The 119,965-nt window shown below is 40.6% G+C and overlaps 1 protein-coding gene across 7 annotated transcripts; it reads left to right on the top strand.

The window, feature by feature from the left end:
• The first annotated feature begins 5,041 nt into the window (after positions 1-5,041).
• On the top strand, positions 5,042-111,743 carry LOC124130222 (tyrosine-protein kinase SRK2-like). Of its 7 annotated transcripts, none has more exons than XM_048390728.1 (9): positions 5,042-5,146; positions 90,379-90,799; positions 99,890-99,993; positions 103,988-104,152; positions 104,956-105,120; positions 106,084-106,343; positions 107,498-107,663; positions 108,661-108,792; positions 110,128-111,743. In XM_048390728.1, the coding sequence occupies exons 2-9, from the start codon at positions 90,390-90,392 to the stop codon at positions 110,298-110,300; spliced, it is 1,575 nt and encodes a 524-aa protein (XP_048246685.1). In that variant the 5' UTR covers positions 5,042-5,146; positions 90,379-90,389; the 3' UTR covers positions 110,301-111,743. The 7 variants fall into 7 exon arrangements, with proteins under 7 accessions (XP_048246685.1, XP_048246684.1, XP_048246681.1 ...); XM_048390727.1 differs by lacking the exon at positions 5,042-5,146 and adding an exon at positions 19,159-19,370; XM_048390724.1 differs by lacking the exon at positions 5,042-5,146 and adding an exon at positions 41,764-42,968.
• The last annotated feature ends 8,222 nt before the right edge of the window (positions 111,744-119,965 follow it).

The following is a 119,965-nucleotide window of genomic DNA, read 5'->3' as shown; positions in this document are numbered from 1 at the left end:
TAACTACTACAGTTGTTGATGTCTCTAGTACAGTTGGTGATGTTACCACTATAGTTGTTGGTGTCACTACTACAGTTGACGATTTTACTTCTACAGTTGATGTCACTACTACAGTTGTTGATGTCACTACTACAGTTGGTGATGTTACGACTACAGTTGTTGGTGTCACTACAAAGTTGTTGGTGTCACTAATACAGTTGGTGATGTCACTACTACAGTTGGTGATGTTACTACAGCAGTTGGTAATGTTACTATTACAGTTGTTGGTGTCACTACTACAGTTGGTGATGTTACTACAGCCGTTGTTGAGGTTACTACTACAGTTGTTGGTGTCACTACTACAGTTAGCGATGTCTCTAGTACAGTTGTTGATGTCTCTAGTACAGTTGGTGATGTTACTACTACAGTTGATGATGTTACTACTGCAGTTGTTGACGTTACTACTACAGTTATTGATGTTACTACTACAGTTAGTGATGTCTCTAGTACAGTTGGTGATGTTACTACTACAGTTGTTGACGTTACTACTGCAGTTTTTGGTGTCACTACTACAGTTAGTGATGTCTCTAGTACAGTTGTTGATGTCTCTAGTACAGTTGGTGATGTTACTACTACAGTTGATGATGTTACTACTGCAGTTGTTGACGTTACTACTACAGTTGTTGATGTTACTACTACAGTTGGTGATGTCTCTAGTACAGTTGTTGATGTCTCTAGTACAGTTGTTGATGTTACTACTACAGTTGATAATGTTACTACTGCAGCTGTTGACGTTACTACTACAGTTGTTGATGTTGCTACTACAGTTGTTGATGTTACTACTACAGTTGGTGATGTCTCTAGTACAGTTGTTGATGTCTCTAGTACAGTTGGTGATGTTACTACTACAGTTGATGATGTTACTACTGCAGCTGTTGACGTTACTACTACAGTTGTTGATGTTGCTACTACAGTTGTTGATGTCACTACTACAGTTGGTGATGTTACTACAACATTTGTTGATGTCTCTAGTACAGTTGTTGATGTCTCTGGTACATTTGGTGATGTTACTACTACAGTTGATGATGTTACTACTGCAGTTGTTGACGTTACTACAACAGTTGTTGATGATACTACTACAATTGTTGATATCTCAAGTAGAGTTGGTGATGTTACTACTACAGTTGTTGATGTTACTTCTACAGTTGTTGATGTCTCAAGTACAGTTGGAGATGTTTCCACTACAATTGTTGATGTTACTACTACAGTTGGTGTCACTACTACAGTTGGTGATGTTACTACAGCAGTTGTTGATGTTACTGTTACAGTTGGTGATCTCACTACTACGGTTGGTGATGTCACTACTACAGTTGTTGATGTTACTACTACAGTTGTTGGTGTCACTACTACAATTGGTGATGGTTCCACTTCAGTTGGTGATGTCACTACTACAGTTGTTGATGTTACTACTACAGTTGTTGGTGTCACTACTACAGTTGGTGATGTTACTACTACAGTTGGTGATGTTACTTCTACAGTTGTTGATGTTACTACTACAGTTGTTGGTGTCACTACTACTGTTGGTGATGTTTCCACTTCAGTTGGTGATGTTACTACTACAGTTGTTGATGTTACCAGCCACTCTTGCGATGCTACCACTTAACCCTACTCGCGGTCACCAAATGTTACCGTTACAGGTGCCCGTTCATCATTCTTTCAGACATAGGGATACCGAGTGACTTGAGGCTCGCTGACCTGACTGCGTGTCATCACACACCGACGGCATGAATCATTCCCAACAATTTTAGTTGTTGGAGTGGTCCACTCTGGATTATGTACAGACCGCCGTCATACAGCTAGAATATTGCCGAGTGCGGCGTTACACAACATACCTGTGTTGTTACTGATGCATGTACATCACAGTCCAAGCAACCTTTCTACTTTAACTGTTTTAGGAGAAGTGTTTCTACAAAACGAGGCTTTTTCTGGCGCCCGTTATTTTCTCTCCAAATAACTCATAAATTTGAACACAAAATGTCATTTAGAAAGTGGTCAAATGTAACAAGTGTTATATTTGGGATAACACTTTCTTGGTAAAGTACAGATTTTCGTACTTTGTTAAGGTTGAGTCCCATCCTGGATTCGAACCCACACTGCCAGAGTGAGGCACCTAATCGCCAGCACACAAAGTCAGGGTTCTAAGTGGGTTCGAATCCCGGGTGGGACTCAACCAAAAAACATGTACGAGAATCTGTACTTTACCAAGAAAGCGTTATCACAAGTATAACATTTGTACTCTTAAATAGTAATTACAACACTGATTTCATATGCATAACGGGAATTTCATTGTGACGCAGTGAGGTCACGTGTTACTTCGGGTCTTTCAGTCTTTGGAGGTCCCACGATGGCTTCCTTTGCCAGCCAGTTTCAGTGCATGGAGATCATAGTGGAAATTAGGGGACGGGGGAATGACGATACAGTGAAGCATATTTCCGGAATAACGAGCCATTGTTCCGGGGAAATATCACTACATTTGTTCTCACGTAATTAAGCGTCATCAGCAGTAGTCGTCCGGAAGATTGGGTTTCCAGATTAACAGGGTCCGGAATAACGAGGTTTCACTGTATATTACTTGTTAATTGTTGTAAAGATGTTATTTATACAACATCCCATCTTCGAGAATTAATTTTAAATTCTCATTTTAAAAACACACACACAAAAAAAACGTATCCCCAACTTTCTTAATTAGCCATGATGCGACGAAGCAGCAATGATTCTAATTTCATGCCAAAGAAACAAATCAGTGTTTTTTCGGTAGGTGAGCATATCACAAAGTTTAAAACTAATACATCCAGGTGTTATTAGGCGGGTTTTTTGTTATTAAGGAAAATGCGCATGTGTTAGCCAATTAAAAAATTATCTGTTATTTTTATTGAAAACGTGTCACAAACTGATTAAATTATGTGTTTTTATAAGTCAAAATGAATAGCATGCTACAAAAAATGGTGTGTGTATGACGGTTCCCAGTTTCCACGATGCATCTTCCCCGACAGGTGCACCCAGCAACTCCACGTGCACGCTACTGCAGCCCCTACCGCCGTGACCATGCACAGGTGTTACGGAGAGTGGCTTCTAACATTACCTTGTATTGTGTGTCTATGATTAGTGTAGCTCGATATGTGCTTTCTTACAAAGCGGGTATTTAAATTCGTAAACTGAATTTCCGTGCCCGCCTGAAATATTGTGATGTCACATTATTTTCGTAATCATAACAGTCGACTGGTATTGATATTTCCCTTGAGTTCTAGTTATATTTCGTCCTTTCTTTATTGAGGGAAACAATGTATAGTAAATTAAAACTATGAAAAAATTCTATAAAATAAAATTATCTTAAAATGTCCCGTGCTCACATGCTCAGAACTAATAATTCGTCTTTCTTGGGTGTGTGTGTGTGGGTGGGGGGTGGGGGGGTTCTCGGTCGTGTAGCCTAGTGGTTAAAGCGTTCACTCGTCACGCCGAAGACCCGGGTTCGATTCGCCAAATGGGTACAATGTTTGAAGCCCATTTCTGGTGTCCCCCGCGGTGATATTGCTGTAATATTGCTAAAAGCGGCGTAAAACCATACTCACTCACTCACTTTCTAAGGGCGCAATGACATATATTCATTCATCAGCGTGCGTACGACAGGCTGCCCAAATGTCACCTGATCTGTGAATGAAGTGCCTGTGTTCCTGGTGTCCTACAAGCTGATTTATTGGGCCATATTGGTTCCCGCTGAAGTAAACATTCCTTGCCTATGAACCGGAAGCGAGAGATAATAAATTTGCTAAAATTAAATCTATCTGAAAGTTTAGTGCAAAGGGCAGTGGAGGTAACACACATTCCCTGTCCCTCGTACTGAGTCATCGTGACGACATTCTTATCACCCGTCACCCCCACCTCTCCCTTTCGACCGCGACACACTATGCCTAAAAGTGGGTACATTTTCTACAATGTTAAATCGTTTTCCCCCAAATAATTTTGTTTGATTTTTGTCGCATTCGTCAGTATTCCAGCTTTATATGATGGCGGGCTGTAGATAATCAATTCCGAACCGGACAATCTAGTGATTGATATTATGAACAACGCCTACGAGGTGAACTACGATTAAACAAATCACCAAACACGACCACCATATCTATAAGTCCGTCGCCTCCTACGACGAGTGACCCGTGAAGATTCCGGGGTAGAATAGGTCTTCAGCAACCCATGCTTGCCGTAAAAGGCGACTATATGCTTGTCGTAAAAGCCGACTAACGGGATCGGGTGGTCAGGCTCGCTGACTTGGTTGATATACATGTCATCGATCCCAATTGCGTGGATCGATGCTCATGATGTCAATCACTGGACTCGATTATTTTACAGACCGCCGTCATATAGCTGGAATGTTGCTGAGTGCGGCGTTAAACAACAAACAAACAAACAAAATCCTACGACGAGCATGTGTATGGCAGGAACTAATGGCTGGTCGGTGATGTTCGCGGATACTAGGGTGACGTCATAATGGACAGTTATGACGTCATATACAACACACACCTGTCTGAGAATGATCGTGTGTGTGTGTGTGTGTGAGAGAGAGAGAGAGAGAGAGAGAGAGAGAGAGAGAGAGAGAGAGAGCATTCATGCACTCAATGTAGCTCGTTGTTGAAAATGCTGCATTGTTCTTATATGATTAAAATGAATAATCAGGTATTAATGTAATGTCACCTCAGATTACTTGTGTTGTAAATGTCGAATACGACGCTTGACATGTAGCTATTTATAGATCAATCCTGAGACGATGACTCGATCCCTGGTGATCGGGTAATGCAAACGCTGTGACCATTCGTTTACGGGAAGTTTCGATTTGATTAATTGCTTATTACAAAACACTGAAAAATAACAGTGAATCATATAACAAACGTCTTCCGTGATAAATTCGACATTTCCACTTATCGGAATGTCAAGCGTTTTGGAGTATTTTCGCGGGAACCCCCAAAGAAAGGAAATACATGACGTCATGGGGGATACCCCACTTTTGCGACCTTGACCCGTAATTTACATCTCTCGCCTACTTACACGAGTTCATGGACTCGACTTAATGGAATCCGGGATGCTTATGACAGAACGTAATGGCGTGTATTCGGAGGTAAGAATTGACCATGTACACATCTTGTCACCTCACATTTTGCTTCAGTGCAATTCATTTCAGGACAAAATGACACATGATTTCTTTTTTTGCGCGAGAACCCAAATATGTCAAGCTCAAGATGGCGAACATGACTTCCTGTCCCACGATGGGACTTGTATTCATGTGCGAACTTAGCAGAGGTGTCCCTCACAGGAATGTCTTACATCGCTGACATATATCCAGTGCTTATCCATCATTTACCGAAATAATATGGCAGATTCATGGGTTAATAATGGCGGGAGCTATTCCTTAGAGCGTACTTCAGTCGCAAGGAAATGTGACACACTTGTCAATGTCAGGCGAAGCTTAAGATGTGACACGATACTCGTCAGTTCAGTGACAGCGATATTTACAATGTATTTTCGCGATACAAGGGTGTTTTTATGTGTTCACAAGCACTGCTACTTAGAAATATTCGCGTGTTCGATCTCTTTTCAAGATTTGAATTGAATGTCACTATCGAACGAATACACGTGGTCGAGGGATTGGAAGGTGTGGCCACTGGTCCGGTGTTGTAATATCTTGTGTACATACTCCTGAGTAGGCGGGGAGATTTGGCGGGTATATTTAACTATTAACCACATCCTACCACGTGTGGAACATGCACATTTTTGGGATTTTGAATAAATTGATATGAATAAAATATGAACGTTATCTGATGCAGATTACAAGATGACATTGGCAAATAGGGATTTCATCATTTTTGATTCACGAATCTGTTGAATAGTGGATATATAGCCTTCAGCTATTATACCAGCTGAGTAAATATTTTTTTTGTTATTGCTGGGTGTAAATTAGCCGTATTCACCCTAATAAGAGCCTAGAAAATTGACTGAGGGGGTTGCTTGTTAAAAAGTACACATGTTAAATTTGTTATCAGTGATCGTGTTGTTTCGGAAGACGGCGCTTGCTGGTAATATTTTGTTTTCATTTCCGAGAGTCTAATGGCATAACTTTGATGTATATTGACATTTTAGAATAGCTTCTGATAAATCTGATAACCAATAATTAAAAGTCATGTATAACTAGGCCAGTCATATGTATCTAAGATTGTATTAAATTATGCAGAAATAAACATGCTGAGAACAGGAAGTGCCCAGTGTACATTGTTAAATCGTAAACCATATACCGTATTCGACGTAATAAGCGCCCCGCTCTAATAAGCACCCACGGCCATATTTGCTGATATATTGGCTAGTGAACAATCCCAATTAGCACCCCTTCCGATTGATCCATGTACACAATTTAAATTTTAATTTAACAAAAATCAGATCAAATTATATTTGAAATAAAACCATGTAGCAAGCACAGGTAATTTTTTTTCAAATATTGTATTCGACGTAATAAGCACCCTGCTCTAATAAGCGCCTACGGCGATATTTCTTTATGTATTGGTTAGTGAACAATCCCAATTACCACCCCTTTCTATTGATCAACGTACACTTATTTATTCGTGTATAATACGCACTCGTTTGTTATATGCACCCTTAATTATGGGCAATTAAATTCTTGAAAAATATATCTGTTGTGTATAATAATAATATGCACAGACTTTAATTACCAGTTGATTGACTGAGACCCATCCAGGTCGGTCAAACGACCCCCCCTCCCCCTCCCCCTATCACAGGTGACCATCCTGGACAGATCGGGAGGTATCACATGTATGTACACAGGAAAATACAGCCTGTCATATAATTTAACGTATTCAAAGTAAAAAGCTCCCAGGGCCCTCTCAAAATTAGAAATAGGGGGCTCTTATTAGAATATAATTTTGGTGAGAAAAAAAAAACAGAGTTGAAAGATTGTAAATTTCGTTGTTTATGGTGACAGCCTGATATGATCCAAAAGAAAATTCTGTGCGTATTATACACGATAGATATATTTTCCAGAATTTAATTGCCCATAATTTAGGTTGCATGTAACACACGTGTGCGTATTACACACAAATATATAAAAGTCTTGTGTACATTGATCAATCGGAAGGGGTGCTAATTGGGATTGTTCACTAACCAATATATTAGCAAATATCACTGAGGGCGCTTATTAGGGCAGGGCGCTTATTATGTCTTAGTAGGAAGCACTTGTTAACATTACTTACAGATTGGTATACTGGTATAGAAGTTGGTCTCGGGGCAATTATTGGAACAGGTGTGCTAAATACGGGAAATAAAGTAACTTGACCAATGGTGACACGGTATAGAGTATTAGCCTTAATCACGTATGGGGCCTATGTATGGAAACTCTTTAGGGCTTTCAGCGCTACTATTAGCTGCCATGTTAGGAACCGGAGCAAACAATGGATTATTGCTGTGAGTTGAGTTAGCCTCCCAAAGGGCTGATGTTCAGCAGTAATCCTTAGCTGTGTCATGTTAAATTCTCAGTTTGTGTTTAAAGACTGTTTAGGCATGCTAGGAATGTTGTCATCTTTTTCACGTAATTTAAACTTCAAATTATGAAGGTCAGTTCATGTACAGAATAAAAAAACTAGAATTAAAAGACATCAAATTCATGTGTTAATTTCTCTAAATGGTTTGTTGTTTTACGTAATATTCCAGCTATATGACAACGGTTTGTAAATAATCAAGTCTGGACCAGACAATCCATGCAATTTGGAACAATGACATGCTTCAACCAAGTCACTGAGCCTGACCACCTGATCCTGTAAGTCGCCTCTTACTATTCTAACCAGGATCTTCACGGGTCAAAGGCATCAGGACTCCCCTTAATTAGAATTTTGCTGAGTGGGGTCAAACAATTGAATACTGCGTAGTCATTACCTTTGAATGACACACGGGCAGCTTAATTGGTACGGCTAATGGTATACAATCAATATATCATGTGTATTCAAGATTGTCTATTCACTGACATATGATTGTTATGTGTTTGTGTTGACAACCTGTTGCGTAAAAGGCGACTACGCTTGTCGTAAGAGGCTACTACGCTTGTCGTAAGAGGCTACTACGCTTGTCGTAAGAGGCTACTAATGGGATCGGGTGGTCAGACTCGCTGACTTGGTTGATGCATGTCAACGACCCCAATTGCGTGGATCGATGCTCATGATATCAATCACTGGATTGTCTGACCCAGACTCAATTATTTACAGACTGCTGTCATATAGCTGGAATATTGCTGAGTGCGACATCTGCTCAAAGTACTTGTCATGACTTTGTTTGATAAATATTTTGAAATACCTGGCATTACAGTTGTTATTATACAGATGGCCGTGATTAATCACCCAGATTAATGATCCCTGACAGCAGATCCACGAAGAGCTGTCGATACCACTGTTGACACTGTAGTCCCTATCTGGGGCCTGTGTTTTTCGGGTGACATTATCAATAACAAGGTGGGCACACCGGATATTCCCCATCACCCTGCCAAGTGGGGTTGACAAGCGTCTGTGGCTCAGGACGTAGTGTTTACAGCACAGTGATAACATTGTACTGCTATCTGTCCCCAGTGTTAAAAGTCTCTCCCACACTAAGTGGAAATGAAAATGTCCGGTACATACGATTTGTTTCGCCAGCTGAAATGATAAGGGTCCTAGTTGGGAAGACATTCCTTTTGTCATCTTTGACAGATGTCATGTCTGCATGGCATGGGTGTCATGAGCACGATGAGTGACGTGTATTTTATTGAAGAAATGGACTCTGTGATAATGACGATATCACATCTTCCCAAGAATGGTATGACCCGTTTTATTACAATAAAGATCTTGATTTTTGGTCGGATTGTCTTGACTGGCCGCCGAATTTTGCTTGAAGCAGAGGCAAGTGATATGAGAGGTGGAATCTGATTGGTCAATTGGAGGGACATAGAAGGGACATCACTTATAATTGCCACTGGTGGCGCTACGATCGAACCCAGAAATTCCAGCCTAGTTCGTCAAGGATGGAAACTGGACTTTTATAGTCAATTAACTCCCTTGCCTCGGGAAGATGAAATATGACATAAAGTGGTGGAAAATGCACCTAAACTCTAAAATGTCTGAAACTCCACACGCGGAGTCACCCTCGGGGCACGGGTGGCTCAATGGTCTGAGGCACTGCACTTCATTGTGCAGAGTTGCTTCCCTTGGGCACGCCAGAAACCTATGATTGTGGCTTCAAATCCCAATACCCCCTGATTATGTTTCTAGGTTTGTCAGCACCATACCTGTGCTTGTGGGTTTCACCAAAGTGGTCTACGTCTAAGACCTGTGTTACTTCGAGCTTTCCTCCCACATTAAGCTTACACGCTGTGATATGACTGGAATACTGTCCAAAGCCCTGTTAAACCCAACTCACTTACTCAATCCCATTTTCCTCTTTCCTGATAGCATTTGGTGTGGTTAGAGAGAATTTCAGGATGGTCTCATGTCTATTAGTATTATCAGTGAAAGTTATATGTACATGCAATGATTGATGCATATATCTAGCTGTCATGATTATCTCAAGTCAAGATAAATGTATCATAATGTCTATATACCTGGCATCTTGCTCCCGATAACACCATGTTCCATGTAACCAGTTGATGACGCTCACGCCCGGCATGAAGCATGTGGATACTGATATCATTGTCGGCCATGCACCAGACGCCTCATGTGCATACCGTATTCGACGTAATAAGCGCCCAGGGCGCTCTCAAAATTAGAAATAGGGGGCTCTTATTAGAATACTATTTTGGTGGAAAAAAACAGTTGAAAGATAAATTTCATGGATTATGCTGACAGCCTGAACTGTTTATATACGACAGATATATTTTCCAGAATTTAATTGCCCATAATTAAGGGTGCATATAACACACGAGTGCGTATTATACACGAATAAATAAGTCTTGTGTACATTGATCAATCAGAAAGGGTGCTAATTGGGATCGTTCACTTGCCAATATATTAGCAAATATCGCTGTGGGCGCCTATTAGGGCGGAGCGCTTATTACGTCGAATACGGTAATAATATACTTGAGAGTGAGTTCACTCCTACTTTGCAGCTTTAATCAATTATGTATTTCACACATTGATCAAAGGCATTGTTTGAATTAGCTGCATGCACCAGCAGTGGAATTGCAAGTGCAGCTGCACACACCAGCAGAGGCGTCGCAAGTACAGCTGCACACACCAGCATTGGAACTGCAAGTGGGATAGTTTTGCGAAAATTCTACACCATGAACAACTATAGAAACATTTTTCTTTATTACCATATATAGCAAAACCCTTAAATGCAAATGCCTTAACCATGCTAACCACTGGGCAGTTTGGCAAGGCTAGTTCCAGTTCTGTATCAGGCATTGACACATCATGGACAGATGGCGATGAAGGCTATGACAACAGCCTTGAACTTGTCGAAGGCTGGAACGGGACTCGGATAGTTTGAATGGAGGCTTGTCTGAAGTTTCGATGCAACACTTTTTGTGAAGAAAACTTGTTTCCACCTTGTAAATGTAACTCCCCGAGGCAAAAAATATGTTATTTTTCTGATTATTAGACTCTTATACCCATCTAGAAGAATGACAAACTGATTTCTTATGTCACATTTCACCTGAATTGTCTTTAAAAAGTCCATATAAAAACCAACAAGTGAAAATCTGTTTGAAAGTCTTGAAATGAAATTCGTGCCTTTTTTTTTTATAACATCTCCATTCTTTACAACTTTGTGCCAAGAAAAATGGGATATTTTTATCCACAGCCGAAAAGAAATCTGTTCTATTCCTGAATTCGTTCATATGTTCCTTAGAGAAATGTTTACAAAAGCGTATCCGTGCTCCCGGATTGTGTGGAAGGTTGGACGAGTGCCTACCGTGTATTCACATTCTGTGTTTTCAATCACTTACATGCACAAGGCCAGCATGTGGGATTACTTCGTAGAAGAAACAAAAATGTCATTCTTGGCATGGGGAAGCAGGCTTGTGTATTCCACCTTGTCAGAAACACAGGGAAGGCAAATTATCGGGAGACGGAGATGACTTCAAACTTACCTCACAGGAAGTTGGGAGTGGGAGCCTACCTCATGCCGTCCTCCTCACTCTCATCCCCCTCCCCCTCACTCCCTTCCTCGTCCCCCCCCCCCCCCCCCCTTGCTGGTGCTGTTGATTGATGCTCTCCTACCTGTGGCTTTGCCATCATCAATGGTGTACCCCTCCAGATTTCTTCTTGGGAGTCGGTGTTGGTTGTAATTATTGTCTGCCTTGTTACGAGTAATGAAGAAATTGTGGAAGATCTTCATTATGTTTATGGTATGATGGAATGTGTTGATGTTTATTTGGACTATGTTGGAATGTCGGCTGTAAATGTATCTGGGTTTGTTTTCTGTTCGTTCCAACTTTATGTAATGTGAAGTATGTTGCTTGGTTAGAAGGTAATGTCAGGGGATTGCGGTACTTTGTTCTTTATTTTTACAAAACAGATAACAAGCCAAGTAAAAGGTCACTTGTGATATTAAGAGGATTAAGAATGAAAAAGTAGAAGAGCTTAAGTGGTTCTCATATAGATTTTTTTAATATGATTTTATAGTTAAAACCATGTTAATTTTCTAACAGAGTGTGTATTTATAGAGGCAAAATAAATCCTATTTAACTTATTTTCTTCTAGTACAATAGTGATTACTCCTCTATAACTTTTGAAATTCCACATTTTGAACATCAATTAATCATATCATGTGAAGGTTGGAATCTGAGCTTAACCTCCAAACAATCTGGACTGCTAAATTACTGAAGACATCTGACCCAATAGGCAAACATATAGTGAATTAAGGTTGATTTACATCTGCAAGTAGACTCTCGTGAATAAATATATCTTAAACATTGACAGTGAAACCAGTTCTCCCAAGGGGAAGGAGAGAGGTGTATATCTCGGTACCGTATTCGACGTAATAAGCGCCCAGGGCGCTCACAAAATTAGAAAAAGGGGGCTCTTATTTGAATATTATTTTAGTGAGAAAAAAGACCGAGTTGAAAGATCGTAAATGTCATGGTTTATTCTGACAGCCTGAAATGATACAAAAGAAAAGTATCATACATGACAGATATATTTTCCAGAATTTAATTGCCCTTATAATTAAGGGTGCATATAACACACGAGCGCGTACTATACACGAATAAATAAGTCTTGTGTACACTGATCAATCGGAAGGGGTGCTAATTGGGATTGTTCGATAACCAATATATTAGCAAATATCGCCGTGGGTGCTTATTAGAGCGTGGTGCTTATTACGTCGAATACAGTATATATTCCTCCATATACATGTGTATGCAGGGAAGGAATCAGATGAGTGTCATAATAAATAGAATTATCAATATATTGCTATCGGTAAGCACTTAAGTCAATAAATCGATTGTAAAAGTGAGTGAGTGAGTGAGTATGGTTTTACGCCGCTTTTAGCAATGTTCCAGCAATATCACAGCGGGGGACACCAGAAATGGGCTTCACACATTGTACCCAAGTCGGGAATCGAACCCGGGTCTTTGGCGTGACGAGCGAACGTTTTAACCACTAGGCTACCCGACCGCCCCTCCAATCAATAGTATCGATATCAGTTAGGAATATGGATAGTTTCGATTGTATTTACCATATCATTAAAATAGATGCAGTGCTGTTCAAATTTGTTTTTCTTTTGATCATGAGTGGTGGTAATTTACACATGGTAATGTGGTAGTTTCTTTTTCTTAAATTATTAGGATTATGAAAAAAACAAATCACCAGCGTTATAAATTGGCACTAGTCCTGTAGTCCTTGTCAATCTGCCCAATAGTTAAGGTATCATAAGGACTAGTAGAAATTTGCCAATTTTAAGGGTTTTGCTGTATGTTATCATTATAAGGACTAGTGGCCTAAAAATGTTAGTTTCTACCGCTGATCAGTCATATCTCAAACTTTACTTTTTATTTGTTGTTATGGTTATCACATTCAAAGGAAACTTCAGTTCCAAGGTTTAATTCAACTCTTAAATCCATCTAAAATGATACACTGAAAACTATTGAAATTTATTGCAATAGTTGCTTGCAATGTCAATAGTTATCGCAATAGTCTCTTTCAATAGCAATAGTTATCGCAATAGTGATTTCCAGACCAATAGTCACCCCTAGGTTCCACGTGGTGCAAAGGTTTGATTTGATAAGGTCAAGAATCACAAGCCTGTCTGGTGTCGTACACAGTGCGGTATCCTATGGAAATATAAGCATGGATGGAGGTAAATCCCAACTGTAACAGGAGAAAATCTCTGTTTGCTCTGTCAACAAATACATGTTTTCATAGAAGTGGTATCTCCCAAGTTGAAACAATCTGAAGATTAGGTTTATTGTGATGTCGTTTCCCAGTCTTTTCCTGGCTTACGACCAGGGCAAAAACTAGGGAGAATAACGAAGGTTTTACTCAATTACACAAGCTCATTTTTTCGGCTTTGAAACCGGACTCCTCGTCTCGGTGGAGGGATGGCATGGAGAATGTTGATGTTGATTTCCTGGAAATAACGTTTTGCTGATTAATGGTCCATTTATATACTAAGCATGCCAATATGGATGTTTGTTTTTTACGTAGGATAGTTTTTATATATTTTGCAAGAAGTGTATTATATGTGTGTTATATGTTTAGTTGAGTGTTTGAGGAGTTATGGGTTGTTATATACAGTGAGTGAGTGAGTGAGTGAGTGAGTGAGTGAGTTTGGTTTTACGCCGCTTTTAGCAATATTCCAGCAATATCACGGCGGGGGACACCAGAAATGGGCTTCACACATTGTACCCATGTCGGGAATCAAACCCAGGTCTTCGCGTGACGAGCGAACGCTTTAACCACTAGGCTACCCGACCGCCCCTGTTATACAGACACACAGTGAGAACTCATAATCAACTTTCGAAGGACAAGAAAATGATTTAGGCAGTAAATATTTACTCGCATGACAAAGAATGATGGCTGTGACAAAATGACATGTGTTTGATGATCTTATGTCTAAATACAATAACAAAAAATGCAGCAAAGAGGGTTTGGGTGATCCTGGCACAGTCAGGATGGTTAGGCTCATCATCAACTCAGGGCCCTTGCCCCCTCTACACGCAGCCATTATTATTATTATTGTTGTTGTTATTATTTCTGAGCTTACTTTGAACATCATGCCAGATTTGTTTCATTGTGTGCTGTTTGATGCAGCACTCAGCAATATGACCATGTCCTGTAAATATAAATAATTGCACCTGGACTAGACAATCCAGTTGTTAAAAGTATCAGTAACGATCCATTTGCTGGTGGGAAACGATGACTCACGACCTGTGAAGATCCGGGTAGAGAATAGGTCTTCAGCAATCTATGCTTGTCGTAAAAGGTGACTATGCTTGTCGTAAGAGGCGACTAACGGGATAGGGTGATCAGGCTCGTTGACTTTTGGATTGCTTGGATCGATGCTCATGATGTCAGTCACTGGATTGTCTGGTCCAGACTTGGTTATATACAGACCGTCATGATATAGCTGGAATATTGCTGAGTGTTAAACAACAAACAAACGATGACCCGCTTCAACAAAGCCACCCAATCAATTAAGTTGCTTCGTACAACGATCATAGGTTGTTAGGAACATCTTATCAGAGTGAAGGTGGAGCATCGTCATTGTTGCCATGGAGTGCAGTGTTGCTGGCAGCTGAAGCAAGCCTCAGTGTGTAGTACCTCTACAGAAAGATCAGACTTTTAATACAAGAAGATCTTGTTTCGGAGATGGGTCTTTCAGCATTTAAAAAAAACATAGCCGTGAAAAGATGTGACTTTCACCAGAAGAAGCCTCTTTCTGATTGCCTAAAATACCCACGAACCTTCTCCAAGTTTTAAAGCCAAGTATACACCTGGTGGCCTATTCACAAAGCTGTCTCAGCTGAGACAAAGCTTACCGACTTACAACCTAAGTTACAATTGCCGTAAGAGCTATTCTTGAAGCTTTCGTAAACCTATCACAGCGTAGCCTTCTGACGATTTTTAGCTATGACAATGAGTTCATTGTGATGGAGGTAAAAAAAATAAGCTGGGGGAGGGGGGTCCCCAATGACGTGATCGATTTGTCAGGGATTTCCTTTGATATCTTGTGAGCATCCTGCTGTTAACTGTCACTTTGTAGGACCTCGCATGTTTTTACACGGAAACATCTACCAGGACAAGGAATATGAGCATAATATGGTTTTTTGTTTGTTTGTTGTTTAACGCCGCACTCGGCAATATTCCAGCTATATGGCGGCGGCTGTAAATAATCGAGTCTGTACCAGACAATCCAGTGATTGTAGGGACACAACAGGAAGGATATATAATTGCCATGGGGCTGTAACTGGAAACGTTTTGGTTTGATCGACATGTAATCTGAAAACACATGTGACTTGCATATGGTTTTAATAAGCGTCTCCTTTTGTCATGGCAATTGCCGTGATTACGGTAAATGTTTTTCAAACAGCATGCTGTCCATTTAGACATAATTGGCATCGTAATGCTATCATCTGTTATTGACTCGCTGTTAGCATGGTTAGGCACAAGTCATCTGTAAATGGGATGTTTGTGGTATTTGCTTGGATCTGTTGTTCATGTTTTGTAAGGGCAAGAGGAAAACACTTGGTTTTGTAGTCAGAAAGGATACAGTAGACCCACGCTGTCTGTTGTCCACCATCTTACCTGTTGTAGGCTCCTAAGACAGGTCGGGGGCACGGGTGGCCCAGTCGTCTAAGGCGCCGCGATTCGCTGTGCAGAGTTGCGTCCCTTGGACATGCCAGAAACCTATGATTGTGGGTTCGAATCCCGGTTCGCCCCCGATTATGTTTCTAGGTTTATTAGCATCATACCCATGCTTGTGGGTTTCACCGAAGTGGTAAATGTTTGAGACCTGCATCACTTCGAACTTTCCTCCTACATTAAGCTGACACGCTGCGATATAACTGGAATACAGTTAAAAGCAGCATTAAACCCAACTCACTCACACCTAAGACATCTTAATTTTTGTCGTATACTTAAGGTAACTTTGAGAATAGACTTGGCTAAGATCTTTTTTACTACGACTCCTTTAGGACAATCCCATTGCTAAGACAGCTTCAAAAATAGACTTGGCTAAGATCTTTTTCGCCTCGACAACTTTAGGACAATCCTAGAGCTAAGACAGCTTCGAGAATAGACTTTGGTAAGATCTTTTTCCAATGACATCTTTCCGAAAATCTTAGTGCTAAGAAAGCTTAGTGAAAGCTGGGTAAGAAGTAGGAGACTGTCCATTCTCCATTTCCATCTGTTTCATGATGTTGATATATAGCCTTCCATAGTAATACCATTAACATGATGGAACAGTTACAAAACCTGTCATCAGGTAATCAGTTTCAGTTTCTTTGTTTAAGTATGTCACTTTGTAAACAAAAACAACTTTGTCTCATCTGAAAATCAATAGGATATGATTTAAACAAATGGCCATCGTATTAATATTCAGTGATGCTTAATATTTTTTCAAGTGTATATTTAGAATTTAGATGTTAATATTTGACATGAAAGTGACTAAATTTCTCAGATTAGACCATATCAGAGTATAAAAAAAATTTGAATGTTATAGTCTGAACTCTATTCTCAGAACCATGGCAATGATGTTATGATTACATGAATATATGCATATACACTGAACAACCTTTCAATGATTTCTTCTGATCCATGACTTTCCACGTCATAGAATGATTACTCTATCAATAATTCCAGTCCAGTCCCTACCAAAATATTGTGTGGCAATATTGGTCATAAAAATACAAAAAAGCCAATCAATATGATGAAATCAATACTTTCATACGCAGATTTCTCAAAAAGCGTAATAAACCGACCACATGGTACCTCCTCAAGTCAGGGGTTGTCTTTTGGCTTTTTGAGCCAAAATTACCAATAACGAAGGATAGGCCTGCTACAGAGTCGAGCAGCGCCCCCTATGATATCCTATTGATTCATGGAAATAAATACTTGCAACATCGCTGACTGCGATAATGTAGGTTGTTACTTCCAGCATGGTCGGATCACGATCATAGCAGTACGGAGATGGGGAGGATGACGTCGGATGGAGTCGGATGGAGCCGTATCACGGCGTGACTCAAATTATCTTCGTTTCTTTAATGTTTGGTTGAAGGGTTTATCAGTAATGCTCCTGTGAATGACGTTCCCCCTCCTCAGCGTTAGGTCGGGTATAGAATTGTGCCGTATTAGTGTAATTGTTTGAAATGTATGTGCTTGAAAGGTAAATTCAACTTAATGGTGAGCGTAACAATGGCTATTATGGAAGGAGGGGATGCTATGTGCCGGGACGATGTTCTCATGGGAATCGTTAAGTGGGGTATTATGGCTGTTATCTCTGGAGTGGATGACACACAGAGTTTAACCCAGTTGTTTTCAAGTTGAGTTTCGATAAAGGAAATATGTAAACAGATCGTTATCATATGTTCTCAGTTCATGCGGAACTATCTAGGATGTTTGTGATGAGCACTGATTATTTTTTTTGGTTAATTATTTAGTTTTATGTCTGAAAATGGGAGATAGACTTTAGGAAGTCATCGATTACAGTAGTCGGAGAGACAGCTGGCCCATTAAAACTGTTTTCCGGACGACTGACAACAAGTTTTTGTAATATCATTAATTGATTGTTCAATTGACTAATCCTATTTTTAACAAGCCAGTAATAACAGGTGTCGCATACTTGCCATTTTTTTCTAATTTTACAAACTATACCGTTACTACAAATGTTTTTGCCAGTCAACAGATCTTGATTTTGAAAGTGTGTACTTGGAATTGTATAATGATGATAATTGAGACTTTTAATCCTGACAGTTTGTATTGGATATGGAAGTTTAACAAGGTGTGATAACACTCATCGATTGATGATATGACAAAACCGTGAACTAATTTCACATCATTGAATGGGAGTACTGTTGCGCTTGCTTTGTAAAAAACATCAATTCTATTAAGTTATTCTGCATGCAGTAATAGTCACGCTGATTATCTGGGTGTGTGTCCATGTTTCATTGGTAATTATGAAACAGAAATTACTCACTAGAAAGACTTGTAGTCTGCCCATTGTACAGCAACACGTAGCAGTAATTTGCTCGCTCATTACGAATTGATTCGTGTTCATTATGACAATTCAGGAATTATTAGTGGTTAATTATGACGGTGTTATGGAAAATGGTAGTTAGGCGGCATTTTTATAAAAAGTATGAATTAAATGCCTCTTAAAGAAACTGCTGATTATATAATCTTAAATAAATGTTGTACAAGTTGTCAAATTCTTGTCCTTCGAAATGTGTCGCGTAACAGGGGATCAATTTCACAGTTGGAGATTTCAAATGTGTTATCCTTTCATTAACGTTTCATGAGTTTGTTTTTAGTTTGTGCGCCTAAGTTGGTGATTCAGAATGAAACTATTGCAAGTTATTACAGAAATTTGATCAATCACTCACCTTAAATGAATCATTTATTTTGTCATGCAAATACACGCCGAATATGTCCTGGGTGGCGTCGCCAATTTTGCTTGGAGAATTCCGGTTAACAATTGATCGAAAGAATATGAATGCATTGATGACAGCTATTAAGACGACTGAAAGTAGGGTTTCAATTTCCTTGATTAAAATTCACAAATCAATCAAGTGTCATTTTCAATGAATACAGGACAAGAACCATGCTGTAACTTTCACACCTGAATAACAATACCTGCAATTAACACCTTAATTAATGCAGGTATTATCCCACCTTTTCCAATAATGACATATTGGGAATAAAAATTTAAATTTGAATAAATTAATGCCCACATGTAACCATTTATCGATTCAGTGCCACTGCGAATGTTTAAAGTTTCAGAAAGTCCTTGTATATTAAAATGAGTAGCACTATGGGGTAAAATCGATCTGCAGAGTTCACAATGCTCACCTGAATTTGAAAGTAGCGTGAGGCTGATATTAATGCGTGTTTTGTCCGGACAATTCATTATCCAGCCATACAGCTGTGGTTATGCAATTGAGAGTTGATTGACTCTTTCTGTATTGATTGGATCACAATACTGGGAATACGCAGTAGAGAGCGTTACGAGGCTAGCGTCAGCGTCAGCATCAGCATCGGCTATGGTTTGGGTTACCTCGCTTGTCAAACACCCACTGTCAAGTGAAGGATGTACTCTGGCGTATTGTAAGCTCTCGTCTTGAGCTCACGTCAATGGATATATGGCTGCCATTTGGTGTGGTAAGCAGTTTCTCTGTTGATGAAGTATTTTCTTTGTTAAGCTGTTTTGATCTTAATAGGCAAAACATTAGTGTTTTACATGCCATGTTTTGAACTCTTGCTTTTCATCAGCCCTATGTTGAAGTGACTTCAGCTTATGGATATGAGTTGGTAAGATGAGCTGTTTACTGTTGATAGAACAATAAGCTTGTTATAATTGTCTTTTTCTTGTATTGGTTATTTTTATGAATTTTTCACGTGAACTTTTGTGTGTTTGTGTATGTGGGCTATGACAATTTGAAAAATACAAACTTGCTACAAAGACATGCTTAAGGTGACATTTTCAGTTTCTTGTCGTTCAGGTTGTTGCTGAGAAACAGTTATTTTCCATCAAAATATGGTATTGTCCATCATGACATGATTTATTAATATGATGTGTTCTTTGAAGTAGCCGGTGTGGGGAGTGTTCTGATTAGCTTCTCTTCTCTGCCAGCTGTAATTGCCTGAAGGTAGCCAGCTACTTGTGATTATCCTCATAGTACTTGTGGGGCTCATGTTTGTCATGAATTTACAATATTTAACTGTGTTGTTTTACCCAGGATGTCTCAGCACCATGTTCAGGAGACGGGATAATCTTTTTGTCACCTGTTCAAAACACACAATTATTGCTGTGAAAGGAGACTAACAATTATGCAACTCAAAGAAGATAAGGACTACCCGATTATTTCATATTACTATATTTAATCATGCCAGGACACATTAACTGTATTTATATGAAAGAATCAGGTGGTTCTAAACTTATTTTGAGTAGTTTTTGCCATGACACATTAACTATATTTATATGAAAGAATCAGGTGGTCCTAAACTTATTTTGAGTAGTTTTTGCCATGACACATTAACCATAGTAATATGAAAGAATCGAGAGGTCATTAACTTATTTTGTGTAGCATACCACAGGCCTCAAAGTTTATATTTTTACCAAGTAGCCATATGGCTACAAGTATTTAAGTAAAATAAAAAAATCAAGCCAATATTGTAGGTAGCCAAAAGCATTTGAAATTGTATTTTATCAGATAACTATTATAATATGTACAAGTCATAGCACTAGTCTTGGAATTGTATGTTAGTGGAAACTGTACTTGATTTTTGTTATTTGTGACTCGAACAATGATGCAGTTTATGTTTCTAGATCATATAGGTATATCCTTGCTTATCCAATGAGCATTGTCAGCTAAAATAAAATACTAATTACATTAATATTTATGTATTTCGGTTCATTGTATTCTTTAAGAGAAATTATTTGCGAGTACAATTATTAGCAGACATGTTTTTCACGATCAGCTGTTATTTATTTTTGTGTCTACATATGTGTAGCAATAGAATTTAATCGCCACAAGATATTTTCAAGGTAGTCATTTGGCTACCTCTGAGTTTTCGACAGCAGACAATTTGAAATTTAGGTTGCATTAGTTGCAACTTTGAGGCCTGTACAATAAAATGCTCACACTTTGTCATCTTCCCATTTCCTGCTGCTTTCAGGGCGGTTGGGTAGCCTAGTGGTTAAAGCGTTCGCTCGTCACGCCAAAGACCCGGGTTCGATTCCCGACATGGGTACAATGTGTGAAGCCCATTTCTGGTGTCCCCCCCGCCATGATATTGCTGGAATACTGCTAAAAGTGTGTAAAACCATACTCACTCACTCACTCCTGTTGCTTTCAGCAAGTTCTATGTGATCTTGTCTACAGGTTTTTGTTCGATGCCACTGACATAGTTCTCCCCGGCTGGTCAGGTGATTGTGTCACTGTGTCGTCATGGTCGGTGATACCCTACCAGGACAATGACCCCTTCAAGGTGGTTCATGCTATTATGTGTCTAAGATTACCATAAGAGGTGTTTTAAAAAAATGTGGACACTATTGTTGGTGGTCCTGCTGGGATATGATGCAAAGTTGATTTAATTTTTTTTAAATCCTGTGAAAAAAAGGAATTGCTTCTCGCTCTGTCACTCTTGGATAATGGACAGTTTACACTGACAGTCAGTAGCCAGATATGAGGTGCAGAATTGGATGTGACATTCTGGTTGATGGAAGTTATTAATAAAAATAATCTATCCTGATGTCATGGGAAAGGTGGGTTTTAAAGAAAAAGAAAACTTGTTTGCTTGATGTTCTGGAAATTATTGTTTTCACTTGAAAAAATATGTTTGATTTTTCTTTTTTTCTGATCATGCTGATGAATGGTATATTTTCATAATTCTGAGTGTTACTTTTCTTAGAATAGGTATACAGCAACTCATTGCCCAGTAACGGGATCGGGTGGTCAGGCTCACCGACTCCGTTGATGCATTATTGTGTATCCCAATTGTGTAGATCGATGCTGATGATATCAACCACTGGATTGTCTGGTCCAGACTGGATTATTTACAGACCACCGTCATAAAGCAAACAAATATGTGTTTCTAACCATGAGGATCTGAACACGTGGGTCTGAACACATGGATCTGAAACGTGAGGGTCTGGACATGTTGGTCTCCACACGTAGGTCTGAATGTGAGGGTCTGAACACGATCTGAATGTGAGGGTCTGAACACGATCTGAATGTGAGGGTCTGAACATGTGGGTCTAAACAGGTAGGTCTGAATGTGAGGGTCTGAACACGATCTGAATGTGATGGTCTGAACACGATCTGAATGTGAGGGTCTGAACATGTGGGTCTAAACAGGTAGGTCTGAATGTGAGGGTCTGAACAGGTTGGTCTGAATGTGAGGGTCTAAACACCTGCATCTAAATGTGAGGGTCTGAACATGTGGGTCTAAACAGGTTGGTCTGAATGTGAGGGTCTGAACACCTGAATCTGAATTAGGGTCTGAACATGTGGGTCTTAACATGTTGGTCTGAATGTGAGGGTCTGAACACGATCTGAATGTGAGGGTCTGAACATGTGGGTCTAAACAGGTTGGTCTGAACATGTGGATCTTAACAGGTTGGTCTGAATGTGAAGGTCTGGACATGTAGGTCTGAATGTGAGGGTCTGAACATGTGGGTCTAAACAGGTTGGTCTGAATGTGAAGGTCTGAACACCTGCATCTGAAATGTGAGGGTATGGACATGTGGGTCTGAATGTGAGGGTCTGAACATGTGGGTCTAAACAGGTTGGTCTGAATGTGAAGGTCTGAACACCTGCATCTGAAACATGAGGGTCTGGTCATGTTGCTTTCCACACATGGATCTGAACTTGAGGGTCTCAGCAAGTGGATCTATAAATTTGGATATTTCCGTGTGACTCAGGCTATAGCTCCAAGTTCTGCTGTTGAGTGGCCTGATATTTACATGTCTGAAATGGCCACACAATAAATCTGATAAAGAACTGGGGTACAACATACAGTGTATTATCATTGTTGACAGTAGGATAGACATGTCATATTGTCCTACCAGCCAGTCCATTGTGATTTAGTAACACAAAGCAGGTTATCTGTTTGATTCCCACAAACGGTAAATTTGGAGACCAATAAAGTTGTAGTGTATGTTTGATGATGGGGACGATGGATAAGACCTGATTAATGACAGCCAAAATGTGGCTGTATTTGTCTTCCTGGGAAAATGATTAACGATGCAAACATTTCCTATCTGTATTCAATAAACCTTGATGTCATGAACAGCGGAAAAGTCTGTGGATGCTGAATTGATGGTATCTTGAATTGTCATGCAACACAGACAGTGCCATTTCACTGTAGAGCAAATATGTAGGTTGTTAATGTTATAAATATTTGATGATATGCAAATAGGAGATGTGTGAATAGGTGATATGAATAGGGGATGAATTGTGAAAAGATGATGAATTGTGAATAGATGATATATGATATATGAATAAGTGATGAAAAAATGAATAGGAAATGATATATGGATAAGTGATAAGATATGAATAGGAGATGATATATGGATAAGTGATAAGATGTGAATAGTAGATGATATATGGATAAGTGATAAGATATGAATAGGAGATGATATATGGATAAGTGATAAGATATGAATAGTAGATGATATATGAATAGTAGATGATATATGAATATGTGATAAGATATGAATAGATGATATATGAGTAAGTGATAAGATATGAATAGGAGATGATATATGGATAAGTGATGATATATGAATAGTAGATGATATATGGATAAGTGATAAGATATGAATAGGAGATGATATATGGATAAGTGATAAGATATGAATAGGAGATGATATATGGATAAGTGATAAGATATGAATAGTAGATGATATATGAATAGTAGATGATATTTGAATATGTGATAAGATATGAATAGGAGATGATATATGAATAAATTATAAGATGTGAATAGGAGATGATATATGGATAAGTGATGATATATGAATAGTAGATGATATATGAATAGTAGATGATATATGAATAGTCGATGATATATGAATAGTAGATGATATATGGATAAGTGATAAGATATGATTGGAGATGATATATGGATAAGTGATAAGATATGAATAGGAGATGATATATGGATAAGTGATAAGATATGAATAGTAGATGATATATGAATAGTAGATGATATATGAATATGTGATAAGAAATGAATAGGAGATGATATATGGATAAGTGATGATATATGAATAGTAGATGATATATGGACAAGTGATATGAATAGGTGATGATATATAAGTGGTGACATATGAATAGGAGATGATATAGGGATAAGTGATATGTGAATAGGTGGTGATATATATCAGAAGAGTATTAATATGTGTAACATCATTTATACAAAGTATTTCAGTTAGCTTGAAGTAGATGGTCCACATGGTCTCTGACTTGGTTCACACCCTGGGCAACTAATACATTGATCGCAGTATAATACCACTGGCATCTGTGAATAAGACCACTGTTGGCTACCTTCAGCTGCTGGCATCTGGGCAGTGTTTTAGATTAAAAAAATTGTCTGGCTGCCATCAGGACCCTCATCAGAAGCTGCAGGCCATGACAAACTCTTCAGGCTCTAATTTAAAAAGACTGCAGCTTAGTGTGACAAATACATTGACATGTAGATTTACTGCAGGGCATAAGGACCCATACACATTTCAAACTATGGCTCAAAATGATATAAATCTACCTGCCGCAGGCCTAAGTTTCGAACATGGCATCTGTGTATAAGACCACTGTTAGTTATCCTGTGCAGTTGACATCTGGGTTTAAGACCACTGTTAGTTATCCTGTGCAGTTGACATCTGGGTATAAGACCACTGCCTGTTTTTCTGTGCAGTTGGCATCAGGGTATAAGGCCACTGTCAGTTATCCTGTGCAGTTGACATCTGGGTATAAGACCACTGTCAGTTATCCTGTGCAGTTGACAACTGGGTATAAGACCACTGTCAGTTATCCTGTGCAGTTGACATCTGGGTATAAGACCACTGTCAGTTATCCTGTGCAGTTGGCATCTGGGTATAAGACCACTGACAGTTATCCTGTGCAGTTGGCATCTGAGTATAAGACCACTGTCAGTTATCCTGTGCAGTTGACATCTGGGTATAAGACCATTGACAGTTTGCCTTAACAGTTCTTATCTGGCTATAATCCTACTGCTGGTTAGCCTCATCTGTTAGGTCAGCTGTAGAAAGCCTGTCTCCACAAACCTAGAGATAAATTAAAAAAAGGAGTCCAACTGAAGTCTAGAATGATTTGGCAAGTCTAGATTGCCTTATTGAAATTAAGGATTGCTCTGTGATTTTAATTGTTTTATTTTGTAGATATATATTTTTAAATAAGATAACTTTATTTCAGGGACTAATTTAAGTCAATCTACACAAATGGATAAAATTGAAATATGAGAAGTGTGCTTGAGTTTGCACCTTGAATGTGTCCTCGACAAGGTAATATCAGCCTCCGGTCATGTTTACCATCACTAGGGCTGGCTATCGATATGGATCATAGGTCATAGAGGTTGATAATCGTTAGCTATCGACCAAGTGTCAATTAATATCAGAGAAGTAACTTTGAGCAAATATGCAAAAAGCTGAAAGAGAAAACAAACATATTTCACACCAATGCTAAGCAAAATGGTGAGTGGTGACGCATTATTGCATGGATTACTTTGTGGACATTTATGGTATAACAAAATCAGTTGCTTTCCACCTTCAGCAAAGAACAGCAAAAAGCCTGCTTCGGTCTATTCAAACTTTATTTCATCACAATAGTTTAACTTGTTTATCGATGACACATCTTTCATGTCAATCAGACCCGTGAAGATCCGGGGTAGAATCGGTCTTCAGCAACCCATGCTTGCCGTAAAAGGTGACTATGCTTGTTGTAAGAGGTGACTAACGCGATCGGGTGGTCAGGCTTGCTGATTTTGTTGAAGCATATTATCTATCCCAATTGCGTGGATCGATGCTCATGATATCAGTCACTGGATTGTCTGGTCCACACTCGATTATTTACAGATCAGCGTTGTATAACTGGAATATTGCCGAATGCGGTGTAAAACAACCAACCAACCAATCATGTCGATCATTGTTGATGTTTCTTCCCATTGATGATAATTCCCATTTTTCAATCTTTTTAGCCAGCCCTAATTCATGATTAATGTTTTCATTTTATATAAGGTAATGAAGTTTATAGTTTTTAATTGGATGTTTTTTAACTTCATTTGAGTAGTTAGGCAAAACTCACTCACTCACTCACTCACTCACTCACTTACTCACTCACTCACTCACTCACTCACTCACTCACTCACTCATATGGTTTCCCAGACACGATGTAATGTGAGCCTTGTTACTCCCTAAGATAGACTGTGTGATCAGGTAAGCAGACAGTGATTTTGGTGTCAGTTGAATTGCGAAGATTGCTGAAGACTGTGGGCGAAACTAACGATGATGAAGATGAAACAAGCGTGATATTGATCACGCTAATGGCGCTCGTGTATGTAATTTCACCTTGGACAAGTATGTAATCTGACTGCTATTAACGAGGGGACAATCTGCCAGGTCTGGTTTGTATCAGGCTAGTTTACATGCAAGTGTGGTATGTTGTGCTTGTGAAAGCTTTTATGGCTACTATTTCGGTGTCATACACAGTAATTTGATGACCAAGCCCTGATGCTTTGTAACATAGCAAATACAGTGACAGTACGTGGCAGTGTCGTGTGTGGAAGCATACAGTGGAACGATGCAGAGATGGCAGACGATGGTGGGGGATCATAAGGATCAGGATGGATCATGACTGTCATAGACTTATTGATCATCATAGACTTATCAATCAAGATAGACTTATTAATCGCCATAGACATATTAATCTTAGTTTGTTGTGTTGTTTCTGTTTCTTCACGTGGAAGTCACGACTATGTTTGTCATAAGTGGATCGGTGGTCAGGCTCGCTGACTTTCTTGATGCATGTCATCGTATCCCAATTGCGTGGATCGATGCACATGATGTCAACCACTTAACCGTCTGGTCCAGACTCAGTTATTTACAGACCGCTGTCATATAGCTGGAATATTGCTGAGTGCGGCATTAAACAACAAACAAACAAATGTGGTGCCTGATGTCACAGACGACTTAGCTTCTATCACATTCACGTGTAATGTGATTGCCAAGGTTGTGTGTCAAGTGTCCTGTGTCTCTGGACTCTTCCATGCAGAGATGGGGGCACGGGTGGCCCAGTCGTCTAAGGTGCTGCAATTCGCTGTGCAGAGTTGCGTCCCTTGGGCACGCCAGAAACCTATGATTGTGGGTTTGAATCCCGGTTCGCCCTGATTATGTTTCTAGGTTTGTCAGCACCATACCTGTGCTCGTGGGTTTCACCGAAGTGGTAAATGTCTTAGACCTGCATCACTTCGGGCTTTCCTCCCACATTAAGCTGACACGCCGTGATATAACTGGAATAATGTTAAAAGCGGTGTTAAACCCAACTCACTCACTCCAAGCAGAGATTAGTTTCTGATGGGCTCAGTGATTTTGAGTAAGGGATCTATTTTTTGTTGCTCACTTGAGTTGTGCTGAGGTTGCCCGGAACAGTTTTGTTAATGTTTTGTTTGTTTGTTTGTTGTTTAACGCCGCATTCAGCAGTATTCCAGCTATATGACGGCGGTCTGTAAATAATCGAGTCTGACCCAGACAATCCAATGATTGATATCATGAACATCCATTCACGCACTTGGAATACGATGACATGCATCAACCAAGTCAGCGGGCCTGACCACTTGCTCTCATTAGTCGCCTCTTACGACAAGCATAGTCACCTTTTACGGCAAGCATGGGTTGCTGAAGATCTATTCTACCCTGGGTTCCTCTTGGTACCTTAATCATATGATGTTTGGCTGGGGCTATTGGATTGGACAAGATTTTTGTGTTATAGTGAGGGAGTATGGTTTTAAGCTGCTTTTAGCAATATTCCAGCAATATCACGGCGGGGGACAGCAGAAATGGGCTTCACACAATGTACCCATGTCGGGAATCGATCCGGGTCTTCGGCGTGCAACCGAACTTATGTGTTATAAGGTAACAGGTTTGTTATCGTGCTTTCATAGGTCTTCGTGCTCCTGCTTATACACCTGGAGAAATTCAATATGATCTATTCATGGGTAACCTTTATCTTCTTAAATGGTTCATGGGAATAATGTAACATGATATTCTATATGATAGTTCCGAGTTATGTGACAGAGTGCAGCATAATGTCAATCTATATGGATGAACGCTCACATAAAAATATTCCTTGTGTTACGGTTGAATAAAAAGAAGTTTCAAAGTGCACTCCAAGCTGCCATCTTCATCAAATGTAATTATAGCCTAATCATGTTTGTAAAGGAATTACAGTTCTATGTGCAACACTCGTAACGTGATGCGATATCACGATGCCAAGATATTAACATGAACTGTCCATGATAGGGATACAGGGTTCATCGGGAGTGCATGTTCTGATAACGGCCATCTTTAATTTAAGCTAGCATGGATTTAGACTTTCTAATTTTAGCCTTTCCTAATTACAGATAGCATGAATGAGTTTCCATGTATCTTATATCTCCCCAAGGACTTCATCGCTACCCGACTGGCATGGTTTGGATGAAGCTGTGTCAGTGGTGCATTTAGTGGAGCTGGAGGATGGGAACTTATGGAATTTAATGGGAATGATCATAAAGGAAAAGGTGGAAATTCATAGGTTTGAATGGGAAATGTAATGACTTCATCGTCAAATTGATTGAAAGTCTTGAAGAACTCCCTCATGAAAAGGAGTGTAGTTCTTGTGAAAGGGTTCGTTAAGATTTTTGCTGTCAGGCTCAATTTGTTTAATCACATGCCTATAGCAATTGACATCAGTCTGCGTCAAAATGGTCTGTCGAAGATAGATTGAAATTCCCTGGAGTAATAGTTATTGTTCGGGGACTTTTTTCTCCTTTCCCTGTATTTTGTATCATATGCGGGCATAAAACATAGTGGGTTTCGGATTGCTTCCCTTGAGTGTGCAAGGATCCTAAGATTGTGGGGTTGAATCGAGATTTGCCCTGAGGAGGATTGGTAAGGATCTTTCCCCGAGCTTGTGGGTTTCACAAAAGTGGTAGATGTCTAAGACATGCATTAGTTCAAGTTTTCCTCCCTCATTAGGCTGACATGGCATGACTAGAATGCTAATGAGGTGTTAAACTCTCTCTCAATTATACTATCTCATCATGAAGTGAGTCGGTCTGTAATGACCAAGTTACAGTGGTTCTACACGGTCTGTGACACAAAATGTTTAAATGTAACAAACTGAATTTGTGTCTGAATTAATTACCCAAGCAATCTACTGAAGCTAGAATATTTAGGAAATATTTGGAAATCCTTTCAACATAAGCCAGTGTATCTGCAAGTGTATTGCCATGTAGTATCACAATACAGTTCGTGGCTTTTCAATATTTAGAAAATTGAAAATGGACGTAAATCTGCTTGTCCAAAACAGGTTTAATTCAGGAAGGACTAGTAAGATTTTCTTATGGATTTTACCCAGGGCCTGCAGCTTCTAAATTATTTGGACCCTGAAGGCAGGGTGCTGTTTCTTTCTTATTTCAAACACTGGTTACAATTTTGATAGATTTCTATGGTACTTGTCATATGTGTCGCCTGACCAGATTTGGTTGAAAAATGTACTGTCCTGTCATATTACGACTAGCGGTGTAACGATATGGCGATATAGTATTCCATGATACAGTACATCGATTTAGAACCCCTACAATATCCTGTCTTCAATTTCTGATATTTAAAAACAAATGATTCAGGGTTTGGACTTGCCTGTAAAAAGAAAGAATATCAACTATAAGTAAAGAATTGGGATAAGCATCGGGTTATGCTTCGGAATATGCATCGCGATATGATATCATATCGCACCCATAGTATTGAGATACGTATCGTATCGCGGCCCCACCGTATCGTTACACCTCTAATTATGACTGGTCACATGGCCAGGTGAATGGATGGCCACTGGATGCTGATAGTAAAACCTCTGGCTGGCCAACACCCGAGCGATGATGTCACATTAGCCGTCTCAGTGTCAGCTACATCCTATAAGCCGATTGTCAGCGCAATACAAACCGCTCTGACAACGCAGCACAATGACAGTCGCCCTTGACAGTAAGTGGGATCAGAAGGCTGCATGAATTTGAAAGAAACACATTCTAGTGTTTGAAGTGTCCTCTGTCACGGGTTGTTTGCACAGGTATTGAAATGAGGAAGTGAGGGTCAGGATGGCATGGCGGACAATAGAGGAACAATTAATACCACCACAGGCAATTGTTTACCTGCGGAACATGTCCCTAGAGATAGGTCTCGGGTAGGGCTGGGAAGTAGGGCAAACATATGAGCATCTGTCGGACAATATTGTCCTTATTTTTCCAAGTGAAAGTTGATGATAAGGGTTTAGCGAGGGTTGGAACATAACACTGGGGTTGTGTAGCTTGCATTTTGGATCATGTGTTAGCTATAGAAGACCCGTGAAGATTCCAGGGTAGAAAAGGTCTTCAGAAACCTATACTTGCCGTAAAAGGCGACTATGCTTGTCGTAAAAGGCGGGATCGAGTGGTCAGGCTCGCTGACTTGGTTGATACATGTCATCGATCCCAATTGCGTGGATCGATGCTCATGATATTAATCACTGGATTGTCTGGTCCAGACTCGATTCATTTACAGACCGCCGTCATATAGCTGGAATATTGCTGAGTGCGGCGTTAAACAACAAACAAACAAACAAACAGATATAGGACCGGATAATTAAGAACTTTCGCTTACTGTAATGACATGCTTGATGATGAGTTGACAATTTTCTTAAAAGTTCATCCTTTGTTGGTAGTAGGGTAATTCCTGTCTGATAGTCTGTCGAAGATTAGATTTGTTTTGGGGAAGACCACAGCGTGGGGAAAACATTTGACATTTGCCCAGGGAATGGGTCTGTGCAGTGTCCTCAGGGCAAGGAGAAAATGAAGTTTATCTTTGGCTTTCCTGCCGTAATTAATCGGTCATGTTGTTTTTATTGAACCTATTTTCAAACATTGTTGCGTGAAGTAAATGTAAGACCCTTTTTCTCAAATTTTTGTTCAACGACGTACCCAATAATGGCAACAAAGAGCGTTTAATGATGACCAGCTTCGTGTTCCTGCTTCATTTGCGGAGGCTACAAGGTGTGTTTGTGTAATACAAGATAGGGTTGACATGAACCGAGGAGAGTGTTCTGACAGTATCTTTCACTGCCAAGATAACCCAGGCCGGGGCAACCTCTTCAGTGACCTCACGTGTTGATTTTACTCCTCGGAAGATGTTCATGGATTCTCATTGCAGATGCAGATGGGTATTCTGAAACAAATTTATGTCAATTTATATAAATATAATTTTGTTTCTGATTCTAATGACAGAGCTAAATATGTCGACTAGATTCAGAGTCTCCAAGGCGTGTACAGTGTTGTTAAAAGTTGTATTTTTGACATCAAATAATGAAATTCTAATATTTGAATTTAAACCCCACACAAGAGATACTGAGACGGGGATGTTTATGCTGCATTAGTTCCGCACCGTGCAGCCTCTCCGTACACGTTTGCCAAGTTAGCGTACTCAATAGTGCACTCGCTAACCGCGCAGGGACAATCTCTTGTTGTTCTAACACATTTACTTTGTTTAAGGTGTGTAATTGTTAAATGTTTAATCTGGGAGAGGAAGCTGTCCACATCGACAGTCCCATCCGCATGAAGCTACAGTCTCTGGCAAGGTGCTGATGAATGGAGGACCATTGTCCCAAGCCAGACCCTTATAGCAACAGGTGGCCCCCTCACAATTTCGAGGACTTGAGTAATTTTACGGAGAGTTTAATTGGATTGTGAGGAATCACCGGTATTTGTCCACGTTTGGGTTGTCCCCTATATGGACATGCCTGTACTAGCCACTGGCAATACCACTGGTCATCCTTTGAATGAAGTGGGGCCCTCGAGGACGTAGGTGCTCGCCAGACAGACACTTTTTACAATTTGAAGGATATATGTATTTCCCACAGTTTTATGTGCGGTGAGGAAGCACAAACATCGTCTTCATTCATGAGATGAAGGATTTTCTCATTTGTGTTTCAATGACGGCCGTGGCGGTTCGTTCCTGACGACTCCTCCCAAAACTGCATAGTCAAGTAATATTTGCTTCAGCCTCTTCCAAAGTGTTAACGATTTGGATTTTTCGTGCCGTGTTGTGACAAGTTGTGCCATTTTTATTGAGGAAACAATACTTGTGTGATTTGAGACTTGTTGAGGTTGTCAGATTTCCACACCTGAAGAACAATAGATTGCAGGGTGCAGGCCTACTTGTGTTTGCATTATTTACAGTTGATGAGTAATCAAAACCTGATGGTGAGAGTAGAATCCCTTGAAGCCTAATTAAACATGGTCGATCGGATTTGAGAAATGGTTTTGTACCAAGTTGCCAGAGCTCAGGTGAAATATTAATCCATAAACTGAAACCCTGCAAGCTAAAGTTTGGACTTGGAGGGAGGCCATTAACATCAGAGCAAGTTGTTCGAGTTGTAACAAATGCATACTGTTGGAAACCAGTGATATAAAAGAAGTATCTCTGACGTCATAACGTTGATTAATTGTGACACAATTTACCTGTGTGGAAAGTGAGGTGCTTTTTCATCAACAGATGGGGATGATATACTAATACCCTCAAGACAGTTTGTGTTTTGAAAAGTGACATCAGACTCTGAACGTCCGTGCAGAGTGTGTTAGAAACTGATTTGTGTGGATTACGTTATTACGAGGCAGGAAAGACTTTTGAATTTATCGCCATGTCTTACTTTTCAAAGACCAAGAAGCTCCGTCTGCCAGAGAAGATAAAAAAGTCCATTATATGGGGTGAGTAAGGATTCAGGTGAAGGTGTCTGTGTTTTGGTGATAAGTTGTTTGGAAAATATGTTTGGTCACCTGAATTAATGGGACATGGCGTAGCTTAGTGGTTTACATGTGTCTGTGAGATGAAGCATTTTCCTTCATTTTCTCCTTGTTATCTGTTATGTTACGTTTAAACAGGTCATTCTTAATCAAGATGAGGTAGGTGTCCGTTCTGTCTGTGAGCCTTGAGATTAAAGGATTTCTATTCAATGTCTTAGTTACCAGCATCCTCATCTATTTGTGATGCTTTTAAGTCATTATTAGATATACAAACCTGATATGCTCTAGAAGAACATCAAAAAGGATAAATGTAATAATACATTCACCCAGACAGACCAATTTGTGCCTTGTACGATGGATGAGGACTCGTTATTTCAGGAGAGATTTGTAGACTTTCAACATGATCAAGGCTTTCTCTTATCCGGTGAATAAAGTTATTAAGTGGTGGGAAGTTATTAAGTGCAAACTTCCATTACATACAAAAAGTATCTTGTCTGATTTGTAGAAGCAATGAAACATTTGATGGATGATATTAATGAAAGCTGCATTAAACATAACATCACTCAATGATCTAAATGGACTAAGACTGGCTGTATTTTATATTATGGCTAGTCTAAGACTGACTGTATTTCATATTATGGTTAGTCTGAGACTGACTGTATTTCATATTATGGCTAGTCTGAGACTGACTGTATTTTATATTATGGCTAGTCTGAGACTGACTGTATTTCATATTATGGCTAGTCTGAGACTGACTGTATTTTATATTATGGCTAGTCTGACACTGACTATTTTATATTATGGCTAGTCTGAGACTGACTGTATTTTATATTATGGCTAGTCTGAGACTGACTGTATTTTATATTATGGCTAGTCTGAGACTGACTGTATTTCATATTATGGCTAGTCTGAGACTGACTGTATTTTATATTATGGCTAGTCTGAGACTGACTGTATTTTATATTATGGCTAGTCTGAGACTGACTGTATTTCATATTATGGCTAGTCTGAGACTGACTGTATTTTATATTATGGCAAATCTGAGACTGCCTTTTATATCATGGCTAGATTTAGACTGACTGTTTTATAACATGGCTAGTCTGAGTGACACAGTGACAGTGTTTTACCATGTCTAGTCTTAGACTGACACAGTCATAAGTGACAGTGGTATATATCATGTCTATTCTGAGACTGACTGTTTTATATCATGGCTAGTCCGAAACCAGAGAATATGTAATATTATATGTACATGTAGTCCACTATCTTCTAGTTTGTTCCTAATGATGGTCAGTTAAAATAACAACAAATAGGGGATTGTCATTCCACTGAATCATTCTTAAACTGGATCTATTTTTTACAAAGGAATTTTTTTTATTATTATTATCATAGGATAGATCCACAAAGACTTTTTAACATACTATGGTCGACGACCCGTGAAAATTTCCAGGGTAGAATAGGTCTTCAGCAACCCATGCTTGCCGTAAAAGGTGACTATGCTTGTCGTAAAAGGCAACTAACAGGATCGGGTGGTCATGCTCACTGACTTGGTTGATGCATGTCATCGATCCCAATTGCGTGGATCGATGCTCATGATATTAACCACTGGATTGTCTGGTCCAGACTCGATTATTTCACATCACCTTCATATGGCCGGAATATTGATGAGTGCTGCGTTAAACAACAAACCAACCAACCAACCAGCCAACCAACAAACCAACAAACCAACAAACCAACTATGGTCGACTGTTAAAAATACTATGGTAGACTATTAAAACAGCCCTGTTTCTGTGTTAAGACTTTGTTGCATTACTTTGCTGTCCTAAGCACAAGTAAAACAAAGCACTCTTGTTCAAACTTCTGCACAGACATGCTGACTCAGTGTGTGGATGTATCTGATTCAGCAATCTAATTCTTCATCCTTTGATCAGTTTACCTGGGGCCAAATTACACACAAGTAGCCTGAAAAGTATGCTGTCAGTCACATTTGTGTTGTCCCCATTTATTTACCTGTAATTAGAATACAGGTGGCAATAAATCTCAGGTGATGTGTCAATGTGCAGAGTTGGCAAAAACTCAGGGTAAATATTTAGGTATGTTTAGGGGAAAGGAAACACTGGTGAAGTCGGAAAAAGATGAACGTGGGAACGTGATTATAGAAATGTTGTCACAAAATCCCTCACACTATAATCCAGCGTCGTGACGGACATTATTGTCCTGTTTTGTATCTGCACCTCTGGTTGTATATGTTATGTTTTAATGTTAACAAGAGTGTATTGTCTCTCTTTTTAATTGATCCGTGAAGATCTGGGGTAGAATAGGTCTTCAGCAAACAAATCTTTTTTCTAGGGTTGTTTTGTTGAAAGTGTTTTAATGTTTTCCATTCAGTGCTGGTACAGAACTCTTTTTGGTCACTCACTCACTCACTCACTCACTCACTCACTCGTCACTCACTCACTCACTCACGTCTCACTCGCTTTCTCGCTCACTCACTCACTCACTCACTCACTCACTCACTCACTCACTCACTCACTCACTCACAAGTCTTTAGGAAGTTCTGATGTCTCCAGCATGGGTCCTTGGATGTCCAGCTAATATATTTGGTTACATAGCACTTTCTGATAATATTTTTGCAGCTATTGGTTCTCTGTTGTTGTTAATGATTCTTCTTTTGGCCCTACCTTTAGAATCCTGATAGCTGTCACGAAAAGTCAATCTCGCTTATGATAGGGCTGTGCTTTGGCAAAAAAATTGTTTGGCAATATATTGTGATACAGGTATCTGAATTTCAATATGTATTGCGATATATTGGGACCTATAGTGTTTGACAGTGCCTGACACTGAATGTAAATGCAGATCCTATTTTCTACATCCAGATGGCCAGTTGACTAAAAATGACTGTGTGTATGGAATCATGTTTCGTGTGACAAACTACTATGGACTAGGGCTAGGATGAGTCCAAATTTACTACCCGGGTACCCACACCCCTATTACCCGACCCTACCTGGGTACCCGCTGTTGGTGTCAAAGCAGAGGTACAAAATGTCCGATTGGGAATAGTTTGACAGTAGCCTGATCAAAATTTATGTAGATCCACATATAAAACGATCTGGTCATGCATACACTGAAGATTTCTTTATTCAAACATATAGAAGTCAGAAGGAATGCGAACATTTGTGACTTGTGTAACCATGTGGTTACAGTGAATTTTTGTCATTAAACAATATATCACATGACTAACCACGGGTCCAGGTAGTCCTGTGGGTTTCCTGGGTCCTTCTCAGTACCCACCCAGCCCGAGTACCCGAGGTACCTGTCCCAACCCTACTATGGACATGCCGTATTCAACGTAATAAGCGCCCAGGGCGCTCTCAAAATTAGGAATAAGGGGCTCTTATTAGAAAATCATTTTTGGGAAAAAACAGAGTTGAAAGATAAATTTCGTGGTTTATGCTGACAGTCTGAAATGTTTTTGTACGACAGATATATTTTTCCAGAATTTAATTACCGTATTCGACGTAATAAGCGCCCAGGGCGCTCTCAAAATTAGAAATAGGGGTCTCTTATTAGAAAATTATTTTGGTGGAAAAAAACAGATTTGAAATTTAAATTTCGTGGATTATACTGACAACCGGAACTGTTTATATACGACAGATATATTTTCAAGAATGTAATTGCCCATAATTAAGGGTGCATATAACACATGAGTGCGTATTATACACGAAGAGATAAGTCTTGTGTAATTAGAGCGGGGGCGCTTATTACGTCGAATATGGTACCTATAATTAAGGGTGCATATAACACACAAGTGCATATTATACGCGAATAAATAAGTCTTGCGTACATTGATCAATTGGAAGGGGTGCTAATTGGGATTGTTCACGAGCCAATATATTAGCAAATGTTGCCGTGGGCGCTTATTAGAGCGGGGCGCTTATTACGTCGAATACGGTATGTGTCTTTCTTCATCAGTGTTTCACTATGACCGGAGCTATAGAATAAGTGCCAGTTTCTAAACCCGACGTGTTGGGATACCCTAAGATTCCTGTGTCTGAGACCGGCACTATGTAGAGACGTCAGTGTTGACACTGTTATCAGAGTGTTCCCCCATCCTGCCAGCCCATCTTGCCTCCGTCTCCCACTGTCAAACACCAGCGTATTTTCAGAACAATGTTACAGTGACGTCTTTGTACTGACGGTGGTAAAACTGTCCAAATGTTGATTTTACACAGTTTGAGTACTGGGATCGGGAATTCATTCTGAATTCGGATTCAGTATTGGTTGAGAAGGTATGAATTACTTTGCGTTGTTGGTGGCCATGTTGAAATATTAGATTTGTGCTTTTTAATTTCCTGTTGTTTGGTGTAAAATTGATCAATGGGTATTCCATGAGTTATATTACTAGAATTAGATTGCGTTTCTGGCCATGCTGACAGATTGAACTATTCGTTCACTAGATTGTCTAGTTGAGGGTTGATTACACTCTGTTATGATATAGCTCATGTATGCAGAGTGAGTGAGTGAGTTTTAATGCAGCTTTGAACAGTATTCCAGTTATATCACAGAGTGTCAGCTTAATGGGAGGAAAGCCCCAAGTGATGCAGGCCGTAGACGTTTACCACTTTGGTGGAACCCACGAGCATAGGACTTGTGCTGACAAACCTGGAAACAATATTGGGGTGAACTGGGATTTGAACCTGTGATCATAGGTTTCTGGCGTACCCAAAGGTGCACACTCTGCACAGCAAATTTCAGAGTTGTGGCGTTAAACCCAACTTACTCACTCCATCTCAATGCTAATATAGCAGATCAGAATTGCATTCCTCACTCATCAAACAGAAGATAGTCTCTGACATGATTTCATCTGAAGGATGATAAATTCAAAGTTTGATTTCCTAATGCAGAAAGCCACGGTGATACTGTGGACATGTTATGCCGAAAACTGTCTAAATTTTGTCCTGTCATTCTCTCATCATTTGGCTGTGTACCTTTAAATGTTTGAGAAATGAAGGGTTTGCCATGTGGTTGCATGACAAAGTGACATTGACGACATCGTGACCTAGATGTGGTTTCCCATCCTGTGTCATAGAGGTGCAACCCTTCTTTTGATAACAGAACCACTGCAAAATACATAACTACATTGTCACTTTTTAAAGTCAAATGACCTCATGGTGTCTAATAAAATACCTATTTCTGGTGCCCGGTTTCACACTCGATGATTTCAACAGCAATTGTGGTGGCCTCTATCCAGGCCTATTTCATCTCAGTATGTAAACAGGAAACCAGAGGTCACTGTTAAAGAAATGGGGCTGCATTAAATTGTCTTCTACTCACCCCTTGAAGGCCCATCTGACTATCAGTGGACATACATGCATAAACGCAGAAGGGCATCGCTTTCCTTTGTGGGGTCGTTGCTTAGATAATACCCAGTGTAGCTTTGAATAATACATCCTATAGAATCTTTACAATATACCGTATTCGACGTAATTAGCGCCCCGCTCTAATAAGCGCCCACGGCGACATTTGCTAATATATTGGCTAGTGAACAATCCCAATTAGCACCCCTTCCGATTGATCAATGTACACGACTTATTTATCCGCGTATAATACGCACTCGTGTGTTATACGCACCCTTAATTATGGGCAATTAAATTCTGGAAAAATAAATCTGTCGTACATAAACACTTCAGACTGTCAGTATCAACCACGAAATTTATCTTTCAACTCTGTTTTTTTCCATCAAAATAATATTCTTATAAGAGCCACCTATTTCTAATTTTGAGAGCGCCCTGGGCGCTTATTACGTCGAATACGGTATTCGTAATCACATTCTCTGTCAATAAAGGTTGATAACTCTGGCCAGCCCTTGTGGTGTTGGTCACTGCAGCCAGTCATAACAGTCGTTAGATTAGCCATGGTCACTGGAGCTCTAGTGTTTATTAATGGATAAATATGGCCACCTGGTTGCCATGGTGACTGGACAGTGACGAAGGTAGGCCCGGTGGTCATCCAGGAAATGCCTGGGGTTGCTGTGCACTCAGTAATTTGTGGCGTTCAGTTGGCTATTGACTTGAATTAAATGTTTCAGAAGTTTTGAATTGCAGCCCATCAAAACCCTGATGAAGGAAATGGGATGGTTTTAATGGAAGCTGGCTAATGGATTAGGTAATGCAACCTAGAGTCTTAAAAGATTTTGTTTATAGAAATATTATATTATATGGAGAGAAAACTAAAAGAGTTTGCCTTTTAAGTATTTACTAAGACATGATAGGTCTTAATTATAGAATGTATTGATTTTTTAGGTTAATCAGTGCTAATACTTCCATATACTTTGAATGTTGAACATCATCAATATTATGAGATGAGGCTTTTTAAGAGACTGCGCTTAGTACTTTTCTATCTTTAGAGATGGTGTTTGAGGTTAAAAATCAGTGAGATGGTGTCATTACAAGTGATGATGGGTTTTATCATTGGTCTTAAATGACTCACAATTCTATCTTCACATAATGGGCCTTGGAATTTCTTCAAGAGAAATGTTGATTTCTTTCATAAACTTTTGAGCTCATGCAATTTTTTTCCTGTCAGTAAGTTTTATTTTGAATCATCCCTAAATAACTGGTAATGAAATAAGTTTGCAAACAGAAACGTGCAAACTTAAAATTTTGTGTTGATATCACAGCTAACATGGCTAATGGTACTGCAATGTGTACTGATAAAAATTTACTGGTACACAAAAGAAGTTATAGAACACCCTATTCTTTTGTCTTTCTGTAGTTAATCTGGCATGCCATGATAGATTACTGCAGTTATATGAGAGAATTGGGTGTCCTTTAATTACTTTTGGATAGTATGCATGTTTGTAAACCTCAATATCCTTTAGTTATCTTCCCTCCTTGCAGCGTGTATCTGCTATTGTGATATTTGTTCATAATACACCTCCAGTATTGATATACCTACTTCATTGCATCGTATCTTGTAAGCACGTAGGACACTTCATATTCCATGTGACACTTTGTTCTTGTTGAGGGCTTTAATACTGGTACTACATTTGATCCCTCATAGTTAGATCATGTGGTGACATTTTGATGTGATGGAACATAAACACAGATAAGGATACATGTTCTGGTATGTGTTAACACCCACCTTGAATAGGAGTTTTTACCAGCCAGAGTTAATGGACCATTATCAGGTCTATTTGGAAGGATAAGAGATTGCATAAGTAGCTGGATAGTGTCAGAATATAATCAGATACCTCAATATTTAGCTAGAGGTCTTTGATTCCGATATGTAGGCTGTTAATCAGTTTATCTGACAGGGTGTGTAACACTGCCTCACAGGATATCCTGTGGGGGACCGGACCACTGTATGTGGAGGAAGATGTAGGGGAGGGGGTGGGGATGCGAGCTGTGTAATGAGGGCTGTTGTAAGGAAATTGCCACCTATTGTGATGGACAGCCTGGATTAATGACATAAACATTGATGGCATCCATTTCCTGGATGTAGGGGGGTGAGGGATGAGGAGAGGGTTGGGGGATGAGGATGGAGATGGGTTGAGGTGAAGGTGGGGTTAGGGGTGAATGTTGGGGTTAGGGGTGAATGTTGGGGTAAGGTGAGGTTTGGGGGTGAGGTGAGGGTGAGGTAAAGGTGGGGTTGGTGTAAGGTGAGGGCTGGGGGTTGAGGTGAGGGTGGGGTTGAGGTGAAGGTGGGGTTGAGGTGAGGGCTGGGGGTTGAGGTGAGGGTGGGGTTGAGATGAAGGTGGGGTTGAGGTGAAGGTGGGGTTGAGGTGAGGGTGGGTGTAAGGATGGGGTTGAGGTGAGGGTAAGGGTGGGGTTGAGGTGAGGGCTGGGGGTTGAGGTGGGGATGGGTGTAAGGGTGAGGTGGGGTTGAGGTGGGTGTGGAGGTGGGTGTAAGGGTGGGGTTGAGGTGAGGGTGGGGGTAAGGGTGAAGGTGGGAATGTGGTGATTTTGAGGAACATTGTATCAGTCCTGAAGGGAGAGGTTTGAGCAGATAGTATTTGACTAGATGGGACTCCAGGCTGTTGGTTTTTCATGGTTTTACATGACGCAGAAATGTATACAATGGACGCAGACAAAATATGTATGGTATCACATGGGAAACACAAAAATAGACATTTTGCCAAAGTCTTGACAAGAAATATAAAGGTCATGTAATTAATTTAATTATCAAGTTTTGCGATACAGTATATGACACTACACCATTTCATCATTTAACAGCACACTCATACTTCCTGTAAGGACCCTTGAAATTAATCATTGGAGGTCTCCCTGGCTTCTAGTTTTGCAGGTCAAGGTAAATGCCTGAACATTGACTGATTGTCATCCAAAATGATCTATTTGTTTCAAATTTGGTAATGTTACAGAAGAATGTCATTTAGAAAGTCATGTTGTCTGCAGCAGGGGACCAGTGGAGGATGAATAGAGGTTCCTGGGGGGTAATGGGGTCTTGTGGATGTGGGGGCATTTTGTTTTGAAAGTTGGTGCAAATGAAATTGGATAATTGTTATGTAGAAAAGAAAGTGGGCTGTGTTTTGGATGAGTGCCCCAGAGGATTAGTATGGATATGGGTCTGGTATAAACTAACAATGAATATTCATTTGTCAATTTTCATTAAACGCCCACCCAAATTTGTAGAGCAAATACTTCTAAAGCTGCCGAAAGTTCTCTGTTTAACGTTATCATAATCTGGTTAAGCTTGTCCGAATCCAGACAATTGCTTGACAAACATGCAAAAAATGCCCACAATTTTGCAGGTAACTGTGGTATTCCGTCTTCCAAGGGTTATTTGTACTTTAAATGAGGGAATCAAATCTCATGAAAAACAACAGACACAGACGAAGTGCTTCTGCATCCTTGATAAGGAGGGGAGGGGGGGGTGAGGAAGGGGGGAGGGAGCCATTGTGTGGGCCCACCTGTGCCGGACTGTTTGCATCTGGCCTTTGCCTCTAGTTGGCTCCGTCTCTCAAGACAGGAAGTTTTCCCCGCATCCTGTGAGATGTTTGGGGGGAAGTAGACTCGTATGGATACAGCTCTGTAGACGAGTGTTTGAATCGGTGGTGGCTGATGGGTGATCGTATTCATGGCATGGAGTAATGTGTAGGATTAGCTTGGTGTTCTTCTGCACAGGAACTTAGCCAAATTTTTTGAAAGTCTGTCAAGGATTAATTCCATTTTTCAGGATGACTGATTGTGATACATATCTTTGTTTATGATGGCGGACTTCAGTGTGGATTTAACAAAACTTGGACTGATAGTTGGACCGACGTTTGTGTGATTTGTGTCGCAAATGTAGACTTTTTTGAAAGAACAATTTGTCATTCATCTTTTATCGTGAGGTGTGTGACACAATGTTGGCACAGTTTCCACTTTGTGAAAGTACACTTCACCTGAACAAATATTAAGGAATTTGGCAAATTGTTTACAGAAAGAAGGTGCTCTTTTCTCCAACAGTGAAAAAACAAACCAGCTTCAACGTTAGAAAACAAAAACACAACGTCATCTTTGAACAACTTTGTGACTTCGTAACAAGATCCTTATTAATGAGATCTTGCTCAACAGTCAGCCGGCAAATTGTTTGAAATCAGCCTCAGTTCCTGTCGGGCGATGTAACTATCTAATCTAGATAAGTGTAAAGTCGAGATAGCTGTGTTATGTAATTTCCCTTCCTCTTGAGAGGACAGACAGAAGCTAGGGGGATTTCCACCTGGTAGCATCCTTAAACAGTTCAGTCTGGACTGGTCAGAAAACTCGAGGATTCTGACAAACTTACTGACCCTATTATATATTCAGTTCGTTTGTGGCACCGTCTGTTTGTGGGGACTGTAAGATTTAGTTCAAACGTCCAGGACAAGTTCTATAAAAATAGCTTGACAACTGATTCAAGAATCGGATCAAGATCAATGGTGCTCAATCTGGAGAAAACTTGTCTTTAAATTGTGTAAACTGGATTGTGAATTGACAACTTTTGAAAAAAACAATTGATCCTAATTCGTCGAAGACATCAGTTCAAGAGAACCATCGTCTAGAATGCTCAAGACCACAATGCGTACAATCTGATCACCTTGTGCTGATGTTGGAAGTTACCCTCAGGATCATTAGTCTGTGAAACAAGTCCTGGGAGCTGGGGGCACTGAAACAATGCCGTGTCTCGGCCTCAAGATGAAGCAGCAAGATCACCTGGAGGGCATCAACATCATGTCAGGTACGTTCTCGCTCTGACGTGTTCCATGGAATTCCGCTCAGGGATTATTTCATGTCGTGAGGAGAGTACCTCCAAGCTGATCATGCTCTGTACTTCGCACGTCTGTGTCTTTATCCAATGTTAGAGTACTCTTTGAAACTGCATTGAAGACGATGAAACCCTGTATACTTCGTGTCCACTTTGGATCGTACAATGATCTTTTCAGGGTTAGAAATTAACACCAGCCTGCAAGCCTGGGACTGGTACAAATTCATTAGTAGAAATTTCCAAATTTCCCCATTGTTTTAACATAACAAGGTCATTTCATCTTGACCCGGGCTGGTAAAGGTTTTCCTGTTTAGTTCTAACTTGGCTTTTTTTTTCTGCTTTTTTGTTTGAATTTTGTATCTGGAGAGGCTGAGAGTCTGTTAGACTAACATTTAGTCTCTGAAATCTTATATTACACAATAACCTTCTTAGCTCTAAAAACAATAAAAAAATTCCCTATGCTGATTTCAGAGCTAGCTTGAGCTGGCTAGACTTGCATTTCTAGATTTTGTTTTTTTCATAAAATAAATATATTCCACGGTCATGGTGCAGGACTAGGAGTCTGTAAGGTCATTGTTAAGTAAGTAGCATGGGCCCAGTGGATTGTGTGTTCACTTGTCATTATCAAACATAGGTTTGAACCTTTTTCTCTACTTTGACATGGCTTCTGTATTGTGAAAGTGTCCTCAAATCCTATAACTCCAATATTTCTCACACTGGTATCTTATTTTGTGTTATGTAATTTTACATCATGGAGTTGTATCAGTGAATTATTGTGATTTAAAATGGATGATGTTAGTTCAGTACTTTATTGGAAACTTGGCATCTTGACAGGGTATCTTTTCACTTAAAAGTAATTATTTTCCTTTACTTTCAAAACACAATTAAAAGTTTCTTTCTTTTGATTATGTTTTATGATTGGTTGTTAGTGTTTGAAATTAAGGACAAATGTCAGTTGGTTCCTGTCTTACTTCATTATGGTAATTTAGAATGAATTAATACCCCCCTCGATTCCTGGCATGGAAAATTGTCAGGAAAGACAAATTGATCATGGACAAATTAAATACAGAAAAATGGACTTCTGTTGAACATCATGTGAATAAATTAAAAATATTGTGATTATTTCCCATGCAGACCATTTGAAGTAATCACAGATGTATTCTGTTATCCAGAGGATGTTCGAGGAATGTATATTATTTAGTAGACAGGGATCTTACGGTGGATTTGCATCTGTGTTTTTGGTGGCTAATTGAGCTGACTTCCCATATCCTGTCTTCAAGCAGGGCGCATCTTGGAGGTATGCTTGTTAGAAGGCTGCCTGCTTCCTCTCTATAGGCTGGGTAGATGATTTACCTTCAGACTTCGGCCGACATTACACTCAGGTGATGCTGCAGCTTGGGAGTCAAACTGAAGTTATGAGGAAATACTAATATTTTCCAAATGCATAATTTGCAGGGTTAGACATAGCCACTTGTCCATTAATGAGAGACTTGGGAAAATCTAGAGGAATGTGTTATTTTGTGCCTAAATGTGGTTATTTTCTCCCTAATTGTAGTTATTTTACATGAAGAACTGGTGCAACAGTTGCTGTGGAATTGCGGGATATGACTCATAGTGTTTCCCCTGTATATTGTGTGAATTTTGTTTGTGAAATGTGGACTTTTGAAACATTTTGTTGAAACATTTTGTTGAAATCGGAGGAACCTTTGGTTATGTGTGTATTTGGTATGTGAAATGTGTACTTTTGAAACATTTTGTTGAAATCGGAGGAACCTTAGGTTATGTGTGTATTTGGTTTGTGAAATGTGTACTTTTGAAACATTTTGTTGAAACATTTTGTTGAAATCGGAGGAACCTTAGGGTTTGTGTCAATGGGATAGTATGGTGAATATATATATATATGCATATATAATGATACTCTTTAGGGATGGGTGGGGTAGTCTTGTGGTTAAGGCATTGACTGGTCTCACTGAAGACCCGGTTTGATTTCCAATATGGTTATGCATGGAGTCCACTGATGGTGTCTTCCTAAATTAACACTTAGTCAAGGAAAGAATTTCTTTCAATATTTTTTTTGGTTCTCAATAGAACTTTACCTCCTCTACTTTTTTCATGTGGAATCAAGGAAACTAGACTTCACTTGGTTTAGTTCGATCTAGACTTGCCTTGGCATTCAGTAAAATATATTTTAAAAAATAAGAACTCCATAGTCAGAATGCAGGACTGGGGACTCCTGGGAGGATGTGGATGGATAGATGCCCAAGCAGGCTAAAAGCAAACTCATTCCCCCTCGCTGGTTCTTGTTCTGCCCCATTACAGACCCGTGCCTGATTCGCCTGACCTCCAGGTCGTACAGTTTAGTCCGTTGACCCATGTTTTATGTTGAAGATGATATTCTTAACTCAGTGAATTAAAAACACAGAATTTGTTTGTTTTAATTTTGCGATAGAAATTATTTCATCCATAATTTCAAATGTTGAAGGGCGGTCGGGTAGCCTAGTGGTTAAAGCGTTCGCTCGTCACGCCGAAGACCCGGGTTCGATTCCCGACATGGGTACAATGTGTGAAGCCCATTTCTGGTGTCCCCCGCCGTGATATTGCTGGAATATTGCTAAAAGCGGCGTAAAACCATACTCACTCACTCACTCACTCAAATGTTGAACATGGATGTATTACAATATGTGTCATTCCACATAGTGGTATTTGATAGGGCTGGGACGGGTAACTCTGGTACTCGGGTCAGGTGGGTACTGAGTAGGACCCAGGTACCCACAGGTCTACCTGACCCGTGGTTAGTCATATGATATATTGTTTAATGATGACAAAAATGATCTAGAACTCAAGTCACTAATGTTCACATTTTTTTCATTCTGACTATGCACACATTCCTTCTGACTATGATATGTTTGATGAAAGATAAAGCTTCAGTCATCTTCAGTGTATGCATGACAAGATCGTTAATGTAGGTGTATCAAAATACGTTTTGCCAGGGCTACGGTCAAATTTTCCCAATCAGACATTTTGTACCCATCTCTACAGACCTACAGCAGATACCCGGTTGGGTTCAGGTTATTTGGGGATGGGTACCCAGGCAGTAAATCTGGACTCGTCCCAGCACTAGTATTTGAACATTTTGTTTTGCAAGTAGACATGGTAGATGTTCGCTTGATAAACGTGTAGTCTTGGCCAGACAGGTAATTTTAGCCTGTGTTCTCTAACATGGAACCAGTGTCCCTGGCTATACATACCTATTTATCTAGGTCTCAAATGTCCACGATGATGTAGTTACCATGTAATAATGTTAGCTGTTGCAGACACAGTGGATTTAGAGACATTTGTTCAGCATCGCTGTATGTTAGATAACAACCTTGAAGGAAGACAAGAGATGGATTGCATCTGCTGAGATATGATTGTGTAGGTAATGGATGCTGGTATTGCTGGAGGTGTCTGTGGCTGCACTGTGGGGGACAGTGATATAGAGTGATGGTGTCGTACAGATTCTTTCCGCTTTTTTAGGAATGTCGGACACAGATATTAAAGTACAAATCTCATCTCACCCTGAAGTGCTTCTAATACTGTTGTTTTTAGAAATGTTTGACTTGAAGTACGTGTCATTGTTAAAGGCAAACCAGTATCATTTCTTGTCGATCAGACTTCTGTTCCAGTATGCCAAGATGTAGAAGGAATATTAATATACCGTATTCGACGTAATAATCGCCCAGCTCTTATAAGCGCCTACGGCGATATTTGCTAAATATTGTCTAGTGAACAATCCCAATTAACATCCCTTCTGATTGATAAATGTACACAAGACTTATTTATTCGTGTGTAATACGTTTGTTATATGCACCCTCAATTATGGGCAATTAAATTCTGGAAAAATATATCTGTCGCATATAAACATTTCAGGCTGTCAGCATTAACCACAAAATTTACGATCTTTCAACTCTGTTGTTTTTCACCAAAATATTATTCTAATAAGAGCTCCCTATTCATAATTTTGAGAGCGCCCTGGGCGCTTATTATGTCAAATACAGTACCAGGGGATAAAGAGGAACAGTGTAATTATTAGACTGTGTGGAAAATGTTGAATCTATTTGCTCAGACTTGGTTCCTAGCATCATTTTCAGTTTGCCTGTTTGTTTGTTTGTATGTTGTTTAACGCCGCACTCAGCAATATTCCAGCTATATGACGGCGGTCGGTAAATTATCGAGTCTGGACCAGACAATACAGTGATTGACATCATGAGCATCGACCCACGCAATTGTGATTGATGACATGCATCAAGTCAGCGAGAACCTGACCACCCGATCCTGATCGCCTCGTACGACAAGCATAGTCGCCTTTTACGGCAAGCATGGGTTGCTGAAGATCTATTCTACCCTGGATCTTCACAGGTCACAGATTTGTGAATTATTATGAAGATTATTATCAGTGATTATTAGCCGAGCTTACAAGAATTTTACTTGCCTCTGTCTTTGGACCCCCACCCACCCCAAAAGGTACAATGTTTTTTGTTTGGCCTGAATGACACGACAGTTTTTTTATATTTTCTTCTTTACTTTTCTTTTAACAAGCTGGTTTGTATTACTCTGGCCGTAGTCTTCACATTGAGGAGGAAAAACTGTGTTGTCTCCTGTCTTGGAATGACCTTTGAACAGCGATTCATAACATTTCAGTAGAGTGATTTCAAAACTGCACTTGACAAACCCAAAAGGCGTTATAATCTTCCCACCCCATCAACACACATTTAACCTTGCACTTGACATACTTTGTGTGTCAGCTTCAGTTTGTACTTTCATATTTAGGGTCTCCGTGGTCTAGTGGTAGAGCGTCCGCCCGGAGAGCGTAAGGTCCGGGGTTTGATCCCCAGCCGCGTATTACCAAAAGACGTTAAAAGATGGTACTTGTTGTTACCCCGTCTGGCGCTCGGCATTAAGGGGCTAAAACAAGGACTGGTCGTCTCGGAGTCAGTATACTGTGTCTGAGGTATTCATGTTAAACTGCGGCATGGTATCTCAGTGAACTGGCACTATAAATCGGCATCAGTCTGGACTAGTACAAGCAGCCACACACACACACGTACATGCACGTCGCTTTATAAGTGCAATAATCTTGGACGCGACGTTAAACCCCATTTCACCTCGCCTCACCTTCATATTTGGGATATCAGCTGAGAGTTACGTATGTTTGGTTTAACATCCAGACAGTAAAAAGCCCAGTGTTTTTTCTGTTTTGGCCTTTAGCCACAGACTCTAGAATGATGTCAAAGCAGTTTTTTAAGTATTTAAAAAGAACAACTAATAAAAATGGAGTGTTTTCTACAAAGTATGGACAATGAAAGATTCTTGAATGCTAAATAAGATTCTCGTCAGATAATTAATTTGGTTATTTTGTAAGGATTCACAAGTGAAACACAAGTTTGTCTTTGATAAACAGATGAATGCAGTTGATCAGACGCTGTCTAGATTCGACTCGACAGAGGCAGATTTCTGTAGCAGAATGTGATTACGGATTTGATAAAACTCAACCTAACTTGTCAGTGTTAATCATATTGTGAGTGACTATGAATCAGGAATCCTTCTTATATTTTTTATGATTTCATCAGAGTTTGAACCTTCATTGAAGGACAAATTGTATGACCATGAGGCTGTGTAAAAAAACGGAAAGTTGTCTCTTGAAACGATAATTAATGTTTGAATTTCAGTTGCCATGTTGCGTTGCAGAGCTCACAGGTAATCAAATTATGCACCATGTTATGAGATGAATCAATAGGTTTATTTCTGTATGATGATTGAAAGGGGAAGGTGGATTATGTTGGATGGTTTAATGAACAGTGTTAGGACATCTCAGAAAACCATCAATACTGTATTGTCACCTGATACGTTTTTATACATTGATTCATAAATTAATAATTCTTATATAAGGGGGTCCTAGGGGTGTGATTTCTTGGTCCTATGGTGTCCTCTAGACTAATGCTAGTCTCTGAAAATCTATAATTTTGATAGGGACAAGCAACTACTTTAAATTGAAAAGGAGCCCTAGTGAGATGTGAGAACCTGTGGAAATCTAGACTTGCTTCATTTACGGCTATAGCGTTACAGTAAGGGCTGGGGGAAGGGACAATAATGTGGTTCAGGACTGTGAGACAGGCTAACTGTTCTATACTGCAGAATAAAATGTTGGCTGCTGAATGAAATGTTGGCTGCTGAATGAAATGTTGGCTGCTGAATGAAATGTTGGCCGCTGAATGAAATGTTGGCTGCAGTATGGGATAAATCAGTGGCAATGTTTCCTCCATAATGGTTTTGGTTTGGTTTGGTTTGGTTTGTTGTTTAACGCTGCACTCAGCAATATTCCAGCTATATGACGGCGGTCTGTAAATAATCGAGTCTTGACCAGACAATCCAGTGATTGACAACATGAGCATCGATCCACGCAATTGGGACCGATGACATGCATCAACCAAGTCACCGAGCCTGACCACCCGATCCCGTTAGTCGCCTTTTACGACAAGCATAGTCACCTTTTACGGCAAGCAAGGGTTGCTGAAGACCTATTCTACCCTGGATCTTCACGGGTCTCCTCCATAATGGAATGTCAGAAACCATGATTGGGAACTCTATTTCCTGGAGACTCTATGAACACGACAGTTCTCTGTGGCCTTACTCTGTTTTGAACGGCTGTGGGTGGCCCAGTCGTCTAAGGCACTGCGATTCGCTGTGCAGAGTTGCGTCCCTTGGGCACGCCAGAAACCTATGATTGTGGGTTCGAATCCCGGTTCACCCCAATTATGTTTCTAGGTTTGTCAGCACCATACCCGTGCTCGTGGGTTTCACCGAAGTGGTAAACATCTGAGACCTGCATCACTTTTGTTTCAAAGACTAGGCCTTCTTCAAATGTAGGGTTCCTGTCTTGAAAAGCAGTGCCAGTAAACTTGAAGTGGCTAGCATAATTTGAGCTGCTGAAATGTTGGTTGTCCTGTCTTGATAGGAAAATTAAACTTGTAGGTGGCAAATTGTTTTTGGGGATACCCAAAACTTACTTGAAGTTATGACTATAACACATGTCGGCCTTTATCATGTTTATGCTTGTGATCTGCCACAGACAGTGTTGAGAGTTTATATCCCCTAATGGTGTTGTGAGTTTGTGATCTTCCCCAACAATGTTGAGAGCTTGTGATCTGCCCCCAACAGTGTTGCGAGTTTGTGATCTGTCCCAATGGTGTTGCGAGTTTGTGATCTCCCCTAATGGTGTTGCGAGTTTGTGATCTGCCCCGACAGTGTTGCGAGTTTGTGATCTGCCCCGACAGTTTGGTGAGTTTGTGATCTGCCCCAACAGTGTTGCGAGTTTGTGATCTGCCCCGACAGTTTGGTGAGTTTGTGATCTGCCCCGACAGTGTTGCGAGTTTGTGATCTGCCCCCCAACAGTGTTGCGAGTTTGTGATCTCCCCCAATGGTGTTGCGTGTTTGGGATCTGCCCCCCAACAGTGTTGCGAGTTTGTGATCTCTCCTAATGATGTTGCCAGTCGGTGATCTGCCCCGAAAGTGTTGCGAGTGTGTGATCTACCACGCCAGTGTTGAGAGTTTGGGATCTGCCCCAACAGTTTTCAGAGTTTGTGATCTGCCCTGACAGTGTTGAGAGTTTGTGATCTGCCCCAACAGTGTTGTGAGTTTACGATGCTTTATGCAGCTTCTGCATGTTTTTGCTGTTCGTTACTATCTAATCACAGCATACACGGCTGTGATGTTGCCAATATTATAGGAAACTTAATTTTCTTTTATATCTCATCAGCGTCAGACTTCTAATATTTTCTGACATTACGATGTACTGTTTTGGCGTCTGGGATTCTACATATAGACATGTATGGGACTTTTTATGCTTTGGTGAAACATTATGTGTGTGGTGATGATATTTTGGAAATTTTCATTAACGAAATATGAGGAAGAGTTTTTTCGGAGGTAGTTTCAGTAACAGATGTAGTATGATAAGTCTGTTTCCAGATTGTGAGAAGCACTAACGTGTTGGCAAGTTTCTTAACTGGTTTTCATTTTGTTGACATGATTTATGTCGTGCTAATAAATAAAAACTCAGCAAAGTGTAAAACTTAGACCGTAAATAAACATCAAGTTAAAGATATGAAATACCTTTAAGAAAATAGTCAGTTGAACATAACAGCAGGCATCCTCTGCCCCCAAAACAGTCTTGCTTATTATTGAGACAAGTGCTGAGAAAATTCATTTTCTCTCCCTTAGACTAACATCTAGTCTCTGAAATGAACATATCTTACATAAAAAACAGCTAAATTTGTAAAAAAAAATATAATAAAAAGGAGCCCAGAGACTCTCTTCATTTTCAGAATGCAGTAATCTAGACTTGTCCACTAATATAGACTTGCATGGGCTGTATTGGATATAATTGTATCAGACTCTGTATGACAAACTAAATTTCCCTGTACACTTAGACAAATTAAAATATCCATTCTAAAGGAATTAAACAGGTTGTTTAACGTGAGTATAGGTTTGCCTTAAACATGTTAAAAGGTTAAAAAAAATACAGAAAAAAACATTTTACTGCGATCACCAAGGTGATGGAGAAATTGGCTCAGCTCTTTTGGGGTTTATTTTGAAATCAAAGTCAGACGAAAATTCACCCTCGACTTTCCTATTCCGTCTCCAGAAGATACAATGTCTTCCTACAAAGCATTAAAAGTTGAAATGGCGTTTTCACCTCGCCAATGTCCCATCAATCTTGTGAAGGATGTTATCGATGCAACATAAGCAGTGTGAGATAAGGTTAGCCGATGTACAGGAACGATACAGCTGGACAACTGGGGTCAATGGTAATGCTGCGGCTACTGAGATTCCTTTGGTAATTGACATCCATACATGTAGATTGCAGTGTTGTTTATATCATAACTGATTGCAGGTTCGCTGGTCAGTGACAGGAGACATGGCATCTCGCTTGCATGCAGATTTCTGTCCATCTCACAGTGTAGGTACTAATTTCGCTAAGCGCACATCTTCTGAAATTGGGAATGTAATGCTAAGACTAGTATGAGCAATGTAGATGTAGAATTTCGGGGCACATTCATTTCTTCTGCTTTCTGTCACTGCAGGTTTTGTTGCATCTGTGCTTAAAATAAATGCAGGGCTTGATTTGGCAATGTAAAGCATGCATCAGTGCAAGCTATTATTGAAAAATGCAACCTTATATTGCTGTCTTCTTGCACAAAGTGCTTGTAAAAAAACCTTACTGTAAAACCTGTCCGATCTTTGAACATACTCAATATATACTACTCAAAAGAAGTTAAGGATCACCCGATTCTTTCATATTGGTAAAGTTAATCTGTCAAGGCATGAGGGATTAACTATTGTAATATGAAAGAATCAGTTGATCCTTATCTTCTTTTGAGTAGTATATGTACGCTTTACAGTAATCTACGGTTATAGCAAACTCAAAGGGACCACTCATTTCTGTTCATTATAACTGTAGTTCATTATAACCATATACAGCTTATATACAGCCATTGGATGGGACCACAAGATTAGTTTGTTATGTCTGTCGGTTCGTTGTAAGTGTTTTCGTTATAAACGTAGTTTACTGTATTTGCCATACAGCATTAACCCCTGTGTTTTGTGTAATTCATGGCACAATTTTTCCAAGGCCTGAGGTTTTACTTTTTTAGCATCGTTGTATGCATGAGTTTCAACTCTGATAAGTTTATGGGACCAGGGTGCAACCAGGTTTTGTCTGGTGCAACTAGCTTTTCATGTCAAATGCTCCTGGTGCAAGTTAAATCAAGTTCCTTAAATCGAGCCCTAAAATGTATTGATATGTGCTGCGTGAGGGGTGCTATAAGGTTCAGAAGACTAATTTTTTGTTAGATTGAAATCCATCATGTATTTGAGAGTTGTATTTTTCTAGTTAAAACTAGTGCAATCAGTTGATTTGTTGCATAGAACATGGCATTGAATTCTTGTGGTCATTCAGATTTTCTTTTTTACCTGATACAGTTCTCTCTATCAGTGACCAACACTTTAACATGGGGGTGCTATAAACTGAGCTTACTCATTAGAAAGGAATTGAACTACAGACCATGGACAAAAGGCACATATGTCTATGCAATTCTAGCCATTGAATGAAGTCATGAAGGAAGGAAGAAAGAAAAGTTGTAGAAGAAGAAGAAAATGTTTTGTACATAAACACCATAGGGGGCAGAGTACAAAACATGTGCATAACTCGTTAAAATGAAAAGTTATAAACACTGATATACACAATGGAATACAAATATTGCTCTGCAGATTTTCTTTGCATGAACATTTTATAAATGAAATAGGAGATAGTTTTTGCATAAGGCCCTGGTGGATTTTGTAGTATTTTCAGTGATACTGGGTGCATAGCTAAGGCGGGTGATGAATTTACCTGAAATGTCGTACAAAATCAACAAATACAGTAAGAATAATGCTATTTTGTCAAAGGTGTTTCTTGATTCAAGATGGTATGACTGTTAACCTCAGTACAAAATCCCATTAAATTCCTAACACTGTTAATGTTTCTACATGATAAAAGTCCCATGCAATGTTAGTGAGTCAGTGCGGCCTCTTATTTCCCGCGCAAAGCCCTGAGATGATCATCTCGGCGATTGAGTGTCTCGACACGTTGTTACATCACTTATCTATGGTGATTGTGGGGGCCTAATCCCAAAGTCAATAGAGCAGAGAAGCAGGACAATACAAGGTGTCGGGGACACGCCCCCACCTCCCCGCCGTATATGAGCCTGTACAAGAGACACCCCACATCCCGCCTCGGATCACTATCAGCCCCCTGAATGGGGACAGGAAGTGGAAGGTGAGGTCACCCATTGTTGCCGTGTCACGGGCAGGGCTCACAACCAAAATGATGGGACCCGTGGCAAGTTTTCCGTTAGTACTTCGCTGTGTGATTTTTCAATAAAGGTTTGGGCGTTGGCTCTTTTGGTATAAAATTTTCGTCGGATATTCTTTGAATTTGTTTTGATTTTCGGGGTGGTGAGTGATGTAGAGTGTGATAATTTTTTGAATTAATACTTTTTCCTGTAAATGGATTTTTTTTGTGTAGGACTGCCTGTTGTCAGGAAATTGAGTTGTCTCATTGAGAAATGATGCAAGAAAAAGGATTGTTTTTGAGATATTCTGTAGTATTTGATGTGTTTGATCACAGTCATATTGTTTTATTGTCTGTGCTAAATGATGGGTAGTGGTTAATATGAGGATCTCCTATTTGCATATTTTTTACCTGGAATGTAGTTACCAGCGTATGTGCTGTGTGATCAATGGGAAATGACAGCCCTTTATACTGACTTAACCACATCCTGTCCACCAACTTCACCTTATAGTGAGGAGATCCCCTTTATAGCGCAATAAACAAACCAAACCTAACACAACAAAAGAAAAATCATGGAAAATTACTAAAAATTATTCTTAATGATACTGCAAAGAATGAGTGCATAAAATATTGTTGTTCAGCAGGGAAGTGTGGTTATAACATTCAGCGTTATAAAGGGATTGGTTGCTATTCCCCCTTTAGATACCGTGAGTTGGGTGAGCATGTAGGAAGGAGCCTGTGAGCTATGATTGTAAAGCCGGGTTAGAGCCAAGAAGACTGGTGTTCAGACTGGAGAGACTTGGATAATCTTTTGATACTCTCTCACCCTCCAAGTCACAACTGCGATGAGACAATGCATGGTTTTGTTTTGAGGAAAGGATAAACACTGTCTATTCCATGGGATGGGGGATGAGTTGAGGAGAGAGAGGACGAAGGATTCCCTCCGTTACCACGATGAGGATTTGCTGGAGAACTAGGTAAGAGGCAAAACCCAATCCCTTTTCCCCTCGGGGGCCCTGAGTTCCTAACCGGGGTTAACTTTGATCTTACTTTATTTTCTTACACGATTTGCATTCAAGGTTTTGTTTTCGGAGATACCATCTTGAGAACTACGCTTGTTTGGATGAGTTAGGGGAATCTCGGTGACTTTTATTGAGCTTTTACAGCGGAAATGATCTAATTTCAGGGATTTTTTTGAAAAGGCAATTACAATGTGTATTGTGTACGTTGCTTGTGTGTGGCATTGTCAGCCAGGCAATGGTGTTTTTATTTAGGGATTAAGTATTGTGACATTCTTATAATGATGGGTTTAATGTGAGAGCTAAGTCATGTTGGTATTTAGGAGAGGGAGCATTGTTTTCGGGTTGGTTTGATTTGGGAAACATGTGTAATGCATTCAAGTTTGTGTGAAATTATTTTACATTTAGATATAGTGATTTGTCTTCTTTTTAATATTTTACTTCTGCAGGGTTGGTTGCTTAGGTCCTTGTATTCCTTTAGGGTTTTTCCCACAGTATTTGTATGTAGGGTCACTCCAACTCTTACCTTTAACAATGGGGTTATAAGGACGACCCCTCTCCTTTCATGCTCAGTTTTGAACCAATCATATGACTTAAATCAGAGTAAGGATTACCGTAGAACAGAGTAAACAAGGGATAGGGAAGTAGCTGGAGGTGAATTTTGGAAATGTCTGTTGTTCATTTCCTGATTAATTGCAGCCATCCGCTCACTGTGATGGGAGCCATTGATTGTGCGAAGTACACGCCACTGAAATCAATTGCGATATTGATGACCCCCTTGACCTGTGGTCAGTGATCTCTGGTGAATGACACATTGGTCAGCTGTTGTGAAATCAAGTGTTTATGCATGGCGATGGCTTGATGACATCATGATTCTGACATAGAAGTTACTAAGACCATCACAATGAGAGGAAGTTTGGGATTACAAGGGTGGCAATTGATTTACATTACCAGGAATGACAACTCTTTTGGGGCCAGTGATCTTAGTACTGACTCAAACTCTGTCTGTCTGTCTGTCTGTCTGTCTGAAGCAGCCTTTGTCTCTTGTCAGTTCACATTTTTTAATACCTCCTCAAAATTACCTCACAAAATACAGTATGGACTGAACAGCATATCCGAATTATGCTTCCTTATAAGACTTTTGACTTCTTTTACCTTAAAGTTGCTTGTGATTCTTAAAATTGCTTGAGTCCTGATGGTCGGCATAGTAGAAACTTGAGGAAACCCTGGCTGCATAAGAATCTAAGTGTTCTTTCATAACCCTAACTGATTACAATAGACTAGACTAACATTTAGTCTCTGAAATGAACATATTGTACATAAAAAAACAGTTGTTCAGTTATCTTAATAAAAATATAATAAAAAGGAGCCCAGTGACCCTCTTCATTTTCAGATACTGCAGTGATCTAGACTTGCCAAACATTATAGACTTGCATGGGCTGTATTTGATACATATTTGTATCAGGGTCTGTAAGACAGACTAACAATAGACGATTGAGAGGGTTTCATACATTAAAGTACTATAGCAGATAACCTGGAGTACACAGGACTCCCTTTCTCTCTGAACACCAGTTTCACCTGACCATTGTGTTGCACTTTGTGACAGACACCCTTGTATGCATAGGCATCAACTGTTTGATGGTGAGAGTGCAACGACTGTCTGTTATGGTTGATACTAGCACTGTTTATAACATGCCAGATGTATAGCCAAATGGGTAACCAAATATGCCTTTTGTTTGGCAGTAAACCATATTTACGATCCTTATTACCCCTGTTGAAGTCATGGATGGGAAAATTAACATGGTAATGAGAAATGCGCTTTTAAAGATTCAATTATGCTAATCCAGTTTGTTTGGTATTCCTGGCAGTGACTAAGACTAAATCTAATCAGCATGGGTAATGAAATGAATACCAGGAAATCCATACCAGCACTGATGATGACCCCTGATGGCTGTATGACCACTGACTAACTGTCTCTAATGAACAATAATACTGGGTACTGGTCAGTGAATGGTCAAAATACTGGAGTAAACTGACTTTGTTATTCACCAGTGGGTTGATATAGACGTGTGATATGTGACAGCTGTCATACTGATATTGACATGTGATATGAGGTTGGTGGCCTGAAATGGACAATATTCAATTTGATGATTAATTGGTATTTACATGGTTCATTGATAATTGTGATGTGGACACCAAGTTAATCAATTTGGAGTTAAAATGACCTGAGGCTATCCAGACTGTTTAATGGTCAGTAACGCCTTGTTATTTGTACCTGACTGCCCATCAAGAGGAGATAATCATGCCCTGGCAGCATACTGCGTCCAAAAATAGCACCGTATACAATTTCAAGTTATTTGTAATTGATATTTGATAACTAGTCATATACCAACAGTATTCTTGACAGTGCATGTAAATTTCGCTTTTGATTGATGCGAAATCAACATCATCCAGCTTTGATACAAGCGATCATAACAGTGGGTTGTCAGCGGTAATGAACAAAGGAGACGTTATTTGTAGATGCGTGCTAATTAATAGCCAGTGGTCAGTGTGACGCTGTAAGTGACATTTTGGCGCTGTAAGTGACATTTTGGCGAGGCTGCGATGCTGGTTTGGTCAGTTGATTGACACGAACTGGACCATACTGGTCCCATCTGGTCCCATCTGGTAACAAGGATTCTCGCTGGATTTGTCCTTTGATAATGGATCGAGATTGATTAAGTTTGGTTGGGTTTAACGAGAATTAATTTTCGTTAAGTGTTTCTGTATCAGTGTTTAGTGTGGAATGTTGTTTCTTGGTGTGATATATACTGAACAAGATAAGTTAGGGATCATGGATATTTTTCGGTATATTTTTTTTTTTTTTAAGTGAAGACTGAGCACTATTTCCAGTGGTAGAAAGTAACATTTTTGGTCCACGAGTTCTTATGATGTTAACAAATAGCAAAATACTTAAGAGGCAAATTTCTGCTAGTCCTTATGATACCTGTTTGGCAAGAACTACAGGACTAGTGCCAATTTCTAACACTGATTTCATAAAGGTATCCCCCAAAATATTCACGGTCCCTAACTCTTTTTTTGTTTGTTCCGTATAGAAATGTAAGACAACTCAGCTACGATGCTACTGTTGATATTGATTAACTCTGTGTGAGCAGAACATTGTCGACAGGGCAAGACACAGCCACCCGTCTGTGACTCCAAGACCAGTGAAAACCTGTCAGGGTTAACTGTCTTATCTGTATGCTGTAATGATAAATAGAAATAAGAAGTGACAGAAAACTTTCCATCATCAATAGAATTCTCCACTAGAAGCAGAGTCTATTGTACAATTCTGATTACATCATGAGCATGTGTTTATGAATCGCAACCAACTGTTGGCAATACCAGGTGTTCGTGAAAAACTAATCTGAAAGGAATTGTTGACAAGTTGGATTAAACGGATGGTTTGTACTTGTACTCGATGCTGTCAATGCTAATACCCCTGATTTTCAAAGCAAGTTTGTCTTCTTGAGGATTAAGCAGTAAGAAGCGTTGCTTTGAAAGCACTTGTTATGTTGACCATATAAGGGTCTTACATTGTCCGTTATGTTTTTCTTAAGGGTGACATAAAACCAGATGGAATTTCTTCAATTGTATGGAGCTCATGGTTTCCACTACCGACCCCTATATAATCAATTCTGCCTATTATCACCCTCGAGCCTGCAGCTATATTAAGCCCCTGATCAATGGGGATGATAATGGTATTGACCATGAATAAGATGAATACCACTTGCATAGGTACCACTGTGATAAGACTCTTACAGGCAGTGTCCAGAAGTGGTCAGTATAAACCTAATCTGGCCAGACCATTGAGCTGCCCACTCCAGACTTCTTCGGTGTAAACCATCAATAAAATGCCCGGAATGTCCTGAATGGGGGAATAAAGCCGACCTTGTGGTAGATAGGTGATACTGTGATCATAAAAGTTCTATAGTTGGAGACGGTGGGGGTGGAGGGGTCGGGGGGAGGTGGAGGGGTAGCGAGAAGTAGGAGAGTGTGAACTGGCAGTGTGATGTAGGTAAAGTGTTTAAGGGAGAAGTTGAGATTTGGTGGGTGGAGGGCATAGGTGGGTAGTAGGCTCAGACAGTTGGGGTTTGGGAGACGTTTGAGAAATAGGGCACGGGTATATAGAGCAGGGTGGCAATGTTAGCAGGTTGTGGGGTTGGGTTGGGTGGTTTTGTGGTTAGGAGGAGTAGAGTGTTAGGAGCAGGTTGAGGACATCTTCCTTAGGCAAGGGAGTTAACCGGCTAAGAAAGTCCATTTTCTCCCCGATGCCGAACTAGGCTGAAATTTCATGGCTCTATCGTTTCTTCATCAGTGGCTATTATGAGTTCCGTCACTTCTATGTCCCTCCTGATCACCAATCAGATTCCACCTCTCCTATCACTAGCATTTGCTTCAAACAAAATGGTGGCGCCCGGTCAAGATGATCAGGTCGATAACTAACTAGACCTTTGTTGTAGTAAAACGGGTCTTATCTTGTGAAGTGCATCACATCACTTCAGCACGTTGATCAAAAACTAGAAAACATTTTGAAAATATCTGTTGAGGCCAAGTTGACCGTACATGTGCTTTGCAAATCTGCAGTTGACCGTAATCAGCATGTTGAAATCCATGTTGTTTACAATCCGGATGTCTAGTTCGTTGCGTGATTTGGATTGAACTATGTATAGACTCGTTAGTCCAGCCAAACTATAACTCCCTAATTCCAGTCCAGTTGGGCAAGGGTGGAAGCTGGACTTTTATACTCAGTTAACGCCCTTGCCATGGGAGGATGGTTGAGGATGGTGGTTGAAGGGACATGTTCAGGAGTGTGTGATCGGGAGTAGTTTTGGGGATTTGGGATCGAACCCTAGTTGTGGGGTGTGGTGGGAAGAGATTGGTACGTGTTTGGGGAGGTAGATCTGGAGGGGCACTGATGAGGCGTGGCTAAGTAATGTGCTGTTGTGGGCAGTTTTGAGGACGTCTGGAGGATGGTAAAGCATTTTAGCCACATATATCTTGACAACCGACGTGAAACAGATGAACCTGAAATTATATCATGTTTAGAACTATCATCACACCAGAAAAATCAGTAAAACCGGTTCCTTTGAAGTTCCAAATCTCTCGAAAAAAAATATTTGACTAAGAACTTAATCTGTCAAGATAAACATCATGTGCCAGTTTTACAGAATGTGTTTAAAAAATTTGGAATAAAATTATTACCTGTGTCATAACAACCCCCAGACTGCAATATTTTAAAAATGTAGGCAAGCAGCGAGCCAACCAATGAAACGCCTGTCAGCTTCAGCCATGGTCGACGTTAACAGCTAACAGGTGAAGCCAAGCCTATTATAACCTTCCATTCCGGTTCCAAAAATTCTGTATAATTTGATTTCCGAATATTGGAATTGAGCTTATGAAAGGTTTTCTTCTGAAAGTCCCGAAGTGCCTGTTTTGTAACGGTAGGGTTCGTCAATATGTTGCGGTTGATTTCTCCACGTTAAAAAATCTCTCAGAGTTGATTGTACCTTGTCGGGAAGTCTTTTAATTTCTGATTATTTCTTTTTTAGTCAATTTGAAATTTGAGACATCTGAAGATGTTGTTATTTATTTTTTTGTACCTGATGCAAGAATTAGGTAGAGCGGATAAGTTGTGTATTTTTGTTATTTAAATTTTTATTCAGTATTTTCTCTCTGGGTCATATTACACAGGCAATTCCAATTTTGAAAGCAAACATTTCATGGATAACTTCTGAGGCTGTCTTGTGAGCCCATCAAAACTGACATGCTGTACAATGCCTAAGGAAGAAAATGCAGATTCATTCTCGCTTAGGGAGAGCCACTTGCTTATCACTATGAGAATGTGAGTCAATCTGGGGCAAAAACAGTGTTGAAATCCTGATTAATCCTGAAACATTAATGGGAGAAGTTGGATGATTCACACTTTTTGTTGTTTGTTACGGATGAACGGTTCGTGGGACCGTCATGAGAGTGTTGATTCCTGCTGAGTAACAAATCGTCTGTCTGTGAAATCGTTAACGTTTTAGAAAAATCTGTTGCCGTGTTTTAATTGACGACCTGTAAGTCACTGTTACTGTTGCATAAATCTGTTGGTATTCGTAATGTATAATCTTTAACAAAGGAAGGAAAATATGATACATTTGTCACTTGAAACTGGAATAAAGCATGACAATTTTAAAAAAACCCACCAGACCATAATTCAGTGTGTTAAACATCCAAGTTGATATCTTCACTTTGTCAAACCTACTAGCGTCTGGTTCTCCCCGATTATGTTTCTAGGTTTGTCAGCACCATCCCCATTCTCATAGGCTCCACCGAAGTGGTAAAAGTCTGAGACCTGCTTCACTTCGGGCTTTCCTCCCACTTTAAGTATACACGTAGTGATCATCATCAATGATATTCATGTTAGATGGAAGAAGGGAGGCAAATTGGGTAAGGAGTTAGGAGCTTTTTGTCACAGTGAACTTTCATTTTTGATTTTATGTTTTCTTGTCCTCTTTCATTGTGAGGGTTGAAAATAATTTTTTAAGTTCTGTAATACCATAATCGACGTAATAAGTGCTCAGGGCGCACTCAAAATTGGTAATAGGGGGCTATTATTAGAATATTACTTTGGTGAAAAAAACAGAGTTGAAAGATAAATTGCATGGTTTATGCTGACCGCCTGAAATGTTTATATATGACATATATTTTTCCAGAATGTAATTGCCCATAATTAAGGGTGCATGTAGCACACGAGTGCGTATTATTCGCGAATAAATAAGTCTTGTGTATATTGATCAATCGGAAGGGGTGCTAAATGAGATTGTTCACTAGCCAATATATAAGCAAATATCGCAGTGGACGCTTATTAGAGCAGGGCGCTTATTACGTCGAATACGGTATGTATATTTGATATTGTTGTCACAATACAATGAAACATTACGTAACTGCCTTGTCTGATAGATATGGAGTTTCAGGCATCCATTTATATTATTTCCACCACTTGTTTACCTTTTACGTCCAATGGAATCTGTTTGGAAGATAATCAAGACTGATTATTCTCTGTCATTGACAATTTGTTAAAAAGCATAATATATTTTCATGACTAATATTTTCCTTTAAACGTGTTAAAAGTCTAACCTTCAATGGTATTTCTCAAAAGGTTGTTTGCAAATTCATTTCCCACGGAAGGGACATTTCAGGTTTTATGAATGCCTGTGAAATGGACTTGCCATGAAACACTTCAGTCATTTACTAATTGAACGCTTCAACAAGTGTCGGTGATGCAAGTGGCTGCAGCAGCCCTTTGTCTCTCCCAACTGTTCGGAATGACTCAGATGACTTGGCTCTCACTCTCGGTCATGGTTCTCTGTTCCTGTTGCAAGACAGCCGCAGAATTTCAAGGATGAGGAAGCCGAGGGAACGAGGCTTTGAAGATGACTGTAAGATTTTCCCCTGGTAAAAGGGGAAAAGCCACTAGGAATTACTAGGACCAGCTTGTGCTCCCAATGGCCTGAGATACATAACCCTGTAAAGACGAGGTCGCCCGCTATAAAAGTCAGACTTGTTAAAACTCTGGGGCATATTATGTCATCTGATATCTTGATTTGTGTTTATTTGAGTTTTCAATGTGTGCTGTGAAATTGTGTTGATAAGGCAGAGAAGAATTAAGCACAATTTGTGAGATGATTTGATATTTGGTTGTGCAGTGTTTCCACGGGACTCTCTTCCGTTGCTTGATGGATGAATGTTATGCTGATAACTGAAAACTGGAAGTGATCGCCTGAGATAAGGAAATTGAACAGATTGTTGGAGATATAGTTCACTATATGATAAATGCCCTCTTATTCCTAAAGGTAACATGCTCCGAACATTTTGAAGCCATTAGTATATCTTTTCTGGCATTCTGCCGTTTTACATACCGTATTCGACGTAATAAGCGCCCTGCTCTAATAAGCGCTCACTGCGATATTTGCTAATATATTGGCTGGTGAACAATCCCAATTAGCACCCTTTCCGATTGATCAATATACACAAGACTTATTTATTCGTGTATAATACGCACTCGTGTGTTATATGCACCCTTAATTATGGACAATTAAATTCTTGAAAATAAATCTGTCGTGTATGATACCCACAGATTCTTTCTTTTGTATCATTTCAGGTGGTCAGCATAAACCACAAAAGTTACAATCTTTCAACTGTGTTTTTATCTCACCAAAATTATATTCTAATAAGAGACCCCTATTTCTAATTTTAAGAGCGCCCTGAGCGCTTATTACGTCGAAAATGGTATCTCAAAATGTCTCTGTCTCTCTGGGGTGTGTCTGTAGACATGCCAACCCCATTCCTTGGTTTCTCTTCCAACCAACTCTAAATCAGTACCTGTCCATCCCTATTCTTCAATCCCCACCCTCCGACCCCACCTCTTATACCTCCCCTCCGTACCACCCTAACTTGGTCCCTAAATCCCACACCTCCCTCCCCATCTCTCGAAGCCCCCCCTCCATACCACCCTAACTTGGTCCCTAAATCCCCACCCCCTGACCCCACCTCTGATACTCCCCTCCATACCACCCTAACGTGTTCCCTAAATCCCACACCTCCCTCCCCATCTCCTAGCCCACCCCTCCATACCACCCTAACTTGGTCCCTAAATCCCACACCTCCCTCCCCATCCCGCGATGCTCATCCCTCCATACCACTCTAACTTGGTCCCTAAATCCAACCCCTGTCCCAACCTAGGGAATCCTCTTCACTCCAACCCTTTGGCCCACTTGATATCGTCAGCCCAATCCAGATTTACCTAAAAGTGACCCGTTTCATTGATTCAGATATCTGTAGTCGCCACCTAATTAACCTGAGATGACCTTGTCTCACCTGTAGAGCCACCTATCCCCCCACCCTAACCATTCATGAAAACTGACTCCAGTCCTCCCCTCGCTTGTGAATCCCCACCCCCATTCATCAGACCTGACCCCTCCCTCCCATCTCCCTTCACCCCCAGCACAGTTCAGCATGCCATATGCCACCACCTATTGTCCTGCCTCAGCTGCAGACTTCACACCTTGCCCACTGCCTCCGGACCCCCGTAAAGGTCATTACATACCTGGCCAGCCCAGTCTTCCTCCTCCACACCCCACCTCTACCCTTTACACTTGATCAAACAATTATTTCCTATAAAATCATCTGCATGGACATGCCCATGGCAGCGAGTTATGAATTGGGATATGCTTGAATTTGGGGACATCATTTACATTTGCTTGGAAAGAGTTGATAGCACTCACGGTTGGCACCTTATCTGTTCCACTTGACCTGCAGGTATCGTGTGTCTGTGTATGTAGGGAAATCATCAATGATAACTTATCTTTCTTTCCTCCCCTCCACCTCCCCTCCACCTCCATCCCCCCAACCCCCATCCAACATCAGCGGCAGAAACTAACAGTTTTTTGTACACTTTTCCTTAATGTCATCGATCCCAATTGCATGGATCGATGCTCATGATATCAATCACTGGATTGTCTGGTCCAGACTCGATTATTGACAGACCGCCGTCATATAGCTGGAATATTGCTGAGTGTGGCGTTAAACAACAAACAAACAAACAAAATATAATGACAACATAGCAAAACTCTTAGAAATGGCAAGTTTCTACTAGTCCTTATGATACCTTAACTATTGGGCAGTTTGGCAAGGACTACAGGACGAGTGCCAATTTCTAAGGCTGCTCATCATGTGTATTTGAAATCCGGTTGTTTATTAATGAGCTGCCATGTGTGTTACGCCATCCCATAGCAAGGCAGGTTTGATTCCCCAGTACAATCATTTTAAGTGTCCCGCCCATTGCTCTGTTCTTAAAAATAACATAAATCCTTAACTTTAATATATTCCATGAGTGAAAGAATCCCAATTATTAACTTATCTTATCAGACTATCCATAAAAGGTTATTTTCTAATAGCTTTGTCAACTACCCAAGTATGTTTCCTTTAACAATGACCATACTAGTGTGTTCATCCCCATCCTTTCATCAGTGAAACATCAAACTGACATCATATAGAGCCTTTGCCTTTGGGCCGTGTTGAAACTCAAGTCAATCCATAGTCCATTCATCTTAGAAACAGCTACCAAAACACATGCCATATGTAGATATGACCTTTCTCATCTGGGCCACGATTGGCTGACAAAACCCCATGAGCACCTGCTGTGATATGGTGTCTTGCTTTGCTGCGGTCTGATTGGCTTGAGTGTCAGAGGTCAGGCGGTGTCTTCTCATCCCACCCCTGTCAGTGATTGGCCGAGGTTGATGCTGAGGTTCTGGTTGAAGGATACCACGACTGTCTTGATGGAAGATAACATGGGCATGAATGAGTTCTAGGTTATAGTAAAGCTGAGGCAGATGGTCCCTTAATGAGGGGTGAAGCAGGGCATTTAGGCTTTTGTGGGAGCCCTGTTGTTAAGTGTTATCAGTTACATCTTGTTGAATAATTTCTGAAATTTGAGATTGTCGGGGCACACTGCTGTGAGGGAATACAGGACATGTAAATGAGTTTGAAGGTGTAGGAAAATCTTATACATTGGTTGGAACAGTGTTATAGGAAAGACTGACACATGCAATGAGTATTTGGAGAAAATCAGAGATAAGAGCTCTTTTGTGCCAGACATATGTGAGAACAAATACAGACCTTTCCTGAAACCTGAGGAGACAGAGGGTGGACTTCCATGTTCCATGTCCAGAACACTTACGTCCTCCGATTCTTTAGGAGTAATCTTTTTGATCAGTATCCGAACTGGAGAATTACGATTGTTGAGAAAGTATTTGAACACAGTCTCAGGTTGAAATCAATTACTGAGAGGGCAAGATATAATAGGGGTTTATTGCCACCATAATTAACCGAACGGTTGTTGGAAATCAGACAAGGAGCTTGACATTGGGGCCTAGCCGGTTCTTCCCCACCCTACCACATTCCAGGCACCCAGCCCCATATCATACCTATTGGCCATGTCAAACAGGTTATGTTTGTACGGTGCGATATGGTGAAATACAAGTACTTGACTCCAACATGGTGGCCCTCCCCAGGAGAGGAAGTTCTGATCCACACTTCCCCTTCCCCTTCACCTTTGACCTAATCAACATCAAAAGTATCATGGAGGCTAGATGCTTCTACCCAGCATGCCTTGTGCCGTCAGCTGGTCAAATGGAAGGAGCAGACGGACAGCAGCCATTGATGTGGCAGGCTGTGCACATGGTGGTGCATTATCTGGCATGTGCATGCGTTATTGTTGGGTGCAGTAGACTGGTCATGCAGGTGTGCATGCATCTGCTTTGAGAGTTGCTCCATATGTGTTTTTCAAATAGAGCCCTGTTGAGTTAATTTACATTTTGATATTTTTCTGATACATTTTATGGAGTTTGTGTTTCTATGAAAATACAACCAGTTTTGAACTTTTTGGCTGCTTCATTTGTTTTTGACGTTTTGGGAATATAGACGGTTGAATTTCGTTATTGAAGGACAATTTTGTCAGTTGTATAAATTGTGCGTGGGAGTTGGCTTAACATATGTAAGTGAAATACTTTGAAACTGTATCAAAAAGATTTCATTAGAAAAGCCCAATTTGTTGCTTTTGAAATGAAAGCACACATTTGACTTTGTTGTGTTTGTGATTCCCAGTTTGAATGTTATTACAGAAGCGTATGTATGAAGTACATTTGGAGGGGGGAGTTGACACAGGTGTAGGGGCAATTCATCGGAGGACTTCAGGGTGGGGCCGCAACAGGCTGCAGGGTTTTTGAAAGAAAGTGTCAAATATCTGCGCCATGACAGGAAAATGTTTGACTCATTTATACAGGTTGTCGTATTTGTATGCAGCAAACACGATTTCCCTATTTCACACCATCAATGCAAGGCATAGGTATCACTTATGTATTCTGTAATTAGTACACAAAACGTCCTCTCTCTTGCTTGTTGCTGGTGCTTGTTGAGAAAATATCACATGTTATCTTGATACACTTTTACAAATGAGGACATGTTTTAATGATCATCATTTACTTTCTATTGGTCTTATAAACATTTCTGAAAGGACTATATACTTCCAAGACTCAGCTGCTTGCCAAGTCGACTATAAAAGACCACATTGATATATCGCTAGGAAAATCCATGGCATATTCTGTCGAGGTTAATTCTCGTCAGTGCCTTACCGGGTATTCCTTATTTCAGCGGGGCGGTCGGGTTGCCTAGTGGTTAAAGCGATCACTCGTCACGCCGAAGACCCGGGTTCGATTCCCGACATGGGTACAATGTGTGAAGCCCATTGCTGGTGTCCCCCGCCGTGATATTGCTGGAATATTGCTAAAAGCGGCGTAAAACCATACTCACTCACTCACCAATTATTTCAGCAGCAGGATAATTAAGTCTGTCGATTAAAAAGTGAAGCCGGTACAATCTGAAAGCCTCCGCAGATATCTGGAATACCCTGCAGATGTCTGGGAAAGCTCTCTCAGATGTCTGACATCCGCCAGGCAGCTCGGTATTGCACTGGATGACTCGCCCCACGGGGAATACAGCTCCTTGCAGATGGCAGACGCATCTGGAAACCTAGACACCGTTTGTTTGACAGTTTGCAGATGATGAGGGACATTTTGAGTGTCTAGTGCTGACAGCCATATGTATGGTATTCAGCCATAACACTGATTCACAGAAGCTGCTCAAGCCTGCATGTTCGCCAGACTGTGTTTGAAAATATTACCCCCATTTCAAGATTACACCATTCTCTAAGGGATTGCACTGCAATGTTTTATGTGTTGACATCAAACCATTAATAGCTTTTGGTATGTTCTGTGTTCAGATACAACCATGTGATGTTTCGAGCACAACTGTTTCCAAACTGTCCATATCTTTTATTAGTTTCAAGGGTACACATGTGTGTTGTAAGACTAAACAGTGTCTGTTTGTTTGTTGATTAATACCACACTCAGCAATATTCCAGCTATATGACGGTCGTCTGTTAATAATCAAGCCTTGACCAGACGGTCTAGTGATTGACATTCTGAGCATACGACAACATGCATCAACAAAGCCTGGACACCTGATCCCATTAGTCACCTCTTACGACAAACATAGTGACAAACATAGTCGCCTCTTAGGGCAAGCATAGGTTCCTAATCTAACCCCGATCTTCATGGGTCGACTAAACAGTGACTGAAATTAGTCTCTGAGGTCTTCATGCCCTAAAGCCGAGGGAATGACATAGCTCTGGCTTTGTCTCATTGACCCCTAATGCCATTGGTCATTTCTCTGACTGTTGACCACTGTTGTGGTCAGTTTCTGGCCTCTGGTCTGGCTGGTCCAGAACCGACAATAATACGAAGGCTGCTGATGTGTCATGTGAAATATTTGAGAACATGGTTGACAAGGGTGTACAAACCATTAACACTCTGATTGATGGGTGCTGAACAGAGCTTTACATTTCTGGCACTGTTCTCACCTTCAAATGAGTTTCTGCTGAAATAATAAGTCACTAAGAATCTGACCCGATGACATTATATTCATTAATACTCCCTCTGGAATGCTTAATGGCCTTGGTCTCTTAGTCCAAAGGTCACAATTTTCGAATCAGTTCATGCAATTATCCCAGTATGTCGTCATAACCAACATATCTGTGGCCAGTAGTCGTATTAATTGCAATTAGGGGACCTCCGCGTTTGCCTATTACCAGGATATTCCTGGAAGCCGGGCCCGGACTGAGACTGATGTAACTTGTCCATCTCTTGTGTAGATGCTGTTACACCGGCACCATCAGTAAGTGCAGGGGAGGTGTTGCGTAAGGAGAGGCTGTAGACTCAATAGACTGGATAAGGTGTGACATAATCGACCACAAGCCATTACACATCACAGGATGTCTCAGTGTTGTAACTGATGCTGCTGGACTGGTGATAATTGACTGCGGTTGGTGTGGATTAGTGGGATGATGATGCTGATAAGTGGGCAGTGGATGAATTATTTGTCTGTTTCTGAGGCCTGGGTGGCCAGTGTCTCCATCAAAGGCTCCTGCCGATGAGGATGACAGGAAGTAGAGAGTCTTGCTGGAGATGATTCGGTCTTGAGAAACATGCCCATGGAATGCCTACTAAAGGCCAAGGAGAGTAGATCTACAGCCTCTTTGGTCAGATCGAAATGACTGTTTGCAGACCACAGGTATGCTCCTTTTTACCCACAAACTGAAATGTTGGTCCAGTTCCGCATATTTCCAGGGGCGGTCGGGTAGCCTAGTGGTTAAAGCGTTGGCTCGTCACGCCGAAGACCCGGGTTCGATTCCCGACATGGGTACAATGTGTGAAGCCTATTTTCTGGTGTCCCCCGCCTTGATATTACTGGAATATTGCTAAAAGCGGCGTAAAACCATACTCACTCACTCACTCACTCATATTTCCAGTGTTTGAAGTAAGATTGAAAGTCAAGGGGTCATTGTTATTAACCTCATAATAACGCTATAGAATTGACAATGCCCCTATATACCTAGGTGTAATTACTTTACAGCTGAAAACTACATGACTCCTCTAGGATATCCTTTATTTCCAACTTCATCACAGTACTGATCTTCCAGCTTCTGTCCCAATCAATAAACACTTGTTGCAACAGCTTGAACAGCTCCTTTCCGTGTTTGATAATATTTGACCATTCACATTTTCCAACAACAGACAATTCTCCCTAGTTATGTTTCTTGGTTTGTCAACACTATACCCGTGCTGGTAGGTGTCGTCCAAATGGTAAACGTGTAAGATCTTCGTCACCACCATCTTTCCTCCCACATGAAGCTGACCTTTGACATGACTGAAAAACTGTTCAAAGTTGGTTGGTTGGTTGGTTGGTTGGTTGGTTGGTTTGTTGTTTATTGCCGCACTCAGCAATATTCCAGCTATATGGCAGCGGTCTGTAAATAATCGAGTTTGGTCCAGACAATGCAGTGATTGATATCATTAGCATTGATCCATGCAATTGGGATACGATGACATGCATGAACCAAGTCAGCAATCCTGACCACCCGATCCCATTAGCCGCCTCTTACGACAAAGTTAAACAAATGCACTCACTGAACAAGAAAACAAATTTGTCAATCTAGTGTTCTTCAGGATCTCTATCATATTGAAGTAAATTCCTTCACAATGCCGCTGAGAATGTCTGCTACGTATGTGTTGGTCATGACCAGTCCATTTCATTGTCCTCTGCGTCCTCTGCATCTGCATGATGGATGTGAAGGTCAAGAGGAACAATTAATGTTGTCACCGTGAGGTCAAGGTCATGACCTCAATTGATATATATATTTGTAATATCAAGTGAATTGTTGAGATGGCCACCAATGGTCACTTTCAAACGATGCATAGGTCAGCCAGATTGGATAAACGGGAATTGAGTTACCCACAAGGAAATGGGTGTGAGGGATGAGTGTCCTCTTTGTCATTTTCGGATGCCGATTACAGCAATATGATCAGATAATGTGTCCACTGAACTCGGGAACAATGCCTCAGGTGACTTATTTTTAATTATCAAGGGACGGTGATGGATGGATGGAGCACAAATTACATGGAAAGGACCAATGACTTGAGTTAATGCTGTGACGTCTGTTGAATATGAGCTCCTGGAAATATGTTTAAAATGTCTGAAAATAGGCCATTAAACATGTAATCGTCTGTTTAACGTTCTGAGTAATGTGAAGACCAGTAATTAATAAAAAGGAAACGTTGTAAACAACCATTTAGGGAAAAGCGTAATTTGAGCATGACTGAACAACTAATGGTTAAAATGTGGATGGAGAGTTTAAGCCAGAGTAAATGATATTTAATCACCAACCTACATGAAAAAACAATTAACAGTTAAGAAAGTGAAAATGACCGTTTTGCACGAGTCTCCGTTACAATGTTCCTTTGGAGAGAGTTCTCTTACCGCATCTGTTAAAGCCGATAATGATAGCGGAGAGACAGCCGAACATTCCCCTCAGGATTTATCTTATATAATGTGTGGTTTGACCTGTGCATTCTTGTGCATTGCCTCGGCACTAACACCCCGGATAAGTTGCTTACTGTATGGTATTTGTATACTTAGCATGCTGATTTTGTGTTACGAGTTAATGAACTGGCGTAGTAGGGGAGAGGGAAGTTAATTGTGAAGGGAAGGTAATATGGCTTTCGGAGCTTTCAACGTCATTTAAACCGGCAAATGTTCTTCTAAATGAGTTATCAGAATAATAGCTGCTGAAAAGTTGCATTGTAAGTCTGTATTTACCATGTTTACTTTAAATGATTTGACGAAACAGCATGATGCATTTCCAAGCGGACTATTGTGTTAGATTAGCTCGCGTTTGAATTTGACTGCTGGTTCTAATACCTGCCAGACCCCAACTGCACGAAGAAGTCACAACGTTGGTTTGTTGTTTTGTTGTTTTACCCGGCACTCAGCAATATTCCAGCTATATGACAGCGGTCTGTAAATAATTGAATCTGGACCAGACAATCCAGTGATCGATATCATAAGCCGGAGTTGAGATTATCGTAATGTTTCTTGGATCTCGTGAAGATCCTGGTTGGAATTGGTCTTCAGCCACTCATGCTAGTTGTAAGTAAGAGGCAACTAATGGGATTGGGTGGTCAGGCTCAATGACATGATTGATGCATGTCACTATCCAAATTGTGTAGATGGATGCTCATGATGTCAATCACTAGATTGTCTAGTCCAGACTTGATTATTTACAGACTGCCTTCATATAGCTGGAATATTGCTGAGTGCGGCTGACTTCTTATCAGTTTTGGTATCAATACTGACATCTTAAACATAGCTGATGTTAATAAAGTGTCTGTCACGACACCTTAAGCAACGTAGTACCACCAAATTGAAACACTGTCAACACTGACCAATGACCAGGTAATCCCATGAGCATATGTACATTAATACCTACATCCAGGTCCTCACATGTCTATACAGGATTCCCCCATGGCTGGATAATAGAGGTGAAATGAGCATTAAACTTGGATTGTTTACCAGTCACAAATGGATTGAATTTCATCCAACAAGCTCCGACATTGTCAGTAATGAGAGAAGTATTCCCTCCTGGCGTATCATTTCACAGACAACAGATATAAATTCTAGCTCATTTCAGCGGACATCCCATGATGCAGTTCTATTCTGGCTCTTCGTTGAAAATAGATTTGAATGGGATTCCCTTGAAGTGATAGAATTTTGACTTGCGCACATGTTGAAATGCTAAAGTAGGGGTCATCTCAAAACTGTTTACAAGATAAATGTATTTTCTGTTCTTCTTTATAGACTTGAATGAAAAGATTGTACACATGTAATAAATGGATATATCATTGCGTCATAAAAAATGTAGTGATCTTTGTTCAGTAATAATTAGGATCGGAAAAAAGATCGCAAAACTTTAACCGAGACGGCCCCTGAATCTTCCAACAAATATTAATGAGAAATAGGACTGGTCAGGACACGCAATCAGACTGTGTTGAAATACATATTCATCTGTAGGGTAGCATGATAAAGTTGATTAATGGCTACTTCTGTTTGGCTGAGGACGAACATTTATCAAAGAGAATGAAATGAGAACATAATGCGTTAATGAACTAAGTTGGATGCATCACTGGGTAGAGAACCGATATTTCTATGAAACGAAATTATTCCTTCATTTCAGAGGTTGTTGGTTATCAGATGAAAACAAGGTTAAACCGTGAACACCACGTGACAGTTTCGGAAATGCTAAGTATTTTATGAATCTGAGTAATGTTTATGAACATAGGTCCTTCTTAGTTAGAAAATAACACCTTTAATGTGTGGCAGTGTTAAGGCACCGAGTGGATCGTAAATACAACTAATAAGGGTTATCCAGTATTTTTGCTTGCAAGACACAGAAATGGAATATTTCCAAACAGGTGATGAAAACCTGAGCTCCTCTTTCATGTCACATAGAAATATCAATGGCTATTCCCACAGTCAATGATGCATTATGGTTGGGCCATTTTGATGATGTCTCATGGCCGACTGAACCTATTCAGTGTCAAAATCAGGATTTTTTTCGCCATTTATTCACTGTATATGAAATAATTCGACATATTCGACCAACCAAATCCATACCGCCTCCGCAAAATTTTGAAAATCAGTTTGTGTTGTTTCTTTGATGTTTTCGACTGAGTGTGGCTGACACATGGGAATTTCTGTAGCCATTTGGTTTTGTAGAGATTTCTTTTAAATTGGTCTACCCTTTGAACTCGGTTGGGTTTGTTTACGAGGCTCTCCGAGTCAGAAGGCTCAGGAGATTAGGACGGGGTTGGTGTTTATTTGTTTCTGTTTGTGTGTTTATGAAGGGAAGTTTTGTCTTGGCCCTAGGTCTGTATGCATCTGTATACATCGTAAGATCTATGTAGATTAAAGGGAATGAATGGACGAGAGAAGGAAATATCACGTGAAGATATACGTTGCCGACGCGGATATCAGCCCTTTGAAAGTTGTGAATGGCTTCTGCACACCTAGTGCTGCACGTGGTCGAGATGTTTTGATAATTTGTGTGTTTCCATCATGTCAGTTTGATGAGTTTTTTTATTAATTCATTTTTTATTAAGAAAGCAGTGTTATCATCTTGAATGGAAACAATTTTGTGGCCTCACGGACAGGTGACGATGACGCAGCGTGTTGATATGGTCAGCCCGATCTGGTGTAAAATGAAGTAATTGAAGTCTCATGGGGTAATTTCTACAGGAAGGAAATCAGAAAAACCCAACATTTTTCTTTTTCTTTATTTTGTCAGAAAACAATACATGACAAGGTTCAAGCATGTTTAGGAAAATGTGCAACTCTTTGAAAAGCACATTTGTTTCTCTGCAGATTTTGATGAGGGAAGGGAAAAAGCTGTTTTGAAATGAACATGATTTGCAAAGCTAAGCTTCAGTTTAAAAACAGTGTAGAATGCTAGTTGTACGCTTCACAATAGGTACTCTAAGTCAGCGTTAGAAATTGGCACTAGTCCTGTAGTCCTTACCAAACTGCCCAATAGTAAAGGTATCCTAAGGACTAGTAGAAATTGGCCCATTTCAAGGGTTTTGCTATATGTTATCATTATACATGTTATAAGGACTAGTGGACAAAAGCTGTTAGTTTCTAACCCTGTAAGTGTCACATGTCTTGGGCAGTCGGGTAGCCTAGTTGTTAAAGTGTTTGCTCATCATGCCAAAGGCCCGGGTTCATTACCCACATGGGTACAATGTGTGAAGCCCATTTTTGGTGTCACTGGTCGTGATATTGCTAGAATATTTATTAAAGCTGAGTAAAACCATACTCACTCACTGGAGTGTTTACAAGGTTTGGTGTAATATTACTCACTACTGGAGTCTTAAGGTTGGGGATGGGTAGTCGGGTAGCCTAGTGGTTAAAGCGTTCGCTCGTCACGCCGAAGACCCGGGTTCGATTCCCGACATGGGTACAATGTGTGAAGCCCATTGCCATGATATTGCTGGAATATTGCTAAAAGCGGCGTAAAACCAAGCTCACTCACTCACTCACTCACTCACTCACTCACTCACTCACTCACTCACTCACTCACTCAAGGTTGGTGATGGGTAGTCCTGTGGGTAGGAAGCTTTGGCTTGTCATAGTGAAGTCCAGGTTTGATGCTCCATGTAAACAGAACATGTTAAGCTCTATGCGTCCCCAGTGCTGTGATAGTGCTGTGATAGTGCTCAATGCCTACATAAACTCTCGCTCTCTGAACACACTATGCTGACATTGTCTAGCTGCAACTTGAAAAGATCCCCACGAGCCAGAGAGCTTCACTAGTGTAAAGAAGCCTTCATAAGAGACAGGTTCCATGTACATGAAGTGGTAGCTTTGAAAGCTGAAATAGTTGGCTGTGGCTCCCAGACCGCTTTCTTCAATGTAAAGAAGGTATCACAGAAGCCAGACTTCTCCTTTAATGATGGGCCTCCAAATTGTGGATACAAACTTAGAGCTTTCTATACGACTCAAAGGCAGATAAGGGACACCCGATTCTTTAACATGATGACAGTTGATCTGTCATGGTGGGACAGATAAGTTATTGTAATAAGAGAGAATCGGGTGTTCTGCAACTTCTTGTGAGTTGTATATGTTGTGTGTACATCAATTATAATGGTAACATCGTCATGTACATGGCTTCAAAGTTGAGTATCCGCAGTCATGTATATCATTGTTTGACAATCAAACAAACGTCTCTTCATTGAGATAAACATCTCGTCAGCTTCAAAGTTTCAGTGACCATTCGATATTGTATTTTCACGACTTAATAACCAATTGACAATTCGATGACATGTTTGTCCATCTCTTGGTTGACTCTGCCACTGCGCTGAAATACACGGCACATTGTCTTCGGTCTGTCTCTTGGTTGACTCTGCCACTGTGCTGAAATACATGGTACATTGTCTTCAGCAACCTAAATGAGGCACAGCCTCATGTAATTGATAGGAATTCCAAGACTGCGGCAGTTAATGAGCCACATGCTAATGGGATGGGAAGAGGGGGTGATGGAGGGGGTTGTTGAACGTCCTGGCTTGTCTGGACTCTGATGACAGAGTTGACCAGAGCTGTGTAGGATTCGGTCTGTTCTAATGTAGCTAGACTAAAATCTAGTCTCTGAAATGAACATATCGTACATAAAAAAACAGTTGTTTAGTTATCTTAATAAAAATATAATAAAAAGGAGCCCAGTGACTCTCTTCATTTTCAGATACTGCAGTGATCTAGACTTGCCAAACATTATAGACTTGCCTGGGCTGTATTTGATATATATTTGTATCAGGGTCTGTAAGACAGACTATAATGTAGCCTACTGTGTATGTTGATGTATGTGTCAGGGTGTGTAAGACTTTTCAAACAGTTTGTCCCCGTGAGGAGAGGATGGCCCAAAGTGGGTCACGATGTGGACAGCGTTGACACTTAGGATGTACAGCATTGATGAAGTTACAGTTTAATTAAGTTTCAGAATATTACTTTTCAGAAAAGCTCTTTTTGATCTTCACTATGTCATGAAAGCTGTTGAAATGGTAAATATTTAAGTAATATTAACTCGGCATGCTGTCACACTTTCAACGCAAGCAGCACTTCAAACAGCCTCTAGAACTTGCTGTAAAATTCCTGTATAATTGATTTTAAGGTATCTGGCTTTCTCTGTGGAAATGACATCTGAAATTCTTGTGAAACTACCGTAGCTACATTTTCTAAGTGCTTCATATTTTTATGAGTTGAACTAAATACAAGCATGTGAACGAACATTCCCAAGATAGATACTAGTTGCGAGATAGTCTACAGAGTCGGCCAAGGGAACTGGTCCACGGTATGGGGCTCATACCAACAGGGTCACAGTGTCATGGGGTTCGGTACACATCCTCTCTATACGGAGGGCACGGGGAAACATCCTCGTTATAAGGGGTTACCTGGACGCAGCAAAAGTTGTAGGGTTGTGGATGGAAGGGGATTATACTCGAGGGGGGGGGAGGTATAATGCCAGCAGGTAAGTGATGCTTCAGTGTTTTAATCCAACATGCAGTCGACCTTGATGGTTGGAAAAACCAAGAACATCCATGTAACATAGCTGTTAGTCTACCCATTGATAATGGGCCTCAGGTTTACCTCAGGTTTACAAAATTAATTGTTCACAGGATGGACATGCATGCTGGATGTCTCTTCCTCCTAACTCTTTCCCCCTCCCCCTAAAAATAAACAAAACAAAAAAACAACGAAAAAACAAAAACAATCAAACACAAAATGTTTTAGGGGTCTGAAAACAAAATCTTTGACTTCTCCTTTCAGAACAGAACATTATTATTCTTGAAGAGACCAAATAAGAATGTGTCTCTAACTAACATCTCCTCCACCTCCCTTCCATGGGACCCGTGAAGATTCAGGGCTAGAATAGGTCTTCAGCAGCCCATGCTTGCCGTAAAAGGCGACTATGCTTGTCGTAAAAGGCCACAAACGGGATCGGGTGGTCAGACTCGCTGACTTGGTTGATGCATGTCATCGTATCCCAATTGCGTGGATCGATGCTCGTGATATTAATCACTGGATTGTCTGGTCCAGACTCGATTATTTACAGACCGCCGTCATATAGCTGGAATATTGCTGAGTGCGGCGTTAAACAACAAACCAACCAACCCTTCCATGGATACTAACTGGCTGGTTCACTTACCCTGTGATGTAACAAGAGAGGGGTTGGGAATTAATGGGTCTGTAGCTGTATGACATGCCTTATTGCTTCTGGGTCTCTGCCTGACATATCTTGGTCTCTGCATGGTCGTGTTTGAGGAACTGTTCTGGCTGTTGGAGATACCTATTGTCTTGTCACATCTCATCACTGTAGGTTTAATGTTCGTAATTCAGCGTAGTGATGATATTGTACTCGTCCTAGTTTCCAAGATGTACTGCACAGGATGCTATCAATATTAGACCAAGTGAACTCAGAAGGTAAGGTTTGTGTCCAAATGTTCCGAGGGGCGGTCGGGTAGCCTGGTGGTTAAAGCGTTAGCTCGTCACGCCGAAGACCCGGGTTCGATTCCCGACATGGACACAATGTGTGAAGCCCATTTCTGTTGTCTCCAGCCGTGATATTACGGGAATATTGCTAAAAGCGGCGTAAAACCAAACTCACTCACTCCCCATATGATCCGGGGTCAAAATGATCCGGGTTCAACCAGGGAAAGGTTTGCAAGAGGAGAAAGTTTCCATTGAACACTGGCATATGAGCAAGCCATGCATGGAGAGTTGTGATCCAGTTGTCCATGGAGAGTGGTGATCCATCCAGTTGTCCTGAGAAATGTGCCACTAATGGTAGAGTGGGTGTAATGGAAGTGGACTGTGATATGTAGTTAGCGGTGACTTTACATTAGGGAGGTCGGTGACTTAAACATCTGTTGCTATGATACTTGTGCTTGGGGCTGTTGGAGAGGACACTCCTGTTGGTCCCTTCTCTCTCTCCATCCTACACATTCCTTCTCTCCTTTCTGTGGTTGAAAAGCCAGCCTATCCTTGATGCTCTGTACATGGTTACATCCCTTTATCCATGTACTTTCCTTATATGTTATAATGGTAGGACATGTCGGTATTCCTTGATTAGACTAGATGTAGTCTCTGAAATGAACATATTTTACAGAAATGTGATATTCCTCTGCTCTTGTCTGTTTTTGATCCATGCAATTGTGATATGATGACATGCTGTTGGGATACGATGTAGTGCAGTTGTGATACGATGTAATGCAGTTGTGATATAATGACATGCATTTCTGATAGGATGATATGCTATTGGGATGTGATGACATGCATTTCTGATACGATGACATGTAACTGTGAAACGATGACATTAACACATTTATATTTATACAATTAGATTAATACAATTACATTGGGAGGTATATGCAGAAATGTTCTTTTCATAATTATCATAAAGCCTATTGCCCAAGGAAGAAAACCAGCTTGCTCCAGGTAATTTATTTGATAAAATATTCTCCTATTTACTCTGCAACTGAGTGAATGAAGAATATGATCCCTACAAAATCCTTGTTACAGAGAATGAACCTGCGTGAACCCTGTTGACGTTTCTAATTTGTGTACCTTTCCCTTCCCATTGCCTCAGCAGCCAAAGCTATTCTAAGTCCAGGGCAGAGATGTTGAGGTACTGTGTGGTAGTACATCCTTGTCATGGAAGCCTTCCAAGAAGTGAAAGCCGGGTAAACCACTCACTGAGTTGTTTAGTATTGATAGGAGCCAGGCGAGGTGTGCTTGTTTGTATAAGATCTACCGGATGTGATCACCCACAAATGATGCTTCAAGTTATGAACTAGACTGCATGCTCTTGACTTGCTGAGACTCCTCCACTGTGTTGGGCTCCCATGATAAATGTCTGTGTCCTCCTGGGAGAAATTATATTAGGCTACAATTTTCACCTGTGGTTATCATTCACAGGTTTCAAACGGGGGGGATTTATTGATAGGGTATCTTAAAGGGTTTTAAATGATGTTAGGTTGATATATGGAATTGCTTAAAACTAGTTAACCACAGGAAGCAGAATCTGTGATCATGGAAAATACAACCTGTGAATCATGTACAATAAAACCGGTGCATCATGTACAATAAAACCTGTGCATCATGGTCAATAAAACCTGTGCATCATGGTCAATAAAACCTGTGCATCTTGGACAATAAAACCTGTGCATCGTGGACAATAAAACCTGTGCATCATGGACAATAAAACCTGTGCATCATGGTCAATAAAACCTATGCATCATGGTCAATAAAACCTGTGCATCGTGGTCAATAAAACCTGTGCTTCATGGAAAATACAACCTGTGGATCATGTACAATAAAACAAATCTGTATTTAACAGGAAAAATAACCTGCATCCCACAGTCAGTACACCCATGATTCCACAGTCAATACAACCTGGATCATGTTCATAGCACAGACAATACATTGATTTAATGACAGACAATAAAATCTTGTTTTGTGCTCATCACTGATCCCAATCTATCTCTAAAACAGACCAGAACAAGTGTATCTATTCAAACTTGGATATCCCCAAAAAAATCATTGTTGAGACTGTATGGATCTGTAATCTGGCCGTAATGAAGCGACTCAAAGCGTACAAAGCAGTGAGGCTGGCGACAGCTTTATGGCCACCCACACACAACAGCGCCGACTACTGCTACCTGGCTGCTGCAGGAACAGTTGGCAGAGACTGTGGTTGGAAGCTCTGTGATGGAGGCTACCTGCATGGTGTTCCCCTTGGCACCGGGGCACCGGAGAGCAAGGATTAACGCTTGCTGAAATCACACCCTCACCCCTGGGTCAGTGTCAGGGACTAATTGTTCTTGGCAGGAGGATTGGGTGGCTTATATGTTTGTCCGTGCGGTAAGGTTCACGAATCAGAAATGAAACAACCCGAATTCCTCTGATTGTATCATATTAGTTCTAGATTTGTTTGAAGCAGTTCGGCGGAGTGTTAATACTGTTATGTATTCCTGTTATATTAAAGATTTCAAGAGCCGCTGCTGATATTCAATGGGGCAAAGGTAATTTTGTGTGCTAATTCTGGAGTGAGTGAGTGAGTGAGGCGATTTTGTCCTGAAATTGTATCACCTTGGTGTTTTTCCGTCTCTGTCTGAAATATCGGAATAGTTCTGGAAGTGGAATGGTCGCTAGAAGTGGAACCATACAAGAAGCTGAGTAAAACTCACTCACCTGTAATATTGGGGGTGGGGGGGTGGGGGGTTGATCATGAAGGTTTTTCAATATACCGTATTCGACGTAATAAGCACCCAGGGCGCTCTCAAAATTAGAATATTATTTTGGTGAAAAAAAGTTGAGTTGAAAGATGAATTTTGTGGTTTATGCTGACAGCCTGAAATGTTTATGTATGACAGATATATTTTTCCCGAATTTAATTGCCCATAATTAAGTGTGCATATAACGAGTGCTTATTATACGCGAATAAATAAGTCTTGTGTACATTAATCAATCGGAAGGGGTGCTAATTGGGATTGTTCACTAGCCATTATATTAGCAAATATTGCCGTGGGCGTTTATTAGAGTGGGGCGCTTTTTACGTCGAATATGGTAACAATAATAATATTCCTTGGTGTGGAATAAACAAGAAGTAGTGCCAAATATTAAACTGTAGTTGTATGTTTATACGTTTATGGGGTTAACATTGGGACATTTTAGGCTCCCTGTTTGATCCTTATGGTGTCAGGATCAGGATCAGGATCTGAAGCCTGCTTGAAATTTTCCCCAATTTTGCGGTCCCTGGGGACATGTTAAATGTATAAGTTTTCTTTCGATTTACGTGATTGACTTATCATGTGGCTCTCTGTCAGTGAGGCAATATTAGAGACTGTATGCACCAAACTGGCAGCTGTCATGGGGTTATTTTGGGTGAGCTAAGAAATGTAAAAAATATGATGTGAAAACTGCAAGCTAGAAATCATTGGTTGGATGGGGGGATGAGGAAGAGCAACATGGGGAAATGGATTAGCATGTATTGCAGTTGGAGAATATGCTGAAATAATTGTCTGTATAGTCAAGGAGGAAAACATTAGGTTCTTGTACATTTTGAGATTGCCTCCGTGGTCTCATGGATAGAGCATCTGCCCGGAGAGCGGAAGGTTTAGGGTTCGATCCCCGGCCACGTCAAACCAAAAATTACGTCATAAATCGGGGTTGCGTGTTTGCGAGATCAGAGTTAACCCCTTTCTTAATATTTGACTCATGATTCGCAATTTTTTATTTATAACTTCGCAGAATCAAAATTCTGAAAAAAATAAACTTTGAGATATTTAGCTAGCAAAATTTGAAACTGGCTAGTAACAATATTTTGAGACTGTTTCAGACCCTGGTTACAGTCAAGAAACAGTTGTGTTTTCTCCGTGTAGGCTACGTTTGTACCTGTCAAAGGATACAAGAAGATAGTGATCCAAGATGGTTGGGAAAACTGAAACCTCTAAGAGTTTGAAGTTTTCTAGATGAATATTTTGATCACATGTTTGGCTTAGTTCAAGTCACCTTCACTTAGAACACACACATGGCACAGCTTGAGAAAAAAAATGGTAAAAAAATTCTGAAAAATGTTGTATGCATCTGTTCCCAGCCATACACAGGCAATGAATGCTGCATTTCAGAGAATTTTTTTTTATGGGTTTAGATCTGGTACGCTTCAGATTTCCCTTCCAAGGTTGTTCCTCATGGATAATCTTAGCCCGAATTTGTCCGCAAAAAAATATCTGTGAGAATAGCCAATGTTGATAATGTTATCTTTTGACAGGATGTAATTCAAGGAATGATGGGTAATTAAGGCTGCTTGGTCCTTGGTGGGTGTTAGAGCACAACATTATGTGGGAGAGCCCCTGAGACTGTTCGGCTGTCATCATCGTGATAATGGGGATCTGAGCAAGATTTAGGAAGGTCTGGATCATATCTTGAACAAGATTTGGCAAGTGCAGACGTTGAGTCCTATGTATGTATATTGGGCACGTTATGAGTGGAGCAGGTTTGACATGCACTACTAGAGGGCTTGAAGTCGGCTGAAGATAGCATGGAGCTTGAAATGAGCTAGTTACAAGTTTGTGTCTGGAAACTTTGGCAGATGGTCAGTTTTACGTATGATGCATATGTCTTTTGTGGATCCTGGAAGAGACATCGTTTGCGTCATGTTTTCATGATGGAGTGATGGGAACAGATGTTGGGTGGAGCCATAGCAGACATCTTAGACTGTCGTCTTACCTTATGAAGCTTAATCTTGATGAGGAGTGATTGAGGATTAGTGGCGATGATTTCTGTTTGTGAATGGCTTTAGGAGTTTAGGATGTGTACATCTGAATAATGTTGGAAGGACATGGATCAACTAATGAGCTGATGAAGTGTTTCTTTGACCTTGATACAGAGATGAATATTGGAAGTTCTTTATGACAGACAGTTGCATACTTGACGTTCTAATTCGTCAGATCCTTTGGGTGAAGATGTTTTAAAATGAAGTCAAAGGCTTTGGATAGGTGACTTTTGAATGTACACTTCTTGGTGAGATGCTGCTCAGATGCAAGTCTTTTCATGAGAGTTTTTGTCAACTTGCACAATATTCGTATCGTCTTGTATAAATTTTGAATGCATCAATGGCACATGTTAATTCACATGTAACAGAGGACTTACCAACAGTACGCCATTTTGGGATGGAATTTCTTACAAGAAATTGTCACTTGGTATTTTTAGATAGGGTTTCGGCTTTGTTTATTTCACGGCATTATCTTGAACAACAATCTCTGTTGGTTGTTTCTGTAATGCTTACGTTAAGAATCAGCTGATTTATTGCCTTGATTAGTCATTTACATTGCAGAACACTGCAGTTTATTTATAAACCCCACACAGGAATGGTTGACAGTGAGTATTGATCAACACAGAAACTGTCTTTGCCTTTGTTCAAACATTAATAAACATGGACTGAGGGTATCAGCTGGGAGAACATGTTCATATTTGATGTGACATTTTAAATTTGACATGAGTCAGTGATAGATGCTTCAGTGCCAGGACACTGTCACAGAGTATATGGATTCCTTCGTCCCCAGATGCGAAGTACACGATCTGGTCGATTGTGTCCAAATTGTTGTGTTTCATTCAAGCTTGTCATAGTGTCCTATAGTTCACTTGTTCCGGCTCTGTTTCTGTACATGTGGGATGTGGCCAGGATTGACCTGAATGTCAGGTGGTGCACAGTGGCTATCAGATGGCTGGCAGGAGGTATAGACACAGTGACCCTGGACTACTTTCAGGTAAGGGCCGGTCGGGTAACATAGTGGTTAAAGCGTTCGCTAGTCACGCCGAAGACCCGGGTTCGATTCCCGACATGGGTACAATGTGTGAAGCCCATTTCTGGTGTCCCCCGCCGTGATATTGCTGGAATATTGCTAAAAGCGGCGTAAAACCATACTCACTCACTCACTTACAGGTAAGACTTGCCAGGTGCGTCACTACGATGACCATTTTCTGGTCTCAAGGCTTGCAGTTTTAAGCAGACGATCCGTCCACATGTGGCAATGTGATGTAATAGGATAACATGATGATGAGATATATATACAGAACAAAATCATGACTATTTGGGGGATCTTGTTATTAGTTGGTGCTCAATCTTCATTACAAAACAATATTCCCCAAAATACTCAGGATCCCTAACTTTTTTGTTCACTACATGTATGCTGATTCATACCAAGTCAAAATCACCTAGCATTCCTTGTTATCATAACAACCACTAGTTTGTGTGATGAGGATTGGTTGATTCGTTGCAAGACTGCTGGGATATAACTGTCATATTGCTCATGACAGTGAAACAACCCTTTCATTCAATCACCCTTGGAAACTATTTCTTCAAACAGAAATTCTCACCTCAAACCCACAAAAAGAGCTGATGTTTTTCATATATTTTGTTCTATTTTATCACCACATAATTATAATGTGCTCAACTATTAAATACAACTGGGACATTTAAAAGCAATAAAAAAGCACATATCACATTGATGTAATTCAAAACCAGAAGCCGCAACTCAAAAGTTTCCAGAACGGGGGAGGCAAGCTTTTCTTCCCATTTTCAAGTCAATCAATTCGAAAGATAAAATTGGAAAGAGAGGTCAGCTGTGTTCAAGGTCATTGAAAGCTAATTGCCCAGTTTTTGATCTGCTTATTGGGGGCCCATTCTGACTTTTCTCCAACTTGGCGCCAGGAGTGATAGAAGTTCCTGCTGGTGCTGGAATTCATTGAGAATGGTGCATGTGTTCTGCATTTCCTCACTGCCCAACATGTAGCCTCATTCTTCCCTACTAGGGCTATACCGTAGTTATACACTTGCTGATAGTTGGTCAAGAATTTGAAAAGTATACATGTGTACAGATATTTGTTTGATTTGGGATATTCTTGCTTTTTTCATTGCAGTTTGGATGTTAATTGTTTAATATGTTTTCAAATGTAGTTCTTAACAAAGTTAAAACTCCAAATATACATCGCAACTGCTCTCCATTTGCTAGGGATGTACTGACTAGTACAGGTAAGGCCACAATGATAACATTTAATACGTGTTAATAATGTAAAATATCTTAGTTGTGTTAATATCACTATAAAAAAAATTAGTACCGGGAGAGGTATATGATTCATACCAAAATAACTACCGAATACTATCGGTTGGAAGTGTATGGCATGGAGACAAGGACGAGCAGAACCTTCTTGTTATGAATCCATCGCGATGCATTCAGAGGTATTTGTTTTTAGTGGATGTGATTTTTGTTATTGCTGTGGTTGAATGGGGAGTGGATTAACTTCACAGGATGGGGAGATATGTAAAGGCTCGGGGTGGGTTAACTTTACAGGATCGGGAGCTACGTAAAGGCAGGGGGTGGGTTAGCTTCACAGGATGGGGAGATACGTAAAGGCAGGGGGTGGGTTAATGTAACGGGATCAGGAGCTACTAAAGGCAGGGGGTGGGTTAACTTCACAGGATGGGGAGATACGTAAAGGCAGGGGGTGGGTTAACTTCACAGGATGGGGAGATATGTAAAGGCAGGGGGTGGGTTAACTTCACAGGATGGGTAGATATGTAAAGGCAGGGGGTGGGTTAACTTCACAGGATGGGGAGATATGTAAAGGCAGGGGGTGGGTTAACTTCACAGGATGGGGAGATATGTAAAGGCAGGGGGTGGGTTAACTTCACTGAATGGGGAGATACGTAAAGGCAGGGGGTGGGTTAACTTCACAGGATGGGTAGATATGTAAAGGCAGGGGGTGGGTTACCTTCACGGAATGGGGACATATGAAACACAGCTCGGAGATGGAGTAGATTCCCAGGTACTAACTGTGTATAACAATGCTGGAGGGTCGGGTGGTGAGCCTGCCATCAGCTCTAGGTCACACAGTTAACCTGATGCTATCACCAGCTCCATTCATAATGCTGGAGCCCCTGTACCAAACATGTTCTAATAAAGTCACATGGATAGGGAAATGATTAGGGACATGTGAGGAAGACATTGACAGGTGGGTGTAATGTTTGATATAGAAGTCATCATATATCTTGTGCCTCATCTGCCAGGGCCTTCTTCAAGACAGTGAAACTAGTTCTGTGACTTTGTTTCTTCTATTCACCCCAGTTAGGATTCTTGGTCTGCATCTCCGTCCTGCCTCACTTCAGCCTCAGACTGCCTCCCCGTCCTGCCCCACTTCAGCCTCAGACTGCATCTCCTTCCTGCCCCACTTCAGCCTCAGACTGCATCTCCGTCCTGCCCAACTTCAGCCTCAGACTGCACCTCCGTCCTGCCCCACTTCAGCCTCAGACTTCATCTCCGTCCTGCCCCACTTCAGCCTCAGACTGCATCTCCGACCTGCCCCACTTCAGCCTCAGACTGCATCTCCGACCTGCCCCACTTCAGCCTCAGACTGCTTCTCCGACCTGCCCCACTTCAGCCTCAGACTGCATCTCCAACCTGCCCCACTTCAGCCTCAGACTGCTTCTCCGACCTGCCCCACTTCAGCCTCAGACTGCATCTCCGACCTGCCCCACTTCAGCCTCAGACTGCTTCTCCGACCTGCCCCACTTCAGCCTCAGACTGCATCTCCAACCTGCCCCACTTCAGCCTCAGACTGCTTCTCCGACCTGCCCAACTTCAGCCTCAGACTGCTTCTCCGACCTGCCCCACTTCAGCCTCAGACTGCTTCTCCGACCTGCCCCACTTCAGCCTCAGATTGCATCTTCGACCTGCCCCACTTCAGCCTCAGACTGCATCTCCGACCTGCCCCACTTCAGCCTCAGACTGCATCTCCGACCTGCCCCACTTCAGCCTCAGACTGCATCTCTGTCCTGCCCCACTTCAGCCTCAGATTGCCTCTCCGTCCTGCCCCAGTTCAGCCTCAGACTGCATCTCCGACCTGCCCCACTTCAGCCTCAGACTGCATCTCCGACCTGCCCCACTTCAGCCTCAGACTGCATCTCCGACCTGCCCCAATTCAGGCTTTTCTCCCACATTGAGCTAACACTTAAAATCATAATACTGTCCAAAGCATCACAATATATTGTAGTTTACAGGAGAACTACGGTATGTGTGACCGGCACACAGATAGACCCTGCAAACGGATATACACCCCATTTTTCAAATTACCTTGAGGCTTGTAGCCTAGGAAAGTTGATCCGATTTTGGTCCAGTGCAATGTTGACTTTATTTGTGTGGGGGGCGATGGGTTGTGTAACGTAGTGCTTGTCATAAATGTCGGCATTCATTGAAAGACTTCATCCTCTTTCTCCTGGTGGTGTTCTCATCCAAGTCAAATGTTTGCGAAATGCTCTCCAGGAGAAACCCTACAGCTCCTCAGGGACAAGCTGGAGGTCTGAAACAGACTGGCTTATTAACTGTGATGTTTCCCTAATAACTAATGTGGTATATTATTTATTAGTCTGTCTTGCAGACCCTTGTACAAATATATATCAAATACAGCCCATGCAAGTCTATAATGTCTATAATGTCTATAATGTCTATAATGTCTGGCAAGTCTAGATTACTGCAGTATCACGAAAATGAAGAGAGTCACTGGGCTCCCTTTTATTATATTTTTATTAAGATAACTGAACAACTGTTTTTTCTGTACGATATGTTCATTTCAGAGACTAGATGTTAGTCTAATTATTTACCAAAGGTCAATATTTAGAAACTCTGTGACAAATAGGTCCATTGTTTTGAATGGAATAGAATGGAATAGAAGTTAATTGTACAGAATGTCTTCATAGGACAGGGTACAAGCATATCTTTAATATCTGTTATATCTTTGGTGTAATAATACATGATACGTTGATACATACAGAAATCAGAAGTCACATGTAAACAAACAGGTCATGTATCATGATACATTTAGTATTTTCTAAATCGGTAACTAATGCTTGCATTACATTTTACCGATGCCCTAAAACAAACATCTGGTATATATGGCATTTGAAACACTCGTACAGAAACAGAGGCAGGATTGGGGATATATGTTTCTGATGTTACTGAATCCAGGCTTTTGAGTGATTGTGGGTTCCAGCTTGAAGAATAATATGAGGACGTCGTGGTAGAAACTGTCAAGAAGAAACATAGGACATTGCCCTCATTCCTTTCTTTAAAATACCTTTACATAAACATCATACAATAGCAAGCCATGAGACATTTTTACATGGTGTGATCTTTTGTATCTAAACAGGGCACAAGTATGTATTATCCTGGTCGTAACCATCCTCATATTTATTTTACACCCAGACGAATAATAACTTTGTACCCTTGGCAAACAAGATGAGAATAGCCGATCATGCTGGTGTCATCTTCTGTCGTGACTTGGTCTTAAAGAGCCTTAGATTCATTCAATCTGTATGCTATATCTACTAAAATATCTACTAAAATATCTACTAAATATCATGCCCCACTCCGAGGCATGTGTATCTGGCCAGGCACTATCCGTTTATGTTGTTTGGAGATGAAATTTATGGTGTTATGACTGATACCATGTTCCACAGGGCTCCCTATAATGAACGTCTTTCCATGGAGGACAGCTTGAGTTTCACATCATAAATATTGCCCTGTCAACCAGCTGGTGTTTTTTGTGAAAAATATGTATATATAATGTTTTTGTTTAGATGCTTACTTCCTACATCGGCTAAGAAACAAGCGGGTATCCAGTTCGCCTCATTTCAGTGCGTTGGGTTGACATTCTTGTGAATTGTTTTCTTTAAATTGTATCTATTTCATACCCTGATACTTGTTGTAGGGGAATAGTATTTGAACTATTGAACTGTTGAACCCAGTTAAGCACTGCTTCAGTTACAAACTGTTTTCTTCCATTCATAGGGCGATGGGATTTTATGGTGATCTAGCTATTTAAAATGTCATAAGCTTGTTTAAAGACAGCAAAGCAAATAAATGATGCAGTTATATAAGTTAGTTTCAGTTATTAAAGTGATAAATAAGAATACTACTTTCCTAAATAGTTTGACATTGACAGTATGTTGACTTCTTGGCCAATGGTGATGATGATTAATTCAGCCTTGGCATGCCTCAGAATTTGAGTGTTGAGTGAATAAGCTACGCTTTGGGTTATTGTGTAACCATCCATTAATAATTCATCACTGTCATAAGCATAATTGATTCTTAATTGTTGTGACAACAGATGCCTGACAACCTCTCGGTATGAAGCAGTAAGCGCTGGTCTGACTTTGGTTATTATGTCAGGTCCTGAACGAGATGTTGCTTCTGTAGATCCTGTTTTCACACCACCAGACCAGTGTCAGGTGGAGGTAGTCAGTTAGAGCCAGGGTCTCTGTCAGTGATGCAGGCCCAATTGTTTAGTCATTCATGGGGAAGTACGACATTGCATGAAATGGAAACATATGTTTTGAAAGGTTAGTTGAATTTGTGAAGTTTTGTATTATTCCAAAACTTCGAATTGATGTGGCATATCTTGGAAATATGTGCCAATGATAGGCTGGGTACTGGTAACTATAGACCAGGAGATCTATCTATATCATGCTATGTATCCTATCTATTTATCCATCCATCCATCCATCCATCCATCCATCCATCCATCCACCCATGTGTACCAAGCATAGGCTGTGTACTGGTAACAATAGACCAGGAGATCTATCTATATCATGCTATATATCCTATCTATTTATCCATCCATCCATCCATCCATCCATCCACCCATGTGTACCAAGCATAGGCTGTGTACTGGTAACAATAGACCAGGAGATCTATCTATATCATGCTATATATCCTATCTATTTATCCATCCATCCATGTGTACCAAGCATAGGCTGTGTACTGGTAACAATAGACCAGGAGATCTATCTATATCATGCTATATATCCTATCTATTTATCCATCCATCCATCCATCCATGTGTACCAAGCATAGGCTGTGTACTGGTAACAATAGACCAGGAGATCTATCTATATCATGCTATATATCCTATCTATTTATCCATCCATCCATGTGTACCAAGCATAGGCTGTGTACTGGTAACAATAGACCAGGAGATCTATCTATATCATGCTATATATCCTATCTATTTATCCATCCATCCATGTGTACCAAGCATAGGCTGTGTACTGGTAACAATAGACCAGGAGATCTATCTATATCATGCTATATATCCTATCTATTTATCCATCCATCCATGTGTACCAAGCATAGGCTGTGTACTGGTAACAATAGACCAGGAGATCTATCTATATCATGCTATATATCCTATCTATTTATCCATCCATCCATCAATCCATGTGTACCAAGCATAGGCTGTGTACTGGTAACATAGGACCTGAAGATCTACCGCTGATTTCAAAAGTCGTACAAACTTATAGATTACCTTGTTACCTCAAAATAACACAAGACCACCGGACCTGCATTTATTTCATTTTACTTGTCCTTAAGGGAATCTACTGACTGGGACAATACTGATCTTGTTCAGGAATGAAGGGTCATTTGTAGTTGTAGGTGTCAATGATTGAGGCCCTCTTTCAATTTAAAGCACTGAATAATCTTCTTTTTCAGCATATGTTTAGATGTGTTATACAATGTGTGTATCAGTACTGTAAACAGTTGTAGGAGTATGTGCTAGCTGTAGGAAATCTTGATTTTCAGGTAGGAGTATTTGAGCGTGATTTTGTTGTATCCGTTGTGTAGATTCTAGACCTATTATTTTTTATTTGGGACCAAGTTCTGATGGGTTTTTGCAGCCCTTTATTTTGTTCGATATGGAGGCTTTTGATGTATTTATACGCACATTGTGTGAAAAGGCTTTATTTGGAGGTATTTGATACCTCATTTTAGCCAATCTGAATCAAGCATTCATGGTAGAATCTGACAATGTCATGGTAGAATTCTGTTCTAATTCCAAACTTCTTGTCTTCCAGAATGGCTAAACATGGCCAAATCGACGACTCCAACGCCGACCAACCGCGGCTCCAATAGTACTCTGAAAGAGAAACTCCAGGAAGAGTTCCTCTCCTGCAAGATATGCCTTGATCCCATTCGCCGCCCCAAGGCCCTACCGTGCCTCCATAGTTTCTGTGAACACTGCCTCAAGGATTATGTGCGACGGACGCCAGGGGGACGCCCCGGATACTTCCCCTGTCCGATGTGTCGGAAAGAAACGTATATTCCGGAGCGTGGGGTGGAGGACTTTCAGGACAATTTCCTGTTGATGAGTTTATCGGATACCCTAGATGAAGAGATTTGGGAACCTCCTGGATTGAATAATATAAATCATCAGTTGTCTCCCCCTAGACATTTGTGTCCGCCTTCACCGCGGGAAGTGAACCTACGAAATCATGAGTAAGTATTGTCTGTGTATATTATAACATGTACTCTGCCTACTGTTTGAATGTGTTCAACAATGCCGGGGAGATCATACTGTCCACTTTACCATGATAGTCTTGACTGTTTTTTGGAGTATTTTAATATAGTTGACATTTCTCAATCATTTTCTCAGTGAAAGTTGAGATGCTTGTATCCGAAGTAATGTATATTCACAGTGATATATATATATTACTAGAAGCTAAAGAGCACCTCAATCTTTCCTATTACTATACAGCTTTAAACTCACTGGCAGTAGTGACCTGTGCAGAGTTGTTTTCCTTGGTTTCCAGGATTTGCTGATTGTGGATTTGAATGCATATTTACTTATGTCCTGAACGTTGAGATGCTTGTATCCTAAGTAAAACACAGTGATATGTATGTCAAAAGAAGGTAAAGAGCACCCCAATCTTTCCCATGACTATACAGCTTTAAACTGAATTGTTTCCCTTGGATGCCAGGATCTGCTGATTGTGGATTTGAATCCAGATTTACTTATGTCCTGAACATTGAGATGCTTGTATCCTAAGTAAAAACACAGTGATATATGTATGTCAAAAGAAGGTAAAGAACACCCCAATCTTTCCTTTTACTATACAGCTTTAAACTGAGTTGTTTCCCTTGGAATCCAGGATCTGCTGATTGTGGATTTGAATCCAGATTTGCTTATGTCCTGCTGTCTAGTATCACCTTTGCAAGTGTTTCAACAACATGCTCAGGGGTAGAAACTAACAGCTTCAGTCCACCAGTCCTTATAATGATAACATATAGCAAAACCCCTAAAAATGGCAAATGTCTACTAGTCCTTATGATACATTTACTATAGGGCAGTTTGGCAAGGACTACAGGACTAGTGCCAACTCTAACGCTGAATGCTGAATGTCTACAGTCTGCATCTCTCGCTGTTTCCCCCTGCAGTGAGCTGACATGCCTGAATCCTGGTGAAAGGCGCTCAGCTCCATTCCATCCACTCCGTCAATGTTTCGGAAATAATCTCTAACCCTGTTATGTCCGTCTTTAGTTTGAAGGATTATGCTATCAACCAATCAATTTACACCATCAGACGTCAATTTACGCCCATCAACCATCAACACGTATGTTCTCCTGCCTGGAGACATCCAGGCCATCACCTCCACCTCATCTTATCATCCCGGACAGACCTTTATCTCTCCTCCTCCTCCTAATTGTGCTGAAGCCTTACATAGACAATGTGATGATCACGTCACAAGGGCACGCAGAGGTCACTTATCATGGTCACTGGTCAGCCTAATAAGACCTGGGACTAAGATGATGTGACTACTGGTCAGGATAATTTCCTTATTTTGATGAAATGGCAATGGCTGGTCATGGTTAGGATTATAAGATTTGTGCTGGCATTTTGCTGACTGGATTGTGTCGTCATGTAGTTGTGTTGAAACCTTTTCAGGTTTGGCCTCAATAAGTTAATTACTGATCTCATCGGAATGGTTTTCAAATCTAGTGGAGAGGCAGGTTACAGGACTGACTGACTGACTGAGTATGGTTTTACGCCGCTTTTAGCAATATTCCAGCAATATCACGGTGGGGGACACCAGAAATGGGCTTCACACATTGTCAGGTTACAGGAAGAGCCAGTGTCTTTGTACTAGACATGGCAGCCTAGATAGGCTAGAGAGGCTATGAACTAGAAACATTCACTAGCTCTGTAGTCATGTACTGGCCCTTATTTATTTTGTGCTCCCGTGGATCTGGGTAGAGTACGTCTTCAGCAAGCCATGCTTGTCGTAAGAGGCAACTAAGCTTGTCCTAAGAGGCAACTATGTTTGTCCTAAGAGGTGACTAACAGGATCCTGTGGTCAGGCCTGCTGACTTGGTTGATGCAGTCATTGTATCCCAGTTACGTAATTCCATAGTCCCTGCATATTTGATGCAAACATTCCTGAGATTTGAGTTGAGGTGGAACTGATGGAATAAATCCGGTTCTACAAACCTTCAGAATTAAATGAGACTGAAATAAATTAAAAAAACCAGAAACTTTGGAATGTCCACGACCTATATAAAAACTGTATTAGTGTAAAGAAAATCATGACTTCTAAATTAAGAAAGAAAATTATCTCTCCCCCCCTCCCCCCCTTAAAAAAGCCTTCATCCTTCTTGACTGCTAATTTTACAAGGCTATGTAATTGGGGTGTTCAATACAAATGGTATACCAGTAACTATCCAAACTCAAGTAAACAGGACACACTTCTCACTGTTCACGTTACCATTCCATATTGATGACGTAATAGGTAGTATTCATATTGATGACGTAATAGATAGTCTTGTCTATCCACACTACCGTTGTTGCAGTCTGGAGTCGGGATTATTGAATGAAGAAGTACACATATATCATGTACATGTATATATAATTTGGACCCTAATACGTATTGCAATATGTTTTGCAATACAGCTCTCCCTATTGTGATATACTAGTATTGGAATACGATGTCTGTGCCAATATGCCAACCCTACTGTAAAACCCTGACGATGGAACATTGTCGTTTTAGATCTTGCTTCTGAAGGTTTAAGCTTCCAGCACCAATACTAATAAAAGCTCTGTGTTAATATGACACTAATGCCCTCATCAAGTTGTTTGGCAGTGTGAGGGCTCCAACATGATAATGTGTGTAGTATGTGCAAATGACAGTCGATGTACATTTAATGGGAAGCTTGTGGGTGATACATACACCGCGTGCATTTCAAGGTGTAATATGCAATTCACGTGTCACATTTACCAGGAATTCCCTCACAGCTCATCACATTTAGCGTTTTTCTGTTCTGAATTACTGCAATAACATTGCTGTCACAACATACCGACTGTCTCCTGTGTTGAACACAGAATCTCCTTTGAGAAGAGAAACGTTTCTGTATCTGAGCACAGCGTTAGGGTCTTGGGGATCATCCTGCACGAATTGTGATCATTGTCATATTAGCTGCAGAACTTTAGATGCCATCATATGGTCATGAAATCAAAGTCCAAGAATCAATGTAGAGTTAGAAGTGAACATTCAAACAACATAAAAGTTGACACCCTAAAGATCCGGGGTACAATAGGCTTGTCGTAAAAGGCGACTATGTTTGTCGTAAGAGGCGACTAGCGGGATCGGGTGGTGAAGCTCGCTGACTTGGTTGATGCATGTCATCATATTCTAATTTCTTGTTTCTTGGTTCTTTGGTCAATCACTGGATTGTCTGCTCTGATTATTTACAGACCTCCTTCATATAGCTGAAATATTGTTGAGTGGCGTTAAAAAACAAACAAACAAAACCGAAACTTGAAAGATAACCTTTTTCACAGATTCTATTGAAATCTAAGGTGATGTGTACAAAACTGTGCACAGGGCTTGTAGTGGGTTTCTTTATGGCTGGCGAAAAAGTGGCCGTGTTTTGAATTATTGCGGAATGGTGTTGACATTCCAGCTGGCTGTTTTTCCCACTGCATCATGTTCACTGGCATACATCGAGGAGGCGAATGTTGAGAAAGGAGGTAGTGGTACTACAGCCAGTCTTAATCTTCAAAACAAGATGCATGTCTCTTCACTTCGTTTCTTCAGTGTTCTTTGAGATTCTACATGGGTGTGTTCTGTTGGTTAAACATTAGTTACAAACTCTGAAGACCAGGGTTTGATTCCCCATGTTAGTGCATAACACACTGCTGATATATATATATACCGTATTCGACGTAATAAGCGCCCACGGAGATATTTGCTAATATATTGGCTAGTGAACAAACCCAATTAGCACCCCTTTCGATTTATCAATGTACACAAGATTTATTTATTTGCGTATAATACGCACTCGTGTGTTATATGCACCCTTAACTATAGGCAAATAAATTCTGGAAAAATATATCTGTCGTATATAAACATTTCAGGCTGTCAGCATAAACCACCAAATTTATCTTTTAACTCTGTTTTTTTCACCAAAATAATATTCTGATGAGAGCCCCCTATTTCTAATTTTGAGAGGGCCCTGGGCGCTTTTTACGTCAAATACGGTATATATAATGATTTATTATGGCCACAGTCTTTTACTCGTTGACATGCTATATCTATACCTCATCTTGTTCACCCATGAAGATTGGGTTAGATCTGGGTGGTCAGGCTCGTTGACTTGGTCGATGTAGGCCATCATATCCCACTTGGGTAGATCGATCGATCGATGCTCATGATGTCAATCACTTGATTGTCTGAACTCTGGATTATTTACAGCCTGCCGTCATAGCTAGAACATTGCTGAGTGCGGCCGACTTCTTATCAGTTTTGGTGTTGATACTGACATCTTAAACATAGCTGATGTTTTAAAAGTGTTTGTCATGACACCTTAAGCAACGTAGTACCACCAAATTGAAACACCGTCAACATGGACCAAAGACCAGAGTGTGGCGTTTAACAACAAACAAACAAGCTTCATCATGTTCACGGTTGATTTGTTTCATTTTAACCAAATACAAGTTTTTAGCAAATTCTACTGATGATAGTTTATTGACTAATAATATAGCTTCCAGTGACAAGCTTAATGTAGTGGATGTGTTTGTAGGGTTCCAACCCTTCGGGTGACCTACCTGATACTCACATTTGGGTCACTGGTTCCTGCCTGTGGTCAGACTCTGTACCATCAAGGACGTCTGTACCTGCCTGTTGTCAGACTCTGTACCATCAAGGACATTTGTTCCTGCCTGTTGTCAGACTCTGTACCATCAAGTACCATCAGGGACATCTGTACCTGCCTGTTGTCAGACTCTGTACCATCAAGGACATTTGTTCCTGCCTGTTGTCAGACTCTGTACCATCAAGGACATCTGTACCTGCCTGTTGTCAGACTCTGTACCATCAAGGACCATCAGGGACATCTGTACCTGCCTGTTGTCAGACTCTGTACCATCAAGGACATTTGTTCCTGCCTGTTGTCAGACTCTGTACCATCAAGGACATCTGTACCTGCCTGTTGTCAGACTCTGTACCATCAAGGACATTTGTTCCTGCCTGTTGTCAGACTCTGTACCATCAAGGACATCTGTACCTGCCTGTTGTCAGACTCTGTACCATCAAGGACCATCAGGGACATCTGTACCTGCCTGTTGTCAGACTCTGTACCATCAAGGACATTTGTTCCTGCCTGTTGTCAGACTCTGTACCATCAAGGACATCTGTACCTGCCTGTTGTCAGACTCTGTACCATCAAGGACATTTGTTCCTGCCTGTTGTCAGACTCTGTACCATCAAGGACATCTGTACCTGCCTGTTGTCAGACTCTGTACCATCAAGGACATCTGTTCCTGCCTGTGGTCAGACTGTACCATCAAGGACATCTGTTCCTGCCTGTAGTCAGACTCTGTACCATCAAGGACATCTGTTCCTGCCTGTGGTCAGACTCTGTACCATCAAGGACATCTGTTCCTGCCTGTTGTCAGACTGTACCATCAAGGACATATGTTCCTGCCTGTAGTCAGACTCTGTACCATCAAGGACATCTGTTCCTGCCTGTTGTCAGACTGTACCATCAAGGACATATGTTCCTGCCTGTGGTGAGACTGTACCATCAAGGACATCTGTTCCTGCCTGTGGTCAGACTCTGTACCATCAAGGACGTCTGTTCCTGCCAGTAGTCAGACTCTGTACCATCAAGGACATCTGTTCCTGCCTGTTGTCAGACTGTACCATCAAGGACATATGTCCCTGCCTGTAGTCAGACTGTACCATCAAGGACATCTGTTCCTGCCTGTGGTCAGACTGTACCATCAAGGACATCTGTTCCTGCCTGTTGTCAGACTCTGTACCATCAAGGGTGTCTGTTCCTGCCTGTAGTCAGACTCTGTACCCTCAAGGACATCTATCCCTGCCTGTGGTCAGACTCTGTACCATTAAGGACATCTGTTCCTGCCTGTTGTCAGACTGCAGTGTCTTGGAGGCCATGCAATTCTATTGCTGCTAGCTGTGTAAAGAGGTATAGCAGACATATTTCTGAGGTGTTTTGTTTTTGTCAGATGACTTACGATAAGATAATTTGTTATGATGTATTTTCACATCAGTGCACTTGAAGTACAGATGTTTGTAACAGATTTGTTGACATGGAGCTCAGACAACATGTACTTTTAACAAGTTAGCTGACTTGGAAAGGCCACCCATTTGCTTGTAATTGATGGCATTTGAAAATGGTTCTCAGGAATCAATTCTGTATTCATTGTTGCTACAGCTTCTTAAGTGCCACCGAAAGACATTTCTCAGATTCGTACCAACATCTCATGATTTATGAAGCATTGAATGTCTGGTATATTCCCAGCAATGATGTCACTATTTAACAAGATGTACATTTGATCCCATTTTTAGCAGGAACACTATGGTAACCCTGTTGTAAATCTATTCTCAGCCAATTATTTAGTTTCAGATGAATAGATCATTTGTTTTTTAAAATGTTCCGTGTGAAATATGTAAGGTGAGCCACAGAGCCCTATCTTAAAACTTAAACTACAGGAACAAAAAACTCTCTTGATTCCACCACCTAAAAAAACCCCTTGGTTCTGAAATGTTCAAAACAAATGACTTTTTTATCGGCAACTTGTCACAATATTGGACACATTTCGTGTAAGGGACATGTAGGTCTGTAATTGTGAGTCATGTAATGAGTTATAAGGAAAATATCAGCTAGCACCATCAACTGATAGACCAGTCACCTGCTGTGTCTGCCCAGCTCCGTGACAGAGCTCTTTACGCTGGTAATGATATCCGTATTTGAATGTTAGTGGCATTTGATTTAAGGGAATGTGCCTTTCAAAGTTAATGGACATTTTGTCATGAGTTCTCAGCAGATAATTGGGGCTACAGGAAGGGGAACGAACCATTTGTATCATATTTAATACTTGATAAATATCCTATATGATATTCATATTAAATTAGGTTCAGCACTGGGATTCATTAATTGAGACCTGGGACAGTTGTGATGTTCTTGGCATGTGGCAGGATATTTTGATTATTGCCATGTCGACTCAGACCTGTGGTGAATTATCAAGGACATGGGATGTTTTATATCTGCTCAAGATGGAGATATTATTTGTGGAGATGTCAGTCAAATGGAATAAAAGCCACCAGCGCCTTTAGATATTCATAAGAAAACTCTGCTTGAAGCAAAGTCAATTGTACGATGCTGACTATTTCACGAGCATGTGAAGATCCGGGGTAGATTAGGTCTTCAGTTATCCATGCTTGCTGTGAAAGGTCACTATGTTTTTCGTAGGAGGTTGGTTGATGCTTGTCATCGTATCCCAATTGCGTGGATCAATGCTCATGATGTCAATCACTGGATTGTCTGGTCTAGACTCGATTATTTTTCAGACCACTGTCATGTAGCTTGAATATTGGCGTTATACAACAAACGAACAAACAAACAAACAAACAAAGGAGCATTTGTGTATAAATCACTGTCAAATAGGGATGACACCAGGTGTTCCTTTACAAAATCCTCAGGATCAGCGTTTGCTCAGTTTGTTCATGCCGCTGACCACTGATTGCCTTGGCCGGTTTGACATACCAGTAACTATTGCTTGCGGCACCACACAATACCAGTCCAATATAGCAAGTAACTATTGCTTGCGGCACCACACAATACCATATCCAACCTAAATTAGAAAGATATTGTCAGTTTAAATCCAAGTATATAGCCAGTTTGGAGGGATGTCGTGACACAGGTGTCACACGATACAAGACGTATCTTGATACAGAAGCCACGATACCATACGTATCTCGATACTGCATATATAGTATTTTGTCATTTGACTGAGAATAGAGTCCACAGACTCGCTCATACAGGTAAAGAAGGACAACTGACTAATACCCATCGACATGACACAGTCAAGTGAACTATTTTGTATGAGAAAATATTAGTGAGTGAGTGAGTATGGTTTTACGCCGCTTTTAGCAATATTCCAGCAATATCACGGCGGAGGACACCAGAAATGGGCTTCACACATTGTACCCATGTTGGGAATCAAACCCGGGTCTTCGGCATGACGGACCAACAGTTCAACCACAAGGCTACCCAACCGCCCCTGAGAAAATACTAAGAAACAAACACTTTATATATTGTATTATGACAGGCAGCAAGGAAAAGCTGTTTAGTCTTGTTATCGGACCAGTTTCGTAACCGAAAGTGGACCAAGAAAGTTGGGAGGAATTAAAACCATTGTTTGTACTTGCTTTTTGATATCGAAGCTTTATCAACATGGACAATCGATATGGGGTTAAATGTGAATTGATGCCAAATTATATGTATGGGGTATCGTGTTGTGAGAACTGTGCTGACGATGCCCGGTGTACCAGTGAATCGCAACATCACTACGAGTTTGGCGTGGTGTTTGTTGAGTACAACATGACTGGCACTAGTGTGATGCATGTAGAGGTTAGACTTGGCATAGTCTACTTTTGAATTGAGTTTGAGCCATGGAAATCTTGTTCACCCACTATAGTTTTTCTCAAGATTAATTTGTGTTTTGCTGTCAAGACAGTTTCAGTCTGCATGGTCCTGTGTTTCCCATTGGCCTACAGTTCAGGTTTAGATAGTTACGGCCTCGGACTATCTACTCTACAAATGTTTGGCATCTAGCAGAGATGTCCAAGTTGGAACAGTCCCTTTCTTCAAACCTGACCTTGGGGCGGTCGGGTAGCCTAGTGGTTAAAGGGTTCGCTCGTCATGTCGAAGACCCGGGTTCGATTCCCGGACATGGGTACAATGTGTGAAGCCCATTTCTGGTGTCCCCCGCCTTGATATTGCTGGAATATTGCTTAAAAACGGCGTAAAACCATGCTCACTCACTCACTCACTCACTCACTCAAACCTGACTTTCATGGTCCAGTATTCATGTGCTTTTAATGTGTCTATATTAGTGGGCAAGTCTAGATTACTGCAGTATCTGAAAATGAACAGTTTCTTGGCTCCTTTTTATTATATTTTTATTAAGATAATTTAACAACTGTTTTTCTCTGTAAGATATATTCATTTCAAAGACTAGATGTCAGTCTAGGTCCTCTATTCATGTCTTGTTTTTGTTATTTTCAGATGGTATTTCGGCAAAGTGAGTCGAAATGCCTCCGAGGAGTGGCTTCTGTCGCCAGGATATGCCAAAGGAACATTTCTTGTCCGACAAGGAGAGGCATCGCCAGGTAAACATGGGTTATGTCACAGTTGTCCATTTGGCAGTGATGAATATGGTCATTGATGATGAGAGATATCATGCTCTTTGTAGGCCTGGACGATTGTTTGAAACGTTTACTGTGAATCTAAAGAAATAATCCAACAGCAATGGATTTTTTTTAAGCATGTTTTCGCCACAAGAAAATGTTTGTGAAGATAGTCAAAACAAGTTGTTTAGATAAGCTGTAAGTGTATTCAATTTTCTGATATCTGAGACTCTTGCGATAGAATTACATACCGTAAAATGAAACAACTCAGTAAAAATAATTATTATATGAAAAGCTCTGATGCAAGTAATTTCTGTGGTTTTAACCATTCATCCTGTCTGTCTTTTAAGGAAAAAATAGTAATAATAACAATATTATTCTTGATTCATGTTTGGATATTGTAAGAAACAAACATTTTATTGAGTGGTAAAACTAATTGATTGTCAGCGAAGTGTATTGACAGATTTAATAACGTAGGCGAGCTGTCTGTCAACGTATTAATTGATTTTGCTGGCAACGTGTTTGTTTTGTATGATTTCCCTTGTCAAAACGTGTGTTTCCATCATGTCCGCATGTATTGATTGTATCAAGTATTCTTTTTGGATAGATGGATATTTCTGTAATTTGACATTGTATTGAAGGAAAAGTACCTGATGATTATGTATTTTATTACAAGTAATAGTCTCTCTATAATGGGTTGTGTGTTTTGCCATTTTAGCTTGATTGTGTTCATGTTTGATACGGTATCTTGGGAGATATGTGGCGTCAGACTTTCAAATGGCCCTGTGGGGATTCCTTGATAGACCTGGTCCCTGTAACCTGTGTCATCTTGCCCTGATTGATATTGGCTCATGGTATTGCCGAGTTTAGACTATTTCAGTGTTGGAGGCGGTTGGGTAGCCTAGTGGTTAAAGCGTTCTCTCGTCACGCTGAAGACCCGGGTTCGATTCCCGACATGGGTACAATGTGTGAAGCCCATTTCTGGTGTCCCCCGCCGTGATTTTGCTGGAATATTGCTAAAAGCGGCGTAAAACCATACTCACTCACTCACTCACTCACTATTTCAGTGTTGACATGATATAGCTGGAACACTGCTGTCTGTGGCGTTAAGCGTCATTCACTCACTCAATACTCAATAGTGATTATTGCATAACGCCACATCAGCAATACTAGGTTAGAAATTGACCCTACCACTGTAGTCCTTGCCAAACTGTCCAATAGTTAAGGTATCATAAGTACTAGTAGAAAATTGCTATTTTTAAGGGTTTTGCTATATGTAATAATAATAAGGATTAGTTGACTAAAAATGTTAGTTTCTACCGCTGCAATCAAGTGTGGGCTGTTGAGTTTCCTACCATTAGGTTATACCCAAAAGCCATGAACATGCTGGCCATTAGAACCAATGCATATAGCTAGAAACCCAGGACTTTTGAATATGTCCGCAATGCCCTCGTACTTGGGGTTGTTTCTCAATGATTTTGAAGTTGGTCTGAATTATCCCAGTGTTGTGTGAATGAATCTCTGTGGTGTGAATGAATCTCTGTGGTGTGAATGAATCTCTGTGATGTGAATGAATCTCTGTGGTGTGAATTATCCCAGTGTGGTGTGAATGAATCTCTGTGGTGTGAATTATCCCAGTGTGGTGTGAATGAATCTCTGTGGTGTGAATTATCCCAGTGTGGTGTGAATGAATCTCTGTGGTGTGAATTATCCCAGTGTGGTGTGAATGAATCTCTGTGATGTGAATGAATCTCTGTGGTGTGAATGATCCCAGTGTGGTGTGAATGAATCTCTGTGGTGTGAATGAATCTCTGTGGTGTGAATTATCCCAGTGTGGTGTGAATGAATCTCTGTGGTGTGAATTATCCCAGTGTGGTGTGAATGAATCTCTGTGGTCTGAATTATCCCAGTGTGGTGTGAATGAATCTCTGTGGTCTGAATGAATCTCTGTGGTGTGAATGATCCTCAGGGCTGAATGATACTATTGTCAGATCATAGGTTTTCAGACGTCATAGGTTTTCGGACGATGTTTATCATGTTTACTCACGCGATAACGGAGGGTGTAACATTACACAGACATTGCAAATACTCACATGATGGCTGGTTTTTGTTAGAGAAAATTGTCTTTTATAAGTGAATGAGATGTTTTTCAGTTTTTATTGTGGTTAAAGAAAAAACTACGAATGTTTCTTAAGCATGTGAAAACCCATATCACGGGGATATTTTGGTGTGAATGATTCCTCTGTTGCGAATCTGTGTTGGTTGGAATGATCCTGATTTCCGTTGGTTGGAATAGTCTGTTTGTTAGTTGGAATGAAGCATATATTTGTCTGAATGAATCAGTCGTTTGAATTCTTCCTATGAATGATCTAAATGTTTATCTGAATGCATGGTCTTCATGGCGTGGAGAATGTTCTCGCTGGCAATGAACATGCCCTTTTTTTAAAATGACCAACTTGCCTATTTAAGCATGATATTTTGATGTGCAATCATCTCATTATGGCCCATAACAGCTGCAGGTGTCCAAAGTTGCCCGGCATGTTTGTAATTGATTACCTGTACGTAGGAAATAAACACCTTTCATCAATTTCATCGCCCATTACTTGTTCCGGAACTTGGTGTTGATTACCCGTGGGTGTGTGGCAATGGACTAAACATGTGGCTATCAGTTGCATATTTCATGATGCTCCTATCACAAGTTCTTTGATCTTCGTCATTGTATCAGTCAGTGTTACAGGCATTTGTTCAATTCATGTGATAATGCATTCATACATTGTCTCATGTTGATGACTTGTGTTTGATTGCTGTCAGTGTATGAGTTTAACATGGTTGTGAATGTGTTAGATATTGCCTGGTTTAACAGTGGTTGATGTTTGGAGATTGATGTCTTCATTGACTTTATTGGTTTGGAGTGAAATAAATAATTTGTAGGGTGACATTTTGTTGTAGTAAAACACCATTTACAGTCCGAACATTTATTCTCAAGACTTAACTACATATAATCAATCAGTTAGTATACCGGTACATACAGTTTATAGTTTTGGAAGATAATGGTTTATTGGTTTATATGCAAACAAACATTATTTGTTTTTCACTTATAATAAAGCTGTAATTTGGTTTCAATATGACATTGGTCTTTGGTATTATATGATATATTGTTAGAGTCCTGGTATATGGGATAATATGAAATGTGGTTAGAGTCCAGAGACAAGATTAGGTATGACAAAGTGAGGTATGGTATGACACAGTGATGTATGGTATGACACAGTGAGGTATGGTATGACACAGTGAGGTAATGTGTCACACAGTGAGATATGGTATGACACAGTGAAGTATGGTATGACACGGTGAGGTATGGTATGACATGGTGAGATATGGTATGACACGGTGAGATAAGGTATGACATGGTGAGATATGGTATGACATGGTGAGATATGTTATGACACAGTGAGATATGGTATGACACGGTGAGATATGGTATGGTGAGGTATGGTATGACACGGTGAGGTATGGTATGACACAGTGAGGTATGGTATGACACAGTGAGGTATGGTATGACACGGTGAGATATGCTATGACACGGTGAGATATGGTATGACACGGTGAGATAATGTATGACACCGTGAGATATGCTATGACACCGTGAGATATGGTATGACACAGTGCAATATGCCTTGATGCATGGTCTAACATGATACAATATTGTATGACATGGTGTTAGTATTCATTGATACATGGTCTAACATGATACAACATTGTATGACATGGTGTCAGTATTCATTGATACATGGTCTAACGTGATACAGCATTGTATGACATGGTGTCAGTATTCATTGATACTTGGTCTAACGTGATACAACATTGTATGACATGGTGTCAGTATTCATTGATACTTGAATAACTTGATAAAACCTTGTTCTCCCTGTGTTTTCAGACACGTATACCTTGTATTCCATGGCTCTCCCTGTGTTTTCAGACACGTATACCTTGTCTGTGCGAGACTACGATGAACTCCGAGGTTACCTGGTCAAGCATTACAAGATCTTCACCAGCCGATCTGAAGACTCACTCAAGGAATTCTACTTCATTTCTGCTAAAAGAATGTTTCGCTCTCTGCCGGAACTTGTGAACCACTATAAAGGTACTATATCATCCTTGCTTCATCGAGTCTACCGTATTTCCTCTATTAGACGCCCGGGCTTCTATTTATTTCGGACAAGCCTTTGACCGGGCGTCTATTGGAGGCCCGGCTTCTATTAATACCCCCCATTTCACTATAACTACGAATGTCCCAATCGTCATGAAATTATGTAATTTAGGTCCCAAAAAGGGATCATTAATTGTATCAGTTGATCGACCCGGCGTCTATTTGAGGCCCGGCTTCTGTTTTTTTCACTGAACAATTGATCCGGCTTCTATTAGAGGCCGGCGTCTAATAGAGGAAATACGGTAAGTGTGTTCCTCATGTGGGACAGCGCTCCTCATGCTGATATGATTCGTAAATCTAATTGTAACATGTTGTTAACAAATATTGGTGGTTTAGAGTGTAAGATAAGTTACCTCCCTTACTTTTTACATCATGTTCACATGAATGCATTATTTAAAGCCATCTAGTTTAATAATGATGACGGGGGGCCCAGTTGTCTAAGGCGCCATGATTCGCCATGCAGAGTTGTAGAAATCTATGATTGTGGGTTCGAATCCCGGTTCGCCCCGATTATGTTTCTAGGTTTGTCAGTACCATACCCGTGCTCGTGGGTTTCACCGAAGTGGTAAACGTCTGAGACCTGCATCACTTTGGGCTTTCCTCCCACATTAAGCTGACAGGCCGTGATATAGCTTGAATACTGTTATAAGCGGCGTTAAACCCAACTCACTCACTCACTAATAATGATGACACCTCATACCAGAGTGGACCATTACTAGTGCTTTCTCTTCTTTCAGAAATCATTGATGGACTGTGCTGCAAGCTTACACAAGTGTGTTCTAAGCCTCGGTCTCTTCTGTGGGCAATGGAGCGGGGCAAACAGGACGAGTACCTCACATTGAAATCCACCCTGGTTGTTATCAAACGTCTAGGAAGTGGACAGTTTGCAGAAGTGTGGCTAGGTATTTATGATGATATTTAGATGGTATTTCTTCAGCAACCCATGCTTGCTGTACAAGGCGACTATGCTTGTCGTAAGAGGCGACTAGCGGGATCGGATGGTCAGGCTCGCTGACTTGGTTGATGCATGTCATCGATCCCAATTGCGTGGATCGATGTTCATGATGTCAATTACTGGATTATCTGCTTCAAACTCGATTATTTACAGACCGCCGTCACATAGCTGGAATATTGCTGAGTGCGGCGTTAAACAGCAAACAAACAAACAAAACAAAAGATGGTATTTAGGTGGTAAATCAGAAAGAATTTGATTCATTACAGGATCCGGAAAGTAACAGTAGGTGACATCACCAGATATTGCTGTAACATTATCCATTGTTGTATATACATGATGTGATTTTTGTCTCATGTACGTTGATGTTTTACACAAGGGCTGAGTTTGATTGGTACTTGAAACAAAATGTGATCCTATATACATTATGTGATGATGTTTGTCTCGGAGTAGATTAATGTTTCACGTAAGGGCTGAGTTTGATTGGAACTTGAAACAAAATGTTATCCTATATACATTATGTGATGATGTTTGTCTCGGAGTAGATTAATGTTTCACGTAAGGGCTGAGTTTGATTGGAACTTGAAACAAAATGTTATCCTATATACATGGTGTGATGTTTGTCTCGGGGTAGATTAATGTTTCACGTAAGGGCTGAGTTTGATTGGAACTTGTGGTAGAGTTCTCACTGAGATCTCCATGTCTTCACTTGGACACACTGTGAAAGCCACTGTTAGTGTTCAGCATCCATTCACTTACTGCACTGATGTGTAAATACTTTGATGGCCGGCAACTCGCCTCGTTCTGAGAATGACATAGTGTCTCTGTTTATACATAGCAAAAATACATCTCACTTCTGACAGTTAATAAAAATAGGACAGTATACCAACATTTGGATTGTTTTGTATTTCAGGAAAGTGGAATTCATCGAAAGAAGTGGCTGTGAAGATGCAGAAACAGGACTGTGTAACTACGGCAGCATTCCTGGACGAGGCACAAGTATTAAAAACATTACAGCACCCCAACATTATCAACATCCTGGGAGTGTGCTGTGAAAACGAACCAATATACCTTCTCACGGAATACATGATTAATGGCCGATTGTCGTTGTATCTGCGAGAAGGCAAGGGGAAGAATCTTGCACTCAGTCAGTTATTGTGGATTGGAGCACAGGTATTGAACACAAAGTGTTTACAATGCTTTACATATTGAACATTTGGTTTTTATTTGAATGTGTAAATTGTGTGATTATGAGACCAAGAGTCTCTTGGCCGTGACAGAATTGTGTGCTCAACCTCGAGCACTCCTTAGATTAGTTGTCTTCTACCACTCTTTATGTGATTGGAAAGGAGAGTCCTGTGTAGACTATATCTATCTACTTGTCACTCACAGTAGTTGTGGCTCTCTCGGGGCAATCTAATTATTACCGTATTTGCCATGTTAAGCACTCTGTTCCTCCCTCGGGGGCACGGGTGGCCCAGTCGTCTAAGACGCCGCGATTCGCTGTGCAGAGTTGCGTCCCTTGAGCATGCCAGAAACCTATGATTGTGGGTTCGAATCCCGTTTCGCCCAAATAATGTTTCTAGGTTTGTCAGCACCATACCCGTGCTCGTGGGTTTCACCGAAGTGCTAAACGTCTAAGACCTGCATCACTTTGGGCTTTCCTCCCACATTAAGCTGACATGCCGCGATATAACTGGAATACTGTTAAAAGTGGCGTTTAACCCAACTCACTCACTCACTCACTCACTGTTCCTCCTTCACTTACTTCTAGAATAATCTGTAATCAATATGAGTAAAAGGTGACTAACAGGATCGGGTGGTCAAGCTCAGTGACTTGGTTGATTCATGTCGTCCTGTCCCATTTGCGAGGATCGATGCTCATGATGTCAATCACTGGATTGTCCCGTCCAGAATCGATTATTTACAGGCCGCTGTCATTGCTGAATTATTGCTGAGTGTGGCATTAAACAACAAAACAAACCAAAAATCCTAAGATGCACAATTAGCGTGACACTCTGAATTTCCTTGTGTATATTACATATTTATTTACAACAAAAAAATGCAGAAAGGGTAAATAATTGGCCGGTAACTGTTATAAAAAAACACTCGGCCTGTGAACATCAATGTAACTCAATGTTTATAGTTTTAATTGACACACCTCCTTTGTCAATTTTCAAAGTGCCTGGGAGCTTATTACCGTGACTATGGTATGTTTCATTATTTTAGGTGAAAACAAGCTTCATTTGTCCGACCGCTACTTGAACCTCTGTTTGATCTTGGACAGATAATCCTAGATTTGTTTTATAACGTTGTTAACATTTCAGATTGCTGATGCCATGGCCTACATGGAGAAGGAAAAGTTTGTACATAGGAACTTGGGAGCCCGAAATATTCTGGTTGGGGAACACAACAAGGTGAAGGTCGCCGGCTTTGGCATGACAAAAGCCATGGATGATCCTGATTTTAACTTCAGGAGAGGTAGGAATCAAGGTATTACCGGAAGAGGGAGGTGGGAAACGTAGCCTAGTCGTCTGTGTAGATCTCGTCACGTAGACTCTTCCTTTCTCTGTGTGGTGTCCTTCATTTCGAGTACAGTCATTTCTGGAATACTGGAAAGAAGAGAGAATTACTGCGGAGCTCTCCTGGTATAAACTCTTTTTTTTTCTTTGTATGGTGTCCTTCCGTTGGGGTTCAGCTATTAAGGTATTAAGTAAACTAGATTCTGTAGAGGTGTTGCCTCTTCTGAGGTAGATAGGCGCCGCAATTCGCTGTGCAGAGTTGCATCCCTTGGGCACGCAGAAACCTATGATTGTGGGTTCGAATCCCAGTTCGCCCCGATTATGTTTCTAGGTTTGTCAGCACCATACCCGTGCTCGTGGGTTTCACCAAAGTGGTAAACGTCTGAGACCTGCATCACTTCGGGCTTTCCTCCCATATTAAGCTGACACGCCGCGATATAACTGGAATGCTGTTCGGCATTAAACCCAACTCACTCACTCACTCACTCTGAGGTAGATAGATTACTTTCTCAGGTGGCAGATGTATCACCTAACTGAGGAATATCTTGATGATGACATCAGCCTTCGGTTATGTATTCTTGGCATGGGGGTGTTTTTAATTTCTGTTCTTTTCTATTCTGTTTGCATGGAATAATCAAATAAGAACTTACTTCTTCGTTAAAAAATACGATTTTTATACAATGTTTTTATAACAATGATCAAAGCTTGATTATCTTACCAGAAATTATTGACAAGTCATTTGTTTAGATATTGAAAGTGCATCTCCATTATGTAAGATTCAGGTCCCTTCCACATTCTCAGATGCTGGGTATGTTTCCTACTTGTAACAAATAAACTAGTGACAAAGTAAGATATGTACAAATACTGCCAGCCCATGGATATAGTATTTGAGTTAAAATTAATGAAGTATGGTTTGTGAAAAATACTATTTTGAATCAAATTCCAAATGAATGTTTTTACTTGTGCAGGTCTGAAGATGGCAATTAAGTGGATGGCGCCGGAAGTATTATTATATAACAAGTACAGCACAAAGGCAGATGTGTGGTCGTTTGGTGTCGTGCTCATGGAGATTCTCACATACGGCAAAGAACCCTATGAAGGTGTGTGATTGTTGAACAGCCAGTTGCAGTAAAGTCATGGAGGCACATCCCCATGAAACACCCTCTTTTAGTTCTTTCCTGGGGAACGTTTGACCCAGGCCAGTTCTACCGGGAAGTAATAGCCTGGGTCGGTTCTTCCCCACCCTGGCCAGACCTGCACTCCCCACCCCTGGCCAGTTCTTCCCCATCCCTGGCCAGACCTGCACTCCCCATCCCTGGCCAGACCTGCACTCCCCACCCCTGGCCAGTTCTTCCCCACCCCTGGCCAGACCTGCACTCCCCACCCCTGGCCAGTTCTTCCCCACCCCTGGCCAGACCTGCACTTCCCACCCCTGGCCAGACCTGCACTCCCCACCCCTGGCCAGTTCTTCCCCACCCCTGGCCAGACCTGCACTCCCCACCCCTGGCCAGTTCTTCCCCACCCCTGGCCAGACCTGCACTTCCCACCCCTGGCCAGACCTGCACTCCCCACCCCTGGCCAGTTCTTCCCCACCCTGGCCAGACCTGCACTTCCCACCCCTGGCCAGACCTGCACTCCCCACCCCTGGCCAGTTCTTCCCCACCCCTGGCCAGACCTGCACTCCCCACCCCTGGCCAGTTCTTCCCCACCCCTGGCCAGACCTGCACTTCCCACCCCTGGCCAGACCTGCACTCCCCACCCCTGGCCAGTTCTTCCCCACCCCTGGCCAGACCTGCACTCCCCACCCCTGGCCAGTTCTTCCCCACCCCTGGCCAGACCTGCACTCCCCACCCCTGGCCAGTTCTTCCCCACCCCTAGCCAGACCTGCACTTCCCACTGAATTACGTGGGGAAGGTACAGTCTGTTTAGCCTAGTTCTTCCCCACCTTAGGTGAAATCAAAATTTAAGAGGGGTTGGGAAAAACTGGCCAGGAGAAGGTTTAGCCTTCTTACCCCCTACCCCAGGACCCGTGAAGATCCGGGGTAGAATAGGTCTTCAGCAACCAATGCCTGCCGTAAAAGGCGACTATGCTTGTCATAAAAGGCAACTAACAGGATCAGGTGGTCAGGCTCGCTGACTTGGTTGATGCATGTCATCGATCCCAATTGGGTGGATCGATACTCATGATATTAATCACTGGATTGTCTGGTCCAGACTCGATTATTTACAGACCACCGTCATATAGCTGGAATATTGCTGAGTGCGGCGTTAAACAACAAACCAACCAACCAACAGTGGCAGTACCCACCTGGAATTTACTACTCGCATCTAGAAACTTATTTCACTCATATAAGGATTAGATACAGTTTGAATTTAAGCAGACCAACCAATTTGATGCTCCATTTGTATTTTTGATGGTATTTTGTTTTCTTCAGGACTGCCAAGCAAGGAAGCCTTTGAACATGTGCAACAAGGCTACAGAATGCCCAAGCCGGATATCTGTCCAATTGAAGTGTATGATGTCATCTTGACGTCCTGGAACACTAACTCTCACTCGCGGCCATCCTTTGACTTTCTAAACACATTCTTGCATGACTTCGGCAGTTGATTCTGCTGACAAGCATGTAGGGATTTAATAGCCAGTAAATTCGTCCTGCGTCGATCGCCAAAGGGCAAGCACGATATGTAGCAAAGACTACTGGTGGAGAAAGTTGTACGCTGTGCTTGTGTCTGTTACCATGGTTACAACGCAAAGGGAAGGAAGATAATCATGGAAGAAAGAAGAATTTTAGGAAATGGTTTTAACATGTGGACCGAGTTGGTGACGTGACCCAAGAAAGTTGTGATTAAACTCTCATCTGTGTTGTGAAATACTTGGCAGCACCTGTGCATGTGCTTTAAGACACTGAATTGTCTCAGTGGTATGGTGACAAAGACCATACAGATAATTGTTCTTCAGTTTCTGTTGTAGAAACCTTGTTCAAACTCAGTTATTGCATTTAATGAAAGTGCTATGATGTGGAGACTTCATGGTGCAAGGGAGGTAACTCTGCCAAATAGACCCAAACAGACTATCAGTTCAAAGAAGACTGTTTCGCATTTATCTTTTTCAATACGTTCATCATTTGTAAGTTAGTGTTCAAGTGGAAGCATGCATAGTCACATTCATATTAGTCATTCATTGTCTTTGACCGTCATTGACCGTTTGGTGTCAATATGGGGCCATCACCAAACTGTAAATCTCTCAAAAAGAACCACGGTTCACAATGTAACTTTATTTCAGTAAGACCGTTTGGTGTCAATATGGGGCCATCACCAAACTGTAAATCTCTCCAAAAGAAACACAGTTCACAATGTTTATTGAAGTAACATTAGGGTTCCACTTTTCGATGTGTATACTACAAATGTTCAGACATAGATCACTTGAAACACCTCCTCTGTATCCGAGACTTGACTACACTGTCATGGAGTAGTGGTCACACACGTCATTCGGCTAATTTTCACACAGTTTCTCATACTAAGGGAAGACTCAGGTTTATATCGTTTAGTGGCACTGATTATGTGCAGAAAACTGTCAACTTTAACATAATGTAGAGTTCAAACCAATATTAAAAACACATTACAAGGTGCCACTATTTCAAATATTGGAATGCTTGTCGTAGGAGCCGACTAACGGGATCGGGAGGTCAGGCTTGCTGACTTGGTTGAAGCATGTCATGATCTCAATGCTCATGTTGTCAATCACAGGATTGTCTGGTCCAGCCTCGATTATTTACAGACCGCCGTCATATGGCTGGAATATTGCTGAGTGCGGCGTTAAACAACAAACCAACCAACCAACCTACATATTGGACACAGAAAATATGATTCAGAAATTAAGCTAAGGTATCAGGTCATGTGCATGTGGCGTTGATTCACTGATAGGTACCTTTGTGTTTGACAACTTTAGATTTCTATTCCTCATTATCCTGAACACAGGGGCAGTCGGGTAGCCTTGTGGTTAAAGCGTTCGCCCGTCATGCCGAAGACCCGGGTTCGATTCCCAACATGGGTACAATGTGTGAAGCCCATTTCAGGTGTCCCCCGCCGTGATATTGCTGGAATATTGCTAAAAGCGGCGTAAAACCTTACTCACTCACTTTCCTGAACACAAAGGGGCGATCAGGTAGCCTAGTGGTTAAAGCGTTCACTCGTCACGCCGAAGACCCGGGTTCGATTCCTGACACGGGTACAATGTGTGAAACCCATTTGTGGTGTCCCCCGCCGTGATATTGCTGGAATATTGCTAAAAGCGGCGTAAAACCAAACTCACTCACTTTCCTGAACACAAATTTCAGTCATTTTGATGACACTGTAATAGGAGGAAGGTAGGTGTGCAGACGTAAAACAATTACTAGAAACTGTGACATTATGTTGAGAAATCCTGGTTACTGATCGGAAATTCCAACTCCCCTCTGTGACCAAACAATTACTTCACTTCTGCTTCAGCTCCTGTGGAGATGCTATGTCAGATTTACTTCGTTGCATGTGATTAATGAGTGAGTGAGTTAAAATTTTACATCGCATCGGCAGTATTGCAGCCATATTGCGATGAGAACAAGGTAGTTTCTACAATTAAAGACCTGTCGACAAAGGACCGAAAACAGTAAGGTAAATATCACAGTTTAGATATAAAACAAACCTAAGCAATAATAAAACAAAGAATTTTTTAGCAGATTATTTCCTATAAATTAAAACCAGGCTATAGACCACAAGCAACCAAAGCTAGACCACCTAACTGGGAATCATGGGGACTTACAGTGCTTTTGCTTCCTGCATGATTCCCGGCAGGATTTATGCCGTCACTTTTGTCACGAGTGGTTGTATGAATTGCTAACCAATATTAAAAAATATACGCACAATCAATACATTAAAACACTAGTTGACATTAAACACTTCAAAAAGATGGACATACGTGCAACTGTCAGGGGGACAAGCATGTGATTTATGCCTTAGCCAGGATATTCTATAGTCAGGATGAGGACCCCCACTACACCTTGACACTGCCTTAGGATCCATTGATTTGCTGTTTGATATACCCCCTGCAAGCTTGTTCAGCCACATACATGACATTTCATCGACTTCATTTGTCTGTCATCATTTTCCTGTCTGTTTATTGTGTCAAATTTCCATCCTTTTCATGTAAATACTTCATCTGTATATAACTCACCAATCATGCTAAAGAGACAGCTGTAAACTGCTTGTAAACACCGCAAATAGCTGCTTGACTGTTCCCACGTGCTTACATAATTATGTAAATTTATGCAAAATAGATTGATCATTATACAGGGAGTACTATTTCACTTTGTGGCAATGTATTTGAGATAGATGGTTCATGTATCTAGAATGGATATTGTGTTAACACAAGCCTGCATATTGTGGTCCTGAGGATACTTGACGCTGGTGACTGTGACTGTAACAGAGATTGTCCATGTATACTGCATTTACACATTTGCTCAGAAAGGACAATGAAGAGACAAATTTGAGAGATAATAGTATTATTGACTGAAACTACTCTGTAATCAATGATATGAAATCATAACCATTATGCATTGTGATCAGCTGTAATATATCAGCTGTTCAGGGGCCGACCATTTGATATTTGGGGGGGGGGGGGGGGGGGGGGGATTTTATTGAAAAATATAAATTGCCCCCATAATTGCCTGATAATAAAAAATTGTGATTTAGAACTGTCTGCCACAAAAATACATTGTTGTAAGATGGTTTTAAACAAATACTTGGTTTTGCAGCTTTAGTTGAAATATATCTAGTCTCCATACAAAACCCAAGGCCCCCTTCAAATATGAAATAGTCTGTCCCTCACAAAGAAAAGGGCATTTCATGTGAATTATCAGAAGTTCTGATACCATGCTCAAGGCGTCATCGATACAAGTTATTATGATTCTAACAACCAGCTCATTTGCATAATTATTGTCCTGTGTTCTACTAAGGTGTATATACTAGCAATGTGATATCGTTTGTATCTCACTCTAGGTGTACATATTACATGTTTTCTGTGCATATAACATCAGTACTGAAGGAAGTTGTAAGAACTTCTAACAGATGCATACTTGAGAATGATTATTGTGCTGGTGTATAAAATATTCATCTTTAATTTAACATACCATAGTGTGAGTGTACATACAGACGAGGTGGAAATATTAGGTTGATCCTTTTAGTATGGATAACAGGAAATATGTTTCTATGTAAATTTATATTTCTGATGGGATTTTAATTCAGAAACGTCCTATGGATATTGAAGTCTAGGAATGAAATTCTGCAATATGTGTTTTTGTGAAAAATATATGTTTAACGTAAGGTTCATGTTCATAGGATATAATATATTTTTCTAAATCTTTAAGTGTCTTCTACTCGGTGGCAACTTTGTGCCATTTTTAGAAACTTCTTGTAGTTATTAAGTGTTTTTTGAACCTCAAATTCTTCATAAAAATGTTAAATATGTTTGACACATATTTGAAAGGCTGCATTTGACATTTGTAGGTATTTTACAATGATATTGATTTTTTTCTACTTCTCAAGTTCGGAGGTCTTATTTCTTTAAAACTTGCAAACACTGAGACCTGTAACAGTAAAGATTAATAACATGTTCCTATTAAAGTGTTTGATCTCATGTTGAGGGTATAGATCGGAATATGCTGTATTCATAAGTAATGGTATTTTCTCTTGAAATAAGGGATGTGCTGAGAACAGAGTTTTATTTTGATGGGTCATATCCAGACTATCAGTGATTAATTATCTTCACTCATGATGTAATTCACAGTTCTCAATTTGTTATTCCAAATCAATTGCTTTTATTCCAAGATAGAAATTATTCTTTCATGATTCCTGAAAAGTAAAATCTCTGTTTTCTGAATGGATTATTTCTACGTTTATGAACATTTAGTTTGAAGGAATTGACCCTTACATTAATGCATATTTGTAAATAACACTGGAATCCACTGCATGATAAGTTACAGACATGTACAAATGATATCTATTTCATGTCAATCTTATTTCTGGCCTATTTCCCTGTTAATAGAATGATGTGCATATTTGTGGATCTAGGCTGTACCTAGGGCACTTGTTATGTTGTCACCGATTGGTCAGTGATCGTCTGAACACTTGTGATGTTGTCACCGATTGGTCAGTGATCGTCTGGACACTTGTGATGTTGTCACCGATTGGTCAGTGATTTGCAGGTCACTGTAAACTTGTCACTGATTGGTTAATTGATATGTGTCACTTGAGCTTTAGGTGAGTCTCTCAGGCTTATTGCCGCTGTAGATTATACTTAAGTCATATCAATGTCAGTGTCTCATCATTGTGTATAAAATGTTACAGAAGCAGAGCTGTGTTGTAGTTTTTTGTTTTAAAGATATTCTGGATTCTAGACCGCATCGGTAGTATAGGGACTATACCGCTACTGCATCACTTAATTACCGATTGAAACAAAACCAACCACACACCTGTGAGCAATATGTATTCAAAGGCATAATTTTATTATGTTTAGGGGCGGTCGGGTAACCTAGTGGAAAGCATTCGCTCGTCACGCTGAAGACCCGGGTTCGATTCCCGACATGGGTACAATGTGTGAAGGCCATTTCTGGGGTCCCCAGCCGTGATATTGCTGGAATATTGCTAAAAGCGGCGTAAAACCATACTCACTCACTCACTCACTCACTCTATTATGTTTAGAATAGCTTTAAAATTGCTGATGAGTTGTAGTTATGTTTTGTTTTTTTGTTTATACCAAAGTCAGCAATATAACAGCATATATTACAACTTTGCCTAGAGTCCTATGCCAGAAGGCGGTGGCTCATGGGCCAATCTGGCATTATTGACCTCCAGGTTCTGATTGTCTTCAGATAATTGTATAGGGCAGAACCAACCTGACTCTTATTCTGATTGACACTATTAGCTCCCTGTGTTGGTATTGCTTGAGTATAGCATCCCTGTAACCCTAGTGTATGTAGTTGGCTTCCACTGCAACACTGTCCTTGTTGACACTCCATGGTGGGTGGGGAGCAGGGTTGGCGAATCTGTTTTCTTTCATCGTGGCTTCCCCAAAAAACACTGGTTCTCGTTTCAAAAATAAGAGAAGACATGTTGACACAGATACAGTTTCATCTTCTGATGATGAAACTTGTGTTAGAAATGTAGATTCATGGCCTCGATTTCTGGTTGTGGAAGGTGTTAATGGCCAACCACTCAAGATCAATCCTTTTGTTGTTTTTAAAGCTATACAAGGAATATGTGAAGAACGTCACTCGTTTACGGTCTGGTTCTCTTTTTTTAGAGTGTGCAAGGAGACAGCAGTCTCTAAATCTGCTAAATGCACGTCATTTTGCAGATACTGAGATAGTTGTCTCAGTGCACAAGTCTCTTAATTCATGTAGGGGCATTGTTCGTGATCGGGCTAAATGTCTGTCTGACATGTCAGAGGATGAGATTGAGGTGCAACTGAAATCTTAAGGCGTGACTTCCGTAAAACGATTCACCCGAACAGATAATGGCAGAGTAATCAATACCACTACATATCTTTAGACCTTTTCACTGTCAAAACTTCTGACATCCATCAAAGCTGGATATTTTAACATCGGAGTGGATATGTATATTCCAAATCCACTCCGTTGTTTTAAGTGTCAACATTTTGGACATGGGGCCAAATCTTGCACACACGATCCAATTTGCTCCCGCTGCAGTGGCAAACATGACAATATCGATTGCACCAATGATATCAAGTGTGCAAACTGCAACGGTGAGCACATGTCCTACTCCAAGTTATGTCCAGTATTTGACAGAGAATCCAAAATTGTGAAAATAAAGTACACAAACAACATTTCGTTTTCTGAAGCCAAGAAATTGGTAGACCAAGCTCCCAATTCTCCGTCCTCAAGGTCATACTCTGTCGCAGTTTCTTCTGCCATCAAAAAGGTGAATACTTCATGTCAGACAGCAATTAGCTGGGTCAAGGATCAGCAAACAATGCTCTACTCTCTTTCTGAGATGACTGCATCCACTGAAACACAGACTGTTATACCATCTACCCCTCAGTCTCAACCAGCTGACCTTACTACACCAGGCCCTGAGCCAGATACTGAATCTATGCCAGATGCTGAACCTATGCCAGATACTGAACCTGTGCCAGATATTAACACAGATCAAATCATTGAAACGAAAAGAAATGTACGTTTAACCAATAAAGAAAGAAAACAGCAGAAACGAAAAGAAGCTAAGGCCCTTAAGCATATTAAGGAGTCTTTACCAATCCCTATAGAGGTTCACAACAGCTTTGAACCTCTTGAGATGGAGGTCTTTCCATCGCTGCCATCACAGCGTAGAGGACCTTCCCCACGCTCACTTTCTCCAATTGAGCTTCCATGAGTTGCTCTCCTAATGTAATCCAATGGAATTGTAGAGGACTTCGGAACAATTTCAATGACCTTCAGCTATTAATTCAGGATTTCAAACCATCTGCATTTTGCTTACAAGAAACTTTCCTTAAACCAACAGATAATTTTGATTTACCACAGTACGATTCTTACCATTGCTTTTCCCCTATTTTCTTAAATAATTATTTATGCCTTTTTAATGATGGTTCTCACACGTATCTTCATCCCGCAACTGGCACTTACTCTCTTGTCTGGACTTGTCAGTTGTAGATTCTTATTTAGTTAATGAGTTTGAATGGTCAGTCCACGATGACCTCTGTGGAAGTGACCATTTTCCTACCATTTTAAAATCTGTTACGCCTTCTGATGTTCCTCCATCTTCATGGTGGAATTTAACTAAAGCCAACTGGGCCTTGTATGAAGTACTTTGTTCTAACAAACTAAAACCTGAAGTTTTTATTGATGTTCCCGACTCTACGTAAACCATGGTTCAACAATGATTGCAAACAAGCTAGGAAGGCACTGGAAAAAGCTGAACGATATTTCCGACGCCATCCAATGGTCCATAATCTCAATAAATTTAAAATTGTAAATGCTAAAGCACGGCGCACCTTCAAACAAAACAAACGTCAATCTTGGCAAAATTATGTATCCAAGATAAATTCACGGAAGCCTATGTCCAAGGTATGGAACATGATTCAGAAAATAAAAGGTAAGGGTTCTAAATCAAGCATCCACCATCTCAAAGATGGGGATCAGTTATTAACTGATACATCAGATATTGCAAATATACTTGGTGAAACTCTGGCTAAACATCCTTCCTCGTCTAATTATGTCCCTTAATTTCAAAAATACAAAAAGCTGCAGGAAAAGAAACCTTTACTTATTAATTCCGATAACGGGGAAGACTACAATGAAGTCTTTTCCATTCATGAGCTCCATACTGCACTTGGGCAGGCTCATGATACTGCTGCATGGTCTGCTAATATACACTATCAACTCTTAAAACATTTACCGCAATCCTGTTTAGAAACCCTTTTGATAATATTTCATAAAATCTGGACGTCCGAAGAATTCCCTTCTTCATGGCGTGAAGCTATAATTGTTCCCATACCTAAGCCTGGACGTGATCATACTGATCCTTCAAATTATCGACCCATTTAATTGACTAGCTGCGTTTGCAAAACCATGGAACGCATCGTCAATAATAGATTAACTTGGTACTTAGAATCCAATAATTTAATCACAAATATTCAATGTGGATTTCGTAAAAATCGCAGTACCATTGACCATTTAGTTCGATTGTAGTCATTCGTTAAGAATGCTATTGTTAACAAACAACATGCAGTGTCAATCTTTTTCGATCTAGAAAAAGCATATGACACTACATGGAGGTACGGTATTTTAAAAGATTTACATGATTTTGGATTGCGAGGCCGTTTGCCTCAATTTATATCCAAGTTTTTAACTCACAGACAATTTCAAGTCCGCGTGGGTTCAACCCTGTCTGATCATTATAATCAGGATCAGGGTGTCCCACAAGGCAGTATTTTGTCTGTCACTTTGTTTAGTATCAAAATCAACAGTTTAGCAAAGGTTTTAAACGATTCAATTGATGGATCGTTGTTCATGGATGACTTTAATGTTTCTTGCCGTGGTAGGATCATGAATACGATTGAGAGGCAAATGCAATTGTGTTTAAATAAAATCCAAATATGGTGTTTAGAAAATGGCTTTAAATTTTCCAAAATCTAAAACTAACTGTATTCATTTTTGCAGAAAATATAAACCTCACAAAGACCCAGAACTGATATTAGATAAGTTTTTGGGTATAATTTTCGATCATCATTTAACCTTTTTACCTCATATAAAATACTTAAAGAATAAATGTCTGAAAGCCCTAGATTTGTTAAAAGTTGTCTCTAATTCCAAGTGGGGAGGGGATCAGAAAACCCTCCTCCAATTATACAGAGCACGTATTCGCTCTAAACTGGATTATGGCTCCATCATCTATGGCGGAGCCTGCAAAAGCAACCTTAAACGATTGGATACCATCCATCATCAAGGTCTAAGACTATGCTGAATGGGTATAAAAAATCACATCAACGGCTGTTCATACAGTCCTTATAACTGCAGTAGAGGCGGTGACAGAATGCCAAGACTGAATGCAGCTCAACGGAACAACGCCATTGGGAGATTACAAGCTGGAGCAACTCAGCAAGAAGTGGCCAGGCACTTTGGCGTATCCAGACAGACAATCCGCGCACTGTGGACCCGATACAACAACACCAACAGAGTCAACGACAGACCAAGGTCAGGAAGACCAAGGGTGACAACCCAAGCAAAAGATCGATACATCCGGCTGCGACACCTCCGAGACCGCACTACCACAGCCACGTCTACAACCACACAGATCCCTGGGGTACGCAGAATATCAGATCAAACGGTACGCAGCAGACTGAGGGAGGCTGGACTTTTTGCACGAAGACCTGTTCGACGTCATGTATTGACCCCACGTCATCTGGCGGACCGTCTGCTTTGGTGCCAACAGAGGGTTTAGATGGGCACGTGCAAGGTGGAGAAACGTACTGTTTACTGACGAGTCCCGTTTCCTACTCACACGTGTTGATGGGCGCGCACGTGTCTACAGACGTCGGGGTGAACGTTACGCCCCCAACTGTGTGCAGCAGGTTGTCCCATTTGGCGGCGGGAGTGTCATGGTATGGGCCAGAATTCATCACGGTTGTAGGACGCCTCTCGTGCATGTGGCAGGTGCATTGACAGGTGTGCGTTACAGACACTTGATCCTACAGCCTTACGTTCTTCCTCACGTCAACGTTCA

This window comes from Haliotis rufescens, unplaced genomic scaffold, assembly GCF_023055435.1.
Source record: "Haliotis rufescens isolate VD_foot unplaced genomic scaffold, xgHalRufe1.0.p SCAF_9, whole genome shotgun sequence".
NCBI classification, from domain to species: Eukaryota; Metazoa; Mollusca; class Gastropoda; order Lepetellida; family Haliotidae; genus Haliotis; species Haliotis rufescens.
This window is presented reverse-complemented; position numbering and strand designations above follow the sequence as displayed.

Bases quoted from the DNA above. Each gene is read 5' to 3' on its own strand.
- LOC124130222 (XM_048390723.1), top strand. From the start codon at position 88,794: ATGCAGGCCCAATTGTTTAGTCATTCATGGGGAAGTACGACATTGCAT. The intron at 99,994-103,987 runs GTAAACATGGGT...CTGTGTTTTCAG, and splicing joins ACAAGGAGAGGCATCGCCAG to ACACGTATACCTTGTCTGTG. The intron at 108,793-110,127 runs GTGTGTGATTGT...TGTTTTCTTCAG, and splicing joins CGGCAAAGAACCCTATGAAG to GACTGCCAAGCAAGGAAGCC.